This window comes from Lissotriton helveticus, chromosome 6 (assembly GCF_964261635.1).
Source record: "Lissotriton helveticus chromosome 6, aLisHel1.1, whole genome shotgun sequence".
Classification (NCBI taxonomy): Eukaryota; Metazoa; Chordata; class Amphibia; order Caudata; family Salamandridae; genus Lissotriton; species Lissotriton helveticus.
In genome coordinates, this window is record NC_136067.1 from 257,869,728 (window position 1) to 258,005,602 (window position 135,875).

A 135,875-nucleotide genomic window follows, 5' to 3' on the forward strand; every position below is an offset into this window, starting at 1 on the left:
ATGGCCATTTATTTTGGATCATAGTGATATTCTTTGCGAAATATACTCACTTTTTGCTGGGTCCTTTGCTTCATACTTAAGTCTAACTCCTGAGGAGGAAGCAAAAACCCACTTTTTGACAATACATCAGGAGTTTTTTCTTAAATTAAAATCATTGGTAACAAAAATGCCTAAAAAAACCCAGCAGAAGACCAAGAATGTGTCTCACAGTAAGCCTTGGTATGACAGATCCTGTAGAGAGTCCAAGAGGGAACTGTTAATTGCGATTAAATCCAAGTCGCAATTGGATGTACAAAAAGCTAGAAATAACTACAAATCTGTGCAAAGGACATCAAAAATTGCGTGGGAGGAAGAGAAATGGGCGGAACTGTTGTCAGCCGCAAGATCACGCGATACTGTAGCTTTTTGGAGGTTGGTAGCAAATGGGAATAATGTAGGAAGGGTGGTCAAGGACACCTTTCTAGATGAGCAAACTTGGGTAACCCATTTCACCAACTTGTATAGGAAATATGATGATCCTCACACAGCATCCGTCACAGTAAGTTACGAAACTCCAGCAGACCCGCTTGTTTTTACCTTGGGGGAAACAGAGCTGGCTATAAGCCAAGTAAAAACTGGGAAAGCTCCAGGTTTGGACAAAATCCTGGAGATCTTTACAAGCATGACCTAAAAATATGGGCACCCTATATCAATTATCTGTGCAATAAATTATCATATAGCTTAGAATTTCCTGAAAGTTGGAAGGGAGCTGAAATTGTTTTAATATATAAAAAAGGAGACAGGAAGGATCCCTGTAATTATCGTCCAATAAGCTTAATGGACATCCTTCAAAAAATTTACTCACGCCACATTTTAGTACGAGTGAGTAATTGGTTGGATGAAAATTTATTTTTGACTAAATTTCAAGCCGGGTTTAGAACAAAAGTCAGCACTATAGATCAGTGTTTTAGATTCTGCTGCCTCTATTGGAAGTACGTAAAGATAAAAAAGGCCCATCTATATGTTGCCTTTGTTGACTTAAGGGCAGCATTCGATTTGGTCCCACGTGATCTTCTGTGGAAAACGCTGAGTGCAGTGGGCATGCCAAACAATATAGTAGCCCAGATTATAAAATTACATGAAGGGAACTTTGCAAGAATTAGATGGGGTCCAAATGGCGAATTATCACGAAAAATTCCAATTGAACGTGGAGTTCGCCAAGGATGCGTCCTGGCCCCCACGCTTTTTTCTATTTTTGTGAACGATATTCCCTCATACTTAGAAAGATGCAAAAATGACGCACCTAAATTGAACGGCGAAAGGGTAGCATCTCTATTATTTGCTGACGATACTATTCTGATATCCCAAACAAAAAGCGGCTTACAGATTTTATTGAATACTTTTAACGATTATTGTAGTCAAAAGGGGCTAGAGATTAATGTAAAGAAAACAAAATACATGGCCCTAAACCCAACCAAACCAGACAAGGGTTGTCTAACTTTAAAAGGAATAAAGTTGGAATCAGTTCCTCATTTTTCATATCTAGGGGTGACACTAGATTCCAACTTCACCTGGAAAGCACAATTGGAAAAAAGCAAACTGCTATTTGCTCAGAATGTCAAACCAATACTTAGAGAGCAAAGCTTAAGCACTAGTAAAGTGGTGTTTCCAGTAATGGAACTTTTTAAATTTAAAGTTCAAGCATCAGTGCTTTACGGTGCAGAACTATGGGGGTCGGGGTCCAAGGAGACCTTCAGCGTCCAAGATAATAATTTCTTGCGAAGCTTGGTAAGGGTTCCGAGAGGAACACCACTAGTACCTCTGCAATTGGACCTTAATTTTAAAAGAACAGACCATCATGTTCTTATCAGACCGCTTATGCTATGGGTAAGATTGTGGCATGTCCCTGAACTTCAAGCATATAGAGAAGGGTTGATAGAGATCATGGCGCTGGACAGCCAGAAAAAAATCCCATGGCTTAGACATGTTAGTACTTGGTTTAAAAACATAGGTCTGAAACATTTTTGGGAGAACCCGGAGTTGTTACCATCTAACCCCAAATTAGTCCTGAAAAGAGCCTTTTGGTCCCATGTAGCAAATATGACTGTAAATACCATAATTAGTGGCTCATTAGTTTCAAAATTTCTAAATTTTAAGGATGAACCCTTTTATGAGACCTTTATGGACGAAATAGAGCCTCCACTTGCCAAAACATTATTTTTAAAGTTTAGATATGGTAATCTTTTAATAAAATCAACTTTGGCTCGTTGGGCTAGGAACCGTGATCCATCTTCCGAGGCATTGGACGAAGTTTGCTCATTTTGTGAAAATAATCAAATAGAGAATGAGCAGCATATTCTTTTCTTCTGTCCCTTGTATGGTCAAGAAAGAAAAAGATGGATCAAACCAATATGCCTATTATTAGGCCTGAGGTCCTGCCATCAGGCTCTGAGAATCCTAACTACAAACACTTCACAACAGATAACATTTAGTGTTAGTAGATTTTTACTTTCTATCTGCTACCGCAGGAAAAAAATGGGCCATCAGCTGTAACCGAGTTTCCCTTATTTATGTACTTGAACTAGGGACTGAATTTGCTTCCAATAGCACCACTTAACTGAATTTGCTTTTAGAATTACTGAGGTGTCCTCCAGTCTCATATCATTCTATTGTCATGCTCCAAGTGTCTTTCAACATGTGTTGCACAGCTATTTAGAATGTGTTTAATATTTTAATTGAATTCGATTGTTTTTATTGAATTGTAATGTTTAAATTGTTCTTTTATGGTGTAAAGCCGAAATAAAGATTTGAAAGAGAATTGATAAATTAATATTAATGATCAACTATTTATTAATTAATTAAACATACATTACTTTCCACCCTCTACCCCTATAAACCCCACAACCCACACCTAAAAATCTTTACACAATTTCCATAATTAATTTTAAAATAATAAATTAATATCAATTAACAACTACTTAATAATTAATAAAAAATAAATTACTTAACACCCTCTACCACTATAAACCCCACAAATCGCATCTAAAAAAATTACCATATTTAAATTGTAATTAATTAATTAGCATTAATTAACAAATAATTATTAATTAATTAAAAATAAATCACTTCCCACCATTTACCCTTATAAACCCCGCAACCCGCTCCTAAAAAAATAGCACGATTACCATCATTAATTACCAATTAATTAATTAATATCAATTAACAACCAGACAATAATTAATTAATAATAAATCACTTCCCACAATTAACACTATAAAATCTAAATTAAATAAATATTACTAAATAAAAAATATTCATTAATTCATTATAATTAAATGACTGCCCACCCTATTCCCCTATAAACCCACAACCCGCTACGGAACTAAAAAATGCTAAATGTAATTAAAATAACATTGATAACTGGTAAAAATATAACATATATATCAAAAAATAAAAACAGTACTTATGCAAAAAAATAGATCACATACATTTAAAAATCATACTAAAATACATAACACCAGAGGCGTGGCTTGAGACGTCAAGATGGCGGTCGCACTCTAAGAGTGCTCCGGACCCCCCCATCCATCATCCGCCTTGCATCCGTCTCCAGCAGCTAACATCGGCGCCCTGTACTGCGGGGACTGATTCCCCTGACTGGCCTGTGCTGCCTGGTGCCGCGGGGCGAACTCCTCGCGGCCCTGTTGCCCTAGCTGGCCCCGTCTCCTCCGGCCGCAGTGTACCCAAAATGGCGGCCTCCTGTCTGTCCCGGGAAAGGCCCTGAACCTGTGGCCTGCCGGTCCCGGTGCTCCGCCTTTGTCTGAGCGGGTCATCGCTCCCTGCATGACGGCGCTGGATGTGGTCCTCCTGCGGGTTCGGAACTGTCAGAGTGTGTCCTGCTTGGAGGGGGAGGTGACCGGAGGCGTCCGAGACCCGAGCCCCGCTGGGCCTGCCCGGTGCAACACCAGATGTAAGAGGCCGGTGCCTGGCTGCCGAGGGGCGGTGCGGACGGCCCCCTGAACTCTTCGCCCCCGCTGCAGGACTGGGAGAGCGAGACCTCCGGGGGGGCGGCTGGACAGCTGCCGTAGCTGAGGACTATCGGAGGTGATCCCGTGAGGCGAGGGACTCCCGCAGCCGCAGGGGACGACCCGGGGCGGACCCGATGCGGCGGGTGAGGTGAGGGAGTGCCTGTGGCCCAGCTGTGTGCTGCTACCCCCCGAACCCTGCTCACGTGCCGCTGGGGCCGCTTGGGATCCCCCCCCCGGGAGGACAAGGGGCCGAGGCTGCTTTGAGACCGGGCCATTGCTTCATCCCTAATGGCCTGCGGCCCTCTACGCTGTGCAGCCTGGCGGTGTCCTGCCTCTCCCTCTGACCCATGCTGGTGGATCACCAAGGCCGCGCGGATGCGCCCCTCGGGTGACGGACAGACCGCAGCCAGCCGCAGACTGGTTCCTCAGGCCCTGCGACCCTGCACGATCTGGGCTGGCCCGGTGCGCTGGGGTCGGGCCCTCTGGAGGCCTCGAGCCCCCCCTTGGTGCTGGACTGTGGCCCACGCTTGAGCTGCGAGAATGGTAGCAGGTGTCTCGGCGACTGCCTGGTGAGCCTTGGAATTGGCTGCTTGGTTCCCGGCACAGTGTGCCCCTACGCCGATGGTGTGGCCGAGTGGGCTGTTGGATCCTTGCCCCATCTTGGTCGGCTTCTGGGAGTCCTCATCTTCCCCGCCACCGGAGGGCGGGCTGTGCTGTGGCTGAACGAGGGGGTGCACCGGCCCCCCCTCTCACCTTCTTCGTGCCCTTGAACGTCTGGGGACTTGCCTCCTGGGCCAACGGTGGGGGCCTGTGGACCCCGGGTCTGCTGGGGGATCGCCTGCGCTGGGGCCGGGTGGGCTCCCGGAGGTGGGGCCTCCCTTCCGTGACGCCCGGGAGGCCAGGGCCTTGATCGAGGCCCCGTGGAGCGGCCAGCCCCCTCCGGACGCTACTGCCTGACTCACCGAAGCCATGGGCAGGAACCGCAACACCCAAACCCCTGTCCCCCCGACTCAGATGAAGATGGACCAATTTACCAGACCAGACCGCGATTCTGGTACCAGCCCTCCGCCTGTGCAGGGAGCCACCGAGGGAGATCTCTCCACCATCCTGCAGGCAATAAGCGCATCCCAAGCCTCGGTTGAAAGTAAGATTGGGGAGGTGAGGGTGGACGTGGCCCTCATACGGCAAGATCTCCGGAATGCCACGGCGCGGATCGCTGAAACGGAATCCCGTATTTCCACGGTGGAGGACAACCTAGGCACCCTCAAATCACAGGTGGCCCGCCTTCAAACACTGACGTCGGAGCTCCACTGCAGGGCGGAGGACGCTGAAAACAGGGCACGGAGGAACAACTTGCACCTCCTGGGCTTTCCGGAGGGAGTGGAGAAGGGCCGCACTGATACCTTCATTGAAACCTGTATCCGGTCATGGATGCCCGAAGAGAAACTCTCCCCCTGGTTTGCGGTGGAACGAGCCCACCGATATCTCGCACCTAAGCCATCTCCCGGAGCCCTGGCCCCTCCCATCATTCTTCGTATTTTCAACTTCCGGGATAGGGACGCAATTCTGGGGGCCGCCAGGGATTTGGGCCCGTTGCTCTTCCAAAACTCCAGGATAATGATATTCCCGGATTACTCCAGGGAAGTCCAGACTCGATGCCGATCCTACGACGAGGTCAAGCAAAAGCTCAGGGCTCTGGGGCTCCGCTACGGTCTCCTTTTCCCGGCTCGGCTGAAGGTTTTCTTCCAAGAAAAGACATTCTTCTTCAATAACCCCCAGGCGGCATGGACCTGGCTCACTGAGGAATGCCCCCTCCTGCCCGGGAGGGCCCACTCCCCTATCAGGAGGCCACCGACACAGCAGAGCCGCGAGGCGCCCAAGGCCCAGAGGCGTCGGACTAGATCTCGCAGGCGGGCCGGCCGTCAAGGAGGAGCTTCCCACTCGCCGGGGGCACAGTCTCAATGGCCCCTGCCTCAATCCACGAACCGGGACGCCTCCTCTCCCGCCTTGGCCTCCTCCTTGATGGACCTGGGGAGTGTCCTCGGGCTGGAAGCGAGCCTACGAAAGGCAAGATCAGACTCATACCTGTCTGGCAGCCCAGTGATCCGCGGATCTGTTGATGAAGAGGGGGTGTGACCGACACCACGAACTGCATGCCTGGTCTTCATTTGGTGGGTCCCTTCGTGCTGGGCCTACTCCAGCTGCGTCGAGCGAGGCCCGACCCGGCTCCAGCGGAGGGCCGATCACAGTTTCACCTCCTGAGGGTTGGCCGGACTGTCTTGTCTTGCTGCCCTTGTTCGCACCACTGCCTTATTACTAGCTCCTTCCACTCTTCTGTGTCCATTGCAGGACCGAGACTGAAACACCTAACTAACTTAAATCTTAAAACTCCTTCTTTTTACAGCTGTTGGTAATCATCCTCTAATATGGAGGGGGTCCTCCTTAGCCAAGCTCTTGACTGTTACTCTTGTTTCCTACTAACCGTTTTAGTTTAGTGAATCACCTCTAGTGGGGTAGTTAGAAGTTTGGGAATTGGGGCGACAGATGCTTCCTTTATCGAAGTGTAGGGTGGGGGAGGTTGGGGGGCAAGGGTGGGTGGGGAGTCCGTTGTCTCCCAACAGTTTGTTATCTTTAGCCTCCTGCGAGCCGCTGTTTGTTTTTGCTCTGTTTCTCCGCTCACGGGCCGCTGTTGGTGCTGCCTACGGGTGGCTGGTTGCAGCTCTCCTTCCTAGTCTTCTTCCATGGGTGAGTCCACACCTGACATGCAGCTCCTTCTGTCCAATACTGTTATTTTCGGCCGCCTACGGGCCGCCACTGGGAACGGCTGCGGGTGGCCGTTCCCCACTCTTTTCCTTGAGTCTCCGCCACTGCAGATCCACTCACCAGCCCCAAGCATTCCCCTCTGCCTCTGAATTTGGATGGATGCCCTCTCTTGGCAGAAATGTGCTCCCCTGCTGTCCCCCGTCCCCCCACGCTTCATCCCTTCTAATGGCGTGCACGCTTACTAGGCCCCTCCATGTCCTCTCCTGGAACGTCAATGGCCTCCTGGACCGCATTAAACACACGGCCATCCTACGCGCTGCCCATCGCCACATATCAGACATCCTCCTTCTCCAAGAGACACACCTCTTAGGTACACAATGTAACTTCCTAGCCCGATATGGCTTTGATAGGGTCTGGCACTCCGGCTTTACAAGAGGGTCCCGGGGGGTAGCAGTCTTACTTAAGAAGGGCCTTCCCTTTACCTTGACTGCGGCCAAAACAGATGTACAGGGCCGTTATGTGGTGATATCAGGTACTATGGAGGGTGCCCCCTAAACCTCCTGAGCCTTTACATCCCCCCCACCCTCCTGTCTCCGACACTCCGACATCTCAGGCAGGTCCTTTCCTCCCTCCTGCAGGGTCTCACAGTGATCAGGGAGACTTCAACACCGTCATGCAGCTCCGGCGTGATACGACCGGGGATCCGTCCATGGCCCGGATAACCTCCGTTAATTCCCTGTCGAGCTGGACCTCGGCTCTGGGGCTCTGTGATGTGTGGCGGGTCTGGAACCCCCGCACCAGTCAGTACACTCATACGTCGGCATCCCACCATACCCACTCCCGCATCGACCTCCTTCTGCTGCCGGCCACCGACTGCCAGCTGGTTTCTGGCACCCCCATCCTACCCAGGGGACTTTCTGACCACTCTCTTGTCTCCCTCAGGCTCGGGTCCTCCCCGACGGGTCCACGGGCGGTCTGGCATCTAAATGCCTGGTTCCTGCAGGATTCCGTCCTGGTGGAATCCCTTCGGCAGGAACTCAGCCACTACTTCTCCACCAACGAGGGCTCGGTCCCCTCGCCGGGGACGCTGTGGGAGGCAGGTAAGGCCGTGATCCGCGGAGTGGCCAGGGGTCTGGTTCACGCGAAAAGATTGGAACAGATGGCCCAACTCGCGCAGCTGGAATCCCGGGCAGCGCGGTTGGAAGCTGTGCACTCCTCTGATGGGCAGTCAGACTCCTCCCGACAACTGTCAGCGGTTTGCGACGAGATCCGCTGGATCTCGCTGGAATCGGCCAAAATGCTGTGGCGCTCGTCGGTGGCACAGGTGTATGGGTGGGGAGAAAAGAACGGCAAGCTCCTCCATTATTTGGTCTCTTATCCCAAAATCAACCGTATTATTCCGAAGGTCCGCTCGCCTGATGGCACCCTCCATGTGACTTCCGCGGCCATAGCCCGAGCCTTTGCAGACTTCTATGCGTGCCTCTACGCTGCTCGACCTTCGGGTGCGCCTCTGACCACCCTGCTGGACGGGGCTGGCGCCCGACTGCCTTCTTTCCCCCAGGACACTGCAGAAGCTCTGGACATCCCCTTCAATCTGGAGGAGGTCCGAGATGCCATCTCCCTCCTACACCCCGGTAAGTCGCACGGTCCCGACGAGTACCCACAGGAATACTACGCTGCCTTTCGTGACACCTTGGCTCCCCGACTGCTGGCCCGCTTCCGCCATGTAGCGGAGACTAGCTCCTTCCCCCCTGAGTTGGACTTGGACAGGATAGTGGTTATCCCGAAGACTCAACCGCCTTCGCTGAGCTATGCGGACTACCGCCTGATCTCGTTGATCAACACAGAGATTAAGCTCTTCACCATGGTCTTGGCTCAGAGGCTCTGGCCCCTCCTGCAGGACCTGGTCCACCCCGACCAGTGCAGGTTCATGCCGGCTAGAGGTACCCGCCACTGCATCCATCGCCTCCATTTGGCCTTGGCCCACCGTGATCGACTGGTCCCGTACCTCTCCCTCCTTTTCCTTGACTTCAAAAAGGCCTTCGACACGGTGGACTGGGATTACCTGCAGGACGTGCTGGACGTGATGGGCTTCGGCTCCTCGTTCCGCCGCCTCATCAAGGTCCTCTACACCAACCCCCGAGCCCGGGTGCTTATCAACAGAGAGCTCTCCGAGGCCTTCCAGATCCGCAGGGGCACGCGTCAGGGGTGCCCCCTCTTGCCACTCCTGTTCGCGTTGGCGATGGAGCCCCTAGCGGCGCTCATCCGGCGAGACCCCCTTATTGGGGGGTGGGCCTCGAACGAGAGCCATGTGGACAAAATAGCCCTCTATGCAGACGACATGCTGCTCTACCTGGCGGATCCAACGATTTCGGGCCCCAGGTGCTTGAAGGTCCTCTCGGCTTTTGAGGGGTCTCCGGACTTCGCCTCAATGCTGCCAAGTCCACCTTGGTCCTGCTACACCCCTCCAGGGAATGCTATGAGTGGCAGTCGACTATTCCCCTCAGGCGACACTCGGTCAAGTACCTCGGTGTATGGGTGGCTCTCTTGCCGGAGCTTGAGTGGGCCCTGAACATCACGCCCTTGGTTGTCTGAATGAAGGCAGATCTCAAGAGGTAGCAGGCTCTTCCCCTCAACCCCCTGGGTAGGAGTGCGCTCTTCAAAATGATGGTCCTCCCCCGTTTCCTTTATATACTGCAGAATATCACGATCCCCGCAGTTGGTTCCGCAAACTCAACGGGGCCCTCACCCGGTTTCTCTGGGGTGTTGGGAGATCACGCATGTCCCTGGCACAGTGCCGCATTACCCCCTTTGATGGAGGTATGGGGGTGACCCACCTCCAACTTTACTATCTTGCCACAAAACCTATTGTCATCCACAACTGGTATGCGGGCGGCTGGTCCGACCCAGCCTATCGGGTGAAACTCAACGTGACAGACTTCCCACAGGTTCAGGCACTTCTGTACGGCAGTTCAGTGGCGCAGACGATGGCCCCGGTCACGAGAACGGTGTTCCTGGCTTGGCGTACTGCCCTACGACAAGTGGGGTGGGACCGGAAAGTCATTCAGCAGACACCTCTGTGGCATGGGACCTGGTTGCGGGAGGTCTCGTCCCTGACGGGGTTCCGACGTTGGGACCTTATTGGAATCTCGGTGCTCGGAGAAGTCTGGGTGGGGGACCACATCCGTTCCTTTGCAGACCTACAGCAACGCTATGCCCTTTCTCACGCTCAGCACTTTTGATACCTACAACTACGTCACGTCCTCTACATGCATCTCTCCTCACCTGTCTCCCCTCCAGAGTTTAACCCACTAGAGGCCCAGGTAATGATGGGGAATCTGGGCAGAGGAGGAGTGTCCCGCATTTACCGCTCCTTGGTGAACAATGGCCCGCTTCCCTAGACCGGTTTCGGGCCCGTTGGGAGGGTTGGGTGGGACCCCTGGAGGAGGCGGATTGGAGAGATGCCCTTATGGCACCCAGAACCCTGACCGCGTCCTCCAAGCTGCGCCTGGTACAGATATACTACCTCCATGCAGCATACCTCACCCAGGAACGGTTGTTCAGAGCCCGACTGCGATCCTCTTCGGAATGCCCGAGATGTGGCATGGCCCCTGCTGATTTCTACCATATGGTGTGGCTCTGCCCGCCGATAGCGACATTCTGGGGGGGTGGAACGGGAGCTCACGCAGGCCCTGGGGTGGGTGGTCCCACACGACCCATTGCGGATGTTGTTGAGGGTCTTTGACGGCCTAGACGGTTCTAGGATGGACAACCGCCTCTTGGGGACGGCAGTGGCGGTGGCTAAGAGGGACATAGCGTAGAACTGGTCACAGAACAGGGCGCCTAATGTGAAGGGGTGGAGGAGGGGTGTGGATTGGTGCGGGATCCAGGAGGAGGCTCTATTTGAAGCCCGGAGGTGCCCGGAATTGTTTCACAAAATATGGAGGAAATTGTTCAATATTATATCACCGTGATTTTCTGTTTTTCCTATGTTCTATGTCATGCTGCATCGGATATACAGGGTGTTGTGTTGGACTGGAATGGACTGACCCTATCTTCCCTCTTTGACCTAATACATGTGCTAATTCATGAGCTGCAACCAATGAATTTTGTCTGTCTACGTAAAACCAATCAGTTGATTATCAAAAAAAAATACATAACACCACTTAAAAAAAATCGATATTTTATGGTTTAAATCTCTTTATTGAAATTTCAGAGAAAACAAAAAACAAGACCTCAATCTCTACGTCATGGATTGCAATACAAACTCCAGCTCAGAAGAAACAGTATTGCTCAGTAGTTGCTTGGAGTTATTCATTAATACAGGTCACGTTTAACACCCCAAAACAAATCCACAGGGCCCCCCCACACCCCCCTGTCCACAAATCAAAAAGGGGAAACCCCATCAGGGGGAAAGGGAGAAGATGGAATAATCAGCAGAGTGTGGCTTTCCGCGTGCGCGCGGGTTTCTCTACCTCTGAGATCGGGGTGTCTGCTAGACGCAGAAGGCGTAGGTATTTGGGGCAGTTCACGGAACTCCCCAGTGAGTCAGGAAAGGCCGCCACAGTTCCGGGAATTCCTCCCCTCTTCCTGCCAAAACAAACGACATTTTCTCCATGCCGAGCACCATCCACAACATATGCAGCCAGCCTGTATGCGGGGGGGCCTGCGGGGTCCTCCAGTGTGCTAGAATGTTTTGCGTGGCTGCCCCTAGCGCTATCACTATGAGGCGACCTCTCCGTGATTTCAGGGGATACATCAAGGCATTGGGCAGCTCCAGAAGGATATAGGATGGAAACCGGGGTAGCTGGGTGTCTAAGTGCGCATCTATCTCATCCAAGATTGTGCTCCAGTATTCCTGCAGTCGGTCACAACTCCACAGTAAGTGTTCCAGTGTGCCCAGTTCCCCACACCCTCTCCAACAGCGGTCACTAATGCGGGGGTCAAATTGATGAAGGCGCTCGGGTGTATGGTATCAGTAGGTTGCCACTTTAGTCGGGGTTTCAGTGCGGCCTGCATGATATGCAGAGTGTCTAGCTCTATAGTAAATGCCGCGCCATTCTTTGGGTGTAAGAGCCCTCCCTATTTCCCGCTCCCACCGACATCTGCCAGTATTGTATGTGTGAAAGTTTGTGTCAAGTAGGTGTTGGTACAGATCAGAGATTAATTTTTTGTCAGATGTGCGCGTGACTAGCCACTTCTCGTACGGGGTGAGATAACGCTGCGCTCCTGACCTAACCTGTGGGAGAAGTGCCCAGTGACGCACCTGCAAATAGGGTAGCCTATCCCCTTATGGTATGCCATAGTCCTCTCTCATTTGGTGAAATGAAAGGATGCCGTCCAGGTTAAAAAGGTGCCCCAGAGACCTACAGGGGGAGTGTCGCCAAGCCTTGAATGTCTTTGGGTCGATACCTGGGGTGAAGTCGGGGTTGGCAAACAGTGGTGTCAGGGGGAGGGGAAGGAGGTTAACTCATGTGTGGTAGAGACCCGATCCCACACCTCCATGACCGTGCCGGTGATGTGGGACGCATATACATTAGGCGGCCGGTGGTGCTTTGGGAGGAAAGGAATCCCCTGCAGGGGCATGCCCGCCACTGCCTGGTCTTGGAAGAGCCAGTTTTTGCCAGACTCCAGTTGGTGCCATTCTACCATGCATCGGAGTTGTGACGCATAGAAGTAAAGTAGTAGGGCGGGTACTCCCACTCCAACTTGCTCGGGCGGGAGAACCGCGATGGTCTGTTTAAAAAGTGGACGACGGCCCTGCCATATGAAACGCGTCAATTCAGACTGCGTCTGCTGGATCCAGCCCGTCGGAGGACGCAAGGGAACGGTTTGGAATAGGTACAGTATCTGCGGCAGGAGTGTCATTTTGGTGGCCGCTATCCTGCCCAGCCAGGAGAAGGAGTGACGCTTCCATCTCTGAAGCTCTCCGCGGAGTTGCGTGCGGAGTCTAGTGTAGTTCGCTTCTATGGTGGCCGGAATGGTGGGGCCCAGGAGTACACCCAAGTATGGGACCGTGGTATCGGACCACTGCATTGAGTGTTCTTCTTGAACTGAGGCCAATGTCTCGGTCCATAGGGAGATATTGAGGGCAACTGACTTATCTGTGTTGATTTTGAACCCGGAAGCCAGCGTGAAGCTGTGCATTTTAATAAACAGCGCCCGAAGAGATTGGACGGGGTCAGTAACGGAAAGTAAAATATCATCGGCATAAAGGCTGATCTTGTGTGTGTCCCCACCAAATTTGATTCCCGTGATGAGTGCATGTTGCCGAATCCTTTGTGCTAAAGGCTCCATATATAGAGCAAATAGGTTTGGAGAAAGGGGGCACCCTTGTCTGGTCCCTCTGCCGATCAGGAAGCGAGCGGACGTGTGCCCATTGACGCGCACCACAGCATTAGGCAGCCTGTAGCAGTTCAAAATACGGGTACAAAAAACGTCCCCTAGTCCAAAGAGATGTAGGACCTGTTCAAGATAGGGCAAGTGGACCCTATCGAAGGCCTTTTTGGCATCTATTGCTAGCAGCATGCAGTCTCGTCGCGTGTGTGACCCTGTTTCAATTAAGTGGAGGACCCGCCTAGTGTTGTCGCTGGTTTGGTGCTGAGGTATAAAGCCGGCCTGGTCCAGTTCCACCAGCTGTGGCACATAGGGAGCCAACCGTCCTGCTAGAATGCTAGTATACAGTTTGAAGTCAATGTTTAAAAGCGAAATCGGCCGATACGAGCTACAGCGGGTTGCATCTTTTCCCGGTTTCGGTATGACCGTAATTGTGGCTTCTAGGAGTTCTGCAGGTATTGCGCCAGGTTGGGCAAAAATTTTAAAAAGATCTCGCAACAGGGGGGCCACCTGATGACAGAACATTTTATAGAAAATCGCCGGATACCCATCTGGGCCGGGGGATTTCCCAAGTTTCAGACGCGAGATCGCTGACACCACCTCTTCCAGGCCGATGGCTCTGTCCAAGAATGCTGCCTGAGCCGAGTTCATGGAGGGAAGGTGTGCATTCTGTAGATATTCCTGGCTTGCTTGCGGGTCAAGAGAGACACCTGTGTAAAGGGTCTCATAAAACGCCCGGAAGGCCTCTGCTATTGCCCCCTCATCGGAGACCAAATCGCCGTGGGCGGTACGTATGATCTGCACCCCTTGTCTCTGGCGCTACTCACGCAGCTTGTTTGCTAGCAGGCGTCCACATCTATCCCCTCCAGCGTAGTAGGCCTGTCTAAGGCGGAGGGCCGCATATTCCGCCTTGTCTTAGTCCAAGGCTGCTAACATTTTCCTCTCTGCGCACAAAAAAAATCGATATTTTAAACAACTATATTTTTGCAAACAATATTAATGACTTCAATATTTTTAATAAATAATATTTCCTACCTTAAAGTCGATATTCTTGACCATCATATTCTTGCTGTTGCTATTTCTGTGTCACGATATTTCCAATTTGATATTTGTGTAAATCGACATTTCCAACTCGATATTCTGTCTGCATACCGCTGTGCTCACTGGCTCCTTTAGGGAGAAGTGCCATTGCTCGCATCATGTGCTGCAGTCAGGGCCATGCTGTCCACTGTCACTGCAGGGATGGCAGTGCAGCTGAGCAGTCATTCAAACACTGCAGCTCTTGGGTCCTCTGCACTAACTTTGTTTCATGGCTCCTTGATGCTTCTGGTGTTACATGGCAGGCAGCCCCTCTTCTGGGCTGTTTCTCCACCACAACTCACGTTTTTCTACAGTCACGGCGTCTCTAGGGACAAAGGCACATGACTGGAGGACTTCACTGGTGAGGGCAAAGTTAAAATTTGTTCAGGCTGCCGAAAATTTGTCCAGAAGGCAGGAGGGACTGCTCCAGTGAGGGGAAAATATCCGAGGTCTGAGCCCGTCCTGACTGGGCAGACTCTCAACAAGGCAGTCCTGCCAAGTACCACGTACTAGGCGTTATACTAACGCATATTAAAGTGATGATCCGCATCACCACATTAAAATGCATCAATCATGCACGTATAGGTCCTTGATCATCTGTGCACAGTGAGAGGTGAAGCAGAGTGTCAGCAACCGTCGGAGTTGCATTTAATTTAGGCAGGGCTGTGTCCGAGTGCTCCCAGCTGAATGAGGTACAGCTGTGGTGCCATGGTGGAGCTGTACAACTGGCTTCTGCAAAACGGCTCTGAAGGGAAGACAAGAGCTATGTTGCGAGCCAGGAGTCGGCCCCTGGAGCCAGCCTCAAGCTGACTGCCTCTCCCTGCGCTGCTGTGTGTACATGTGCCTCCCACTGTGCTGTGCAGAGACAGTGTGCTACTGGGTGGGAGTCAGGTCTGCAGCACATTGTTTTGTAAAAGTAACTCTCACTCAGACTACAGTGCTTGACATATATGTGATGGACACATATAAGTTCTTGCAGCCTGCAAGCATCGGCTGCTCATGTCGGTGTTGTCCACAGGCTCGTGCCCTGGTGGGCTGGGAAAACTGACTTTAGAAGCTGAGAAGATTGGTCATGACTGCCTCAGTCTGTCACGTGGCCTGCAGTGTTAGGTCTGACTACAGGGATTGGGACATTGACGGCTGCAGGTCTTATTTTCCATTGTCAGAGCTGCCAGGGTTTCAGATGGCTATGTGTGACATTTTCATAATTTGAATTATGAGTGACATTTCAACGACTATGAGTGACACCTTCTAATGAGCAAAATCAAGCAATGAAGGCGAGGAAAACATATAAATATCAGAAATTACATTATTTGAGCAACAAGAAACTCCAGCAAGATCTTAAAACTGCTGCAAAGCACCAGAAATGGAAGGGCACTAACATAGTTCATTTGTAACCTGATTGTACACTGGGCAGGCTGCCTCTCTGCCGGCAATCAATTAGCAGAGCATCAGGACGCCAGGGTCTCTCTCTGTCCACGTGGGACCTGGCCCTACAGGAGGGATGTGTGAGGCCCAACATGAACAAGTTACACACAAATCCAAGCATCTAGGCTGCCTAATTGTCACACAGTCTCACCTGACTCGCACGCGGTCAGACACCATTGCATAATCCTCACAGTCTGAGGCCAGCACAGTGATCTCACATACACCATGGCCAACAGTTATCACTACCAGAAACCTGATTTAAATTAGTCACAGCCATTTTTCAGAAATAAATTGCAAATGTCTGGAGGCTAGAAACACACACTTGGGGCCATATGTATGAACACAATTTCCCATAGACACAGAATGGGTAAAACCCTTTGATACATCTGGCCCTTGATCACAGCCTGGGCTGAGGCCGGCAACCTCACCTGCAGCCATGCCAGGGCAGAACTTTTTGAGCTACAGTGAGTTCTGTAATACGACCGCCACCAGCTGACTGCAGGCAGCTGCTGATTACACGCTGCCTGAAGGAATTATTTGTAAATAATTAAACACACACACACACTTTGTGGCTGTACTGCACCAAAGTCTCACTTACTTCAACTTCACTTGCAGCCACCGCTCCAATTACCGTTTGCCACCCAGTTCCTCAGTGAGTACTCTCGGCCAAGCCTGTCATGTTCAGTGACAGTCCTGGCCACTGCAACCGGTCACTCCTGTCACCCTCTCTCTGCAATTCAATTCGCCGCAGACAGGGGTCAAATTTACTGCAGCTCAGACTCAGTCTGAGTCACGCGGCACCCTGCGGTGACTAAGTCAGTGTATCACACAACCTGAATGGGCTGTCACGACTTGGTAGTAGCCATCGGGCTCTACCTTGACGTGACATCAATCTGAGAGCTGCGCAGCGGCAGGAATAAATCTCCTTCTGAGAACTTCTCAGGATGCATTGTAGCAAGCAGCCTGCCAGCAGAGCTGCTGCTAGCTCAACCAGACGGGTGAGCCCCAAGCCTGCGGAAGCAACACAAGCATGCCACGGTGCGCTGCTAGCTGCACTCCAGTTTGGTTTAACAGTTCTAGGCAGCCCTAACTGCTTGAGTGACAGCTGAGGCACTATGCCTATAATGTGTGACAATGTTACAATATCTGCCCTGGTGCCTGCGAAATTCCCGCCCGGGCTGCGCCAGCTGCACAGCTAGTGTCAGTCACAGTGAGCCACTCTAGTGCCGTGATGTGGCAGCCTGAGTTTCGAGTGCATGCCTGGTCCGATTTGGCCGATTTATTGGGCATATTGATGCGCGGAAATTAAACGCTACCTACTGAATCTATCTGTTTGGAGAGATTAAAAGGCAGGATTGAGACGCCTGCAAGGAAATTATGGGATTGCAACTCTAATCATCGATCATTTCGAAGCTTTGAATAATGCCAAAAACGCCATTCCATTTATGACTGGCTCACCCTAGCTCCAGCATTTTAACGCTTAAGTAATCTCCTGTCCTGAAGATGACTGCACACTAACCTAGCGGTTGAAACACCGTCGACGCTTTTTGTGGCCATAATTTGTGAAGGACACATTATTTTGTTCTTGTTGTTCTTTCTGTATATATATAATTGTTACATTCTTACTGTACATATTCACATTGGTAATGTCCCTTTAAGCTTTGTGCATCTTTCAGTAATACTTAGTTCTACTTAGAACCTCCACTGCTGCTAGGCACCAGGTCAGTTGCACTGTTCCTATCTGCCAGCCAGATGCTGTTTGTTGCTGTGCCACAACCATGGATTAAAGACTTTTACTTAAATATGTTCCAGTGTAATCTGTAACATAATTTGGCGACGAGGGTCAACCAAGGAAACTAAAGACTCCACCAACATCACTGTGGCACAGGTGTGGAGTGGATTGGGAAATTTCAAGAAATATCCTGGATTAGTCTGGAATCTGAGAACAATTTTGGAGGAAATATCATTTTGGAAACCTGCCTTACTTTGATTTTCTGGAAACCTGAAGTCTCTAACAGGTTTGGGTCGGAAGAAGAAGAATTTTGTTTAATTTTTGGAAATCGAGAAAAGTATTTACTTTCAAAGTGCGGCTTGCGCTGTGCGGGCGACTCTTACCGGCATCGTGACGTCTGCTGCCTGCTTTGTTCGAGAAGATACCTCGACATTCTGCACCCGCGATTGATTCTCCTCTGGAGATTGATGCAACAACGCTCCGCTGCGTCATATGACGCTACGCCACGCATGACGCGCTACGTCTTGGGAAAACGTGGCGGCCATTTTGTTTGACAGGTTTCCATGACAACCAGTCACCGAGTGACAAGCTTTCTATTTACTGTTTCTGTCACCTGTTTTACAATATTGCAGCACCGGCGAGATCGTAACAGCGGCGTTTCTTAAGAAGAGAACAGTTTAAACTCGATTTAATTAAAACAGTTATTATTACACATTATATACAGACTGAAGCTTTTGCAGCTGATTGGATTCGACGCTGCTGATTGGATTGGATGACTTGGATTGAAGTAACTTTTATTATTAACATCTCACTATATTTTCATCATCAAATATTAATTAACATAATTTGTTTTACAGGATTTCTATTTTATAACAGATATATAATTGTATATCTTATCTAAAAAAAATTCGTTTGAGTTTATTTACAATACTGGTTCTTTGAACTCATGGCCATGCAATTTTATCCTCCTGAAAAGTTTTTACAACATAAAGGAGATCCACCGTTACCATGGACACGCTGGAAGGAGGAATTCATTAATTACATGAAGGCTATCGATGGCGAACGTATGGGAGCGGAGAGAAAAAAAAGTATTTTATTACATTGTCTTGGCTCTGAAGGTCAAATGGTTTTTAGGGCTCTCCCGCAAATTCCACCTTCTGCAGGGGAGGGTGAGGGCACTAATGTCTATAAGGAAGCCTTATTAAGATTAGAAAAGAGATTTAAACCTGTGACAAATATTGCCTTAAACAGGTATACATTTTATACCAGAGCACAACTTGAAACAGAATCATTTGATGAGTTTAATACTGCTCTTAGGTCATTATCCATACATAGTAATTTTGGTAATATGTGTGATGAGATGTTGAGAGACCAGATTATTGTTCATGTTAAAAATAAGAAAACACAGGAACGGTTATGGGAATTGGTGATCCTAAATTAGCCGAAGCCATTGCAATTGCAAAATCGTTAGAACAGTCTGAAAAGTGGATGAGTACTATTAAGAAACACACTGAACAGAAGGCTGATTTTGTAGATGAAGTATGTGTTGTAAAACACTCTGAATCTATTAACAATGGAAGTGCACATCCAAACTATAATTGCAATTCTAACAGGTTCAATGTTCAAGGAAATGTCAGAAGATTTGACAAATCGTTCATATGTTTTAGATGTGGTAGTAGAACACATTTGGCTTCGTATGGGGGATGCCCCGCGATCAACAGAGAGTGTAGGAAGTGTGGTAGATCAGGACATTTTTCAAACATGTGTAAGGATGTTAAGAAATGTATTCCAAATTCTCAAGCAAAGGTAGCTTCTGTCATGGAAGAAATTCCAAAGGTTACTAAGTGTGAATGCAGTGGGAATCACTGTGAGGAAAAAAAAGGTTTTGTAGTATGTTTGATGGAATGTATCTCAAATATAGATAATCCCATGGATTGCATTTGTATAAAAAAACCTGTGTGTGAGGTTGAAGTCTTAAATATCAAATTAGAACTCATGGCTGATTCAGGTTCTCCGTGGACTATTATTACAAAGGAGTATTTTGATCTACGACTTAGTTCTGTCCTTTGTATTGAGAATATTTTTCCGTCTGACATTTTTGCCATAAGTTTCAATGAGGATAAAATTGATATGTTAGGTTTTTTTGTAGTGGATCTTACATTTAAAACTAAATGTCTAAGTGTCAAGTTATATATAGCCATGAAAGGTATAAATGTTCTAGGATGGAGGGACCAATGGAAGTTTGGAATTATTCTTAATCCCCGTGCCATTGAGCCAGTGATGTTGAATAGTAATGTTGAACCAGAGAATGTTGCTGTGTTAAAAGAGGAAGATTCGTATAAGTTACAAATGTTAGTAAAAGAAGAGTTCAAAGATGTATTCTCGGATACATTAGGTAAAATCAAAGACTATTCACATAGAATTAAACATAAGAATGGTGTAGTTCCTATAAAACAAAAATTAAGAGGTGTACCCATAAATGTTAGAGAGGAACTAAAAAAAATGTTAAATGATTTAGTTGCTGAGAGTATTATTGAGCCTATTGAATCGGCAGAATGGGTTTCTCCCATTGTTTTAGTGAGGAAACCCGATAAAAGTTTAAGAATGTGTGTGGACCTTCGGGCTCTTAATGCAGGTATCATTGTGGATTGTCATCCCCTTCCAAACATAAATGAGGTGGTGTCGATGTTGGAGGGGGCAAAAGTGTTTTCTACTTTAGATCTGAGGTCAGCTTACCATCAGGTACCTCTTACTGAAGACTCAAAATGCCTGACAGCTTTTATCACTCCTCAAGGATTATTTCAGTACACTCGAATGCCGTTTGGTTTAGCATCGGCGGTATCAGTATTTCAAAGAGTCATGTTCAATATTTTTAGAGATTTGGATAATTTTGTTAGATGTTTCCAGGATGACATTCTGATTTTCTCAGCTAATAATAATGATCATTTACAACATTTAAAGTGCGTATGAGAGAAATTGAGAGAAAATGGGCTTACTTTGAAACTCAGCAAATGTAAAATGTTTCAACACTCTGTAGAGTACTTGGGTCACACATTGTCTGGAGATGGGGTGGTTCCAAAAAAATCTAATGTTGATGGTATCACCAATGCTCCTGCTCCTGAAAATAAGGAACAATTACTTTCTTTTGCAGGTATGTGCCAATACTATAGCAAATTTGTATATAACTTTGCATCCAAAATGGAGCTTTTAAGGAAGCTTCTTAGACATAATGCTGTGTTTGTTTGGGAACAAGAACAGCAAAAAGCGTTTGATCTCATTAAGTCTGATATTCTACAAGCTCCCACCCTTAGACCATTTTGTTTGAACAAGATGTGTATAATCACGGTAGATGCTAGTAGGTATGGTTTGGGTTCTGTTTTGTCTCAAATTTCGGGTAAGGAGGAGTGGAATGTTTGTTTTGCTTCACGCACCCTTAATGAAACTGAAAGAAGGTATGCAGTAATAGAAAAGGAACTTTTAGCATGTGTCTGGGCCATAGAACATTTTCGAAATTATATATGGGGCAGTAAGTTTCTTTTGAGAACTGACCATAAACCGTTGGTGAACATTTTGTCTACGGGTGGTGGATGGAGTTCTACTGCTCGTATAGCTAGGTTAACTTCAAGATTGCAGGAATATTGTTTTACAGCGGAATTTGTTCCAGGGAAAAAGAATGTCATTGCAGATTTTATGTCTCGCATGCCTTGTAAATCGAACAGTCATGGAGTTGATGTTGAGAAAGAGGTGGTTTCTTGTTTACAGGATGTTATTGGGGGTTCGTTTGAAGACATTGCTGAACAGTCTTGGAACCTTGCAGATGGGCATGATGTCACTTTACAAACCATCAAGAAGTACATTCTTGAGGGTTGGCCTGATAAAAAGGATATTTCAGAAAGTATTCTTCCCATGTTTTCTGTTTTGGATGAATTAACATTGGAAAATGGCTTGGTTTTCAAGTCTGGGAAGTGTGTGCCACCTTATGAAATGCAAAAAGTGATTTTAGATTTTGCTCATAAAATGCATCCTGGAATGTCCGCTATGAAGCGTCTCATAAGAAACTATTTTTGGTGGCCTGGTGTTGATAGAATGGCGGATCGCAAAGTTAGAGAATGTGAGGTGTGTTTGGGAAGTGAGAAGATGTTGAAGCTAAATGTTCCTCCATTAAAAACTTCTGTTTGGCCGAATGAACCTTGGAAAAAACTTGCTTTTGATATTTCTGGTCCTTTTATGTGTCTTCCACTTGATTCCCGTTATGCATTAGTTTTGCTTGATTATAACTCTAAATGGCCGGAAGTCAAGTTTGTTTCTTCAGTTTCCACTAACATGGTGATAGAGTTTTTCAAGGAAGTGTTTTCCAGAGAAGGGTGTCCATCTGTTCTTGTAACAGATAATGGGGTGCAATTTACCTCTTTGGAAATGGAAAATGTTCTCAAATTACAAAACATTAAACGTTGCACTGTTTCTGTTTATGAACCTCATGAGAATGGTTTAGTTGAACGTTTCAACAGGGTTTTGTTTCTGATGTCATCAAGATGGGTTCTGGGTGGAGAAATTTACTAAGAGAAAAACTTTGGTTATACAGAATAACTCCACATTCTACAACAGAGGTTAGCCCGTTTCGCTTACTAAAAGGACGTGACCCAGCCTCTACCATTTGTCCATGGTGGTTTAAGGACAAGTGTTCTAATAAATCTTTTTCTGATGATCTTATTAAGAATGTTGCAGAAAGAGTGGAATGCAAACAAGCTAAAGTTAAAAAATGGTATGATAACAAGTGGAATGTAAAGAATCCTGATTTCTGTATTGGTGATTGGGTCAGGATTAAGAAACCTGGTTTTATCACCAAGTGTTCAAACAAATTTGGAAAACCTTTGAAAATTGTAAAGGTTTTTAGTAACAGTGTACTTACTCAAGATGGTAAGTTTTGGAACATCAAACGTGTTGCTAAGTGTCCTTCTTTGCAAAAATGTTCCAATCATTCTTCTTTGCTTAAGTCTTCTGTGCTTGAGGTACAGTTCAATTCTAAAGGTGATGTTGCTTCAAGAGTCAAAATGTCTGTTCGCTCTAGATCTCCACCTATTAGGTTTGCTGATTATGTAACTTAAATTTCTTGTCATCTCTCCAGATTATTTACTTTCTTTCTTATTTCCTTTTGTTTTTGTTTTATTAAAAGAAGGAGATGTGTTACATTCTTACTGTACATATTCACATTGGTAATGTCCCTTTAAGCTTTGTGCATCTTTCAGTAATACTTAGTTCTACTTAGAACCTCCACTGCTGCTAGGCACCAGGTCAGTTGCACTGTTCCTGTCTGCCAGCCAGATGCTGTTTGTTGCTGTGCCACAACCATGGATTAATGACTTTGACTTAAATATGTTCCAGTGTAATCTGTAACAATAATGTTTGTTCGTTAGCCACTTGTTTGGCATGTGAATTGTGTGTTTCTGTTTTGGCCAACAATTTTCCTTGAGCGCTACTGTTTTCTCTTGGATCTTTTTTAACAAAAAGAAATGTATATAATAAATTATAACTGTTTTTGTAAATTTGCTTTTGTGTATGTATAGGCTTCTTCCTTTCTTTATTTTCTTTTTGTTAGGTGTTATACTCTGACTGCAGCCCAATTAATTTCGAGACCTGGCTGAGCCTGCCCTCAGCAGTCAGTTGCATTATAGGCTGTGGCGCCTTGGGGGGATGTGACCTCAAGTCCTCCAGTAACAGGAAGTGAAGAGGTCGGTCAGAAGCGGCTGGCCGGGGACTGGACTGACTGCTGTGGGGCTGTGTCATCGGTCCCTTCCGCAGGGCGTCCCTCTCAGTCTTAGTGTGTCTGAGACTGAATGTGCTTCTGCCTTCACAGGAGGGGCAGTAATTTATTATAATTTTAAAACGGCCGCGGCACTAACCGGCGGGACAGCACAAAATCGAACTCACCTGCTGACAGTGAAGTTCTCCCTATTACTTCCTGTCCCTGCTTATGTTGGTGTGACACTGTGGATAGTCACTCAGGTTTCCAGGGTTTTCGTTCTTGACTCAGGGTTCGAGCGAGTATGACACCATGACAGAGGCAACAGTCCAGGCCTCGAGTCAAAGTGCAGGGAGAAGTCGTCGCGGCTGGCTGGCTCGTACCGTGACAGCGCTGCAGTGTTCCCCACGCCACAAGAATTATACAAAAAACCAAAGCACATAGCAGCAGACCAAGGTTTAGCACATCGACTTTCTCTGTTTCCTAAATTCGTGTGGTGCAACCACTCTCACCATCCGCTGCCAAGGATGTCCGTCATACAAAAAGTTTTACAAGAAATTTAAGAGGTGCACTCAATGAAGTCAATAGTACAAAAAGTTCATACATTTTGTGAGTCTTCTGTTCCTTCTTTAATAGGTTCTTTATTTTCTCTTTTTAAAATAAACAGGCACAGCCAACGCATTTCATTCCCTTCAGTGCCTTGGGAATTTCATCAGGGCTGTAAGAGATTTTAACATGCATAAGCATTTTTCGCCTTGTGTTTAAATGATCATAACAATAGCCTACATAACATACAAAATTAAAAATGACTAGAGATTACACCAATAGACATAGCCATATTAAAAATTCATGACAAGTGGCACATTTATTAATTTTTCTAGAAACAGGTACACCCTCACCAGTACATTGCTTCCACATCTACGGAAATATGTCACATATATGCCGATCTGTATGGTGTGACTGGACATATTCTAATTCAACCGAGATGTGCCGATTGGGGAAAAGAGGCACCCAAAACAAGAGGTTGTGCAACCTTTCAGAATATAGTACTGAGAAAAAGCCAGAGGTGAAGTGTAAAGTGAAACATCAGATGCCCAAAACGAGAAAATGTACAAGATTGCAAAGTATAATGCCAAATTAGCCAAAGTCAAAGTAAAAACGGAATGTCAGGATACCGGTTTTTCTGAAAATATTAATGCAATGGGCTGAGGGGAAAACGTATTACCCTAATTATCACACAGTTTCACCATGAAATAAATCCAAAAGTGTGCTCACCATTGAATTGGATCATCTTAATCCGATGGTCCAGAATATGGTTGCACCTTCAGTGTCAGTGCTGCAGGAGTATTGTCAACCGTATAATCCTTGTGTTCCTAAGAATAAGATATAATGGTATAGTCTCATGAGCGAAGATTCTGCCGTAAGCCATAGAGGATCTTAAGGCTGGCCATAGATTTTTTTATCTAAAGACTATACTGCAACCATTGCCATTTGTGTCCAAGAAGAATATAATGAAAAAGGAAATTGCTGTTTCTCACTCTTGCCCATATGGAGCGTGGTGAAAAATATGTTCTGTAAAATATCCAGACACCTGACAATACTGTAGAGTCCAGTTGTAAGAGGAGAACAATTCCCTTTCAAGATTTATCATTGTCATGAAGCAACCAGAAAATTATTTACCTGGATGGTACGGAAGTGATGTACGAGGAATTATTTCGGAGCGTTGTTCCACAGTAAAGCAGCAAAGGTATGTGGAAGAGAAAACGAAAGTTTGTCCTGGCCCCCTGTATATGAAACACATACGTATACCATGTTATGCCAGGCTCTCTACAGTCAGTCCACATACACTCATAAAAGAGGTTTAATTTTTATATCTCATAAATAACAAATCCTCATGGGATTGTGTAAATTGTAAACAAGCATCTAAGAATATAATAGATGGTACTGATAACGTACCATATATACAAAGTGAAATTACACCTTTTAAGCCTGTGTCCCCTCAACTATAGAGCTTAAATCGGTAGTATGTACGCATTCGCCTAAACGATTAGCGATCTCGGTATCGGATTCTCCGTGTCAAAATACTATGATCACTTGTTGATAACATTGGACAATTTAAACATGGCCTTTCTAATGGCAAGCCCGAAGCTCAAAAGAGGGAAAGATCAATTACAGGAAAAGCAGGTCGGTCGCTATTACCCCTCCCCATTCAGTCCTATTTCCCCACTGATATCACTGAAAACAGTCATTCCTCAGATAGGAAAAAACATGAAAAAAAAACACACAGTTTACCGTTAACATGCGGTCCGTAGTGCAAGCGAGACTCAGTAAAAGGGGGGGTGGGATGTACTAGTTAATGACTGACATCCATACGGGTTGCCAAATATTTCTTGAAATGCGGGACCTGAAATAAATATAAGGTCCGGTTTTATAAACGTGCAGTAACATTCCCTAGAGCAAAAGTCATACTCCTTCCCTACGGCATGGCGTACCTGTGATAGGGTCTCCGCAGCTTCCTGCTCCTCCACCTGGAATTTCCGAAGCAGTGTTCGCCGATCCCCCGCCATTTTTGAATGAAGTGACCTGCCCCTGGTCTAGGTCACGTGGGCTCCCTCGGCTGTGATGCCGATTGAAGACCGATCCTATGCTGGCCCATGTCCCGAAGGCCGGCCATCTTTGAGAGTTGTATCGTGTACCATGCTGATAACATAATAAGAGAAGTAATTTATAAGTACCGGTAGTAGAAGGCATATTTGGATTTCTTAGGGAGTTTTGTTTCATCGCATATGACGCGATACGCTCCTAATTGGCCGTCGTTCAAGACAAGCGTACTTTCCTAGTTAGATATAATAATTTTGAGTATGTATATGTAATAAGACGGTATCAGTAAGTAAGAAACGTAGAATATTTTTTATCAAAACCAGAATCGCTACAAAAGGACAGAAATTCCCCAATATTAACGGGCTGGTTGGTCCGATGGTGCCGTGGCGGCCATATTTGAAGAGGTTGATACTACATAGATGGTATCAAGACACCAAAAGACTATGCTATAGAGGCGGTATATCCTCTTCCCCCGGGGCAAGACTCGGATAATATTAGTAGATGATAAAAAACCCAGTGTTACATTGGACAAAGGTGGCGGAAACCGTAGTCAAAGAGAGTTCAAAAAGTGCATGCGAGTATCAGTGAATAGAGATAAGATAGTATTTCTGTAGATGTAAATAAGAAGAGAAAATCATTCGTTCAATATAATGTACACACCCATGTTGCATTGGGCATCAGTGTCTGCATTAGTAACCCCCGGGGCAGCAAATGGGTCAACCCCTAACGGGTTGTCACCTTCTGGGCCATTAACCACTGTGTCTTCTACCGAGTAGAGGGATTGGAAGGGTTCCCTCCGGACTTCCTCTCCTAGATTAGGTTCTACCGACTTCCTTGGACCAGAACTGTCCAAATTTATTACTCTCCAGAATGACCTCATGTTCCGAGCTCCCAGAGCATATTTCAGATCCTCCCATCTTTCAGTTTCCCACTTTTTCTTTGCTTCTGCAGTTGTCTTTTTATATGTCGCCCTTGCTATTTTAATTGACTGACGGTCGTTGGCCTTGATAGATTGTACAAGCGCTTTTTCCGTTTTACGGCAATGATCATTATACCACTGATGGGGTATTTTTTTCCTTATTCTATTTGTTTTTTTTGGGTAGAAGAAATCTTATATGACCTCTTCTAGGTGGGCATGGTTGTTCATTACCTTCTCCAAATCTATGCCATCCCCTTTTGATTTACTGAGAGGGAGGCAATTTGGAGCACTGGGACCAAAACTTTGTAGAGGGCACTCATTTTTTCTTGGGATTGACTAAAGTCCGTCCATCTTGCTCGTCGCCTGCAGTTAGATATGGTCAACCTGGGATCTATGGGATTTTCCTTTGCATGGTCACCCCCTTGATTAAAACCCTTTAAATCCAATGCCAGCGCATAGTGATCGCTATCAAATCTTTGGATGACCCTGAAATCTATGACCCTCTCCCAAAATTTAGACTCAATTAAAATATAATCAAGTAGGGAACCCCATAGGCCTATCTCCCTGTTAATAGCTGAGCCTAAGGTTCTAGCCAAGGTTCTTGCCACTCGTCTGCTGGTGGTCATCGGTGACTTGATTCATCTGGACCAATCCGGGTTCATCCCGCACCGGAACACGGCCCTTAACCTGCGACGCCTTCATGGTGTCCTTGCGAGGGCGGGGTCTCTGACGGAACCGGCCATTTTGGCTTCATTGGACGCCTCGATGGCCTTCGACACGATAGAGTGGCCCTACCTTTGGGCTGCCCTCGTGAAGTTTGGTTTCGGCCCGGAGTTTATCGGATGGGTGAAACTTTTGTATACCAACCCCTTGGCGCAGGTCGTTGTTAACGGTCGAGTGTCGGTACCCTTTTCCCTTGGTAGGGGGACCAGGCAGGGATGTCCCTTGTCTCCGCTGCTTTTTGCTCTCGCATTGGAGCCGCTCGCTGCGTGGCTCCGATGGGAGCCGTCTATTAAAGGTATACGGTGGTCCCCCGACTTTGAGGAACGTGTTTCGCTTTACGCCGATGACATTCTTCTTTATCTTACCTCCCCACGTAAATCTCTGAATGTCCTTTTTGACGTCCTTACTTCGTTCGGCAAGAACTCTGGCTTGATTATAAACTGGGCTAAATCCTGTGTGTATGTTATTTCTGGCGGTTTGCCTCCGCTACCACGTAGATTTCCCATTCAGGTTGCTCAAACGGGCTTTACATATTTGGGTATATTTATTACACTGGACTCGTCGCTCCGCTTCGAACGCAATCTCCTTCCCCCACTTCGTAGATTGAGGCTGGACGTGGCCCGGTGGCGTAAGTTACCTTTGTCGCCGCTGGGCAGGGCCGCCCTCTTCAAGATGATGTCCCTACCGCGCTTTCTTTATGCACTCCAGAATTCTTTTGATGTTATCTCTCCTAGTTATTTCCGGGAGGTAGAGGGTTTACAGAGACAGCTGATTTGGGACGGGCTTCCGCGCATTTCCCTTGCGAAGCTCACCATCCCTTGGTATGACGGGGGTGTGGCGCTTCCTGATATCAGAAGATATTACTGGGCCTCCCAGTTGTCCGCCATCAACCATTCGATGTACTCCCCCGGCCCGAATCCGGCTTTTGAAATGGACAAATTCCAATTGCCGGGTGGAGACTTCAATAGAGTGCTTTATTCCAGGGCGGCTGGGCTCTGCCTTACGGGTCCGACCAGGATTGCTGTCGGTGTGTGGCGGGCTGCGAATGTGAGCATGGGCTGGGTTGATCGAGTCACGCTGGCGACTCCACTTTATGCGTCTGAACGTTTGGGTAGTCTCTGGACTACGAAGGGGTTTGACCGCTGGGACATGATTGGTATCTGTAGAGTGGGTGACCTTTGGGTGAACGGAGCAGTGAAGTCTTTCGAAGCCCTTCGGAATGAATATGAACTGAGTGACAGAGAGTTTTTTAGATATTTGCAGGTCCGTCATGCTCTGACTTCGGTTCTAGTCTCCGGTGCCGCCATCCCTGAATCCTCCCCCCTTAAAGATCGTATACTTGACGGTCATCTCCCTGATAGCACTATCTCTTTGATCTATAAGAAGTTGATCAACAATCGAGCGGATTTACTCGGCCGGCTTCGAGAAGTATGGACTGGAGACGGGCTGGACTTGGACGACGAAGACTGGCAATCGGCTCTGTCTTCCCCGAAAGAGGTCGCCATTCCCGCCCGGCTCCGTTTTGTCCAGCTTAAGATATTACACCGTGTGTACGTTACAGGTCCTCGTTTGGTTGCAATGGGTTTCTCCCTGGATGGTTTGTGCAAACGTGGGTGCGGGATGAGTGCTACGTTTCTCCATATCCTTTGGGAGTGTTCAGAGGTGGCTGATTATTGGACTAAGGGGCTTGCGGTGATGGCTGATGTTACTGGGATTGCCCTGTTGCCTGAGGCCCGGAGGTGTTTGCTGAACGTGTGGGAACCCAATGATTACACTGTGGCCCAGACGAGATGGGCGACCCTGGGGTACATGGTTGCAAAGCGAGATATAGCGCAGCTTTGGGGCTCGCAAAGGCCCCCTAAAGTGTCTGTGTGGGTAGAAAATATGGACTGGTCTATGTTCCGGGAAAAGACGGTGTACACGGCTAGGGGCAGACCAGGGGCCTGGACGAAGATCTGGAGTCAGTGGAATGCCTATCGTGGGAACATCTGTACTCCTCCCCTGGTAGAGACCCCTGATGTCCCCTTGTCCCCCTGACTTGGCATTCCCGTCAGTTCGTTCATTAATCATATGGTTTGCTTGACCTCCCCTCTGTCCCCCCACCCTGACTCATTCTATTGCTTGCAATTTGTATCTCCTGTTCGTGAGCTTCCCCCCCCTTTAGGGCTGACTCTGTTCATTACGCTATTCGCCTTTGTTTTTGTGTTTGTTTTCTTTAAGTTTTTATTTAAAATAAGAAAAGTCTTTTATCCTGCTCTACACTCTGTGCGGCACTTTGAGAGGGAGGCAATTTGGAGCACTGGGACCAAAACTTTGTAGAGGGCACTCATTTTTTCTTGGGATTGACTAAAGTCTGTCCATCTTGCTCGTCGCCTGCAGTTAGATATGGTCAACCTGGGATCTATGGGATTTTCCTTTGCATGGTCACCCCCTTGATTAAAACCCTTTAAATCCAATCCAACGTTAATGAGGGCAACAGACATTCTTAGGGGAAAATATAGTAGAACACATAGTATGTCTTTTGACCCGGTATTTATCTGCTCGGCTCGGCATCCTAGGTGGGCACCCACCCACGTGGAAAGACCCCCTGATGGTCTCCCCTACCTTCAGAAGTAGCTGGGATGCTAAAGGTGGCAAAGCCCAACCTGCAGATCGCCCCTCTAGCCCAAGTTTCTTGTAACATGCAGATGTCGAAATCATCGGTGAAGCAACCCCAGGAGGGGTCCTCCACCTTGTTACTCAACCCCGCCACGTTCCATGATACAAGTCTTATTGTTGGGGGATTAGTAGGTTTCAATGATGGGGGCTCTGCACCGGGTGGGGGCGCTAATACTTTTATAGACCCGGGATCAGCCATAAGGCTAGAGCCTAGAGGTTGTGTGATTGTAGTATTGGCCTGCCTTGCAGATTCTCCTTCGTTTTGTGGGCAGGCAGGGGAGCCGCTCATGCTCCGTCTGCCATGTTCCCTTCTGGGGCTAAGGCATAACTCTACTGTTCCCCCTTCCACATCAATTTCTGAATGCACTAAGCCAAGTCGCATTATTGTGGTAGATGTCTCATCCCTCAGTCATTCTACTCCCTCTAGGCTGTTATATCTATTTGCGATGGGTATTGAGTATGTGGGCTTTCCCTGCCAATGCGATTGTGGATATGATGGTCCAGAAGTTTTATAATCGTTTCTCCTTTGCTGTTCCTTTTGGCAAAAATCATAAAAATGAGTATTAGGGGGGTAGAAATACCCTAGTGGAAGGGCCTGGATACCGCTAGAAAATTTTCCAACTTCTTGGCATAAAATACTTTTGGTCATCCTCGGATTTCTAAAATTAATTATTATACAATCCCCGACTATGTCTTTCTGGCATCTGCCGAGCCAACCCACCCTGCGTGTCATTAAAATTTGCTCCACATTCTCGTATCTAAAATTACAATTATTTGCCAACCAGTGGACAAACTTATTCTTAAGATCCTGGTGGGACTCAAACTGCTCCTTTCTAAGTTCGGGAACACCTGCAAGCATAAGGATGTATGGTGTAGATGCAGGGGGGAGGTTAATGATTTTTGGGGGGTACGGACCATTGGTGACATCTGTTGAATTCCGAGCACAACCCCTATCTGCCTAAGGTTTACTGCTACGTGCTATGCAGGCGAGATCAGCGGGGGTAAGCTTGTAGCTTGGTTTAATGTAACCTCTGGTAGCTTCGCCGTACGGTCCCTGTTAACCTCCTTAGTGTGCGTTGCCCCCTTTCTATTTGTGGATATTGTTTGGACACTAGAATTCAGGTTAACATTATCTGGGTCAGAACTTAAGGTGGTTTGCGGCCCATTCTCCACATTATACCTCTCTGTATCCAGTCGTTGAATAACTTGGTCAACCCCTCTACTTTCTCTTGAAGGAACTTAAGTTCATCCTTTACAATATCCCTCATTTGACACTGCAGGTCCACTATCAGCTTAGTAACCCAAATTGGCTGTTCGCTAGCCGTTTCCTTTACCGTATTATCCCCTTGTTGATTCCCCACCCCTAACTTCACTTTCCCAACTAAGTGGCCCTGGCTCTTTTTCCTCCTTACAACCGGATTCGACTTTGTTTTTGTTTTATTGTTTCTACCCGGTTGAGGTAGTGGGGAAGCCCTGGAATCACTTAGGGTGATGACTTCATTTAGTGATAATTGTTCATTAGAGATGTCAGACACTGGGTCCCCTAGAGATTGTGCTGTTGCGTGGACCGGTGTAAAGATTTCCAAGTTAGGGGTCAGGGACAGGCGCCTCTCTGTCCGTTCTATTTCAGATGTCACAACACCCAATGCCTTTTCTAACATCTTATCAATAGGGGTAGGTTTTTGTGGTTTAGGCAGCGCCTGTTTCATAGGGGTAGGTTTTTGTGGTTTAGGCAGCGCCTGTTTCTTCTCAACACAGGCTCTTTTCCCCATTCTGGCTGTGGTATGTTTGAATTCCTCAGTAACACTACAATTAATATGATGTGCGACAATACACCACTCTGTTCTTAATAGTCTTAGGTCCTTCTTGCTGTACACTGGTCTACTGTAATCCTTTTAACTTCCAGATGAAGCCACACAGTAATAATCAGTAATCGTGGTGACAGTACCTTAATTTCAGCACCCCGATGTTAAATGAAAGGGGGATAGCCCAGCCCAGCCTCTTCCGGCCATTGACGGGTCCGTCCTTGGCCCGGGCTTTGCCTGGGCGAGCCCGCAAGCGTCCCGCACCGCGGGAGCCCGCCGAGCAATTTGAAGGCCTGCCCCCTTCTCTTCACGCGAGACCACGCCGCGCAGCCTCCTGGGGATGGTAGTTTGGCAAGCAGGCGGCGGTCCACGTCAGGTGTGGGGGCAGGAACTAGTGTTGCCAGATTGGCTATTTCCCGCGCAATTAGGCAACTTTTTTCCCTGTTGTGCGGGAAAAACCCATGCCTGGCGGGGGGGCTAGTTTTTGGGCTACATTTGTGTTCTTGTGTGGGAAAAACTGGCTTGGGCGGGCGCCCACAATCACAGTCACACACACTCTCAAAGCGCATCGCGCTTAGCACACAGTCACTAACTCACACGAGCAGAAGCGAGGTCTGGCATCCATCAATGAGGCCTAGCTCAGTCCTTGCTACATTCTTGCTTGTTATCTTATCTGGAGTGGTTGCTTGTCACTGTAATTCATTTGCACAGTGCACACACACTCCCTCCGCACATGCGCGCTGTACCTGGACGCCCCCCCCAGGTCACCTCCTAGCTTTGTTGCTTGCAACATTATGGCCTGGAGACATTTGCCACTGTAAATTAGCCAATGTCGGGGTCCCCCAGGGCCGTCATTCGTGTAGCGCGCGAAAACGCTACCAATGACGGCCCTGGACAGCAGTTGTTGGTCAGCCCCCACGCGCTTCCCATATATGCGGGGGGCTGACCTCACCTGAGCACGCTCTCTTTCGGCGCGGGCGGACGGTCGGTGCGGTGGTGACGGTGATGATAGTGGTGGTGCCTGCGGCCGGTGACTGACAGACAGACTGTCGACCCGGGCTGCTTTCTGTAGAGGAGCGGAGGTCGGGAGGAGGACTCGTAAGTCGTGACACTCATCGTGTGTCACACTGCTGCTGCCGGCCGCTGCCGGCCGCTGCCGCCCACCCAGGCCCCACACCACAGTGAACTTGCGACAGCAGCGCCCAGGCCCAGGCCCAGCCCCCAGCCCTTGAAGAGACACAGTGACGCACATCAAAGGTAGGCAAACTGAGGCCGACACCAGCCTCTGCCCCAGGCCATGCCAGGCCCAGCCGGCCCATCCGTATTTATTTTATTGTATTTTATTTACGCGTTTGTATACAGCACTTCATTAACGATCTCCAACCTGACTCTGGTTTACACAAAGTTAAATTAATTTTTTATGAATATATATATTTTTGTAATATATAGGCACGGGGAGATTGAGTGATTTACCCAGAAACAGCGTAAGGTGAGCCATGGCGGGCCTGGGGCCTGACTCCCCTGTGCCAAAGTCGGCATCTCTGGCTGTTAGGCCACATCTCATACGGCTGCAACAAGAATTTCCCTTCACATCCTGCTCGCGAGGAGGCACCTGCCTACAACCACGTAGCCATTCGGTGACAAAGGGGTTTCACTTCAGGCGCAGGTGGCTTGCCTGTTGCTAGGTGCTCAGATATTCCGTGTGATTTGTGTGTAAGTATGTGGCCAATCACTTCAGTTGTCACTGAACCCGCACAATGGCGGCCCTGAAAAGTGCCCAGCGAGATACAATAGCCGGAGCAGTCAAAGCTCCTCACAGCTCCCCACATGACAGTAGGCACGCAGCATTGTACCAGGGAGGGAGTGCAGATGACGTGCGAGCAGCCGATAATCCGCCAAAAAGAGCGCAAAGTGTGAGGTGTTTTTTAGAGCAGTTTCCACACGTCGGTGGGTGACAGGTCTGAGGCCAACTCTTTCCACATAAGACGCACACATTACAAGTGACCAAATTACAAAAGCAAACGTTACATTACATGACACAAAAGTGACAATAGTGGGCAACCAAAATACAAGAGGTAGCAAACGGTGCATTACATAAGGAGAAAGTGACATGTGTGCAGGTTACAAAAGCATAGAAAGTACAAGTAGAGGTATAATACTGCAATAAACGGCAGACACTCAAACACAAGAGCAAACGTTACGTAGGCAATGGTGGCACTTGTGCAAGTATTGAAAGCAAAAAAAATGTGAGAGGAGCAAACAGTGTGTTACAAAAGAAAAGTGACGTGTGCATGTTACAAAAGGGTACCAAACAAAGGTACAAGGATAATACTGAAATAAATGGCAGAACACACTGGGTAGGCACTTCCATAGTCATGGAGAATAGAACTTTCAATAGTGGGAGGTCCTTTGTATTTATTTTTTTAAGTTCCTTCACGTTCGTACTTCACCAAAAATCGGTCTTCCTTAGTTGTGATTGCTTTCATTAAATAAATCTTTATCTTCTTGGTGGAATGTTCCTTCACGGGTGGTTTTATCTCTGGTGTGTTGTTATTTTCCTCACCTCGTCGCCATTGTTAAGTGAGAAACACCAGGCAGCAGTGATGACAAGGCTCCTTTATTTAAGTGTTAAACACAACACCCTGGCAGGAGCGGAGAGACGCAGCCGCCGGTCACGTCATCCCAGTCACAACCCCTCAACCAACTCAACTGTCTAGAATGCCAGGTGGTGGTGAACAGAGTAGCGCGAGGGCAGGGGACACACAAGGAGGGGGACAAGAGGGGATGAAGGTAAAAGGCAACATCACACGCAGACTTTACCCGAAGGCATTAGAGCGCTTCACAATAGGAACAGTAATGATACATGAGGAGAAAAGCTCTCTGTGCAGGGTGATGGAGTCATTGCGTTTCAGGCCGCGGGGGTCTATTCTGGACCCTTTGCAATTGGGTCATCATACAGTGCATTGCAGTATCCCAGCTGTAATGTAATGAATAATGAAGACACTAAGTTTTACAGACTTTATTTAAATACAATTTAGAGGGGGCAGTAAATTGCACAGAACACTATTTTTGCCTTCTTTGTTTTCTACTATTGTATTCTGAGCGGTGCCTGTTTCACATGACAAAGTCACAGTAAGGACTTGTCTTAAAATTGAATAGCATTAAGGCAGGTGCCCAGTTAACGCCCTTCCACCATCTGTATATTGAATACAAAGTATATTTGTCCTTAAAATTGTTTCTGATGATAATTTGTGCATCATTTCTGACTTGCTAATTTGGGCTGGAACCGGTCTGATTGGGCTTATTTTGGGCTTATATTTGAGCAGCTTTGGGCTTGGGCCGGGTCTAAAAATCTGGCAACACTGGCCAGGAACTGAGGGCAGGAGCAGCGAGGGTCTTCATCCACACGGGGCACCACGGCATGAGCAGGAGGACCGGCAGCAAAAGTCTCCCCAGGCAAAGTTAAGTCACACATAGCAATCTGAAACCTTGGCAGCTATGAGGCGGGAGGCCCACAATTTTTCTTAAAACCAAATGGCTTTATTTTATCAGTCTCACGACTAAAATTGCCTTCATTGGCGAAAATAAAGTCCCACAAATTTCCCTCCAAAATCTACCTCTCTAATGTTTTCAAATGTTGGCTCGTATGGATCAGCGTCACATTCACGAACGCAACATCCAGTTACAGAAAGTGCTAAAAATTATACTCTCCATTACAAGCCAAAAAAAGGCTTTATTTTCTCTCCATTGAAATTTCTGGGAAATGCACCGGAAAATAGCGTGTCCCGTTGCGAAGAGAGTAGCCTCAATGCTCAACCTGAAGTGACTTCAAGTTGGACCGGAAGACGTGGACCAGCAGCTCCAGAGCCGGCCGTGTGCACGGAGCCTGTCCACGGGGCCGCCGGCCGTCTGTGATAAAACCGGCGCGCGGTCAGAGAAATACGGGTACGTTTGGTTAGTGGTACGAGCGGCACAGCAGGGACAGGCGCCGCCTTGGTTCTAACCATATGAAGTCCCTTGTATTTCCATTCATCCCGGAAGCGGTTGCCGTATTTGTATGTCTCCCCTCAATGAAAGAAAATGGTGTGCAAATATTTATTTTTTTCAGCAATATAGTGTGTGTGCTTGTCCCGTTTCTTCCTAATTCGCGTATTTCCTGCTGAAAGTGGGGCAGCTTCACTTTTCACAAGTTTCATCACCGTCTGGTCTTACGATCACACGCGTTGGGTAGACTAAGGCAAGGAGTACGATCAGAACTACCTCGGAGAACAAGGCTGTTGAAGTGTACTTTAATTGTAGTGTGTTTTGGATCTAATCTGGTGTTAGTTCACTGAGGCATAGGCATTGTCATTGTGGGGGGTGGGCAATGCAATCCAAACATCACAGCATAGTGTAGTGATACATCTGTTCCTGTTTACCACTGGTGTCCGGTGTCATCACAGCACAGCCGCCAAGGTTTCAGATTGCCTATGTGTGTGACATTTTCAAAATGTCAGTGTAATTATGAGTGACATTCAGTGACTATGAGTGACACTTTATCATGGGCAAAATCAAGCAATGAAATGTATGGAAGGAGATAAGTATTAGAAATGACAACCTTTTGTGAATGGGAAGCACTAAAATATCTGGGAACTGCTTTAAACCCTCGAAATGGGTGGTTAAGATACGAATTCCAATGAGATCCGATCAGGGCTTCAATATCACATTGTAGCAGTCAGAAATGTAATAACAATAGTGCTACACGTTTGGAAAGGGCTGCAGAGTGTGCAATGGGAAGTTTGTCAGTAGGATAAAACTGTGGAGACCGCTGCGAGTAGGGTCTGTGCACTCAAGCATGATGACAGAGTAGTGTGTTCATTATTCACATGTGGGCACTGCCACAATTGGAATGGGAGGCCAAGAACAGCAGAAGCCCTTCCTGAGCGGCAAGAGCGAGCATCTGCTTATAACCTACAAGATCATGGGTACAGCAGAAATGGCAGAGAGTAACCCTTCAACCAAAAGGGAACTGGGTAAATAACAATAGTTAAACAAAAACGTTCCCTTGGCGATATTCTGTTTATACTTAAAATTATCAAATAGACCTTCTCCCTTACACTTCACACTCCAGAGTGTATGTCTACTCAATGATCATCACATTCATACTTAAAGTTTACTACCCGCCTTATGAAAGTAAAACCACAAAGGCACCCTTCACATTAAAGATTTAACCTGACAATGTTAATCACGTTTACATTCTGCTATACATATGTTTTTCCCCCCTATACATATGGTATTAGTAATCTATATTCTTATTTAGTGGCCAAATAGTGCTATAGCAGGGGCACATACAAGGTTATTACTCCATTACCAGGGCTATTGTGATTTTGTTAAACTGAGCTATCCTGGATTTTTTGATAACGATGGGTGTTTTCTGGATAAATTGGGACTGCAGTAACTAAGGGACACCGTTCCAAGATGGCCGCCAGTTTGGTATCCATCAAACCCCACTCTGGCATAGAGCACAAAGCGCTATGAGAGGATGAAAGCAGTATGGTATCATTGAGTACCCTGGAGGACTATAAGACGTATCATATGGAATGCACGGTACCCCTGTGTTTACGTATATCGACCGGCGCGTCATATTGATATCGTGGGTTCGCGCTATGTCGACAAATGCATGTTGCCCCGAGCGCATGTATTTTAAACCACTTTTATTTTTTCTGGATATACACAGATTACCCGGGCGCACTTAGCCCACATGGAGTATAGGTCCTTGAAACACTCTGGGCACCAATTCAATATTAGAACTTCCACTCTGCTTCAAGATGGCCCTCAAACCGGCGTCTGCCACGCCCACCTTCCGATGCACTATCGGGCCTGGAAATGGGCGTGACATGAAACGCTGTGTTGACCGTTCCTCCACGATGCGTTTAAAAAGCATCCCCCAGCGCCAGCACCATCACGGGTGCGAGCGGAGGCCACACACCTTCACGACGCTGGTAAGGAGGACTCCATCTAGTAGACGATTGGGGACGGCAGGCGATGTTGTAGGGGAGGCACTGTAATAGCCATATCAGACCCGCGCATATAATTGCGGGACATACCTAATTGTCAGCCCGTAAATAGCTGCACCTTTTAAACATGCTTTTCACAAGCAAGGCTGTGGGTTGGGACCCAACCTACACTGCTGGGCTCAACAGGCATTTCAAAACTATGAGAAATTAATAATAGTACTATATGCCATTTGTTTTGTAGACTGACTAAAAAAGCAGCACACGGGACCTGTAATAATTTGACAGACACTGGTGGCAGTTTCTTCTACGGGGGCGCCGGTAAACAAACGAGTGGCAGCCACCTGGTAAATATTAAAGACTGGATGTATAACAGCAACCAATCATTCATCAATATTGTGTTGATGTGTCTATGTGTTTTTAGTTGAAACCGTTCCAAGATAAGGTTTTTTTTTTTTTCAACAATGGGGCATTTATGTGTAACTACAGGTACAACAAGCATTGGAAATGCAATAGGTCTCGCATTAGAAAAGTTGGAGCTATTGGTCTTGTAAATGACAAATATTTTATTTATTTGTTGGTTTTTAAAATAGCTAAATTGATAGCTTTGTCATTTACAATGCCAATAGTTATAACTTTCGCGAATGTGACACCTATAGCATTTGTAATGCAACATGTTTTGTATATACGTGACTTAGATGGCAGCTCTGGTCGTTAGGTCACATCTCTAGAGAGATGTACAAAGTACTGAGGAAGACAAGATAAACTGCACTTCAATAATGATGTCGAAATTAAGTTAGTACCTCTTTGATCGTTTTACTGCAAAATTGTGAAAATTATGAGACTCTAGTTCAGAACAGTTCGAATTCGAGTTTGTGAGCAACAGGGAGGCGACGAAAGGCAGCAACACGGAGAAGTGGTAGGTTGGAGATGAAAGAAGAAATGTGAGCAACTTTCTTTATTAGCTACTGAAAACACGAGCGCCACAAACAAAACATTTAAAGTAAATTTAAAAAAAATCATAAATCAGTGTGAACATATGAATCTCAGAGCGACGGGCGGGAGGTGGTGGTTGAAATGAAGGCATGCGTTCTGGCAAGACAGATTGGCAAACTCCATACTTGGGTTAAAACCAAGCATTGCCGAAATGATATAATTAAAAGCAAGCTCTCGGCATTGTGTGTGTGTGTTGGGGGGGGGGAGGAGGAGGAGCAGGGGAGCGGCGACGGATTAACAAGTTAAACAAGTTAAATGGCGTGAAACTGAAAGCACGGCCAGCCGGCCGTGAAAGCTTTTGATCAGGCAGGGGGTGGAGCGGCACCAAGCTGGGCAACAGATGGCTGGCGATTTGATGCTGTGCACGCGCATTTTAGGTCAAAGCGCTTGCGCATTGACCTAAAAGCGCACGGGCACAGCATCAAATCGCCAGTCTAGGTAAGGTCTGTTTAAGCCCCTATAGTCTCGCTCCGCTCAATGCGCATGCGCATTGAGAGGCGTGACCTAATAAACGGAGAAACAAGGTGCAGAACACCCGCTGACCCTTACCCTGATGAAGTTGCCGGTAAAGTAAATATGGCAATGAAACATGTTGGTTTTAATAGAGCAGGCGCACAGTAAGGAATAAAAGTGATATAGCCAGTGCAGCCGAGCCCTTTTTAATTAAGGTTTACCAATTGCCGAGGCCAGGGTTGGTAACCGTAGTGGGTCACTAACATACAGCACCTTCATGGGTTATTATTTGTTTTTCTGCACTCATCTTTTCTTCACTCATAGTTGGCAGTAGCTGATGATGAGAACGTGAGGACACAGGCGAGTACCCGTCTGTGATTCCCTCCCTTGGTGTTACTCCCGTGAGGCACTGCCAACTTTCTCACACATTTTTTCGTTTATCCTTTCTGTGTGTTTCTTCGTTACCTGCACCCCTATTAATGTACAAATGGTGGTATTTTGACACAAGGGTGTTTCAGTTACCTAAATGCCGTAAGTTTTTTATTTTTTATTAAAAAGTAGTGACTTGCAGCACACTGTAGCGGAAGCTTTAATTATTTCACCAATTGCGATATCTTAAAAAAGATATCCGCCTTATAAAGAGATTGGTGGACTTGAGTCCTCACGTTGAATATAGGCAGGTCTGTTACTGTTACAAATATTTTGAGTGGGGGGCTACCTGCCTGGACTTCCCCCTGTGGCTCCACTTTGTTGAGAGTGTTGAGTACGGCAGCTTAGTCGTGAGAGCCGAATCTATTAAAACTTCCCCTAAGTTGGGGCTGTCAGAGAGAGGAGGAACTCTTCCTCTCCTGGTTTTTATATTGAGCATCTTGGACTGCTTCTATTAACACTAGACACTAACACCATCTGGAGGGACGGATATGGCCAATTCTGTTTGGCCTTTACTGATGATCATATTGCATCCATACTATCAGGACCCTCCCTCCTGCCAAACACACCATTGGGTGGCACGACATCGGCCCGGGATGAGTGGGAGAAACTATCCACACTCAGGAAACGTCAAATTAGGATAGCGCTCCATGGAGCGCTCATGACCGAGTATCTGAGAGCAGGAGCAGCCCCAGCCAGCCTCCTGGTCCGTTTGGAGCCTAAAATCTTTGTGGAGGATAAGAGGTTTCGGGTGGACTGGAGCTATATAGCCAACAAGTGCACCCGGGACTGGTTTATCCTCATTATTAATACAGCTAAAAGGCTCAGTGAGGAACTCCTGAAAGAAATACTGGAACTTGAAAATAACACAAAAACAGACATGACTATTATAGTACAAAGGAACAACTAGCGAAAATCCAGAGCGATTTAGGAGAGTACCAGACCTATATGGTCAATCAAAAGATCAAAGGGTTGAAAAGAAACTTGGAGAGGTTTAGTCACGAGTGGGCCTTCCCCTATACTAAAGACCATTACTACCAGCAACCACCCGAACAAGTGACAGCATTACAACATCCAAGGGGTGGTCGACGTCAGGGTAAAAGGACACCATACAATTGGGCTTTTGATAATACAAGTAGCGAGGACGAGGAACACTGGCAACTTTCTCACACATTTTTTCGTTTATCCTTTCTGTGTGTTTCTTCGTTACCTGCACCCCTATTAATGTACAAATGGTGGTATTTTGACACGAGGGTGTTTCAGTTACCTAAATGCCGTAAGTTTTTTTATTTTATATGAAAAAGTAGTGACTTACAGCACACTGTAGCGGAAGCTTTAATTATTTCACCGCTTGCGATATCTTAAAAAATATATCAGCCTTATAAAGAGATTGGTGGACTTGAGTCCTCACATTGAATATAGGCAGGTCTGTTACTGTTACAAGTGCTCCTCTATGTGCCATGGCCACATCTACGATACCCTTAGTTTCCGGTTGTTTTTCTTCTCCATTTGTAGTGTCTACACATGTGCAGCCTCGTTTCCAAGTCCACGCTACTCTCATGATCTTCCAGTTCTCCAAGCCACCATCTCCTCATTGCAGGTACTTAATTTCCGCTCTGTTTCCCCGGGCCGTGGGGCTCATCCACTGCAACATGATATTAATTTAATAATAATCATAATAAAATTATATTAAACCAGGATTACATACGCCGTCCTCCTCCATTTTATTATTTTTCCTCCCGTCATTCTTAATTTACCTGCCACACACCCCCTTGAGCCAGGAGATTTCCTGCCACAGACACCCCGGTGTTTGTCCTTGAAGCCCACAGTTAATTTTAATGAGGCCTCCGATTTTTTCAGGCTACACACAAATCCCTTTAAACTATTTTAAAGCACTTAATCCACACCCATTACAACAGGCTTCGTGGTGACGGTCACACGTGGTTATGACCGCATTGTAATGGCTGTTTCCCATCTCACAGCCGCCGGGCTATCGCAATGCAGGCTCTGGCCTTTGCCTGACACTGTGCAGCCCTCAGCCCTCCCTCCCTGCCTGCCCCAACATTGACGCTGTCTCACAGTGAGTGTCTCGGACCGCGCTGTAGTGCAATGCGACCGTGGCACTTCAGTAACTTTATACTACATGGTTTTAGTTCACCCAGGCTCAGTGCGCAGCAGATCAAGGTGCTAAAAATGTGTGATGCAGTGATGCGGACCACCACAATAAAATGCATTAGTCTAACACTTGATGCTTGGTATTTGGCAGGGCTGTCACAGTGAATGTGAGCATACTATTCTATACAGACTAGGCCACCGGAATTACTTGATTCTGTGTATTTTTTCACATAATTATGGATTTTCTGCATTTGGCATCTAATACATCATCTACTGCATAATCTACAGATTTTAACAACACAAATATTGTTTCTAGTTCCTTCTGTGCTGTTTTTGTTTGCTATTGTGAAAGTATGTTTTTTTTAAATTTATTTTTTTATTGTTTATAAACATAAAAACAATGATTGCAGTCAAATAAAACATATATGGCAGGCATTCGTGAGGGCAAAGCAAATGATGAGCAAAGGACAAATAAAGTAACACATGAAGAAAAACAAACCAAGATCATGGCAGTACATCATCCCCGTCCCCCCTTCCAAGAACCTCCCCGCCCCCCCTCCCCTCTAATCGGAGTCAGTGTTACTATCCAGCTGAGGAGGTTCACAAATGAATCCTCAATACTCGTTCCAAGCCCACCAGATTCTGGTCCATTTCCGTGGGCATTTTCGATTCAAGTACACCGCTTTTTCTGCCACCATTTCATAGTCGAGATCAGCATACCAGTCCCTGAGTGCTGGTACCTGGGGGGATCCCACGCCCTAGCCACGTTTCGCTTGGCATACATAATACCAAGCGTGGCCCAATCTTGCATGGGGTGACTCAAGTTGTTGGGCTCCCAAATGTTAAGCAGGCAACAACGCGGCTCCAGTACCAGTGTGACCTTTGCTACTTGTGATATAGTTCGCATAACTTTGGCCCAGTATCCAGCGATGAATGTGCAGTCCCAAATAGTATGGAAGAAGGTCCCCTCTTCCCCGCAAGCAATACTGATGTGCAATCCTCCCTATCTTGTGAAGAGTGACCCTAGTATAATACACTCGGTGCAAACATTTTAGCTGCACTAATCGGAGCCTAGACGACACAGCCACCTCCCTGGCAGAGGACAGCGCGGTCTGCCAATCGGACTCATCCATTTCACCTATCTCCACCACCCATGCTGTCTTTAGTTTCGCAGTGAGGTCAGGTAAGTTATTGACCAGGTTACGGTACACTAACGAGGTCGCTTTTTTAGGCATATGCTCTGTAAGCAGTCGGTCCTCCAGTGGTGTGGATTCAGGCAACGCTTCACCAATAGGAATCACCGATTGGAGGGCATGGCTAACCTGTAAATATCTGAAGCGCTCCGTAGGCGCCAGATCATATTGTTCCATCAGTTGATCAAACGTAAGGGTTGCTCCCCGTCGCCAAAGATCCCCCACCGTCGAGATACCAATCCGATCCCAGGCCTCAAATCCCTTACTATTGCGAAGTTGGCCAAGCCGGCGCGATGACCAAAGTGGCGTCATCTGCGTGATCTTACCTTTACATTTAAGGCGAGCCAACGCCAGGTACCACAGCCGTACCGTATGGGCCGTAGGTCCTACCAGGGCCGCCGCATTCTTAATATCATATAGCGCTGCCAGAACTCCTCCATCACTCAAATCGTACCTATCTGCCTTGTACGCCGGTGCAGTCTGTGGAGCATGAAGCCAGTGATTTATGATCTTTAACTGAGCCGCCCAGTATTACAGTTGAATATCCGGTAGCGCAATGCACCCATCGTTCCAGCCCCTAACTAACTCTTGCCTGGAAACGCGCGCCGGCTTAGCCCCCCAAAGTAGACCCGGAACCAGTGTATTTATCGATGCAAAGTATTTCAAAGGCACAAGATTCGGAGTGTTTTCAAGGATATACAGTAGCCGCGGTAAAGTCATCATTTTAAATAATGCCGCTTTCCCCAAAAGGGTCAGCGGTAGGGTGTGCCAGTGCTTCACATCCACACGGAAACGGTCAAGCGGGGGTACTAGGTTACGTTGAAAAAAGGTGTCAGAGTTAGGCTTCACCCAGACCCCCAAGTATTTAAATGGCCCATCAGTGATCACCAACGGACAATCAGCCGGGAGTAACGGTGGGGGGCCCTTAAGAACATACAAGACCGATTTAGACCAGCTGATGGTATATCCCGAAGCCCTGCTGAAGATTTCGCAAATATTAAGGAGGATTATTATTGATCGCCTGGGCATGGTCAAATAAAGAAGGTTATCATCAGCGTAGAGGGATATACGATCCTCCCACGTCTCCGTCCAGCTAAGGCCCTTAATCATGGGGTCCCATCTTATCCACGCCGCCAGAGGCTCCAGGATTAAGGCTAAAAGCAGAGGTGACAAAGGACACCCCTGACGCGTGCCACAGCCAAGTTGAAAATCTCTGGAAATGTGGCCGTTTGCCACCACATGTGCAAGAGGCTTGGTATACAATAATCTTACCCAAGCCCAGAATTTGGGGCCAAAGCCCAGATGCCGAAGAACCGCAAAAAGATACGGCCATTCGACCATGTCGAAGGCCATTCGAGCATCTAAGGGCAGAATCACCCCCCGTACTGACAACCTAGTTATCTGTGCCATTACCGCGTGGACGCGCCTCAAATTCAGCGCAGTGCTTCTGTTTGGCATAAACCCGGATTGATACGGGTGGATGAGCGTTGTCAAGTGCGGGGGTCAGGCGACTAGCTATCATTTTGGCCAATAACTTTGCTTCTGCGTTTAGCAGCGATAACCGACGATAAGACGTACACTCGTCTGGAGGCTTACCAGGTTTTGGTATAGCAATAATCGTGGCTGTCCGCTGATCTTGTGGGAGTTCCCCCGCATTCAGGCTATCGACAAACATTCTCAAAAGAGGCGAAGCCGCGAGATCTGAGACGAGCTTATAAAGCTCTATAGGAATACCGTTCGGTCCCATGGCCTTACCCGACTGCAAGGAGTGTATTGCGTGCAGGACCTCGTCCTTCGTAAAGTCCGAGTCCAAGAGCAATGTGTCAGCGTCAGTTAGTGATGGCATTCTTATATCTTGAATATATGTCTGTGCTTCCTCCGTTGTCATTTGGGTTGTAGGGGTATAAACCTTTTCATAGTAGTCGGCCAGGGTATCAGCGATAGCCGCAGGCGTAGTAACAACCGCGCCAGACGGGGTGCGGAGTTGCGCTATCGTCCTCTGAGCCCGCTCCTTTCTGTCCAGCCAGGCCAGAAGCCTCCCCGCTTTATCCCCAATCTCATAGACAGTATGTTGCGATCGCAAAAGCCGATCTCGGACCTGGGCCCGCTGATATTCAGTATATTCCGCCTGTTTAAGGCGTTACTGCTGCCTAAGCTCCTCTGTAGGATTTTCCTCGTGCCTAGACTGTAACAGTGCCAGGTCACCCTCGATCACCTGAAGATCCGCATGCAAAGCCCGCTTGTGACCCGTTATGACGGCCATCGCCTGGCCCCTCAGCACTGTTTTGTTTGCCTCCCAGAGGACCCCCGGCGAGCGGACCGAGTCCGCATTTTCTTGGAAGTAATATTTCGTTACCGTGACCAACTCTTTCCGAATTTGGGGAACCAGCAAAGAACCAGGGGAAATCGGGAAAATACGCTTACGCGTTGCCAAATAGGTGGAGTATGTCATGGAAACCGGCGAATGATCTGAGATGCCTCTGGGGCCCACCACTGCCTCCGTCAGATGGGGCAGACTATCAGCTGAGAGGAAGAAGCAATCTATACGTGAAAAACTATTGTGCACCCCCGAGTAGGAGGTGTAGCAACGCTCCCTAGGGTGTTTAAACCTCCATCCATCCTTGAGGCCTAGGGCTTCCGTGAAACCAGCCAATTTCGACCGTCCCACTTCCTGCTGTCTACAAGGATGACGATCTAGCCCCTCATCCAAAACCGCATTAAAATCTCCCCCAATTGTAAGCTCCCCTTCCGGCAGTGACAACAGAAAAGCACTAAGGGCAGGGAATGCAATAGTATGGAGGGCCGGTGGGATGTACACGGTCACCACATTTAATTTTTTTCCTTCCCACAAACAAGAAACAGCCGCAAAGCGACCCTGCATATCTGTCCATACCCGCTGTATAATCAAAGGGAAGCGCTTGCGCAGCAATATGCCAACTCCTCTAGACCCAGTAGAGAATTCAGAATGTACCACCATCGTGTACCCGAGCGATCCAGGGCCTTACAAGTCGATCCTATCAAGTGCGTCTCCTGTAGTATTCAAGCGCTGGGGCAGCATGGCGGATATATTGCAGTACTAATCCTCTCTTAATCTTATCCCTCAACCCGCGCACATTCCAGGTAAGGAGAGTCATGGGAGGCACCAGGGTTTGGACCGGGGCATTAACTTCAATCTCCGAGTCACCCCTTTCCTCTTCTGCCATTGTAATCATCATCGCCTCGAACGCCTCGAAAGCCCATCCCTGCCACATGCTCTCCACCATAAACAAAGCTAAAATGCAACCTAAAACTAAACCAAAAAGAAAAACATAGCAATCCCCACCCCTCTTCTGTCAATGAAAATGCAAGCTGTTCAGTGTTTCTGCAATCAATATCGTCAACCTCCCACCATCCCCCCTCCAACTTCCCCCTCCCTGCTCCCCTGCCTGTGGACCTCAAACTGCCCACCCCCTAACAAGGGAGAGTGCCTGTACTACCCCAAACCATGCTAAATCTGCAGAGGAGAAGCGGACCTCTCCAAACCGTGGCTTAATCTGTAAACATAAGAAATCAGTGCTTATCTTCTAAGGACACAACCATCAGAATAACATCATAACATGTCTATAGAGAACGCAGATTAGGCCTGTTACACATTCACAACATCAAACTAAATCGGACCCCGTGGACCCCCCCTCGGCCAGGCCACTACTTAGCACCCCGCCCCCCAGGAGAACATACCCCCCCCACCCATTACTTGCAAATGTCACCGCATGTTAGACCATCAAGTGGACAATGTCACTTCTCATTCCTGTTCATCCAGTCCGCTGGCTTCCATCCCAGCCTCCGCCATTGAAGCAGTAGACACTTCACCTTCCTGTCGTTTGGACCTGTTGCGCCGGGCTCCTTTCGCGTCTCCAACCTTTGTCCACCCCTCCAGCCAGTCCCAGGCAACATCTGGAGAGTCAAAAAAACATGTTTCCCCATCCCATTCCACTCTCAATTTGGCCGGGAAAAGCATGGCGTACTTAATTTCCCTGTTGCGTAGTTCCTGCTTGACTGCCTGAAAACTGCGTCTCTGCGCCTGGACCCGCGCCGTGAAATCAGGAAAGAAAGAGACCTCATAGTTGTCGATCCTCAACGGCGGGCCAGTCCTAGAGGCCTGGAGGATACTGTCTCTGTCCCTGAAATGAAAAACTCTCGCAATTATGGGTCTCGGCGGGGCCCCAGGCTTGGGTCGCCCGCCCGGCACTCTATGAGCGCGTTTGACGGAGAAAAAGGCGGAGAGGGCCTTGGGCTTCAGATGTTCCATGATCAGCTCCTCTACAAAGAGGTCGGCAGTAGGCCCTTCTATTTTTCCGGAACCCCAAGGATTCGTACATTGTTTAGGCGGGCCCTCCCTTCGTAGTCATCCAGCTGCCGCGCCATTCGGGTTTGTTTCTGTTCCAGGTCTCGCACTTACCGCTGCAACTCCGAGGCGTCCTCTTGTAGCGCTGCTGTCACAACTTTAAGCTCCTTCACTTTTTCATTTGTTTGCTTAAAATCTGCACGAAGGAGGGAGACTTCATTAGTGACAGAATCCATGGACGTGCGCATGTCCCCGATGGCCGCCAGAACATCATGGAGTGTCGGTTCCTTTGTCGGGGTTGGCGGCGTCCCTGCTCTTATCTTTTCCGCTCTAGGCGAGTCCCCCTTGTCCGTCCCCTTGGTCCAGGCGAACTTGGCCAATTGCGCCTGTGGGTTGCCCCTCGAACCTCTACCCCGTCGCCATCCTCTTCGTCGGCATATGTGGCAAACTCGGTGGCCTGCAAAAGTAGTGGGGCCAATCCGTCAGCAGTGTCCGCCGGTTCCACACAATCCCAAATACGTGGAGTAAACCCCCTAGCAGTCCGACGAGGGAAAGGATGCGTTCCTGGCAGCACCCTAAATCTAAGGCTTCATCCCCCAACAACAATCATCCATTGGGGACACTCTAGGACCACATGGCAATGATCACATACGCCCGCCGGGAATGGGCGTCACTGGCTAGTCCCTCAAGTCCATTCCAGGCCATAGAACCATCAGGGCCCCCGAAGGTGTCATCAGCAGTCAAGGGGGTCAAATGCGCCTTTCCAAAAAAAGTTTTCATTCTGCACCCCTCGCGGCCCAGTACAGGGTCGCCCAGTTCCAAACCCCGCGTCTAAGTAGGGGGGGGGGGGGTGTGCAGTGCATTAATTGTCACTCTTCCCGCAGAGTCTCCCGGGAGCAGCAAGCCCTCAGCAGTGTTTTATCCAGCACGTGTGGAGGGGGGGGAGGGGCCCTGGGGGTAGCCACCGCAGCGCTGCCGTCTAAATATCCAATCCAAGCTGCCCCCCTCACAAAAGGGGCGCCCCCCGTAGATGCATGTTACCTCCTGCCAGCATCCGGTTGCACCAGGCCTCAAAGCCGGGGCCTCAGGTAGTGTTGCACCCCAGTCGGCGCTCTCATATTGGCCAGCGCCGTAGTAGTGCCCCCCCAGGAGGAGCCCGCCGCCTCAGCCCCACGATGTGGTGCCCCCGCACCCAAAGGTCAAGTCCAGCCAGGCAGGAGATCGTAGGCAGAGGGCGGGGCGAAGGATAGAGGGCCCACACCAGCCCGGCCGATACTTCCACCGGCGCCGATCAGGACCAGGCCCCAAAGCCGGGGCCTCGATTGCGGCCGCCCCCCGGGCTGATCAAGCTCCCGCGCCGCACCTCCAGATCCACCGAGGAGGGCCGCGCTGCACCCCGCCGGTGCCGCAAACCTCGCGCTTCCCCGTCCGGGGAGCCAGACCTGCTCACATTCGTCCCTGGGGACCACGGGATGTCCTCTCCGGAGTCGGGCGCGGCGTATCCCGGCTCCTACGCCCACAGCGCCATCTTGCCCAGTTCAGCCCCTGGGCCCGGCACACACTTCCCGGCCCCACGACCAGTGCAGCGGAGCCCTCCGCGTGTTCCTGGGCTTCCACTCCGTCGTTCTGTCTCGGGGTGGCCTCGATACTTGGGCTGTGTCCCAGTAGGCAGCCACGGGTCGGCGAGAGCTCCTTCAGGCTGCGACCACCATGCTCAGCCACTAGCCACGCCCCCGTGAAAGTATGTTTTATGCACATTACCGATTCTATCATTTACACTTCTCTTCCCTTTTGTGCACAGTTATCACATTGTGAACATGTAAACAGCTCACATTTACAAAAGCCAAGACACTGCCAGTTCACAAGCTTGGCTACCTTCACTTTCCCCCAAAATCCCCCATCCACAGACTGTGATGTCTCTACATGGCTTCTCGGACATTTTGAGAAACAGATAATGAAATATACTTTGATCATTCCAACTGAATAATTGCAGTGTTATGACTACATTTGCATTTTTGTAGCGCTGACCACCATTTCCATAGCACAATACTGCTTTCCCAAACTGGCATCCATTGGTGCAGGACAAGTAATATCATCAGTTCATTGTGTCTGCCTATTAGTTTTTTTCTAGTTCAATGTTTGGCTTAGAAGTAGTTTGTGAAGCTTAGGGAAGATAATTTAGTTTTGATCACTGTAAAATCTTGAGTGTGTGGGTGGGTATTGATTGACAAAAGACTGCATTTGCTGGTCGGTTGTCCATTCTTCAGCAGGAGTAAAGCGTTCTCTAGCTAAGCATAACAGCCCAAGTAAGTAATTTTGATGCAATGTAGTGAGTGTGATGAGGTAGAGTGTCTATGCTGATTTTATCAGAGTGGTTTTGCACAGTGTATTACTTTGGAGCTTGACAGTGCTGTTGGTTTGGCAGTGTATTGTATTTCAGACAGCTGTACAATGTTCAGGTATAAAGTGTTCAGGTGCTCCTAAATTGAGTAGTCTGTCAATCGGTGCTGTTTTCCACCCAACTGTTGGAGGGACTTTCCTATGTCCTTTGTATGAAAGTACTTCAAGATCTATAAATATCATGGTTTTGTCCTCGGCCACAGAGATCTTCCATTCTTCTCACCACTCAACCCAACAGATAGCTTTGCTTAAAAACCTTTCCCTTCTCTATTGTAACCCCCATCTCTGCATCCCTCCTTCACTCTAAAGCGCTAGCAGCAACAAAACTCCATTTCACATATAGAGTTCTACTGCTCTGTAGCTAGGTTTGCACTATAGTTGACATACATAGAAGGCTATGGAAACACAGTCGACATAGGAATTAAGACCAATGCTCTTTTTGAAAGGCATCTTCCTATTTAGCAAAAAATCCTGCTAGTTCTCATTTTTTTCTCATTTTATTCTTCTAAAATTATTCCTCACCCTAATCCATTTATGTTTGTAACCCTCAAATTTCCACTCCTCACGTTCGCACTCACAGAAACGCTGCATTCTCCTAGTGCTTTAAAGGAGATTTAGGATTCAGCTGTGCGAGCAACAGAAATAAGATCGTATCTAATAAAATCTCAAGATGGAGAACCCGTGCTCCTATTCCCAAAGATCCATCTTCAGCTCTTGCTCATTGTAGGTATTGCATAAGTACCAGAATGTCTTCCCAACACCCAAAATTGCCAGCTCAGCAAATGTACCAACAGCACATTACACATTATTTTCATTTGTATTTTGAGACTACCACCTGACGAAATAATATGTTTTGAGTGTTTTGAAATGGGTCCCTATCGGGTCTATATTCATGCTCTTAACTTTATTGAAAATAATACTATCTATTTCTCTACAATAACTGTAAAAAGTCTTAAGGTACTCCATGTCTTCAATGCAATTCATGATGGTCTGTAGCATTGTTTTGTAATAGGTAGGATATGCAAGCTTCACGGCATGGTAACTGATTTTTATTTCTCAGATGCTAATTAGATGTTTTCCATTGGGTACCGACTAATAGTAGCTTTAAAAAAAAAAAAAAAGCTTTACAATTTAAAAAAAAAAAACACCGTCGAGGTAGACACTTACTGATGTAGCTTTGTCGTCCTTAGCAGTATATCTAGCTGATATTGTTAATGCCTTTGTTTTCAAAGTAGGGCTCTGTTCGTTATACCTATTTACCATTACTGATTATTTGTATAGATCTATTGGTCGGGACGTAGAAATACAGATAAACATGATAAAGTATTTAGAGACCTTTTGTGATGGTTGCTATTTGTTATTGCCACATAGCAAAACGACTCCAGATAAAAGCAAGAACATGAAACGAAAACTTTAAGAGATAAGGATTAGCACAGTAAAGAACTCAAATAACCTTTTTTTTTTTAACACCCAAAGACACAGATCTGGAGCTTAGCGCCCACCTCTTTTTTTTTTTTTTCTTTTTTTTTTTTGTCACCTGCAAGGCAAAGCTATCCACACAGTTTCACGCCACACATTTCAAATCCACACTACAAAATTCGACACCAAACCACATAATTCAGCTCAACAACACAATTACACACCACATACATCCAATCCACAAAGCAGAATTCCACATCTTACCACATAATTAAACTTGACTACATACCACTCCATAACACAAAATACCATTCCACATAATTACCCTTCATACACACAATCCCACTCATCATAATTCCAGTACACTTAATACCACATAATTAATATCCACATAATTCCACTGTACACCATGCTACATAATTCAACTACACAAATCCACTCCACACCATTACACGTCACACAATTCCACAACTAACAATTCCAATCCAACCCACATAATTCCACTACACACCTCATACAAACACTCCTAACACATGAGTAAAAGACATTGTCATTTACAACTCCAATAGCTCTATTTTTAGCAAATGCTAAACCTATTGCATTTCAAAGCAGTTTCTGGATGCTTGAGTGGGGCGCAGCTTCCCTGTGTGTAACCAGGGCTTCCTTTTGAAGATTTTGATAAGTCGTTGTTCGCAGGGTGAGAGCGGAACTGGGCACAGCATAGAAAGCATCACTGCTTTCAGAGTGATTGCTTACCTAATCAGGATTGCAGTGGGGTCTCACATCGTTTATACTCTGAGATGCAGCACCAGGCAGAGAACTACTGTGGCATATCTTTGCACTTAAAGCATCACTTTCTAGCAATACCAAAAAGCAGTTTTTAGACTCTCCACAGCATTAATTTCCCTAGTATGGGCCCAGATGTACAAACCTATTGTTCAGCTGCAAACACTTTGAATCGTAGTTTGCGACTGCAAGACTTTTTTTATTTCTATTTATTTATTTTTTTACCATATACGGATCCTATTATAAGAGTCAGTAAAATGTTGTCAACCCCCGAAATTAGATTGTGACCGGGCATTGATTCAGTATTTGAAAAGAGCAGTGTTGGCGTCCTTTCCAAATACCAAATCGGTATCCAATATATCAATGCGTTTCAGCCGTAATAGTAGTAGTTGCAAACCATTGACCCGTGATTTGGGGTGGTAACACTTTTACAAAGTGGAAGGGGCCCCTTTGGACCCATTCAACTTTGTGACATTTTGTAAACGTTTCAAGAGGAGTAGGCATAATGTGACCTCATTCGTCCCTATTGGCAGAAAATACACAACATCTTCAATGCAGTACTGACCTTACACCTTCACCCTGAAGCCCGCAGGTGCCTCCTGAATGTTTGGGCGCCGGCAGACTTGAATGTTTCTCTGATGCAATGGGTCACTCTGGGTTTAATGCTCGCCAAAAGGAATATTGCACAGTTATGGGGCGCATCACACCCACCCACAGTAGAGGCCTGGGAAAAAGACCTTGACTGGTGCATGCATAGGGAAAAGACAGTCTATGTGGCTAGGGGCTGCCCTAAAAAATGGACTCTCATATGGGGCCTGTGGAACTCATACCGTGGGGATATATGCCAACCGCCTTGTAATGTCGACAATGATGATCCCCCCCGTAGATTTTCCTTATTATGTACTACTATTATTGTTCTCACGTATTGTCTCCATGATGTATGATTTTGCTACCTCCTCTGTATCGAATCTAAGATGTCAATGTTAATAAAAAGATTTACAAAAAAAAAAAGGAGTAGGCAGCTCTCACTGAAACTCCTATTTTAAAAAAAAAACAATTGTAATAACTGCCCGGTTTCCTTTATGGAAAACGGGTTGCATTAACATAAAAAAAAAGTTGATTGTAATTTTCGACCTACATCATCATTATTAATCGTGTAGGTTAGAGTGCGACCACTACCATTAAGTAGTTTGGGAATTGACCTATTGGTACATAGGTCGGGTTGAAATATTCCATACTGGTTGCAAATTGCAAACATTCTTTTGAACAGAGTATTAGTACATCTGGTCCTTAGTAACGGATGTGGCATTGGGCATGTGGCCGGTAGTGGGTGTGTAGTGTATTGGCTTTTTCCAACCTGTCTAGCATTATACAATGCGACTGACTCAATCAGCTGTTTAGCAAATTGTTGATTTGCGGGAGGTTGCAAGACCTACCTATGAAGTGCTGAGTAAAAAGTCATTATTATGGGTGTCAGTCTGATTAGTGCAAAGGTCTTGGGCTGCCTCAGAGTCCAAAAGCAAATTCTGTATTTTAACTTCAGTGAGGCACAGCATGTTGTGGCGTATCTGTTCCTGAATGTGAGACAAACAGGGTCCAGTTTGCAGGCTTCCTGCCATAGCTGCTGGGCCACTACTTCACTTTTCATTAGCTTTTTCATGCTTTATCCTTTGTATATCTTTTAATGGTCCTTGTGTGTTTCAGCTGTCTTCAGATACATTAATTGGAAGTCAATTGCACCCTTTATTTATGCTAATAAGAATTGGTGTTCTCTGCAAAAGGCATTGAACTAACCATTGGCAAAGCCAATAGGTCTCGCCTATATGCCATCTGTTGGCTTTGTAAATGTTTTTATAACCGTGGTTTACAACTTTTGTACAAAGGGAGGTTATGATAGATTATATGTAGGTGTGTGTGTATGTAATCAAGCTCCTGTGCAATACATTAGGCACTCACTGGGTATTTTCTTCATTCTTTTTTAATAGTAGTGCTCATATACGTTTCGGCTATAACGCCTTTCTCAGTCATTGCGCTAAGAAAAGACAAAATTAACATGCACTCTTATTGGCAATTCAAATCACAACATTATAGTAGGACTAGGCCGTTTTGATGTCAAAACACAGTTCTTTTCGGCTGCCATATTGTGTGTGTCATTTATATCCAAATGTCCATGTCCACTATATCTTAGAGGTATCTCCATGTTAAAACACTATTCCACCTTGTTTAGTTGTTTTTCCTAAGACATGGTGTATCACACAAAAACTCAAGGCAGATATTACCACAGTCCATCCTTGGTGATTGTTTTCGTTCTTTTCCGTCGGCCATTGATCTTCTCAATGTCTGGATTTACCGCTCGACAAACCGCAAACAGTGTGTTTCCACAACGATGAACAGGCACACATCCTTGGGGATAGGCATATTTACCCAAGTCCTCCGGATTTGAATAATCCTCGACCCAGTTGAACGGTTGGGTGCCAATTTAAATTCACTGCTGCTCACACACTATTGCGGCGGTACAGGCTGCACCTTAGATATCTAACCACTCCAAATCCACCAACTACGCCGAACTCTTATATATATTATATATGTATTTCTTATATTCATACTGCTTTCCCCCATGCTGCCTCTCGGGGGTGTCACGTGATGCCAGACGCAGCCCCGGCTGCTTTAATATCCAATTCCTCTTTGTATACCAATGTATACCAAAGTCAGGATGAGAGTAGAAAAGATATTGATTATAAACGGTGTTCCAGCCCCTGCAATGCGTTTCAGCCTTGCAACCTTGCTTGTGCATAAAGGATCATGTGATCCAAGCTACTTAAATATTGTGAAACATACAAGTAAACATAAAAGAAGGGCTGTCAGTGTACAAGTGCCTCAACAGAATGGAAGTAGAGTTCAGCCATCTTGGAACAGAGTGCTTAGAATGTTAATTCTACAGCACAGGATAGATTACCATGTCATAATTATTAAAGCAGTAAGCTTGTATGTACGGCCCAGTGGACAAATTCTAAATCCTGTAACCGTAGGTAAGTAAAATACAATGGAAATAAGGACAAGAATATATTGAATCATTGGAGCAGTGCGCTCGTTTCTACAGCCCAAGTGGGAAAGCTCAGTATCCTGTAAGCGTAGGTAGAAAGAATATATAGAAAATTATTAAATCCATTGGATGTACGGACGCCTATTATGGGCACTATCCTAACAGGCGAACTCTAGTTCGGTGGTCACAATCCAAATTAGTATAATACTTCAAAAGGGATAAACAAGAAATAAATAGAACACCAGTAGGTTGGCCCAAAGTCAAAAGACTAAAATACTTAATCAGTGTTTGTAATGAACTAAGGTACAGTTCGAGTGTACGCTCACTCTTGTACTGATCTGAATATTGTATGAAAATGTACAGGCAGAGATAAGAAAATATACAACTGTTCATTCAGCCCAAGTGGGCAGACACTTACACGTCATAAAAAAACATCTTGTATACATTCTGTAAGTTAACTGCCAGCTCACAAAAATAGTGAAAATTAAATAACCAAACTAGATCACCCAGTATCGCCATCCGTGGTGTCAGGGTAGGAGATATATCTGTCTATCTATCTCGAAGCGCCCTGCCTTGCAGGTCGGGACTCGTACGCAGACGTCGCCTCTCACAAATTTCGTCGACTAGACCATACACAAGTTTAAAGGTGGAAAAAAACGAAGCCACTCCATTTGGAATACTTCAGCCGATATTTTATTTAGGCGAAAAAACAGAAAACAACATGTTTCGACCACACACTGGTCTTGGTCACATGACCTGTGATCTAGTTCAATTCATTTATAAACGTAACCACGTCATAAAAGGACTTATTAAGTGTTTCAAAGGTACTCCATATACAACATATTATAGTGCATAACTTCACACTAGTAGAGTGCGCACTAATTCCCATTGTATTACATTGACAGTTTAACGAGTATTGTAATATTGCTTTACTTGCTAAGTAGCCAATTGGACTAATTTGATATCAAAGAATTTCATGCTCAAAGAGCTAGACTAATGATGACATGTTATTAAATATTTTAAAGTGGCGATCAACAACAAAATCGTTGTGCAAATTCAGCATAGACATGATCCACAGGATTCAGATAATTTTTCTCAACTCATTTCAATATAGACAAAATGTCTTGCAAATGACTGCGCAGGTGTTGTCTCAGGCGAGACTTAAAGCAAGGTGTTGATACCTTTCTTTAAGTGCACCTGGCTGCTAAGAATCACCCATGCTCTCTGTATAAAACTATATGCAATGGCTATTAAAAAAATATATATATATACATATATATATATTTCTTATTTCAATCATGTGGTAGCATATTTTCTTTTTTATTTCTGTGCCATGTCTTTTCAATAAAAAAACTATTGTAGCACTTGGTCAGACCTATTGGCTTTGTCAATCATAGTAAGTAGTACAGACACTGGTGCAGGTATTCTGTTAACCGTCTATTGAAAGAGCTACTTCCATAGTCCAAATAGAGACAATTCTGTTCCTTGTTAATAAACCTGACACAGGAATACCGGAAGGTTTCATTGGTTTTGTAGTGATTGACAGGACACGAGCAAAGCCGATCTGTCCAGAATCTCCTGAATGCTTTTGCAACATTTTCTTGTTTAATAAATTCACACTTTTCAGAATGTTAAGAGAGGAAAGAATGCCCCAAAGTCAGCCCAGCAGTTTCCTCTCCACCCTCCCCCTCAGCTGGGTGACCTGCTCTACAGAAGGCCTAAGAGGCTTAGTGATATTCTTGCAGGCTGCTAATAGGGTGTAGGGATGAATGTGTGTCCTTAACACCTCACCTGCTTCTGCTTTATCAAGGAACAGCGACAGAAGCTCCCTCCCACTCGTTTCATCTAAATGCTGCTCAGAAATGGTAATGAATTTACATTAAACCCTCTATTCACTCTAAACTCTGTTCTGGCTTTGACCTTCCTTCTCCACCTCTTAACAACACCCACTCTGTCCACTACCTGCTGTCTCTGTCCTCCCGGTGCCCTTCGCCTCACTTTCTCTCTCCCCTACGCACTCCCTCCTATAAGCTTCTTCACCTCACTTTCCCTGTTTCAGCCCTTCTTTCACTATCCATCCTCGACATCTCCTCCTACGTTTCCCTCATCTTTTCTCTGTTCCTCCTCACCTGTCGCTCTCTCCTTCCTCACTTATACCTATGTCTCCCTCCCTCCTCTCGCCTCTCGGTTACTACTACTACTACTCTCCTCTTCCACTTGTTGCCCCCCCCCCTCTTTGCCCCGTTCAGGCCCTCTCCTTTTCACTAGCTTCTTCGCCCTCCTCCCCGCAATCCCCATTTCTTTTTCTGCCTCCTCTCTGTGTCCTCCTTCGCCCTTTCTCTGCTGTTGTTACTAGTTCAAATCCTGTGAATGATCCTTTCATTCTTTTTGTTGTTACCTGTTCGATATCCATCCTTTTGTGCTGTTTTAAAATGTAAATATTGACCAAATGGTGGTAATCTCCACCCTTTTATGATTTTTTTTTAAATCAAATAAAAGTATTATTATCTATCTAACCTTTAGGTGTATGACCTTTTATATCATTACTGTTCTGTGTAAAGCGTTCTTAGTCTCTCGGTGCCTGGTGCGGCTAAAACTGTTAAATAATTACAAACTAAACAAGCATTGTCAAAGCCAACGGGTCTCGCATTTCAATAGCATTACCTGACCTTTTGAGTTTGCCAACGCTTTTAACCAATACACTTCTGCATCAGCAAAAAAAGATACTTTGTTATTAATATGGGACCGTATAGCGGTAATTTGTTTTTTTTTTAAAAGGCGACAGCGTGATGACAAATAAGTGTTCATACGTCACCAACTGTGTGTATGTATGCATTGTAATGCAGAAGCCTGTTTTTATTTTTGTAACTTTTATCTTACTGTTCCAAGATGGGGTGCACTATTGTTGGGCTGGTAAAAATACATCAGAGCGCCCTTTAGCACCGGACCCTGCTAAAAATGGCTGGACAGGGAGTGATTTGGGAATCAAAACACGAGAGGACGATGGGAGGAGCAAGCGGTCTGGAGAGTGTTTGGGATGGGTGTTTGGGGGGAGGAGCAGCACACATGGGACAGAGCAAAAAACACATGCACTCCCTTGGTGTGCTAAAAGAAAAAAATTATTCCTTTGAATGTGAGTAGAGAGAAGCATACAAGTCATTCAGTGTAAAGGTTGGTTTAAAAAGCTAGTCTTCAGGAGGGACAAACACAGGAAGAGGAAGGAAAGTCATTAAATAACAAACCGGCAAATGAGATGGACCAGAAAACCAACCAGTGGTAAGCAATGTGCTGACTCAAAGTCCACTGTACCAGTATTGCTATTGTCGACAGTACGGCTCTGTCTGTGGTGAGATCTAACAGTCCAGATTCCGTTTTTGGGTCAAAAAGACTGATGCTTCTTCATCCAAGGGTCAAATATTTGATATCTGTCTTTCAGTAGCAGAAAGCTGTGCACCAGTGAATTGTCTGCAGCCATCTCTGTGCAACCAGCTGGTCACAGGTTCATATGTTGGTTGGTCAACTCAGTCTTTCATTCTTATGATGCTCTGAAAATGAGACTGTTCCCTTTGGCCAAGGGCAGTTGTAGGCTACTTTCAGCTTGGGCACTTGATATTCCCTTTCCATTATTTGATGTTGCTTTTCAAATTATCCTTTACGGTTTCGTGAATTTATTTCTATTTCTCAACGATATTTGTGTAAAACAAAAAGTTTCATATTTGTTTTGTTAGACATTTGAACTGAGCTCAATGTTTTTTTGAGGCTAACCCAAGCTAGACCATAGTAATGTAACAAACCGTGTGCCCTTCCAGCCTGAATCCAGACAGTGATATTCTTACAGCAAGCTAGAGAGGCCTGCAGGAAAGTTATAGTTTCCCGTGTAAGTATAGACTGGAATGGGAAGCATAGATTGTTTTAGTTCTAAGAGTAAAATCAGAGGTTTACAGACTGTACAATCAACGAAATAGCAAAATATGACCTCAAAATCATCATAAAGAAGACGGAGTGAAATGGGGCACATTAAAGCACCGTGTCTGGACTTCTACTTTATTACTGAGATTATTTGTTTGGAAGTTCTGAAAGGGTACTTTAATTACCAGTGTGTTAGACTGTTGTCTTGATAGAACACTACACCCTGTGAAGGTCTTGCTGTAAACCAAAGTCTAAATGTTCATGTTACCCATTCTTCTACATTGTGCAAGATCAATTAGTGATTACAAATACCAGTAGTATTATTCTTTTAAAAATGAACAAACAAAACGTTTAGAAGCACTGCACATTTTGATTATCCCGTGTTGGCAATTAGAACATGTCTCCCTGCCGTGTCACCTAGGTGTGACGTAGGTCTTGGAGCCATTAATTTTTCATGGGGGTGAGGATGCGCCCCTTCCTCCCTGCGTGTGTGAAGCTGCCTTCAGACATAAAGACCAGTGAGAATGCAGTATGTTTGCATGCAAGTGGCAAAAGGAATGGTTAAAGACTGCATATGTATGCACATAGATGGCTGGCTCATTTTTTCAAGGAACCTTTTTCTTAAACTGGATCTGAGGTAAAAGATTTGTCCTTCTTTTGCTGATGGCAGTAGTTTATCTTAGCATTTGATAATAATGTGCTTTTCAGCCATTCTGCTATCAGGGCACCCTTTTAACCTCATGTTATCATAATTTCCTTGTTGAGAAGGCCATAGTGGGGACATGGCCAGCCAAGGCTTTCGCTTTATGTTGCATGTCAACAGAAGTGTTAAATCCGGTTTTTATTACAGTGCCAAATAATTCTCCTTGGAACTTCTAGAAGTTTAGGAAAGATCGATTGGTTTTCTAAATACTATGATTTCAGGAGCAATAGTGAACTCTCAAAATAAGAAAATAGTTAAAAAAACCACATACTTATATCGAGGTGCTAGAGCATGACTAACTGTTATTAAAGTTAATTGTGTCCTTCTCTTGGTTCCAACCTGAATTTCAAAACCTGTAGCAACAAGGTGGCTTTCAGTGCGATGCTGACTCCTGTAGTTTCTTAAAAACATATTTGCTTTCCTAATATTTTTCATACTGCCTTGTGTTTCTCATTGTCTCATCTCATGTTATGTCAACTTTGTATGCAGCCCAAATAGTGCTACGATCATCTGTATGCTATGTTATATTATAGAAATTTACATTGAATTAAGGAACAGTTAAGAAAGGTCAGAAGACTGAGCTCTCCACAAGGGGGAGCACAGAGGGGAGAAAGCTAGAAAAAGCATGCATTTCCGGTCATTGTTGAAATAAAATAGTAATTCCCTGAATGTGAGCAGTTAAACATGGAAATACTGTAATTTGTGTAATTTGGGCATTCAAAAACTTAACCAAGTTCTTTTTGTTTGCCGAGCCCTGTTACCACATCGTCTTTGTTTGCTTCGGCCAACGTTCATACATATTAAAACCGTAGCGGCAGCATGAGAGTTTTTCTTTACCCCAAAGAATTAAATAATATGCACAAAAATATTCACATTTTTTAAGGTGTTTTTTAATCTGTTTTAATCACTTACTATATTGCTACTCGAGTGGAAGGAGACTACAGGCTCGTTACTGCTTCTTCCAGACTTATGCTATGGCTGCCAGTACCTGTATCTTATTTTTGGAAACATTTGGCACATAACTTTTGCTGCTAAGGGGGAATGGATTTTTTTAAAAGTAACATTGTGTTGTCTTAAGTATTGGTTTTAATATTGAAATAATGCATGAATGCCAATTTACTATCATTGCCAATAGTAACAGTTTTAGCAGATTGTAAACTTTGAGGCTATATGAAAGAATTTGCCACAATTGTTATTGATTCTACTTTCCTTGGAATCATTTTGCACTTAAATTTTGCTGCTCGTGGTTTGATCTATTTGCACAAATTGTAATCTTTCATGAATTGTTCATATATGGAAGTTGTATAATAAATTACATATGTATTTAACTTGATTTATTTGGAGGGAAAGGATTTAAATATATAATTGTAATATTAATATTTTGATATAGTTATGACCAGCATTTCATATATTCTGTTTTATCTTAATGTGGACCTCTTTGGAGATCAAAATCTTAATAAAAGAATTGAATTCAGTTGAGCAGTTAAACATACTAATCATCAGGTCAAAAGGATGGCTGAGAAGCTATGCTCCAAGGGAGGGACAAACACGAAGTGTAAGAAATTATTTAACTAAGAGGCGCACAAATGAGATTGCTAAGAAAGTCAATGGGTTGTCAAAAAAAGGCTGACCCAAAGCTCGCTGTAAGTATTGGTATTGTCCACCATAGGTCTTCACCAGCAAGCGGATAATAGCTCTCTAGGTGTGCTTGCGCCTTTCGTTCGGTCTTTATTGCAGGTATAGCTTGAATGCTTGCAGTATTGACGAGGCAGAGAAGTCATTGGGGGACCTCGTATCATGCACTGAGAAAAGAAAAGAGAGAGCAAGAGACCGGTGTAGATTAGAACAAAGAAACTAGGAACAAGAGTCTGGTGAGAGAGATGGGGCAAGAGAAATTGAGATTGAGAGAGGGTTTCAAGTAAGGACTTGGGGAGAAAGACAGAATGGAGTATTAGAGAATGAGGTAGAGTTAGAGAGAGGAGCGAGCAAAAGAGAGACAGACTGAAATCGGCCTACTGTAAACGGGCAATAACAAATGTAAGCAGGGAAAATGAGTTGGACAAACCTGGTGAGAACCAAAGTCTGAGGAAAATTGTGATAGGGACTGTGCGAGACAGGTAGTGGCTGACATTAGGTGGTTGCTGGAGTCTGGTTTTACCCGTTGCTGGGTAGGCTAATCAGACATGCTTGTTGGCCTGTAGAGTTTGAACATGTAGGTCCATGTGGGGACATGCATTACCTCTTGTTGGCAATTCGAAGGCTTACGTTGCGGGTTGCTGGTACATGAAGACTAGCACTACACATAAATGGATATTTGCAGACTATTCTTTTACAGGGTTGAGCACACGACGGTTGGGAATGAGCTGTGAGGCCTGTTTAAAGGAGCCATAGGTTGCATGGCATGTGCAGGCTGTTCATGGATATTGCAGAACATGTAAATGCTGGTCATACATATTGCTGGGTATCTGCAGACTGACATTGCCTGTTGATAGCTATGTGGTAACTTATCCACGTTGCTGGGAATGCAGAGGCTGGCATTACCTGTTCCTGGGCCTATGAACACTGGTATTATATGATGCTAGGGATGTGTAAATACCCCCTTTTGTACCGCTTTTGGCCGCCATAAGTGTGGCAGGGTATGCTCAGACGTGAGTCCCTTGCTCACTTTGCCACTGGATTCAAGCAAGCCGGGCTGAAGACGGCTGTAATGCCAGAAACCGGACCTCTGAAGCTTGTTTCCAGTCCAGGGAAGGCATGGCTTGGCAGTTCGGGCTGGACTGTTCCCATGAGGCACAGGGTCAGACTGATTTGCATATAGCCATGTCTGAACTGGGGTGGCAGAGTGGGCTAAAGAACGGTGATGGGTCAAACCCAGATCTTTTGACTGGGTGTGAGTGTCTGATTGGTTCAGATGCTCCGTCCATCACCACCCCCTTTTGTACCGCTTTTGGCCGCCATAAGTGTGGCAGGGTATGCTCAGACGTGAGTCCCTTGCTCACTTTGCCACTGGATTCAAGCAAGCCGGGCTGAAGACGGCTGTAATGCCAGAAACCGGTCCTCGGAAGCTTGTTTCCGGTCCAGGGAAGGCATGGCTTGGCAGTTCGGGCTGGACTGTTCCCATGAGGCACAGGGTCAGACTGATTTGCATATAGCCATGTCTGAACCGGGGTGGCAGAGTGGGCTAAAGAACGGCGATGGGTCAAACCCAGATCTTTTGACTGGGTGTGAGTGTTTGATTGGTTCAGATGCTCCGTCCATCACCACCCCCTTTTGTACCGCTTTTGGCCGCCATAAGTGTGGCAGGGTATGCTCAGACGTGAGTCCCTTGCTCACTTTGCCACTGGATTCAAGCAAGCCGGGCTGAAGACGGCTGTAATGCCAGAAACCGGTCTTCGGAAGCTTGTTTCCGGTCCAGGGAAGGCATGGCTTGGCAGTTCGGGCTGGACTGTTCCCATGAGGCACAGGGTCAGACTGATTTGCATATAGCCATGTCTAAACTGGGGTGGCAGAGTGGGCTAAAGAACGGTGATGGGCCAAACCCAGATCTTTTGACTGGGTGTGAGTGTTTGATTGGTTCAGATGCTCCGTCCATCACCACCCCCTTTCATACCGCTGTTTAGATTTGTGCCAGCATCTGACTGTCCTAATACCCATCCACAAGGCCCATTGCTCTGTGAGATCACTCGAAACTCCTACTGATGATTCCATTGTGCAATTGTTAGTTTACTTCCAGAATGACAGACACCCCATTCTCCCATAGCAACAATCCCATCCATTTCAGGAAACCGATCCCATTCCCCTTTATCAACAAAAACAATGTGATTCTGAACCTCATCGCAGTCCTGATTTTAAAAACTAGTGACTCTGAAAGAATCTTCTTACCTTAGATGCTTACTCCACAGTGCTGATTAGCGTCTGACCCAATCTTAACAACGCACATATAATTGAAGTACATAATCTGGATCTACTATTCCAAACTGAAAAACATGGCTCATCCCAGTACACCTTATCCCACCAGGCTTTGAGTTCACACATACATTAGCTAAGCAGGAAAACCCAGAAGTGGAGTGGCAGTTATCCACATATCCTTGATACATTATAAAACTCCGAGGACAGACTGTCATCTATGTTACAGTGCCTTTTTTTGGAAGTAAGGACATTGGATAGGAAAAACACTGTACAGCACGCAGTCTACCATCCACATGGGGCTATTCTGTTCATGGAAAAAATGCTTGAATTCATCACAGGAAAATTCAGCGCTAAGGCATCTCACATTTTCCTGGGGGATTCCAGTCTCCGCTGGGAAGACAAGTCAGACCCTATAGTATTACTACTTGAAACTTGCATATTCCACAATCTGGAACAATTGGGCTTAAGCTCCACCCACAAAAAAGGCAATGTAATCCACTTGATAACCTCTAAAAAGAGGAACATTCATGACTGGTCAACCCATTCCTGTGAACTGGGCAGACCACCTACTAATAACTTGCAACCACATATGCGCCAAATCTCATCTTTCAGTCAATCTAAATATCTGAAGACCTGGGTCAGAAGTTTCAGTGATGTGAAGTGTTCCGACCTAAAAAGTAACTTCTTTGTGAAACTAATGGTGACTCCTGACGATCCCAACCCCAGAATCTTGCTAGAAATTATGACTGTAGCCTTGCTTGATTAAATGTTCACCCTATACAATAGCAAGAGATTAGGGTGAATGGCAGCACTAGATAGTCACCAAAGAGCTCTCTTCAACATGGCCACTCACCTCCTACTCCTATTCGGGACTATGATAATTAAAGCCTCACTCACCCATGGCTCCATTCCGGGTTAGTTCTATCCTAAAAAAAACAGCTCTGGCCAGTCATACCCCAACACTGACTGCTCTATCTCTAACATCCCAACTTTAGCCAAACTCTTAAAAAAAAGTGTGCAATCACATCGAGTAATTCCAACTCATTGACCAACGTCAATCTGGCTTTCAACCTGGTCACGGCACCGAAACTGCCCTGGTCCACATTATGAATGATTCCTTATGCTATCTCGATCAGAACAAATCTGGCCTACTAATCCTACTTGACCTGTCAGTGGTGTTCGACACGGTCAATCATGATAACCTTTGGAACCTATTCGAACGCAGGATAGGTCTCTCCAGGTTGGTGCTAAAATGGTTCTCCTCTTTCCTTCACAATAGATCTCAGTGCATCCTAATCAACCTCACCCTCTCCAATCAGTCGCCAGTGTCACTTGGCGTACCCCCAGTGTTAGAACTGGGGGTCTCTAGTTGGCAGAGGTAGGTACCTTAGACCAAATAGGGACCCTTGCTTCTAGTCAGGGTGAAGGAATAACCCTCTGAGATAACCCCTGCTCACCCTCTAGATAGCTTGGCACGAGCAGTCTAGGCTAAACAGAGGCAATGTGGATAACATTTGCACTTAACACAACAATAATCCCCAATCCACCACAAACTGAGACCACACAGGTAAGTATATTTTTATAAAAATATATATCTTTATCTACTTTCAGCAAGGTAAATAAAGCAGTTGCACGATAATCATTTCTTCAAGAATATGTTATACTTAATCTTAATGGTTGCATGTATATAGGAAGTCTCTTATTAAAAGGCAGTCTCAAGTCCCTTATCCCTCAATATCCAAAAACGAGTGATATTGATTTCTTTTATCTTAGATCTCAAAACGAGCCAGGAAAACAATGCTGATGGAAAAATGTGCCACAGGAATTATCCCCCACCTCTGGGAATCCTAAGCGCTACTAGCGCGTCTCACCCGAGGGCTGGGAGGACTCCTTTTCCCTCCCACGGCACTTCTCCTGCCTCAGGTGCACTCCGCTGGCAGGCGCTCACTCGCGCTCGGGCCCAGCCGGTCTCAGCAGGCTCTCCGCCCGCCCTCGATCCTTCGGGGAGCGGCGGGGAGCAGAGACGGCAGGCCGGGGGCTCGAGCACTCCTCTGAATCCCTAGCCGAGGTCGGGTCAGTCGTCCCCGGTCCCGGCGGTGCTCACGGCGATTCCTTGACTTCCGCAGCAGCTCCTCCCAAGCCAGCCAATCGCGTCGCGGCTCCTGCGACGAGCCCCTCCTGACGCGAGGCCGCCAACCAATGGCAGCGCGGCCTCGTTGATGACGCTACGCTCCACGGGCCAATCCTGTCGCGGCTCTGGTGAGGGGGCTCGGCTCTCTCACCCAATCAGAGCGCGGCGGGCTCGATCTTTGCAGCACAAACACCGGCAAGCTACGGGGCACTTCCACGGGGGTTCCTGACCCCGGGCTGCGACGGTGACACGGCCCCCAGTTGTTTTTCAGCGCTCCTTGCGCTGGGGAGGCCCACAAGTCTCCGGCCTGCACCCCACACGTGTCGAGGAACACGTCGATCTCGGCCACGCAGCAGGCTGGGTCAGCGCGGCGCCCTCCCTCAAATTAGAGAGCAGCCAGTGCGCTAAGCAGGCAACTACAGGGTTTCACGATCTCCTCGCCACACAGCAGCTTCAAGGGGCACAGCAGAGTCTTGTAGTCCTTGGGCAACCTTTATGTCCCTGGGTTGCAGACAGGGGGCCAGCTTCTCTCAGGCCCTTGGAGATTCAAGTTTGTAGACACAGCACACAGCAAAGTCTTGGTAGTTTCAAACAGGTAGGGTCACAGCACACAGCAAAGTCCCTTTCTCCTCCTCAGCTTTCAGTTGCACGGCAGAACAGGTCAGCCCTTAGAGCACACAGCAAGGCAATCTTCCTTTAGTTCTCCAGCAGTCCTTCTTCCAGCAGAGGTTCCTTCTTGATTGTAGAATTTTAGAATCTAATCTTCTGTAGTCAGGGATCCTTCCCTTATACCCCTAAGAGTCTTTGAAGTCCTTTGAAGTTTCTTGTGCAAGGGGGCCCTGGGCCTGGTCTAAACCAGTTCTGGGGATTGCGGAGCACTGAGGTGTCTCTGGTTTTCCTCTTCCTGTCAGCTTCAGGGTCAGAGGTGTCAGGTGGCCGGCAGGAGGGGGAGCCAGCATGGTGGTCAGACAAGCACAGCCCGGTACTATCAGGCGCTTTCTCCTCCCACCTCCCTGGCAGCAGATGTGCCCTTTCATCCCCGGGCTGCCTCAGACCCTCTCCTCCGGGGGCTCTGCAGCCCCCCGTCACACCCAGACCAGACAGGCATTCCACAAACCCAGGCACACAGCAAGGTTTAGACAAGAGAACAGCCACTTTCTAAAAGTGCTATTCTCCCACACAGGATTTAAAAACAACCTTCACTAAAAGATGTGTTATTAAATTCTGAGTTCAGGGATATCTTTCACTCATGTCCCATCTTGTTCCTATGAGGAGATAGGCTGGTATCCATTGGGACCAGCCTCCCCCATGTTATTCTATGGAGCAAGATAGCCTTACAGCGGTGAGCGCACAAAATGGCTGCTGCCCACTACCAGAGCATGTGACCTGCACTAGTACATGCTCTACCTTATCCATACACTGCACCCTGCCCAGGGGGGTACCTTGAGCCTTCCATAGGGGTGACTGATGTGCACAGAGAGGGAAGGGTTAGGCCCAGCCAGTGGGGACACTGGCCAGGCGGACATGGCAGTCACTGACTGCACACAGGCCCTGCGCTGGCAGGCCTGAGTCACCACTTTAGGGCTACTCATGTGGGTGGCACAATCTGCGCTGTAGGCCCACTAGTAGCATCTGTCATCACCAGCCCTGGCACACATAGTGCACTTTACTAGGGACTTCATGGTGATGCAAATATGCCAATCAGGTATATTTAATCAATATGGCAATTTACAGAGGGAGCACTTACACTCTGGCACTGATCAGCAGTGGCAGAGTGTCCAAAACATCTAAACCAGCAAAAACGAAATCCAGCACAGCATCAAAAATACATGAGTCGGAGGCAAAAAGATGGGGGAAGAACCACGCCAAAGGTGTCAGGTCTAACACGTGTCCCCTCCAGCTGAAAGTGGGGAGAACTACCCAACCTCTTGGGAGTCCTCATCACTAAGGCGGAAGAATCTGGACAGACCGTCAGCATTGGCGTGTTCTGTACCAGGGCGGTGCTCCACCGTAAAGTCCATCCCCTGTAGGGAAATGGACCACCTCAGCAATTTTGGATTCTCACCCCTCATCTGCATTAGCCATCTGAGGGGCCTGTGGTCGGTCTGAACACGGAAGTGGGTCCCAAACAGGTAGGGCCTCAGCTTCTTCAGAGCCCAGACCACAGCGAAAGCTTCCCTTTCAATGGCACTCCATTTCTGTTCCCTGGGGATTAGCCTCCGGCTAATGAAAGCTACTGGTTGGTCTCCGCCCTCATCATTGATCTGTGAGAGTACTGCTCCCACGCCTTGCTCTGAAACGTCCGTTTGCACAATGAACTCACTGGAAAAGTCAGGTGCCTTAAGCACCGGTGCTGTGCACATGGCAGTTTTGAGGGTGTCAAAAGCAGTTTGACAGGCCTCAGTCCAATTCACTTTCCTGGGCTGAATTCTAGATGTCAGCTCTGTCAAAGGGGCCACAATGGTGCCATAACCTTTGACAAACCGTCTGTAATACCCGGTGAGACCTAGAAAGGCTCTCACCTCAGTCTGGGTCTTGGGGGGGCTCCCAAGCCAGAATGGTATCAATCTTTGCCTGTAGGGGTGCCACCTGGCCGCTCCCTACCTGGTGTCCCAAGTACACCACAGATCCCTGCCCTGTCTGGCATTTACTGGCCTTGATAGTGAGGCCTGCCTTCTGCAGAGCCTTCAACACTTCAGTGAGGTGTTGCAGGTGTTCCTCCCAAGTGGAGCTGAACACAGCAATGTCATCCAGGTAGGCTGCGCTGAATTGCTCCAGCCCCGCCAGTACCTGGTTGACCAATCTCTGAAATGTGGCAGGGGCATTTTTCAACCCAAAGGGCATGACACGGAACTGGAAGTGCCCCTCTGGCGTTGAAAATGCAGACCTCTCCTTGGCCCCCTCAGTTAAGGCAATCTGCCAGTACCCTGAAGTCAAATCAAAAGTGCTCGGGTACTGGGCAGCTCCCAACCGATCCACCAGCTCATCAGCTCTGGGGATGGGGTGCGCGTCAGTCTTGGTGACCGCATTGAGCCCACGGTAGTACACGCAGAACTGAAGTTCTGGGGTGCCACCGGGGGTAGCAGCTTTCTTAGGCACTAAGACCACTGGGCTAGCCCAGGGGCTGCTGGAGGGCTCAATAACCCCTAGCGCCAACATCTTGGAAACTTCTTCCTTGATGCTGGCTCTGACCTTGTCAGCCACCCTGTAAAACTTCTGTTTCACAGGCAGACTGTCTCCAGTGTCCACATCGTGGACGCACCACTTGGTGACACCTGGGGTCAGGGAGAACAGGGGGGCAAACTGACCCAAGACTTGGCGACAGTCCTCCTGCTGCTCTGGGGTCAGGGTGGGGGATAGGACCACGCCATCCACTGACCCATCTTGCTCCTTGACTGCCAGGAGGTCAGGGAGAGGATCACTATCCTCCTCCCCTCCAGCATCTGTAGCCATGAGCATAGTCACTTCGGACCTCTCAAAGTGGGGTTTGAGGCGGTTCACATGTAGCACTCTCAGAGGCTGCCTGGGAGTCGTCAGGTTAACCAAATAGGTAACCTCGCTCTTGCGCTCCACCACCTCATATGGCCCAGACCACTTGTCACGGAGCGCACAAGGCTCCACTGGCTCCATCACCCACACTTTCTGACCAGGGTGGAACTCAACCAGAGAAGTGTTCTGGTCATACCATCTCTTCATTTCCTCCTGGCTAGCCTCCAGGTTCTCTTGAGCGAGCTTCCTGAAGCGCTTGGTCTGGTTGCGAATGGCCAGCACATAGCTGAACACATCCTGAGGGGTTTTCCCACGGGATTTCTCCCACCCCTCCTTCACCAGAGTGAGAGGCCCTCTGACAGGGTGGCCATACAGCAACTCAAAGGGACTGAATCCTAAGGATTTCTGAGGCACCTCCCTGTAGGCAAACAATAGGCATGGTAACAAGACGTCCCATTTCCGCCTCATGGGCTCTTCCAGGCCCATAATCATGCCCTTCAATGTGCGGTTAAATCTTTCAACCAACCCATTTCCTTGAGGGTGGTAAGGAGTGGTGAAATTGTATGTCACCCCATACTCACTCCACAGGGACTTTATATACCTAGAAATGAAGTTTGTCCCCCTGTCCGAGACCACCTCCCTGGGAAATCCCACCCGTGAAAAGATTCCCATCAGGGCACGGCCCACCACTGGGGCTGTGACTGTCCTGAGCGGGATGGCTTCCGGGTACCGAGTGGCATGGTCCACCAAGACCAGGATAAACCTGTTGCCTAGGGCTGTCTTGGGGTCCAGGGGCCCCACGATGTCAATGCCCACCCGCTCAAAAGGGGTGCTCACCACAGGAAAGGGTTGGAGGGGTGCCACGCACTTCCCTCCGCTCTTGCCCCTGGCCTGACAAGTTTGGCAAGATTTACAAAAGGCAGCAACGTGCTTCTTCATCTGGGGCCAGTAGAAATGGGTGACAAGCCTGTGATAGGTCTTGTCTTGCCCCAGATGTCCTGCGAGAGGCACGTCATGAGCCAGACCCAGTAGGAAGTTCCTGAAGCGCTCGGGTACTACCAGCACACGGGCTGCACCGGGCTCAGCGAACTTAGGCTCACTATAAAGTAAGTCATCCTCCCAGTAGATCAAATGCTCCTTGGACCCCAGGCCTGCTGCCTGGTCTGCAGCCTGCTGCCGCACACCAATGAGAGAAGGGCACTCCTTCTGAGCCTGGCAGAATTCCTCCCTGGAGGGACCCCCCTCTTGCTGCCACTGGGACAGCTCAGGCAATTCCCCAAGTTCGGCCACCTGCTCCCCTGTAGGTTCCAGGGCATCCCCCTCAGGGTCTGCTTCCTCCTGGACCGTGGGAAGAGTGGGGGCTGGTTTCCCGCGCCCTCTACCCCTTCCTCTCTTGGCAGGTCCCTGGGCCATTGTTCCAGGCTCCAGCTCTGCTAGACCGCCCTCTCTGGCTGTCATTGCACGGGTGGACACACAGATCCACGCAGGCAAACCCAACATCTCCAAGTGAGTCCTGTGCTCCACCTCTTTCCATGGGGAGCTCTCCAGGTCATTACCTAATAGACAATCTACAGGCAAGGCATCACTTACAACAATTTCCAAAATACCGGAGACCCCTCCCCATTCAAATGGAACATTTGCCAACTTGCAGTAGCGCACTGAACTGTCAGATGCCACCACAGGCCGGAGTACCTTGGGAACAATTTGCTCTTCAGACACCCACCGACACCTGACAGATGTCACGCTGGCCCCTGTGTCTCTCAGAGCCTCTATTTCCTGTCCATTGATGGTCACCTTCTGCCCGTATTTCTTAGTGTTTTGGGGCAGCAAAGTTTCCTGGGCCATCTCTTGGTCTCCTAGAGAGACATGGGTCATCAATGCTAACCCCTTCTCCCCACTAGAAATCAAATCCCCTCCCAAAGCTACACTGGCTAACGCCGGAGCTGGAGCTGGAGCACCAGTGGGTGCTGATTTCTTCTTTGGACATTTGGGGGCAATGTGCCCCACCTTCCTACATGAATAGCAAGTAAGTGGGGCCCTTCTGTCCTGCGTGCCCTTAGGGGGCCAGGACTTCTTAGGCTTGGGGGGTTGAGACCCCTTCTCCTGGGAACCATTTTGGGGCCCTTTAGAAGACTCCTTTTGATTACCCATGTCCCCCCCACTCTTCTGCTGGGGACCCTGTCCACCTTTGGCTGGGGTACTTACCACCCCCTTGTGGACCCTGGTGCTAGTCCAGCGGTCCGCCTCTTTAGCAAGCTCACTGGGGTCAGTTAACTTGCTATCCAAAAGATGCTGGCGCAGCTCTGGAACACATAAACTACTTAAGTGCTCCCAACTAATCAAGTGACACTACCCCACATAATCAGTAACTTTGCTGCCCTTTATCCAACCTTCCAGTGCACGCGTGTACATACTCACACACTCCACCCAAGTACTTGAATCAAGCTTCTTGAAGTTCCTAAACTTCTGGCGGTACTGTTCTGAAGTGAGCCCATACCTGAGGCACAAAGCCTCCTTCATAGCGGGGTAGGATAAAGTACCTGCGGCTTCTAAGGGTGCCAAAACATCCCTCCCAGAGGCCTCAAAATGCTTCCACAATCCTGCCCCCCAATTCTTCTCAGGCACTTCATTCATCGTTAAGGCAAGTTCATACGCTCTGAACCACGCATAAATATCCTCACCCCTCTGATAATTCTGTACCAGATCCTTTGGTATGTATACCTTACCCGCCTGTACTGGTTGTGCGCTGCCACCATTAGAACTGGACTCCGCCTCTTTGAATTTAATGTCCAGCTCCCTCAGGCTCAACTCATGAGCCAATTGGAGTTTCCTCTCCTCCAAAGCGAGAGCGTTTCTTCTCTCCTCCGCCGCTGCTTGTGCTTTGAGCTTAAAAAGCTCAATCTCATGGGCCCTAGCTCTCTGATTCTCCTCCACCTCCTCTGGAGAAATAATCCTACTGGAGTGGTTGCTGCCAGTCCTAGACACTGCCTTCCTCACTGGCAACTCACTGGGCAAAAAAGCATTCTCCTGTGTGCCTCCCTCTCCAATAGTAGCTTCTGGATCACCATGTTTGGCCTCCCACCAGGCCCTCAGAGCTTTCTGTAGCTCTTCCTTGTTTGCGCCGCTCTTCGCTGGGCACCCAAGCTGTTTGCAGAATTTTTTCAGTTGCTCCTTGTTATAGGTGAACAACTCCTGGATTTCAAATTCCACTTCCACTTCTCCATTCACGCTTAGCGCTTTCTGAGACATGATGCTTCCTAACCTTTTCAACTAAAAGGTTTCACCAAAAATAAAAAATCTTGTGCAACCTGTTCTGCTAAACTAGACTAGTGATGTACAAGAAATCACTGCAGGTCAAGTGCAATTATTAGTTCAAAATCCGCACCGCTGTCCAACAATGTTAGAACTGGGGGTCTCTAGTTGGCAGAGGTAGGTACCTTAGACCAAATAGGGACCCTTGCTTCTAGTCAGGGTGAAGGAATAACCCTCTGAGATAACCCCTGCTCACCCTCTAGGTAGCTTGGCACGAGCAGTCTAGGCTAAACAGAGGCAATGTGGATAACATTTGCACTTAACACAACAATAATCCCCAATCCACCACAAACTGAGACCACACAGGTAAGTATATTTTTATAAAAATATATATCTTTATCTAGTTTCAGCAAGGTAAATAAAGCAGTTGCACGATAATCATTTCTTCAAGAATATGTTCTACTTAATCTTAATGGTTGCATGTATATAGGAAGTCTCTTATTAAAAGGCAGTCTCAAGTCCCTTATCCCTCAATATCCAAAAACGAGTGATATTGATTTCTTTTATCTTAGATCTCAAAACGAGCCAGGAAAACAATGCTGATGGAAAAATGTGCCACAGGAATTATCCCCCACCTCTGGGAATCCTAAATGCTACTAGCGCGTCTCACCCGAGGGCTGGGAGGACTCCTTTTCCCTCCCACGGCACTTCTCCTGCCTCAGGTGCACTCCGCTGGCAGGCGCTCACTCGCGCTCGGGCCCAGCCGGTCTCAGCAGGCTCTCCGCCCGCCCTCAATCCTTCGGGGAGCGGCGGGGAGCAGAGACGGCAGGCCGGGGGCTCGAGCACTCCTCTGAATCCCTCGGCGAGGTCGGGTCAGTCGTCCCCGGTCCCGGCGGTGCTCACGGCGATTCCTTGACTTCCGCAGCAGCTCCTCCCAAGCCAGCCAATCGCGTCGCGGCTCCTGCGACGAGCCCCTCCTGACGCGAGGCCGCCAACCAATGGCAGCGCGGCCTTGTTGATGACGCTACGCTCCACGGGCCAATCCTGTCGCGGCTCTGGTGAGGGGGCTCGGCTCTCTCACCCAATCAGAGCGCGGCGGGCTTGATCTTTGCAGCACAAACACCGGCAAGCTACGGGGCACTTCCACGGGGGTTCCTGACCCCGGGCTGCAACTGTGACACGGCCCCCAGTTGTTTTTCAGCGCTCCTTGCGCTGGGGAGGCCCACAAGTCTCCGGCCTGCACCCCACACGTGTCGAGGAACACGTCGATCTCGGCCACGCAGCAGGCTGGGTCAGCGCGGCGCCCTCCCTCAAATTAGAGAGCAGCCAGTGCGCTAAGCAGGCAACTACAGGGTTTCACGATCTCCTCGCCACACAGCAGCTTCAAGGGGCACAGCAGAGTCTTGTAGTCCTTGGGGAACCTTTATGTCCCTGGGTTGCAGACAGGGGGCCAGCTCCTCTCAGGCCCTTGGAGATTCAAGTTTGTAGACACAGCAAAGTCTTGGTAGTTTCAAGCAGGTAGGGTCACAGCACACAGCAAAGTCTCTTTCTCCTCCTCAGCTTTCAGTTGCACGGCAGAACAGGTCAGCCCTTAGAGCACACAGCAAGGCAATCTTCCTTTAGTTCTCCAGCAGTCCTTCTTCCAGCAGAGGTTCCTTCTTGATTGTAGAATTTTAGAATCTAATCTTCTGTAGTCAGGGATCCTTCCCTTATACCCCTAAGAGTCTTTGAAGTCCTTTGAAGTTTCTTGCGCAAGGGGGCCCTGGGCCCGGTCTAAACCAGTTCTCGGGGTTGCGGAGCACTGAGGTGTCTCTGGGTTTCCTCTTCCTGTCAGCTTCAGGGTCAGAGGTGTCAGGTGGCCGGCAGGAGGGGGAGCCAGCATGGTGGTCAGACAAGCACAGCCCGGTACTATCAGGCGCTTTCTCCTCCCACCTCCCTGGCAGCAGATGTGCCCTTTCATCCCCGGGCTGCCTCAGACCCTCTCCTCCGGGGGCTCTGCAGCCCCCCCTGTCACACCCAGACCAGACAGGCATTCCACAAACCCAGGCACACAGCAAGGTTTAGACAAGAGAACAGCCACTTTCTAAAAGTGCTATTCTCCCACACAGGATTTAAAAACAACCTTCACTAAAAGATGTGTTATTAAATTCTGAGTTCAGGGATATCTTTCACTCATGTCCCATCTTGTTCCTATGAGGAGATAGGCTGGTATCCATTGGGACCAGCCTCCCCCATGTTATTCTATGGAGCAAGATAGCCTTACAGCGGTGAGCGCACAAAATGGCTGCTGCCCACTACCAGAGCATGTGACCTGCACTAGTACATGCTCTACCTTATCCATACACTGCACCCTGCCCAGGGGGGTACCTTGAGCCTTCCATAGGGGTGACTGATGTGCACAGACAGGGAAGGGTTAGGCCCAGCCAGTGGGGACACTGGCCAGGCGGACATGGCAGTCACTGACTGCACACAGGCCCTGTGCTGGCAGGCCTGAGTCACCACTTTAGGGCTACTCATGTGGGTGGCGCAATCTGCGCTGCAGGCCCACTAGTAGCATCTGTCATCACCAGCCCTGGCACACATAGTGCACTTTACTAGGGACTTCATGGTGATGCAAATATGCCAATCAGGTATATTTAATCAATATGGCAATTTACAGAGGGAGCACTTACACTCTGGCACTGATCAGCAGTGGCAGAGTGTCCAAAACATCTAAACCAGCAAAAACGAAATCCAGCACAGCATCAAAAATACATGAGTCAGAGGCAAAAAGATGGGGGTAGAACCACGCCAAAGGTGTCAGGTCTAACACCCAGGTTCTACTTTCTCTCGGACATTGTTTAACCTATACATGAAGCCCTTAGCTGAAATCTTAAACAAGCTCACATATCCTACCACAAGTATGTGGCTGACACTCATTATTACATGAAAATCACCTCTCCAGATGACATCAATTTCCTCAATAGCACCTTAACAAAATGCAACATTGGTTGACTCATAACCACCTCAATCAAATTCGATACCCTCAAAACAGAATTCTTATTGATCTCACCGCCTGCCTTCGCCCCTAGTATCAAAGTTTGGCTCCAGAATCTTACTGTCTTGTACTGTACCCCACACATCATTGATTCTGATAAATCCCTAGGTATAATCTTGGACAATGCCCTCTCCGTGCAAAAGCACGTCAGTACTGCCACCAGAGGGGCTAACCATAAACTGCATGCACTAAGGAAACTAAAACCTTTCGTACCCCCTGGCAGACCTCAAACAGCAGTTCAAACTCTTGTGCTATATACATTAGATTATGTTAGTGCCAACCTTGTGGGCCTCCTAAAATTCACACTCACCCCACTGAAGACTACTTTAAATGCAGCAGCAGCTAGACTCATCACTGGATCAAAAAAGTGATCATATCACACCTGACCTACAGTCATTGAAATGGCTAGCCTTTGAGGCTAGGATCCATTTCCAATTTGCATGTTAGACCCATAAAGCGCTGCAGTACAATACCTCCTCTTACCTGACCCAGAAATTGACCCTATCAGGTGGAATCCGATCTTTCAGAAGCACAAGCTCTCTTCTACTAAAGCCACAAAAATTCAACAAAAAGAAAACCTTCACCAGATCCTTCTCCGGAATTGCCCCCTAAATCTGGAACTCTCTCTCTCCCGAGATCAGGTGAAATGCATCCACATCCATCTTCAGGAAAGAAGTAAACATTCTACCATCCAATAGATTCCTCTCAGATTGAGGACATACCTTCCTCTGCTCATGAGCGACTCTTTCCTTCCTGTTTGTTGTTGCTTCTTATCAAGCCTTAGCCTATATCCTCTATTACCCGCTATGTTTTTCTACGTTTCCCCGCTATCTTCACACTCTTCTGACAGCCATTGGACTGTGTCAGGCCAGTACTTATGATAAGCCATATGTTCTTGTCACTCCTCTTTCCATTTGCTCTTATTAATGCTGTCCTTATAATGTGTACCATATTTGTATATTGCCTATCGCTTGGTAGCATATCCTCACAACATTCTGACAGCCATCGGATTCTGCTCATGAGAGTGCCTATGATTGACTATGTGTTCTTATCTCTCTTGCTCTTGTAAATACTGTCCTCATGATGCACTATGTGTTTGTTTATTGCCTACTGTTTTTGTATCATACCTTCTTTGTTATTCTTGTAAAGCATTCTGTCAATCGATGGGGTCTTGTAACCTTTTGTCACCCACCAACTGGGATTCATAACTTACTGCAGTACAGAATTTGTAGTGCTGAACATATTAGATGACGTTCTTACCATTTTAGGCAAAGGTACATCTTGCCTTCTAGTTCTCCTTGACCTAAAATCAGCTTTTGACACAATTCTAACAGAAATCCTTAAACAATGAACAGGTCTAGAGGTGTGACTTATACCTTACCAGCGATTGCCAATACATACGACTAGCAAATTATATCTTGACTTCTGCTGCCTTTGATCAAGGAGTAGCACAAGACCCCATTCTCTTCCACACACTTCTCAATATATTCATGGAACCTCTGACCACCCTTCTGAGCAAGTCAGGCATCTAATTCTACTATATTCTGATAACACCCAACTATATCTGTAAGTATCCTCTCCAGAGGACTTAACTGCCTTGGGAGACCATTTAATCCTGGATGACTCTGAGTCACTGTAAACTGAACTGGTAAAAACATAATTCCTTCTAGTGAATTAATTGGGCTCACCCTGGATAAGTACCAGAATATACATGCACATTAATGACTTTAGAAAGAATGCGCATCACCAGATCATACTCCTCTGTAAGAAAATGCCCCTTACTCCAATTGAGGAGTTCAAGGCTGTACCACAATCACTCGTCATCCCCATGCTTGACTACAGCAATACTTTCACTAAAATACTCACAATACACCTAGCCCCTCTAATAGCAGTACTCCATTCTGCAGTCCAGTTGGTAACCTGCTCAGGAGATCTGAATACCTTTGTGCCACACTGCTCTCCCTCAACTGTCTCCCCATGAAAGCCAGGTGTCAATTCAAACTATCTTGTATTATTCACAAAGACTTACACCGAGCAATGCCAAGGTACAGGGCACACAAAGGCGTTCTCTGATGGACCATGTGATCTTCGAAGTACTGACTCTCGTAGAGTTGAATCTCTGCTCTTCAAAAAGTAATGTGCCTTGAATCAGTCCTTTTTTGGGAACTCCCAAATAGCTGGAACTATTCCACCAACTTTAGGAACCAACCACTCACATGACTTCTTCAACAAAGAACGTAAATCCCTTATCTTGCATCAATACTCCAGTATGACCTGTCTCCATTCTTTTATCAGGAAGTTGATCAAGGAATCAGAGAGTTTCAGAACAGAAGATATTTTCCTAATTGTGGCAACAAACCCTCTTCAGCTTGATTTCCCATGAGGAATCGTTATACCTCCATCACCCAATCTTATTTGCTTTGTGAACTGGAGTTTACAAAAAAGGATAGACATTTTCCCCCAGTGACTGCCCTCACCGACTAGTTGTGCATTGTATACCTCCTCCCCATCCCCCATGAGTCTATGTACACCCCTTATTTATGTGGAACACACTTATGCCCAAGTGGATACAGTTCACCCTGTTAAAAATTGCAAAAATAAATAAATAAAGCTGCTTGAATCCAATTGCAGTGTTAAAAAGGGATTAGATAGCTCATCTGACCAGTATATATATTACACTAATGTCTCCACAGAACCTCAGGGAAGGAACATACAAGCTGGTTCAAGCAGTGTCTTGTGGAGGGAACTTAACCTGAACATGACTGTTTCACCACAGGACAATAGTATGTGTTTCTTTTAACAGAAACGGGTATGCAGACTGTAAAATTTAACGTGCAGATCGTTACTGCAAAAACAACACTTGTGCTGTGAATGAGTAGGTTGCAGGCTCTGATACTAGGAAAGGCAACCTCTGGTACAAGGAAAGGTAAGTTACACAAGCCAAGGTGCTTCTAGCTATTGAGTTACTAAGCACAGAAACTTTAGAGATGGCTTCCCAAGGAACTGGGGAGTAAGTATGGCCTAACTGGTGTCTTTTGAAATGACGTGGGTTAAAGAAATATGAAGGAACTTGGAAGGCAGTCCCCTTTACAACATAGCAGAGTGTCCATATTAGAAGAGTTAAATAGCTGGGTAGTGGCACAGGTAGAGAAAGCAACCTGAATGCTTTTAAGATAAGGGCCTTCAACAATAATGTACTAGGTGGCTGTTAAAATATCCAAGTGCCACCAGAAAAGGTTGTTCTTATTGGCCTTTTACATTTTCTCAACTGGACATGTGGGGGAGTAGGAGAGTCAAAACTACCTCAAAACGTATTGGACATGAATCTGCTCAAAATAGAAGTATCAATCTTAAGAAAACTTGATCTAAGACAGTGATTAACAGTCTTAGAATTTAATAGTCACGCCTTGCATGAACACCTTACAATGAAGCAGGAGTTGAACCAATGTTGATTAGTTTTAGTATTTTTTTATTCATTTTCATACCCAAATGACCTTGCTAACACGCTGCTCCTGAGGCGAAAAGCCGGGAGAGAGCTTCTTTTTAAAATTGTATTGCTGTGATTTATTGTGTTTTTAAATCGGACTGCACTCACCCCAAGCCGCTGAGTTTGACAAGCGGACCCCTCGCAGAGTTGAAACCGGCGTGTAAAAGGCCAGCGCCTCGAACGATCGACAGGCCACGCCCCCTTGGAGGCCACGCCCACCGCCCACAGTATAAGAGGGACGCTGATCACTAGCGTCTCCACTTGCTAACACGCTGCTCCTGAGGCGAAAAGCCGGGAGAGAGCTTCTTTTTAAAATTGTATTGCTGTGATTTATTGTGTTTTTAAATCGGACTGCACTCACCCCAAGCCGCTGAGTTTGACAAGCGGACCCCTCGCAGAGTTGAAACCGGCGTGTAAAACGCCAGCGCCTCGAACGATCGACAGGCCACGCCCCCCTTGGAGGCCACGCCCACCGCCCACAGTATAAGAGGGACGCTGATCACTAGCGTCTCCACTTGCTAACACGCTGCTCCTGAGGCGAAAAGCCGGGAGAGAGCTTCTTTTTAAAATTGTATTGCTGTGATTTATTGTGTTTTTAAATCGGACTGCACTCACCCCAAGCCGCTGAGTTTGACAAGCGGACCCCTCGCAGAGTTGAAACCGGCGTGTAAAACGCCAGCGCCTCGAACGATCGACAGGCCACGCCCCCCTTGGAGGCCACGCCCACCGCCCACAGTATAAGAGGGACGCTGATCACTAGCGTCTCCACTTGCTAACACGCTGCTCCTGAGGCGAAAAGCCGGGAGAGAGCTTCTTTTTAAAATTGTATTGCTGTGATTTATTGTGTTTTTAAATCGGACTGCACTCACCCCAAGCCGCTGAGTTTGACAAGCGGACCCCTCGCAGAGTTGAAACCGGCGTGTAAAACGCCAGCGCCTCGAACGATCGACAGGCCACGCCCCCCTTGGAGGCCACGCCCACCGCCCTTTACTCACTATTCCATAAGTATGTGCCTCCCCAGGAAGCGCAGCGGGCGCGCCGAAGGCGCGCCTAAGGAAAGCCCGTCTGCGCCCGTCCGCGACCGACCGAGACCAGAGGCCATACACCCTGCTTGTCCCATTCAATACTCCCACGCGCAACTCACTACCCTTCAAGGCAAGTGGACTTTACCGGCCGCTACATTAGCTCGCATCTCCACTCTTGGACTATTAACCTCACAGAACCTAGTCTATACCAACACCTTGCCTACGTCCCTAAATACCAGCCCCTCTAATCGGCATCCAGATGCCCTTTCCCCCACAGCAATCACTGCTATATACCTAAACACAAGATCGGCAGTAAAACACCAGCTCGATCTTTTCACCCTACTTGACTCCTATAAACCTGACTTATTGTTTCTTACCGAGACCTGGTTCTCGGACAGCTCCCTTCCCTCCCTGTTAACGATACTCCCCCCGGCCTATTACGCCATCCGAGCAGACCGCTCCTCTGGCAGGCCCGGTGGAGGGGTCGCTCTGATCGCCCGCAAGGAACTCACCTTCCAGCCTCTGGTTTCCCCCTCCATGGGAATCTCAGACTGCCTAGTGGTTCGCTCTCTTTCCTTTACCCCCCCGCTAACCTGTGTCCTTGTGTACAGACCCCCGTCCTCCCCCCAAACTTTCCTCCCCTGCTTTCAAGACCTAATGGCGACTCTGGTTGTCAACCATGCCTCCATCATAGTCCTGGGAGATTTTAACTTCTGGCCCTCCGACCCCGCGGAATGCGCTACGTCCAAGGAGTTCTCAGACTCTCTTCTGTCGCTCAACTTCACATCAGTTGTCAATACTCCCACACACAGGTTGGGACATATCCTGGACCAAATCTGGCAACGCGATTGCCCGGTCAATTCCCTTTCGATTTCTCCATGTTCATGGTCAGATCATTCACTAATCACCTTTTCCCTATCCCCTGTTCCATCACTTAAGCCCACCTCTGCTAGAAATGTCTGGGCACGTTCATGGAATCGTGTCGACATCGAAGCTCTATCAAACCTCCTCTCTTCCTCCAGCCCTGATCTGACCACGCTACCTCCCTCTGGGCAGGCAGAAGCTATCACCAACTGACTGCGGGTCGGGTGCGATGCCATTGCTCCTCTAAAACGCATCGCAACCAAACGCCCCAAAGATGCAAACCGCTGGTTCTCAGACGACCTAAAGAACAAAAAACTTACTCTCCGCCAAGCCGAACGACAATGGAGACGGAACTACTGCCCTACTGCTAAAAACCGTTATACTGAACTTCTCATTCAATACAAGAAAGCCATACTAGACACAAAGAAAAACTATTTCTCCTCTAAAATCCAACTCGCGGAGAATCGGCCAAGAGAAATTTTTTCTATCATCCAGGATCTTGCCTTTTCCGATAGAGCGTCACTCAAACCATCACCTTCCCAAACACTATGCGACTCGCTCAATCACTTTTTCTTGGACAAAATCAATAAGATCAAAAGTAAAATTCCTTCTCCATCCCAGACCTTCACTGACCCCCGCCGTCCTCCAGTCATTGCTCATCTGGACTCAATCCCTCCCCTCTCGACCGATTCATTCCTCTCCATTCTCCCGCTGGTCAAGTCCGGCTCCCCGCGGGACCCTTGCCCCGCCTACATCCTAAAGCAGATTTTCACTTACTGCCCCTTACCGCCTTTAGTGCTCCTAAACAGCTCGCTGGCTCAGGGCATCGTTACCCCTGCACTCAAATCGGCAGTGATCGTTCCGATCCTAAAAAAACCCGGAGCGGATCCCTCTGATCCAGTCAACTTCCGCCCAATCTCCCTCTTGCCTTACCTGGCTAAGGTATTGGAACGGCACGTGGTAAAAACCCTGAGCGAGTTCGTGGAAAGTCATGGTGTGTTGGCCCCAAGACAGGCCGGCTTCCGCCCGGCCCACTCAACTGAGTCCGTTATAACATCGGTTTTGGACAACCTCCGACAAGGAATGGATACCAATCAACATCAGGCCTTGATCCTTTTAGATCTCTCCGCCGCATTCGACACGGTGGATCATACCATCTTACTTTCACGTGTCGAAGCGGCGGGAATCAGAGGTACAGCCCTACTATGGTTATCCTCCTTTTTGAGCGGCCGGACTCAAGCGGTTCGTCTGGGAGAGTTCTCTGTGGAATTCCAACCCATCCAGTGTGGTGTCCCCCAGGGTTCCTCTTTATCCCCCCTTTTATTTAACCTTTACATTGCCCCCCTTATCTTTGCTTTACAGCAACTGGAGGTCTCTGTGTACAATTACGCAGACGATCTCCAGCTCATTTTTTCCCTTTCCTCTACCCCGAAGTCTATGTCTAAAGTTCAGTCCATTATGACCTTCATCCAGGACTGGATGAACTTCAACCACCTGAAGCTCAACCCCGATAAAACGGAGTTGGTGTTGACAGGTGGTTGCTCCAGTCCCTGGACCTCCTCTTTCTGGCCCCCCTCACTAGGTCCCCCTCCCACTCCTGTATCCTCTGTCAAAACCCTTGGATTTAAAATCAATAACCAACTTTCTCTACATTCTCAAGTCTCTGCTGTGGTTTCCTCAGCCTTCCTTTCACTCAGGACTATCCGCAGAGTCTCTCGATTTTTCGACCCAGACGCGCTCAAACTAATTCTTCTAGCCATGGTAACATCCCGCCTAGATTATGGCAATATCCTTTACCATGGCATGCCAGATTACCTTATGAGACGTCTCCAGCTTGTTCAAAACCAGGCCGCTCGGCTGGTTTTTAACCTTTCTAAATCACACCATGTAACCCCTCTTCTCTTTTCCCTGCACTGGCTCCCGGTCCGGCAACGCGTCTTATTCAAGCTCGGCTGCACCATTTTTAAAGCCCGGACAGGCTTTGCCCCTTCCTTCATTAACTCGGCCATTCAATCCTACACTCCCTCACGAGACCTCCGATCCTCTTCTCACCACCTCCTCTTGGTTCCCCACTTCAAACGGAAGAAGTGGGGTGGTTCAAAATTTGCTACCACAGGTCCAGCCTTCTGGAACTCTCTCCCTTTGCCCCTCAGAACCTGCACCCATTACCCCCACTTCCGTAGAGACCTCAAGACTTTCCTCTTCACCCAAGCCTTCCCATCCTGAATGTTCACCTTTTTCCCCTTTCCGCTTCGCTGAGTAGCTGGTGCCAGTGAGCGCCAATAATCCGCCAGGTGTACGAGCGCTATATAAATCCCTTCAAATTCAAATTCAAATTCAATTCAAATTACTTTGAGTTTGTTGAGTGAATATTAAGATTGGAATATAAATAGGGGTGGATGTTAGTCCACCACAAGTAAAAAAGCCACTAACATGTTAATTCCGGTGAAAGGTTTCAATGTTTTGATCCTGAGCTCAAGCCTTGGTAGCTATGGCACAGAGCAAAGCAGACAGTCTTAACAGGTCTCGAGGGTCCAGCTTTGGATTGGTTTAGATCCTTTTTAGAGGATCTCAAATAGTCTGTGTGGCTTTCCCCTTTTAAATATAACATGGTAGAAGTGAGTTGTGGTGTCCCGCATGGCTCCGCTCTCTCACCAATTCTTTTTAATATATATACACGGCCCTTGATCACTAGCCTCCAGCAGATGGGGTAATGATCTTTAACTATGCTGATGATATGCAGCTAATTTTCCCTTTGGAGAATTCAGATGAATCGAAAGATTTTGTTAAGAATTCTATGTGGTACATAAAAAACTGGATGGACAATAACCAACTAAAACTTAATTCTGACAAGACTGAGATAATCATACCCAGAAATAAGGTCAGCTGTTGGACACCTTTTCATTGGCCTCTGGAACTAGGGGTGGTTCCTCTCCCTAAACCTGTGATAAAGAGTTTAGGATTTCACATTGATTCAGATCGCTCAATGACTTCCCAGACCGGGTCAGTTACCTCCTCTTGCTTTGTCCAACTCCGCAAGCTGTGCAAGATTAGACGTTTTCTCAGCAAAGAGGCTTGTACTCAAGTAGTGATTGCTCTGATCTTATCAAAAATCGATTACAGTAATGTGCTTTATCTCGACCTTCCACAAAAGCAGAAACATCGTCTTCAGATGATTCAAAATCAAGCAGCCAGAATCATCCATCTTCACGATAGACGATATCATATTAGCCCACTGTTAAAAGAGCGTCACTGGCTCCCAGTGAAACAGAGAGCCATGTTTAAAACTGGTTGCATTCTCTTTTGAGCTATTCAGGGAACAGGGCCCAATTTCATCCCTTTGCGAATCAGCAAGTACTTTCCCCCGCGCACTTTGAGATCTCTGCACTTGAATCTTCTGGTGGTTCCCAGATTCAAATGCAAACGCACTGGCGGGACCCGTTTCTCCTTCTTGGGACCGAGGTTCTGGAACTCTTTGCCCATTTCATTGAGGCGGATTACATGCGTTTCAGAAAGCAGCTCAAAACATGGCTGTTTACTTTGGCCTATAACTAGTGGCTTCTTTGCCTGGCAGATCTCTCTTTTTCGGAACCTCAGCGCCAAGAAACCTGCTGGTGTACGTGCGCTTCAATAAATTCCCAAATAACATAACATAACAAATGTGTAGATCTTTTCGAAGTACCAAAACAGTTAAATAGTCAAAGGCAGCATAATGAAAATTCCATTCCAATTTAAAAAATGGAGGTAAATATAATAACATGGAGCTAGGCACAATTTCAGGCCGAGTGTGGTTTGGATACATCAAGCAGGTTCATCTAGTCAAAGATTTTACCTTCTGATTTAGCCTCTGGAATCTTAGTCCACATCCTACATTAGGGAAGGTTGCAAACTGTATCCAAGAAAGTCCTTTCAAAGTTGGATAGGTGCTGAGCGAGGTCCTTCTGAAGCCATTTGTTTTGGTGGAAAAAGCCCTGAGTAGGATAAGTTACATTTCCTGCTCAGGGAAGTCCTGACATTTTCCAGATACTTTTGGTGCCTTCATTTGATCAAGATTTCAACCTTCGGATGTAGTCTATTTTTTTTGTAGCCTAGATTCCTCCGGCGGGACAAGGAAGCAGGCTGTATAAAGGAAGGTTGCACCAGAGTTGGATATGGTTGCCACAGGCATTCATAGAACTTGATTTCCAGGCTTCAAAAAGCTCAGAGCTAGATCACCTGGATTGTCTTGCCCCGAAAGGTCGTGGCTTGGATAGATTGACTAAGGTGGTTGGATCTGGTCCTCCAGAGGTCTGGAAATCCAAATGTTTCATAGATTGTAGAATAAGTCCTTCTGGATACCACTAATGCTTCCCAGAACACAAGCACAACAGTTAGGGGCCAGGACTCACTCCAGCAGAAGCCACCAGCAGGGCCCAGTCCTCTTGGAGTTGCAACTGGTCTCTCCCCAGGAGAAAGGCCTTTTGCAGCTTATCATGTCCCTGTAACCACAACCAACCTTTAGAGTAAACTTCCTTGTCCTGGGTACACATGAGAGCAGATTAAGCCCTTCAGGTCTCCTCATAGGTCTCAAACAGCAGGTGTAGGCTTTTTTTTTTATCTTCTTCCACATGTCCAAAAAGTGTCCTAAGGATCTGGGCGTGAGTGTGCTAGCCAGTAGGTGGGAGGGAGTCTAGGGCACTCCCTAAACATTGGGGAACAAATTCTCTATTTAAATATCAAGAGGAGAGAGAGGATTAGAGAACTAGTCCTTATCCCCAAAATTAATATAAATCATCAAGAGGAACTAGTCTGAAGGTATGTGATAAAACACTGTATGATTTTTGTAATAAAAAGAAAAATACTTTTTTCTTTTCATGAAGTCCTCACCCACCAACCTAGTTGGTGGCATGCTTCATCATGGGGCCCACCTGGTGACACAGAGTGTGTCCCTGGTGTGCTTCAATGCCTGGTTTACCGTGGAGCGGGTATCTTAACTGAGTGTGCAGTGAAGTGATGTGAAGGTGAAGTTAAAAACTGTACAGTGGTCCCGTTACCCACAGCGTTTGTTTTAATGTTTGGGCCTCTGGCAGCAATAAAAACAAGGCAGTGGTTGTGCGTGGAGTGATAATTAAGAACTCCTACATCCGAAAACGGTCTATATGTTTCAACCAGGCCTTGGATGTATACTGGCTTTCCTCAAGACCCTAGAAATATATGTGAGATGTGAGATCTAAGCTGGGCTTGTGTGTTAGATCAAAAATGTGTTGCACGCTCTAAGGTGCACTATGTGTAAGAAGGGAATTCCCTCAAGTCATTCCTGTAAAACAAAAACATAAAACAAGATATACAAATAAACATACAGTTGAATTGTGAATTTAGGCAGGATTAGTTTTAGTCACGTACATAAGTATTCTGGCATGGTGACCATCAGAATCGCAGCAAAAAAAATGCGGTCTAATGCCGATGTAGCGGCAATGTGTGGCGAATACCGGTATATGCACTACAGTGAAAAAGTTTGTGCATATTGGTAAATGAGCATACTGTTATTAAGGCCTTTCTTACACGTGCGATTAGCGGAATTGCCTCATGAGATTCCGTCAGGGGTTCTGGCTGGTAGATAAAATCTGGGTAGAATAAAAGGAAGGACGGCATGGTGTCCGTGGTAAAGTCGTGGAAAGGAAAGGCTTACCATTGGTAGTAGCAGAAGAGCGGTTGCCCAGCTTACTACATCGCAGCACTACCCGGCACATCCTGTTTGCTTTACTGCAAGCTAACCCAGAGAGCACTAGTCTACGGGAAATCCAGAATGGCACAATCCTGCCCTTGGATAATATTTGTTGCCAAGCAGGGGTGTCTTTAGGGAAATGAGCAGTACCGTCCTCCTAAGCTACCCCAAGCTGGCTCTGAGGCTAGCTCCTCCTCACACTAGGCTCTGGCCCAATTAGCTACCCTGGGCTTAATACCAAAAGCTGTTAAAGCTTCCCCTTATGCTAAATTACTATCAATGGCCAGGCTTCACTTTTGTCCCTTTTTCTAGTTACTGAAGTTCCTGGAACCTCCCCAGGTGCCCTTCTTGAGCTGATGTATATCACACTCTCTACCCCCTAGTCTATCTTCTCAGAAGGCCTTAGCCATTGTCTCTGCACTGGGGCAATTTTCATACGTCATAAAGCACTGGCAGAACAGTTGTTCTCAGACTAATGCAAATTAACCTCCAGGATTCTCAGGCAGGGAAAAGACAACTTTCTAAAAGTTATTTTTCCTTAATATTTCTCTTACGAACCTAACTTTACCTTTAGATTGTTTTTTAATAAATATAAAAAATAGGTTTTTTAAAAAAAAAATTAGTTATTCCCAAATTCAAGATATCAGAATTTGTGGGGGTTTGTCACTGCAGGGAATCGGTAACAATAAATATCTACATGCCCCACTTTCAAATACCATGCACCTTGATTTGTGGGCTGGAAAGCGTACATAGAGGTGACTTATTAATATTTAAAGTTATGTTTTTCCCTGTCAAACTGGTTATTTTGACAGGGTAGTCTGCAGGACCAGTGATAATTAACCTCATGCAATGGGTGTATTGTTGCACCATATGTAAAGGTCTTATAATAAAGTTAGATATGCCGTTCAGGGATTAACCAACATTGGTTTTAGGGGTCAGAACACATCCACATGGAACTAGACAGCAGTGCCCCAGTGTGCGAAGTCTAAAATTCAATAAAAGCAATAAAATTCAGCAAAAAATTGGAGAGGCCCAGGAATATGAGCCAGTTTCTCACAGAATCAGCCAGCCAAAACTCACAGCGTAGTGGACATGATATTAGGTGTGAGGCTCATCCAAAGCATGTTGCATGTAAAGGCTTGCCTTGGCAAAAACTGAAGGGGTTAGAACATAAAGTATTATGACTGAGCACAGTGTGATTCAACAGGTTAAGTTTATTTAACTCACATGAACGCTTATGCCTGTGGTAATGTGTAAACTGATCTTTGAGCTTCTTTTAGCATTCTTGCGAAGAAACTGGAGAAGATAATCATAATGTTTTTCTTGAGTACATTACAATACTTTTTTAAATAAAATAACAAATCCATGAACTATGTACTCAAGTACAGAGTTGCTTCATCCTTGTAGAATAGCAACAATTAGACAAGTATGTGTGTGTAGATGTTTGGCTTTGCACTTGTTAATTAGTCCCATGTTCCCATCTCCCTTTCCTCTAAACTCAAGCATTGCCTTTAATTTTCACAGGTATCTATGCTAATAGAAAATGGAGCTCGGAAGAGGAAAACTTCTGAGAACTGGACTTAATGCTCTACACCAAGCAATACATCCTCTGCATGGCTTAGCCTGGACTGATGGGAGGCTAGTGGTGCTGACTGCTCTCCATCTCCACAATGAAGAACCAACGTTTGGTGATTCAACAGTTATTGGGCAGTTTGAGCATGTTCATGGACTTTACTGGGGACCCATCTTTGCTGAAGATAACCCAGCTCTCCTTGCTATTCAGCATAAGAAACATGTAACTGTTTGGCAGCTTTTCTATAACTCAGTAGAAAAGAGCAAACTTGTGGTTTCTCAAACCTGTGAAATCGGTGAAATGTTCCCTGTGCTTCCCCAGGGTTGTTTGTGGCATCCAAAGATGGATATTCTGGCAGTTATGACGAAAAGAGATGCTTCCGTTTTGCACAATGTACGTTCAGACAATTCCAACATTCGAGCAGAAGTCAAAAGTAGTGGTGTTATCCAGTGTGCTTGCTGGACTAAAGAAGGCAATCGCTTAGTAGTTGCCATTGGCTGCACACTTTATTCCTACATATGGGACCATGCTAGCAAAAGTCTAAATGCTTGTTTGTTTTGTCCAATTTTTGATATAGGTAGTTGCATCTGTGCTATTGAATCAACAGTGGATGCCCAAGTTGCTGTAGCAACAGAGCTTCCTCTAGACAGGATCTGTGGTCTAAATTCAGGCATTACATTTGATGTCCCAGCTGGTGCCAAAATAGGATCCTTTTCTGTAAAGTCTAATGTACCACTTACAGATGAAGAATTTTCCATGGATAGTGGAAGGAAATATTCAGAACTAGAACAATCTAAAACACTTGATTCTTTGGCTGCAACTACACCTGGTCCAATAAACCTAACTCATATCCTCGCAAATCACCGGAAATCTGAATCAAATCCTCTAATTTATCTTAGACGAAAGGACCTTGTAACTGGATCAGGCCAGGACTCTTCCCACTTAATCCTAGTCACATTTGAGAGGAAAGTTACGTCTACACGAAAGGTAAGCATTCCAGGTATTCTAGTTCCTGACATATTAGCCTTTGATCATCGAGCTCACATTATGGCAGTGGCTTCCAATACATGCAGTACTGTATTAGTCTACTCACTGACTTCCTCCAGCTTGCCAAACATTCAACAAATCCAGCTTGAAACAAATGAAAGACCAAAGGGATTGTGCTTCCTATCGGAGAAAATGCTGCTTGTATTAGTGGGAAAACAGAAGTTCAGCAACCCTGCATTTCTTCCATCTTCAAACTCTGACAAGTACACCATTAGCTTAATGGTCAAAGAAGTTGTCTTTGAAGATGATTCTTCTGCATCATCTGCTGGAAGTCAAAGTGCTCTCTCCACCTTTGATTCTTGTGCGAGTTTACCTAGTAAAAAGAAATATTCAGATCACTTATCCAGAGATCTACGGGATTTTAGCAGGGAGCTCTTGATACCAGGTAGCACTGCTATATATCCTTTCTTGGGTCGGAAGAGGCTTATAGAGGAACTTAAAAGCCCTAACGGTGAGCAAAGTCCAACATCAAGTGCCAGTGATTTTGAAGAAAAAACTTCTTTCGTAACTATGAATGCTTTAGACTCTGAACCAAGAAATCGACCAGCGACACTGCCTAATTTAGAAATGCCAAGTAGGCTTTCTACTAGACCATCATCTCCAAAGGTGCAACCAAATGTGGACCATGAGATTTCAAATTTAACTAAAAATAACCAACCACTTGAGAAAGGAGCAGGCCTTGTGTATAGAAATATTGACAGATTAAGTGGTTGCTTTGCAGAATTGCATCAGACGCTTTGTGAAGTTTCAGACCACACAAGAAATGGGAAGAAGCTGCCTATGATCTATCCTTTTTTCCAGGAGCCGTCCTATGTTTGCATCAGTTGTCAGGTAATTCTTAAATATGTTTAAATACATGTAAATTAATTTGTAAAAACGAAATACTTACCTGCCTAATTGTTGTTCACACATTTATACTTTATACATTACTGCCAGCTGGTGCCACATACTATAGCAGTACTGCTCACTGCTATAAACTCACATTAACAGCTAAGGATGCATAGTTAGAAAGAAAATGAATGAGGAATTTCCTAATCACTTACAAAATGTTGTTTCAGTTTCTGAATGAAAAGAGTAAAATACATTCAGATCTTTTCTGTAGCCTTGCCATAAATCTTAGTTCCACCCCAAGCCCATCCAGCTGAATATAGTGGGCATGTTGGTCAACTTTTTAAATGCTAGCTGTTGAGCCTTATGTACGCAATGCACTTCAGATTGATAGGTACACTCAGCTCTGAGAATGAAAAATGAATGCCGTTTGGTTGGGTAACAGAACCAGTAACATCTGTCTACAGTTCTATAAGGCAACTTCTGTGTAAGAATGTACTGCCCAAAAAAGATTTCTGTTATTATTTAGAATTTTTGTCTTTTAATTTTGGGTACACTTATGTCTCTTGTTTTACAAAAAAAAATGTGTATAACTATTGTTTAAGAAGAATTTAAATTTAATTTCTTTTTTTTAATCTACTGTGGTCTTAGTTGGAAAGTCTTTCATCCTTTCATTCCTTCTATCATACAATGGTGGTATTTTTATCAGCAGTGGTACATGGAAAATACCACCACTAGTAAAATACAGCTCATTTAAATAACAAAAAATACCTTGCACAAGAAGCAATCTGACAGATGTTTGCAGAAATACTGACAATTTAGCTCTGAGCTGCACTTAAATTGTGTCAAAATAACACCCAACTGCAGGTACCTGAGATTTCGCTGTGTATCGGTATAAAACATTCTACTAATGAAGGATAGTTTTTCCCCACAAGGTTCTTGCCCTTTCCCCCTCCACTGACACTTTTAATTCTGATTAAAAATGTTATCTTATTGGTTGAAATAAAGACAATTATTATTTCCACCAGTAGTATTTTTACCACTGGTTGTAGTTACCACTGGTAATAGGTCAGTCACTATTGTTTATTCAAAATACCTGTAACGCCACATTACCACCTGGGGAGAGGTAATTTACCACCAGTTTGTCCTCTAACATGGTAAAGAATTAAAACAAGTATTATTTAATTACTAATAGGTTAACCCACCGCAAACTTTTTAATGGAGTTGATGGACCCGTTTCTTTTTAGTGCTATGTGAGTTATTAAGTGCACCATCATTCTCGAAGCAGATTTCTTCAAGCTCCAACCAGAAGCTGAAGTAACTCCCCTTTCATGGAGAAAAAATGAACAGATCACATAGAGAACTTCTGGAAGTACAGAAGTAGGGCCAAATGTGTTCACAAATAAACTATGTGAAACTTGTACACCACTGGATAGTAAGCCTTTCAGAGAAGACTTACAAAAAAGGGAAAGTGTCAAAAAGTAAGGAGTGCACCCCATGTCAGAAATGTCTCTGACATGTGGTGCAGATGTTCCTTTTTAGTCCTACATTTCGTAGATTAGTCATCTGTTATGTCATGCAGTGCAGTCCTATCTTAGTCTATGTTCGTTGAGCAAAGATGACCTATTGAACCCTCAGCTGTTCTATGGAAATTTGTTGCTTGGAATGTGTTTTGTAGAAATCACATTTTGTATCCCTATCTTGAGCACATGTGTGGAAATCCAATTGCCCAAAACACAGGTCTCTTTGTTTTTGTTCAAGGACAACACATGTTTATGTTTATATTGTTCACTGGACTAGTAGACCCAACCCCCTGCAGCACAACCCCTTTGACTGCCAATTTACAGTACATCAGTTTGTGAAAGAGTATGGTCTGCTACGAAGGCAAGGTTTATATCTGTGTGTATTAGTTGTTCAAGCATGTATATAGGATTCATTGTTACAAAGTCTTTACTGTAAGGGTAAGCACTCTAAAGAAATGCAGGGAGATGTGACCTCGGCTTGCATCATTAACAGCGGTTCCATTATAAAAGACGTGGGCACATGGTAGCAAAATGTATCAATTTGAGGCTATTTATAATAATCCCTGTTTATATGCAAATATGCTCATGTGCATGACATGCAAGATTAGTAACTGTTTACTTAAACTATATATATATTAATGAAACAGAACATTTTGCTAAACTATTGTGCAACTTGTATATCATTTCTCTGCGGCAACATTCAGAAAAAAACATTTTTGTTAAATGCCAGTTTTTTTTAACACAGATTAATAATGGAGAATCAGTGCAAAACGTTTAAGGGCAACGTTATGGGCGACATGAACCTAAATCATGGACTAGATTCTTAAACAGTGTCGCAGAAGTGCGCTCTGAGGTGTACGCCTATCAGCAAACACATTCAGTTCAAAGCTCTATGTATTGCGTTTAAGGCTACACGCAGCAAGGGTCCTTGGCAATTGTTGCAACTCTTTAAGCCTTATATCCCGGCCGTATCACTAAGATCGTCAGACATTGGCAATCTGTCCATCCTCAAGGTACATAAAGTAAAATGGGGAGGTAAAAACTTTGCTTACTCCACCGTCAGTTTATAGGAGTGGACTTAGAAACTGTATGCCTAGAAAACGTTTGTGAATTCCAATACACATTCGATCATGCGAAAAACTGTGAGCGATTGCAAATTGCATATTTCCTGTACCCTCTTTTTCCCCACAATGGAAGAAGATTTACACCTGCCCCTGTCGGTAGTACATTTCTAACCTTTTCCACTGTGGGAAGAGAATAGAATGCAGTTGTAGTAGAGGTGGTGTTTGTGTGCTTCCCACCTACTTTCCTCTCCTTTAAGTACATTTTCAAGAAAGGGCCAAAAAAGGGCCTCCTAGAATCCAAAGCCTGATATCATATGATCCCCATCATAATGAGACAGGCTGTTATCGGAGCTCTAATGTAATGATAAGGCTCCCATCATTTTTTACCTCCCCGCATGATGCTAAAAGGGACGATTGCATTTTTTTTTTTAAAGAACAAGTAAACTTCTGAAGCATCCCGTCTCTTGGACAAATTGATCTTTTTTAAAAAGCCATACCTCTGCCTAGGGATGTTTTAAATGTATAATAATTGCACACCTGCAAAGTGATTTTGTAAAATCAACCCCGCTGTTTCATTTTCCTCTTGTGAAGGATGCCATATTAGTTCAACGTATGCTAGTGGTGTTTGACATTTATTTCTGCTTCTTGTTGCTAACGCTTTCCTGGATCAAGCTGGCAGTTTTACAGTAAAGTCTGCAAAATAATTTTAAAGGGTTTGCCATTTTTATACCACCACAATGTTGCCCTTGAATGTAGAGTTTATGGGCAGCTAATGTTGTACCTCTGTGCATCCCTAATATGCAATTAATTTTAAAGTATGGGACCTCATGAACAAAATGGCAGTCTGATAGAAAGGTTCCCATAATTAGTGTACAAAACATCAATTATATGTTAGGACCGGAGGCTTCGGATTATGCTTCTTACTTAACTGTGTAAAACACAGCAGCCAATGAAAATTCAACAATATTTGAGTGTAACAAAAACTTAATTTCCCAAGATCACACTAAGGACATCACCATATCATGTACCAATCAGGTCCCATTCTGACCTATAAGATCTGTTGCCCCCATTGTCAGTCCTCTTTCTTTGTTTCTCCAACAGCTCCAGGTAACTGTTCACTTTGCTTTTTCACTTTAACCTGTTTGTGTGTAAGTTACATGTTATCAGGTTCTGCTTAAAGCGTTGTTGTGATTAACTGAGCACGCGCTTATACGCAACATGTCCCTAATATTCCTTTTACATTGGGCCGACACAGGAACGCTTTCGTAAATCAGAACGGCTCTGTGCCCCCGATACAACCCCTTGGTTGTAATCGCATGTATTACATTTTTGCTAAGGTTATGATTTACAGCCACTTCGCTGTAAGCACCCTAATTGCTTAATTTATACAGCGTCATATTTTATGGCCGGATGTCTTTGGAGTGAGGGGCTTGAGGACGCAACAGCTCTTTCTGTAGCAAATGCAGTCCTCTTTTTTTACTGCTGACGCTCAATCCTTCATGTGTGAGGCGCTCACGAATTTCGCAGCGTGACTTGGCTCTAAAGTTTTCCCGAGTATGCGGCTGAACTTGGTGTGCCTCCTCTTTGCCCTCCTGGGGCTGCAATAAACTGAGAAGAGCTCAGCTCTAGGGGATGCCGGCCGCTCCCACCATTCCCGAACACTGGCTTATTTGACAGCAGAATTCTACCAAGTTTCTGCATTTAGCCTGCTTGGCGTGACACCCCCGCCCTTCCCTCCATTTGTTTGAGTGCTTGCAAGCACATCACCTATTTCTCCCATAATGGCTGAGCAGAATACCAGCTGGAGGAACAACTAGTGGAGGCCATAGACAACTTTGTATAAGAGTTAGTTAATAACGCACTGACCGTAGCATTTAAACATTTCAGGCATCCTTTAAAGTGCTCTGCGCTTCGTGAAATGGGTCAAGAATTACAGGGTCCCTATACCCCTCCCATAGTGACAATTTAACACTCCTAATCCCTCTTAGCCTCTCATGAAAAATTTTAACAAAATGTCCAAAGATGCCCTGGCCGACCATGGATATGGGTCCTTGACCAACCTGACATATCTAACGTTTCGACACATCCAGAGATGGAACGGGATGATGCCTCATCACTATCTAAAAAAACTGTTTTCTCCAGCTATCGGGTAGCTTACGCGTGAATGCCACTTTGTTGAACCTCAGAACCAACCAGATAAACTCCTGATTTCCAACCCAGAGGAAATGCTTCACCCAAGGTCGTCTGAGTGGTGCCTCTCTTCAGAGGTGGCTGACTATGTCCAGTCACAACTACACAAAAAGTAAAAAAAGGAAGTCAGACACTAGCCGTTGGGACTGGGGAGCAAGATGCGGTCAGGAGTCTAAGGGGGGCGTTGGTCTCCGTCGAACTTCAACTTCATACCAATTGCCTGGAGTTGCTAGCGGGATCGTTTGCAATTAAGACACTGTATACAGACAAATCCCAATGTTGTGTTCTTCTGTGGATGGACAATGTCTCCGTGATCCGAAGTTACGTACTGAGTGTCCCCGTCCTTCACTGCCTTGTAAAGTTGCAGATACCCCAGCGATCAAAAAGACCCTAAGAAAGGTATAGACTGTGGCTGTCAGGACAAGTCATTAGATCTTTCCGGCCCACTCTCCAAGATATTGGAGATGGCGGTTCAATCGAAAGAGACTGATGCTCCTATTGACCCCGATGTGCTTGTGGGCTGGGCCCAGCGTACTGTGTGCTTGCAGGGAATGCAAATTGCACAATTTCTTCTGAGCGTCGCCACTCAATACTACTGGGCAAGAACCCGAAGTTCGCAGAATTAGCCCCTTCAGAAGTGGGTCCACTAGCTAATGGACAACTCTTTGGAGACTGTTTTGGGAAGGACCTGGGAAAGTTTGTGTTCACCTTCTCCACTCTTGATATGGCACAGTCTTCCCCTTCATTATCGCGCCCTTCAACGTCTGAAAATCCATTCATCTTCGGAAGGGCTTATCATATTTCTCTCAGGAAGCCAGACTGGAGACGTCTTGATGGCTGGACCATATGGAGGCTTGGCACAGTGTTCGGTTGTGATTATGGAATCGGACACTAGCCGTTGGGACTGGGGAGCAAGATGCGGTCAGGAGTCTAAGGGGGGCGTTGGTCTCCGTCGGAACTTCAACTTCATACCAATTGCCTGGAGTTGCTAGCGGGATCGTTTGCAATTAAGACACTGTATATAGACAAATCCCAATGTTGTGTTCTTCTGTGGATGGACAATGTCTCCGTGATCCGATACACCAACAAATTGGGACGGACCAGATCACATACCTTAGAGGAAATCGCCAAAGATTTCTGGCATTTTTGTCTCCAGAATGAGATCTCTGTGATTGCTGAATTCCAGGAACATCAAATCTGGTGGTGAACTAGAACTCCTGTTTCTTTAAAGAATCGAGCAACTGGAGGTTACATCCCAAAGTCTTTCATAATCTCAATCCAATCTGGGGACCTTGTGTAGTGGACCGCTTTGCCTCACGTCTGAACTCACAACTCGCAATCTTCTTCAGTTGTGACCAGATCCCCTGGCGGTGAGTTTGGATGCCTTCCTGCAGTCTTGGCAAGGGAATCTCCACTACTCCTTTCCCCCATTCATTATGATTCCGAGAGTCAGGTCTCAAGTGAGACACAAATGGTAGAACTGATTCTCATAACCCCCCTTTGGAGAGCTCAACCCTTGTTATTTGAAATGATGTGTCACACTTCGATTTGGATTCCAGCATTCTGGGACCTTCTCACCAATCCCATGGGTTTCCCACACCCTCTGATTCAGGTAGGCTAACTGACGTTGATGGCTTGGAGGGTTTCGGTGGATATTGGGAAATGCAGGGCCTTTTAGGAACGCTCTCCCTTTTATCTAGAGCAGTCATGGGATTTCAGCACTCCTAAATGATATGCTTCAGCTAGGAAGCAATGCATTTGTTGGTGCGTCAAATGTAGTGTGGCAAATTGAGTGTGGAACCGTTGGTCACAGATTTGTATTCAATTATCATTTTTTTTATCCCAATTGGCAGACGTGTTTTTTGCCTATAGATCTAATAATAATTTGTGACCCGCTATTTCATCGGGTCATCATCCTTGGGAAGGATGTCCGGTAGGTACCATTCCTTGGTCTGTAAGTTGTTGCAGGGTGTCCGACTCATTCAACCTCCTTAACTGAAATATTAGATTCTGTGGGACATGGATGTTGTCCTCCAATTCCTAAGAGCGTGGACGGCAAATAAGGACTTGTCTAGGAAACAGTTATCCACGAAACTCACTATACTTGTGTGTCTCATTTCATGTTTTGGATATTCGTGCCTTGGATCTAAAAGGTAGACTGTTTTCACCTTCTGGTGGAATATTCCACATTTCTTATTGTACCAGGACATATTCAGGATGTGCGAGTTACCCAGCATTTCCAGTTAACCATAAACTATGCGTGGTGCACTGCTTAAAGACTTTTGACAATTGCACCAAAGAGTTGTGCCAATCCCCCAGCAGTCAGATTATTATTGTCCTTCAGAAACCTTTCAGTCCTGTGACATCAGCCACCTTGGTGAGGTGGATTAAATGGTTGTTGTCGGAGGCTGGAATAGCCACTTCCCTTTTTGGTGCTCACTCTGTTAGGGGGGGCCTCTAAATCCTTTTCCCTAGGAGCCCGTTTGGAAGATTCCTGAATGGTCTACTGAGTCTACATTTAGAGTGCTCTACTACAAACCGATTTTGATGTTGCAACTTTTCTGGGTCAGCTTTGAACAAGCATAAACCAAAGCTCCTGGTCCTGACATAGAATAAAAAAATTGTAGCTATCACTTCAAAGAATTTCAATGCAATTAAGGACACGAGGCGAGGATTACCACACCGCAGGTATCTTACTTGAAGCCTTGTTGTTTGCAGTCTATTGTAATATATATTAATTCAAATTATTGTTGTTGTAAGAGAATGCTCAGCTTTCTTTAACTTTCTTTATCAAGTTTAAATGCTGCAATTCCGGATGAAGTTAGGGCTGAAGTTAAAGGCCGTCGAAGTTTCTTTTCCCCTGCAGGAGGGGCCACCTTCAAGTGATGGAAGGTTTTCATAGGATGGACGTTGCCAGGATGTTTTTCTTTTTTTAAAGTTTGTTTAAGAAAAGTTCTGGTATTTCCGTTTGATCTTTCGCAAAGAAAGAGGAAGGACAATGGGGGCAACAGATCTTAAAGGTGTCATCGGGACTTGATTGGTACATGATATGGTGATGTCATTAGTGTGCTCATAGGAATTTAAGTTTTTGTTACACTGAAAGATTGTTGTATTTTCATTGGCTTCTGTGTTTTATACAGTAAAGTAGGCGACACAGATTCCTTGCCTACGTGTCCTTAATAGAATTGAAAATTCTTTGATGCAATAGCTATAATTATCTTTTATTCTATGGGAGTTAAACATGATCTTCTAGAAGAGTAACGAAATCTGTACGATAATAAATATCCACTATAAAGCAGATGTTTTTCTGATGTCCCTCACTATGTTACTTTTCTTTTCATTTAAGAAACCACTTTCAGCAGGGGATGGAGTTAATGAAAAGAGGCTGTTTCTTCTATGTGAGGGGAAGCTGCAACTGAGTGTAGTGCAAGGTGTTTTCAACTTGTCCCTTGTTGAAATGCAACATGGTAAGTATTGATTATTTGCTGTACTTTGTATTTATTTATCTGTTGGGGAGAATTGTATACAGGGGACCTGTCCTGTAGGGCAACATTAGAAGGAGCCACACATGCATGAGGGGTACAGATGCAAGCACCATACATACACAGAGGGGAAAGTAACAGCAACGTGTGACTTTAAGTTGGATGTGTTTAGTGTCTGAGCAGCCCTTCCACAGAGTATGCAACTCATTAATGTGGGAGAGGGAAAGACTTCCACGATCAAGATAGGGTGCAAAACTATCTGTGTCACTCCTTATGAAGTGCTTTGTGAAGGAGCAGCATTTGTTTATATAGGAGCATAGGGATTTTTCACTGGTTAGTGGTCCTATGATGGTAAAACTAGCAAGCTGCATGGCGTTCAGCAACTCATTGATACCGAATTGACTCTTTAACTCCGAGATGGGATGGACATAGACTGCAGATATCCAGGGATGAATGATGTCCAGAATGTGCCTTAGACAAAGGATGTTAACTGCCAGGAGCACTTTGGTGAAGTGTTGGTGGAACAGTGTGTTGTTGGATCAGCTGGACCTGTAAGCGTTCCATGTAGAAATTGAATATTCCAAGAACAAGTAGAATTTGAATGAGGTTGGAAATGGGTAAGTCTATCTTAATGCATCGTTTTCTGTTGGCTAGGACAGAGATAATCAAATTCCGCACTGTTTAGAGATAACCATATGGGTGACGAGGGTATTGCGACATCGAAGTGAACAATCCAGAGAACCTAGCCAAGCATTTGGGTTGACCCAAGTATCAAAGCACTTCAGAGCCATCAAAATAATCATTAAGAAATCATGCAATGGATGTCCTGTAAGACAAGTTGATTCCTATAACATTTGCAGTTATTTAATCGACTACATTAGATCATTTTACTGTGCTGGATTATATTGAAGTTAACAGTTTCTAAAAATAATCTTAGCAAGGTTTAAGAATGTTGCCCCCCTCAATGCCCTGGCATAGCCATGCGTGTGCAAAGAGGTAATTCATTTTGTCTTGTGCATTGTTCTTGTGGCTTATATCGTTGTTCTGTTTGGAGCAACACTGTATTCTATTAAACCATATATAAGTGAGATTTTTGTGTACTATTCGCTGCGTTGAATTGCTTCAAGTGAATTTGAGAGCCACAGAAAATGAGGTGGGGTGAAGTGAAGTGATTTTCTGAGAATCTAACTATGTAGGTAAATGGAGTAGCCAGGATTTGCATTGAAGTTTCCCAAGGCAAACAATTCAGGGAAATGACCCCCTTTCTCCTGGTTTGCACTAAAGAGCAACACACAGCTAAATTAGTACTCTGTGTTCCATAGAGCTGATTTGAGAAAATACACCCATCTAATGCTAACCCCATTTGACAGTATAAGAATTTTTCCAGACAAAGGTTATTGTTTAGTTTCAGAAGGAGCAAAGGCGCTAAAGAGTTAACTTTGCATCAACACAGTTCCCCATATTTAAAATGAAAAGTGATAATTGTAATACTACTGGCCCAACCCAGTGTAATAAAACTATTTATTGAAAGTTCCATTACCAGATGAGGGTAGTTAAATCTATTAGCAAAACAAAGAGGTCAAAGGCAATGTTTTTGTATATACACTACACATACCAGATGTTGTTTATTTAACAGAAATCTTCCTTTTATGTCTTTGAAAATCCGCATTATTGCCAAGATGTTGGATGGATTTAAAACGGGTTGCCTTCCCATGGCAAATGGGAGGATTCAAACACACAAAAGGAGATGGGACCAATGCTTGCAATAAGTCTAACCACTGGCTATCGCTTGCAAAAGCATTCCAACCTATCTTTCTTTTCATCACCACGCCGCCTCAGATTCGACCCAGACATATGAAATCAGTGTTGGTCCTGCTGCAATATGAAAAGCCCAGCCTGAACTAACAAGCCAGGTCCTCTCTGAACTAGAACACAAGCAACCCACGACTGGGTTAGGCCTGAATTTAGAGATCTGTCCCAAGCCAGAAGCTGGGTTTAGAAAAGGTCTATAGCCAAGTGACAGAATTATCAAACATTTTGATGATTGGATATAATCAATTAATGACCATCATAAACATGTAAAGTCCAACTGTATTGAAAAACATCAAGCGATAAATACTTAAAGATTTGATTTTATTGATATTTGATATATGTATTCAGTGTTTACTTATATATTTTTTTCTTTTTCTCCTTTTTTTTGATTATCTTTTCTAGTGATTGGTATTACACATAAAAATCGTATTTACTTTTTTATAACATTAAATTTAAAAACATATTAGAAAAAGTGCATCATCAATAGACTTAAGACTGTACAAATTTGTTGAAGGCAAACCGGTAGATAACACTACGCGCGTTTCGGCTCTTGAGCCTTCTTCGGGTGACCGTCTATTGTTGAACCCAGACCTGATAAATGGCATAGATGGAAAAACCGGGGGGAAGAGAGGGGGAGCAGTCGCAGATGAAGGTTTCTTGATATCTGTTGAAATGCAGAAGACGAAAATAATGTTGTGAACGTTCGCTTCAGTCGTGATACGGTGTGGTAGATATCTAATTCTTCATAGATGTGGTCTAGTCGAAATGTTTTCTTTGAGGTTGATGCTGAGAATTGTATAACGACTGCCGATATGACTAGTATTTGCAATGATATCTTAGAAGTTGAACATTCTTTTAAGGCAAGGGAGATGAGAGAAAACACAGCGTTGATATGGCAAAGTCTTTAGTTGTCCTTAAATGAGATTGTGAATAACTTCCCAGAAGCTAGGATCAATTATGCGAAAATTGATAACCTGAATCTGCGCATGGACACGATGGCTTCTAAACTGGATAAACATGGCGCGCAGCTGGCCGAGGCTGAACAACGGATTTCCACAACTGAGGATCGTGTCGAAGCAGTCAGTTCTTCCTGTGCCAGTATGGAAAAGCTGTTCGAGGTTATGAGAGCTAAGAATGAGGATCTTGAGGCCCGGTCCAGAAGGAATAATCTTCGTATAACTGGTATTTCGGAGTCGAGCAACACCGGGCCCATGGAGCTCTACGTCGAGAAGCTTCTCACCTCTGTTTGGGGTGGAACACTTTTCGAAAGTGTTTATTGTTGAAAGAGCTCACCTTATTCGCCCGGCCCGTCCCTTGTGCACCGGCCTGTCCTATTGTAGCCCGGCTGCTGAATTATCGTGATCGGGACACTGCGCTACGTCTGGTGAGGGAGAAGGGCAGCCTCACTTATCAGGGAATGAAGGTGGAGTTGTTTCGTGACTTTACAGTGGCTGTACAGAAGGCACGTAGGGAATTCCACGCTGTGAAGAAAAAGCTGCAATCGCTTCATATCCAATATGCGATGCTTTATCCTGCCCACCTGCGCATCCAGCATGACGGGAAGGCCCATATATTCTTGACTACCAAGGAGGCCCTTCAATATACTCGACAACTGGAACGACGCTCACCGAGGCGAGAAAAAGTGGGAGACTCTGACTCTGACTCTGATGGCTGATATGACGAGCCTGGTATCCTTTTGTATTGTCTGCTGTTTTTTTTGCCACAACTGTTATTGACGTGGCTGTCTCCGCATGTTGATGTAGGTCGACTTCACTGTTAGGATGTGCAATTCCTGTATGTATTCTGAGTCCTGTTTAGGCCTGGGCGGCAAATTCCGTTCCGCTCGCGGAATTTGGGTAATTTTGCGTTCCGCGGAGAACGCAATATTGCCCAAAATTCTGCGGTCCGCGACTTTGCGAAATGTTTTGCTTGTTCGGGTTCACAAAATGCGTGTTCGCGAGATATTTCCCCGAGCACGCAAACAGCGATTGCGAACAGTAAAAAAGCATCGCGAACAAGCAATTCCGCACGTTCGTAGAATTTCTGCGTGTTCGCAGAGATTTTTTACCGTTTCGCGAAGATTTGCGTTACGCACTTACACGAATTCCGCCCACCCCTAGTCCTGTTATGAATGCCTTGTTTTCTCCATCTACATTTTTTTTGTAGATTAAATTGTAACAGCGGTTGAGACTTTTGCTGGAGGTCGTTATCATTATAGTGTATGGAGTCGTGTTGTTGCTTAAGAATTATATGTTGAATAGCAAATTATTTTGAGTCTCGGCCCGCCCTGTATGTCACGGGGTGCCAGTGGCTGCTAGCGCTTCTCTGCATGGGAAGTCCCCACAAGGTTGTTTTTTCTGTTCTGGCACATTTTTGTGTCCTGGTTGCATTGTTTTTTGATTGGAGATCCTCCTTGAATGCTTTGCCAGCTATGCAACATGTTTTGAGGTTATTTTATCTATGCTTTGTATGGGATTGTCACAGCAGGCTTATACTGCTGGAGTGGGTGGAATGGGTTGTTGGGGATCACTGTGATATTGATTGTACATGGGCGGCATGTGGTGGTTATGGTGTGGCAATGTTGGGGACACTTTATAGACATTATGACAGGTATTCACACTTCCTGGATGGGGCATGACTGACTTTAATAACAAGACGATATCTTGGCTTAGCTGGAATATAAGGGGGCTCAATAATCCAAAGAAAGTGCGCCAGGTGCTTTCCTGTCTAGATCGTCACCATATCCAAATTGCTTTCCTACAGGAGACGCATCTTACAAAACAGGCGTGTCCACAATAGCTACCAGATGGGCCGGGGTAAAGCTAGCTGCTTCCTATTCCTCTTACTCGCGGAGGGTGTTGATCCTGATTAAAAAAGGTACCCCCTTTGTGCCACTCTCCGTAGAGGAGGACGATGGTGGGAGGTATATAATAGTTCAGGGGATGCTATATGGAAGGTCTCTGGTGTTAGTTAATGTATATGGTCCTAACATTGATGACCCTGCCTCTTATGACACCCAGTGGGGGAAACTCTACCAGTTAACCCCCTCCACTGTTTTATGTGGGGGCCACTTTAATGTGACGCTGGATCCCACTATGGACAGAGTGTCTATGACGGATCTGACTCCTAAGAGGGTGGCTACTGTGCTGCTGGATGGTATGCTTACATTGGGGCTTGTGGATGCCTGGCGGTTGCGTCATCCTTGTACAAAAGAGGGTACTTGCCACTCCTATACCTGACATGCTTGGTCCCGAATAGATTTCTGGCTGCTGACTCATGATGAAAATGATTGGGTAGTACAGATTGAGCACCTGCCCAGAACATTATCGGATCATTCCCCCGTACATCTTAGTATGGCCCTGCTGGCTTATATTTCCCCTCCCTTCCAGTGGCTGCTACAGCCCTCCTCCTTGTTGGACCTGGTGTTGTGTGAGGGTGTTCTGGAAGCCATTGCTGACTACTTCACACATAATAATGGATCAGTTGACACTGTACGGACACTATGGGAGGCCTTTGAGGTGACTATACGTGGGGTTTGTATTAGTCTCCAAGCGGAGGTTCTTCGATCACTCAGGGGCACCATGTCCACGCTGGAGCGTGAAATAAAGGGGCTCAAACAGCGATACGGGGGTTCCTCTGACCCGGCTGTGCTTGCACTCATTAAAGAAAAAGTGGCAGAATATAACGAGGTGGCTGACCAAGAGATACGTCACATGTCCTGGAGAAGTAGGGGCCGATACTATGGGGAGGGTGGCAGACCCGGACGAGCAATAGCTGCCCGTATTATGGAACCATAGGGTGGATCTTACACGGTTAGTTCGATCACGGTAGATGATGTCACTCATCATGACACCTCCAATATTCTACGAGCATTCGCCAATTACTACACAGACATGTATGCTTATCACCCAGCTGCGGACGAAGCTGAGTTGCAACAATATTTGGATGCTATAGCGCTAGTGTGGCTTTCCTGGGGGCAACAGGAGCTCTTAATGCACCCCATCACCCTCGGTGAAATGCAAGACGCTATTAAATCCCTTGCTAATGGTAAATCAGCTGGTACTGACGGGCTGCTAGCGGAATTTTATAAAACCTATATTGACATTCTTGCTCCTTGTTTACGCCAGGTCTATGAGGAAGCTTATGAAACTCAATGCCTGCCTCCAACATTGCGCGAAGCGTTGGTGATCACGCTTCTCAAGCCTGGCAAACCATCAGACCGGTGTGAATCCTACCGCCCATTATCCTTAATTAATACAGATGTTAAAATCTTGGATACGGTTCTGGCTACCAGGTGGCAGCTGCTGCTTCCGGTTATGGTTTTACCGGATCAGTCAGGTTTCGTACCCACCCGCTCCCCCTCCCATAATCTCAGGACGCTGTTTGCGGTTATGCATGTCCTGAAACCCACATTGCCGGCGGTGGCAGTACTCCTTGACGCCGGCAAGGCTTTTGATTCGGTCTCTTGGTCCTATATGCTTGCCATTTTACATCGTATGCGGGTGCCCTTTGCCTTTACCAACTGGATAAAATTGCTCTATAACCGCCCTACAGCACGGGTGCGGATTAATGGTGACTTATCTAACTTGTTCCACATTCATCGAGGCACGCGACAAGGCTGCCCACTCTCCCCTTTTATTATTCACTCTTATTCTTGAACCTTTGGCTTGTATCCTGCGGCAGCGTTATTCCCAAGCGGCTTTGCGGTTCTTACAGTGCCCTTTGGCCGTCGCCATGTACGCAGATGACATGGTGATATATGTGCGTTAGCCTGACCTCCATCTGGCTCCCCTCCTCCGGGAATATGTTCGTTTTGAATGGTTCTCGGGACTAGGAATAAATTGGTCCAAATCCATGATATTGCCTCTTACCGATTGTACATCTCCCATTGACCTAGACTTTCCCTTGGTTTGGTGTACTGATCAAGTAAAGTATTTAGGTATATGGCTGCACCGTGACCCCCATGTGGTAGTCCAAGCCAACTACAGAACAGCCATTACGCGACTTGAGGAACAGGTCGCCCGCTGGATTAAACTGCCCCTTTCCTTCGCTGACCGTATAGCACTAATGAAAATGGTAATACTCCCTCGCTTTCTGTATCTATTTTTAAATATTCCGGTACATTTGACAAGTCACTTTTTTAATTCCCTCCGCTCACTTTTAATTACTCTAGCATGGGGTGTAAAAAGCCTCGCCTCAAGTGGAAAACACTTACGCTCCTTTATGAGCAGGGTGGCTTTACAGCACCTGATTTCCAATTATACTATCTGTGTGCGCAAGCACACTTTGCGCACTATTGGCAGCATGATTCTACTTGCATTCCCCTTGTGGCGGTCGAGGCTGGGGCAGTACACCCCATCCCTCTTAAGGCCATGATTGTTAACACCCATACAGTGTTCGAGAAGGGGGAGTTTGATACAGTTCAAACCATTGTTAAAGCATGGCAGGAATTGGGTAGGCGGGCGCAGAAGCTGCCCCTTTATGCACCTAGTATGCCTCTACTTCATCATACGGGTCTCTCGGTTACCACTGAGGTGGGTGCTTTGCGGACACTCAAAGGCATGACTACGGAGGATGTGTATCCTGGAGGCCAATTCATTACTTCCGAGTCCCTGGTTGCGGGAGGCCCGATCACCCCTATGCACCTATTCATTTACACTAGATTGAGGTAGGCCATTCGCGTGCTGTATTCACAATTTCCGATTGAGCCGCCCTCACTGGAGGCACTGCAACTTTTATATACTGCACCCTCTAGGGTTAGGCTGGTAAATCGACTATATCAGGTATCTCAGAAGGAGGTGGCTGCCTCTAATGTGGCGACTTTGAACAAATGAAATGCAGTCTTACCGCGCACCATAACTGAGGATGAATGGGCGGACTGTTGACGCCTGACAGGGCACTTAAACAGCTAATGGCAATCTGCCAATGGTTCATTTCAAATATGTGCATCAGTTATATTATACACCTGCCCAATTGCGCAAGTATGGCCTGTGGGACTCAGCCGCCTGTAGACGCTGTGGGGCCCCTGATGCTGATTTCTATCACCTGGCATGGGTCTGTCCCAAGGTATTTTTGTATTGGGAATCTGTTATAAAGATTATAGGTCGGATGGTTGAGCTTCCTCTGGATTGCACCCCTCAAATCTGTCTCCTTGGTCTTATATCCTGTGTCAAGTCATCCTGCAGGAGGTTTGTTGCCATTTCGTTGCTGATGGCCAAGCGGAGGGTATCTATGTGTTGGGAGAGTAGACTGGCCCCTACTACCAAATTATGGCTGCAAGATTTCATCTACTGTCGGGACCAGCTGGACTGCTATGTTGAAGAGCTGCCCGCACCTTTGAGGCCACGGGACATTTGGTCGCCCCTCACTATCTACTTGCTATCTGTGCCCACTATCTAATCTCCTGTTAATTCTGATAATGAGATGGGTATACTTATTATGTGCCTGTATTGCCCTGTACACCCTTGCCTCTGTCAGTTTGCCTTCTTTTTTTGAATGAAATACCCTTTATATGATTGTTTGTGTCGCCCTGACTTGCCCCCAATGGATGCCTCTTCTTTGTGTAATGTATAGATACTGACCCGTATGCCATGTACTGTACTTCTTTGTTATGTTTGCTTTTTTCTTGTTGAAAATGATCAATAAAAAAAAAAGAAGTATTCATGTGCATTCTCTAAACATTATTACTCAATGATGGCTGTAAAAAACCCCAAGGTAATCCATTCCAGCAAAGCAGTTCCTATTACATGTTTTACTTCATGCTATGTTCCCTAAGTGTATTTCCCTTTTCAAGATAATTTGTTGCTGTAGATTTTTTTTTTTTTAAAACACTACTCTAATGCAGTACAAATTGTACACTAAAGTCGCTTTCCGGTCTGGGTAAGTACAGATTGTGGGTGGGTATTTATGATGTGGACATTCGAGAGTCCTCAGGCTAAATGCAGTACTAGTTTCTCTCAATGTCTGCCAGAGGGTTATTAAGGTGTTCAGTCTTAATGCAAATCCCATCCTTAACTTCTCTAAAGAACACACAGGGCTCTGGTGCTATTACTGTAAGTTGTAAATGAAAGCACTAATACATGTGTGCACAATGAGGGCTACAAGCAGTAGGAGTCGCATATCATCAAAACAGGTAGGCATTATATGTTAAGAGCACTTGGTCTGAAGAAACACAAAGTTCAGGATTTAAAACTTCATGCAGTGGCTGAGTGTGCTAATAAGACTTTATTATTGTCCAAAGTAACAATTTTTTTTTATAACAACCTTGGAATAATGAGAGATTGGACATCAAAACCAGGGTTTTCAGGCAGCTCCTTGATGCCGGTTTATACCTCATCAAGGATTGTGACCTATTACGTTCAAATAACAAAAGCATCTCTGTGATAAAAGCGACAACTCACTGAGTGATCTCCATATAATACAATAGAGGCTCGCCTGAACCTGGCTCTAAAAACCAGTGCTCAAGCAGAGACATGAAAATATTTGGCATGTACATCATGTTAGAATATGATAAGGTGTCTTGACAATTCAAACAAAGTTTATTTGTTTAACATTCGGAAGCATTTCACCTTAGCACATTGAATTATACCACAGCATCAAGAGGTATTTATTAAAAGTGACAGTTTTTAAACATGAACTGAGAAACAATTCTGTCCCTGTCCTCAGGGGCGGCTGGTGACATTTGAAGGTGGTGAGGCGTGGAGGTCCGAATTGATTGCCCGGTGGTAGGAGGGTGCGGACTGCAGGGAGGGTGCGGGGAAATTGCAAGCCCCCCACAGCCGAGGTGTGTGACCGAGAAAGGCAGAATGTGACATTACAGCAAATAGCCATCCGAGGTAGCAGAGCTGGCTACACAAGGAACCCGAACCCAGGGAACACACAGAAACAAGCAGCGCTGACAAGAGTGGCAATGAATACAGTTACACCCACTCAATTCGGCGCTGTAACACCGGCGCAACTAAATCCTACAGCTGCCATCTCAACGGTGCCGGGCGTGTGCCACCCACAGACCGACCTCCCACAGCTGGGTGCTTCATCACCAGTTCATTCATTTGTGACAAAACCGGGCAGGATTCGAGGATGAATGAACAGAACTACCGCGTGTACCTGAGGCGGTGCACTGAACAGCACCGAGGCGTCCTCGCTTCATGTGCGGAGGGCGAGTTGGGTAAGGGTCGCACCGGTCTCATGTTACCCATTATGCACTTTAACCGCAGCCCCTAGGTCATCCCCTCTCCCCCGACACAAAAAGCGCACACCCTGGTGAAGTCATGAGTTAGAGAGTTGCACAAGTCCACGGGGAGCAAACGACTGAAGATTCTGAGTTAGAAGAAATTATGAGAAGTGAAACACAGCCAGGCCCGGGGGATGGGAGCCAGACACAAAGTAGATGGGCTCCACCTGAGCATGTCTGAGACACCAAAATGGAATTTATTGCACTTGCCTGTTGTCGTACAGTCGCACCCCAGCCTGTGTCGGTAGTCTGCAGTGCTGGGCTGTGACTGCGGCCAGTGCCGGTGTCCGTCCCGAGCAATGCACCTGCTGCGTGTCGACCAGTCCTGGTGGTGCCGGAGTCAGAACTGCGCGGCAGCCCGCTGGCTCTTCCGCAGCCCACTCCCTCAGCTCCCATTGTCCAATCAGGAGGCCTGGGACTAGCGCGAAGTCAAGGGTAGTGCTCCGGTTGTTGCCACTCACAGCTCTGTTTTGAGGGGGGCTGGCCCTGCCCCTTGCCATTCATTTCAGTGGCGCGCTGCTGAAATCGCCTGGGGCGCAGCATAGGCGCCCCATTTGAAACCAGCCATTTTCCGCTTTCTTTGGTCACTCCCTTCAGGATGACATCACCCTTTCCGCATGTGCTTCGAGGGAGAGCAATAGTCCTCACACCGGCCAGCACATGCATAGGAGGTCTCTGACCTTTTACCTCGTCCCCCTTCTAGAAAAAAGAAAACATTAAACAAAACAGAATTTCACACAGGACAGTGATGTGAGCACTTCCACTTAATTTGAATCTGCTGCATTGTGTGTGGTGTCTCTTGTCTCCTCCCTGATCCTCGCCCCGAGGCTAGTGGGGCAAAGCCCCTTTCGCCCCTATGCACCAGCCGCCTCTGGTCCTGTGCTCACTGCGCCCACTGGATTCAAGCTAGTCTCACTGATGGGTGATGCCCTGAAACCGGTCCCAGGATGCTTGTTTTCAGTCCAGGAAGGACTTGGCTTCGCAGTTCGGGCTTGACTGTTCCAATGAGGAACAGGGTCAAGACTGATTTGAATATGGCTGGGTCCAAACTTGCGTTGTGTGGTGAGCAAAAGAACAATGGATTAAACCCAGATCTTTGTGACTGGGGATGAATGTTTGCATTTTCAGCATTCCATCCATCATTTGTTCCTTTTGCTTTTGTAGCTCTAAGTGGGAAGGGTATGCCCAGACGTGGGTCCCAAACTCACTGCGCCCACTGAATTCAAGCTAACCTAGCTGATGAGGGGTGATGCCCCGAAACCGGTCCCATGCTGCTTGTTTTCAGTCCAGGAAGGACTTGGCTTGGCAGTTCGGGCTGGACTGTTCCACATGAGGAACAGGGTCAAGACTGATTTGCAAATGGCGGGGTGGAGCTAAAGGATTAAACGCAGACCTTTGCAACTTGGGTGAATGTTTGCATTATTTAGCCTTCCGTCCATCATTTGTTCCTTTTGCATATTTCCTTTTCACAGCGTTCAAACTAGATTGTGACAGCCCATTTTGACACTTATGACCTTTCATAGGAATGTATGCGTTATACCTTGGGTCTACTCTGTTTGCAAGTGGACCTGTAGCTTTACACAGCAAACTGTACATACACATAATAGTGTGTACATACACATAGCTGTATGTGCCAATGAGGTGTTGCAGAACTACTGACCCACAATATTGTGTTTTTTAGATACTTGCCTATTCAGCAGGTGAAGATCTAATGTTGGTTACTAGACCCCTAATTTCTTTTTATTCTATTCAACAGACAGAATTGTGACTAAAAACTGTGCAGAGCTTCAAAAATCAACAATCTGCCACTAAACCTAAGGACAGGCCTATTTGGTCATGCAATCTCCAGCCTTCAGTGCCAGTTGCAAGACACTGTGCCTATGGTATGGTGGAGGAGGGGTTTTAGGTCTTATGTACAGGCACATGTGTCTTTTTATGAAAGACTAATTGTGGACCATGCCAAAAATGTACAGTGGGCTAAGAGCCAACCCATTGCTTGCAATTGGTTGGCTTTATTGTCGCTCTCGTTTGCTTGATTACTTATTCAATGGCTTTCCATCCTCTTCTTGTGTTTGTCCCTCCCCTGAAGCACAGCTTTATTACCATCCTTTTGTTGGGTTGACTAGTATCCTTCCAATGCTCATGTTTAAGAAACTGCCTTTTCTCTTTTTCTTGAAGCACTACATGAGTTTATGTGTTTTCTTGCACCCTCTCTTGTGTGGCTCTCACCATATAACAACCCATGCATGCTCTGTGTTGCTGCATCCTCCCTCATTTTCATTCAGTACTCAGTCCTACCCGGTCCATTGCTTCCTCCACCCTTTTTTTTTACTTCCAGAATAAATAGCTGTTAATCCACCTACACACTCCCCATTCCTTCCCTCTACCTGGTCCACCCACCTGAACATTTGTTGCTCTCCCTCCCCTCGTGTTCTGCTGCTGGGGCACTTCATTTTCAAAATGCAGTTTTTCAAAACTATTTTTTAATTTATAGCTCAAAGTGGTGTCTGCCATATTGGAGACTGACATACAAAAAATAGTAAAATGGCTCCTGAGTCATTGTGTAGGTGCATATGCATTTGAATATATCATAATCATGCACGCACACACTTTAGAATGACACATCCACCAGCAACATCATGGCACGTACACACCCATGCATGCTTTCCTATCATCAAGTCATTCTAATATTTGTTTTTGCCCCATTGCAACACCACATCTGCAAAAAGCATTGGGAAAGCCAATAGGTCATTAAGAAATTACATTCTGGGTTTGCCAATACTTGTTCCACCCCAGAGCTCATTTAACGGCTGGCAAGGCTGTCTCCATCAGAACCCACATTTCTATATAGACTCGTTTTGTTGCTTGCCGTTTCCCTGTACATGATGAACATGTGGATGTAATGATTTTTTCTTTTGCTGTCTAAGTAAGGCTTTGTTATAAGGATTGTGCAAGGCCACGTTATCTTCGTTTGTATGTCTACTGGAACAGCTGACATTATATAAATCTATTCTGGTGTCATTTATCCAAAAGGATTAAATCAGTCCTTCCCTCTGACTCCTTTTGAGGTGCTCTAAAGGGATCTTAATGTAATACTTACATTTTGAGTCATTACATTTTTTAATCAGGCACTGGTTGGTGGCTTAAGAGCTATTTTGTGCATTTTCTGACAGTTTGGTCCAATGCATTCATGCACTGGTTTGCCCAAAGTATTGTTCTCCTTCTCTTGTCTCACAGCCTAATACTTTGCCTATGTTATTTCCTCCTAAGTTTCCTTTCAAGGAAGAGGAGGTTTCATGGGCTAGACCCTAGAAGGCCACCATGCTTTTATGTGGACAGGGCTGAGCTGTGCATGTTAACAACCAGTTGTTTGTAGGTTTGCAGGACGAAAAAGACAAAGCCATTTAAAAGTGCACCATTTCCCTCTGGGTTGTGCTTTGAATCAAGATTTATTGTGCTGTAGCAAAGAAGGACCCGCTTAAGAGCATTAATGCTCATTTTGCTAGAGAGAAAGTCAGTTGTTTAGCTGTGGCTAAAGTGATTCGCTGTTCAAACACTTATTGTGCTGGAACTTCAACTTCGGTACATATACCCACCAAGGGTTATTGTTCTTTCAAGCTAAAGGTCAAGCTTGTTTTGTCAAATTTCGTTCTTCAGGATTTCTTGGTATAATGCTCTCTTCTCTTCTCTTCTTTGAGATACCCATCTTAAATGGGTACTGCTAGCAGATCCAATCAAAGATGAGTCAATCTGCTGGAAGACGTGTTCGTCAGAATAACTTACTTTTTTTTGGTAATGCTCTTTTCGGTGGATACTTTATCTTCCCATAGATTCTTCATTTCCTCTAAAACTGAGATCCAGTATGTGAATAATAACATGTCCCATTTTGTTTTTATGTTGAATTTTTTTTCTGGCTGGATTGGCGGTACATTGCTCTCTATATTGCAAAAGCTTGGAAAAAGAGAAAAGAGAATTCATCTGACTTCAAAGTACGAGATGGTACCTTGTATGGGTCTGTGTCACCTTACTGGTGGAGGAATAAATCTATGGGTCAAGCCACATAAAGGCTCCATATCACCATTAGGGAGCTACTGCTGAGGGATAAAGGTTCAGACTGAGTTGGGGCCTGAAGAACATTTAAAGTTGAGGAATCTGAGGAATTATAGAGTATCTACCAGACACATCATTACCGAAAGTAAGTAACTTATTCTCCCCAAACTACTATGACTCAAGAAAAAATAATATATTAAAATGAAAATTATATGTATTGTGTGTAAATTTAATAAACCTGGAATGATGTTGATAGTCTGGCTACTACCTTTGTCTGTCACGCCATGGTTCATTTTTTATGGTCACTATCACATGAGTTAGATCCTTTTGAAATTGATCCTTTTTTGATTTCTAACTTGTGTTTTTGTGTCTTGTAGGCTCTTCATGGATTGTCCTTACAACTGACAGTGAGGGCTTTGTCCCTTTAACTTTCAGATCTGCCCAGGAGATTATTATACGAGATGCAAGCGTCCGTTCTAAAGTCACAGTTCACAGTTCGGAAAAGAACTCTGACACCAGCATCTATTCGGAACCGGTGACATAAGTTACCTATGTTAAAAAGACCATGCTATCACTATGTTAAAAAGACCATGCTATCACTAGAAGAGTCTATCCAGTGTGAGCTGCAGACTGATTCATTTGTGTTCTATTGCCATAAGGCAAATGCTCATTGTATTTAGAATGCAGTATGTTGGACTTCTGTGCTCTGTGTACTGTGTGCAATAATACTAAGTACTGAACCTCCGGTTTTACTCAAGGTTTCTAACAGGGTATAAAAAAACTTTTTGGTGAAAAACCTTTTGGTTTTTACACAAGGCTTTCTTACAGGGTATATGACAAATCTTTTGGTGACTGTCTAAATGTTAGTGATTAGTTCTTTTTAGATTGTCAGACTTGTTTTATCTACTGCTGTTTTCTGTTTTTAAAACTGAAAACTTTTATGTATGCACTACTTGGTCATCAGTTCTGGAAAGGATTTTACATCTTGCAAAAACTGTGGCAAAACTGTTTCTTGCAGTGTGAAGTGACAGAGACGAGCCTTTGCACTGAATAGTTGAATGACAGTATGGATTGTGGTTACATTGAAACACATCCAGTGTCACTGTATCATTTAGAATTGGCCAGAAACAAGTGGGGAAATAAGATGGTTTTACACAACTGTGACAGAGGCTGAATGCAGAAAATGGTACAGTAAAATTATTTTCATACCAATTGTATGTACAGCAAAGCCTTGTTTAGGCTGGCTGTAAGTGGCTGATGTTTATTGAATGCAGGCTGCGAATCAACTGTGCGGTGCTATAGGTAACACATACTTGTAACTTGCAAGAGACTGTTGAGAGGAAAGGCACTATGACCGATTACAATTCAAATATTAGAATGAAGTATGCTTGTAGCCCTCCATGGCACAGGAGAACTCTTATTTTTTTTAAAAGCTCAAAAATATACTATTTATGTTAATCAGGAGGTGAAAGAGTGTTGGGATTTCCCAATCCGTCTCCTGCCACAGATCTCTGTTGCCAGATATGCATATTGATTTAATGAATGTTTACATAGTATTATATTGGTTGAGAATTTGCTAGAAAAATTTATTTCGAGCTATAATTCTAAAACTGCAAACTTACTGGCACCAGTATGACATGAAAATGTATTGTTACAATACAATGTAGTTGCTCTCATCATATTGTAACTTAATTATGAAGTAAGATTTGGAAAACTGTGCAGATCAGGAAATCTCAAGACTGTGGACGGAGATATTGAGAAACTGTTAATAATTTATCCTAAATGTGTTCACTCTCTTTCAAATAAAGGGGCGTTTGTAGGCGTACTCTCTTTAATGTGAATTACTTTAACGTGCTAAAATATTACAAGTATTGATCCATGATAAGATAGAGTGGGTGGGCTCTGGTTCTTTGCAGTGCACCCCAGTACTTCTTAAGTGTTTTCTTAATATGCCTATTTGTATCTCTTCTGTAACTCAGAGAATCTTAGGGGATGACCATCTTTGTTGTTATACCTACTCATCTGTAATTCTGTTTTATATTATGTGTTTGCTAGTTTTTTTTTAACAGAGTAATCATGACTAATGATATAGCCTTTTTCAAAATAACAGTTTGCAAAATTGCATCAGATTACATTGCATTGGTGTCTTCTAAAATATGAAGTGTCTCACACCTAGTTTCCCTTAATTTTAAAGAGCTAATTACTGTTCCATGATTTTAGGATTTATCAATCCATGCTTTTGGATTTGCATATGTTATTAAGATTAAGATTACACGTGTGTCCCATCATATCTTCTGTACATCCTAATATCTATGTTTAAAGTTCATTATGATCGAATATAGAACTGACCTACCAGACAAATTCCGGCTTTGATTAAGACTGCTTTGTACCAGCAAATGTAATAATATTAATCTTTATTATTAACAGCCAAGACTTGCTGAAGAATTTGATCAGCTGATGGCTACTCAGGTAGGCTTGGCAACTGGCTTCGCCATCCTTGTGCTTTCAGATCCTGTGAGGGAGACAATCTTCTCCTGTATTCAGAAGGTGAGGCAGGCTCCCAGATAACCATGACTCCTACAGCAAGATTCACAGACTTCAGGTGATGTCCTCTCACCTCTGGGAGACTGGCTATCCATCAGACATCAGCTATGGATGCCTGCAGTTCTTCAAGTGCTCTGTCAAGTACTCGGTTCCTTGGTATTGAAAAACTTGCAACTGGAACCTAAGTTGGATAGTTTGGATACCCCTTTTATGCACACTTCCCAGACACAGGATAATGATCGCAAGCCAAATACCCACAAACAAGGTTGGTGTAGTTCATTTCCATATTTCATGTTCTTTCTGTAGCGCAGACATCATTTGTAAGAGGTGATGCCTCTCATAGTAAGCACTGATTATTCTGGCTCCAGGCAGAAGTAGCCAAAACATGAGCACAATGATATGTGGAACCACTGCATCTGGCTGCCATGACTAATAGCTTGCCTCCTTCTAGCATACTAATCTGCTCACTCACTCCATTCCCCAAACATTAACCCAAATGACTAGTAAGCAATCCCCTGTTTAAAAGAGATGCCATCCTTTTTTTAAACTTTTTGTGTAAAGGAGTTAGGCCCTTGAAATGTGGGAATGGCTGGACCTTATATATACGTTCCTTTTTTTAAAGGCAGCCCTGTCTCCATCTTCCCACACCTCAGTAGGTAGGCTGCAAACTTCAGCTCAGGAATGCAGAGCCCACTGTCTAGCGATTCTGTACCCCAACCTCCATCTTGTGCAATGTTTTGTTTGGCAAATCAAATTGAATTCCACTTGTCCTAGCAATCTTACAGTCTCATCCCACGAAGTCCAGCTACCATGCATACTTTATGCAACACACATACGACGGTGTGCATGAGATGTCGGCATAAGGGTTTTATGTCCCATGCATGTGTAACTTTAGAAGTGTGGCTAGTGGAGACTATACTTCTGAATCAGAAAAAAGTGTCTTGAGTTCTAGAATTATTAAAATAGAGCATTACCATCACCACTGCATTCCAATACTCGAGGTTGAGTCATCCTGGCACGAGGATTCATTGGGTGGGTTCGTCTACGTTGTTCTAGCATTTACATCTGCACAATAAGTAATTTGCTTAAGTGCCAGGGACTACTGGTTCAGTACGTGCTTTTATATTTTTTTTTAAAATGACTTTGTCTTATCATTTGACTTGGGCAAGGACCTAGCAGCTCTTCAAACACTATCACAGAATCACTTGTGTGTCTCATGTCTTCATAAAAGGCCATTCACAAACGAAATAAATATTGGCAAACCCAAACCATCAGCAGCCAACACCAGACCTATTTATTGGCTTTGCAAGTGCTCGTTTCTTGTCTAACATCCTTTGTCTCTCCATCCTATCTACCTCCTACCCCTTTACCCTTCTAAACTCCATTTATTTAATCTTCTACGCTCTTGAAACGTTTTCCTATTAACTGTTGTAACTGATGTAACTTTGTAATTTTGTGGAACCTTATGTAAAGCGCTCTGATACCTCCGGGTCTAGCCAATGCTATATTAAACTCAAATAAATAAAAAATAAATAAAAAATAAATTTCAACAACCCAAAACATGGAAAAATAGTGGCATGCCTGGCGCACCTCTCTCCAGTTCTCAGAACAAGACTCTGAATTCAGAGCCAAAGCACAGTTCTAGGCCTCAGTGTGCATGATGGATTTGGATATGAGCTGGGGCACAAAAAATAATATCCGTTATCACATGCTATTGGATCACTCGGGACAGGAGTACCCGCTCGTTTACCATATTGGGGCCATTTGAGTCCTAACGCTTCTTAAAGTACACATTGTAGGATTCCCCAGTTTTCAAACAATCATATGTTTAATTAAAGCCCTCACAGAAAATGCCTTGCCACATAAAAAAACACTTATTAGGGACACCAACAGTGTCATTAGAGATGCTACTCACTTCTTGGCAAACTAGAGTAAATAGGGAACCTACTACAGCTGTACTTACTACCAGGAACATCATTGCCCCATAACCCGTAATCTAATGCAAGGGTGATATTACTGCCATGTGTCCTCTCTTAACTTTGTTTGGTCTTGGTCTTGTCATAACATTTGGCCTATCATTTTTACATCCAAATTTACCATTACCAAGTTTGTAATTCCGTTGTTCTCCATTACCTTATTCAAATGAAAGAGGTTAGGGTGAGGGACAAGGTTAGAGAATAGTGATGAGGTAAAGGTTATAACTAGGTGAGGGTGTTAAGGTGGTAGTTCAGGACAAAGTGACAATGTGAGTGTAGGAGAAGTGATTTGGATTAATTGCTTCATATCAGAAACTACTATTAAAAGGGACAGAATTGTGCTATTCTAGAATCTAATATACCAATATGAGTGTATCCTTCATTAGGGGCGTGGCTAGCCGGCCAAGAAGGCGGACGCACGCAAAAGAGGCTTTGCGTCGTGGCCCGTCGTGGGTTATGGAGAGGCGAATCCCAGAGCAGCAGGGGATAACCCAGTTGCTGCAGGAGCTCTCCTCTGAAGCCGTGCATTCAGTGGGCCGTGGCCATCTTGACGAGGCGGTGCGAGTCTACCGCCAGAAGCTGCCCATACCCGGAGCCGCCGGACGCAGGAGCTGGTGGTGGCGAGATAACAAGCAGACCGCGTGAGTACCTGCCAATCGGTAAGGAGCGCAAGTAACAGTGAGGCACGCGTACCACAGAGGACTGTAAAGTAGAGCGCTCTGCCCCAAAGCGGCCCACAGAGAAGAACACACGCGCTCCTGCGTTGGGCACCTAGCAGAGTTCCTGGGGCTACATCCAGCCCAAGCCCACTTACAGCCAGATCGCGCCGGCATCTAGCGGCAAAACCAGCGAGAGGCAAAGCACAGGAGAGAAGCAGAGGGCAAGCGGACCCCTCTCAACGGCCAGACCTCAAGCGGCGTGACGCCCGGACTACTGCTGCAGTGCGAGTTGTGTCGCCATGAAGCAGATGGGATCTGGGGGCGTGTCCTGCTTCACCATCGGCCGCCCCTAGTGGTCCGGGGGCTGTGTCGAGTCTAGGTCCACCCAAGGTGGAATTAACTGGGTGCGAAACCGCTGGCTAGCACCAGGCCCGGCAAATTGCCACGTTCAATACGTAGGGCATCAACACAGTGGAGTCGCCCGACCTGCTCTTAATAGGCCCGGAGTGAAGTAGGTCACAGTAGACAATTCATTAGTCCTTTTCTTCCCGGACTATGCCCTGAGAGTATGGAGCACATTCCTAGCTGTCAAAAAAATAATGGAAACTAATAGAATTGGTCATCAAATAATCCACCCTATTTTCCGGCCAGCTTACAAGAAGTCATGGATGGACCCACTCACTCCTTTAGCACAGTGTAGGAAGCATGGAACTGGCTTGACGCTGCAGGGCATCACGCCCCACCGAACAGGAGATACAACAGTAACCGCATTGACTCAAGTATCCACAGAAACCGGAGAAGAAGCCGCAGATGACCCGGGAGAGCCCCAACACATCTGTGGGTTGTACTCAACCTAAGGCAAGAGCAGCGTGATACCCTGCAAATGGCAGCCCCCATGCAGAATCACCAAACCAACAGAGACACAGACGGCTCTTCTGTAAGATAAGATCCCTCAGTGAAGACAGTTCATCTGTAGTGTGGCCCAACAGCAAAGAATCGCAAAAGCTCCCAACCGTGACACACCAAAGAGCAGACGATCTAATGTGATAGCTCACAGAGACTCCATATTGTACATGTGAATAACTGTATATGCGCATACATTGCTCCCTGCCTCCGTGTATGCCCACACGACACCTTATACATAGGCCTGTGTCCCCATGAGCGCGGGCTCTGGCTGCTCCTTGCGAAACTGAGATGCAATGCACGATGGTAGATGTGCAGTGTGCTCATTCACGCATAGACCCAGGGCCCAAACGCATGCCCACTCTCTGTAGGTGAAACCCACACCCACGAGAATAGCACGACACGAACAGCCAAAAGTTGCCACATGCAGTTTATTTTTTGGGTAGATACACGTTGTCCCTCTGCTCTCCACTGCAGTTAAATATTACATTTTTTCCTCCCCTACTAGATGTCTTGCACAACACAATCGCAATCATGAGCAACGATGCAACATAGATCTGTCACTCAAAAACCTAGCCAACTCCTCACCCTCTTTGCATTACTACTAGCCTCTACAAATAACATATGCCATCCACTAACATAGTTACTTGGAATGTCAGAGGTATGCACACACCAGCACGCTGATATGAAATCTATGCATATCTCAAAAGACATACAGCCCATATAGTGCTATTGCAAGAGACACATATAGCACAACCAGAGATCAGCAGATTGCAGTATAGATGGAAGGGTCAAATACTCGCCACTGGAAATTTCCTTGTATGCCAGGGGGTGTTTGATATGTGTCCGTCCCGGGACTTTATACACACCTAAGGACACAGAGGTGGATGTCTAGGGGTGCTTCGTATTGATGAAAGCATGTCTGAAGGGGAGACAAATAGTGCTAGGCTCTATATATGCCCCAAACACTGAACAGGAGGCCTTCTTGCGTACATTGTCCGAGATATTATCGAGTTGGTGCGATATTCCCTGGTTGCTGGGGGGAGAGTTCAATGCAGTGCTGGACACCAACCTAGGCAGGTCCTTCCCACAGCTGCAACAAACTGCTGCCAGATCTAATGCTAGGGTCCTAGGGGAGTGGTTGCATCACTGGGATTTTGTAGACGTGTGGAGAACCCTAAACCCACAGACACGCCTCTATTCACAGTATTCCCCAGCACAGGGATTACATGTCTGCATAGATCGCTTTTTAGGTAATACAACACTCCTAGCAGACAACTCCAACACAGATTACCGTAGCCGTATGCATTCGGACCGTAACCATCATACTTCAACTGAAAGGTGATCGCGCAGAACGCACCGCCCGATTACGGAGGCTACAGCCCTTAGCGCTGGAAGACCCCCCCCCCCGCTTTAGGGCCGCAGTGGGCGCGGCTATAGCTACCTACTTGGAAACCAACGCAGGCTCGGTCCCTGATGCAAGCGTGCTGTGGGATGCAAGCAAAGCCTTAAACAGAGGACACTGTCTAGGACTTAGCTTGAGTATTCGTTGCCAGCTAGACCGACAGGCAAAATCATTGAAGATACATTTGCCCACTTAAAAACCGACTTGGGTAACAACACTGGCATTCAACAGGCTTCAGAAAGCCAGAGACAAAAACATGCAGAGGTTATTGAACGGCTGCGCTGCTTAAATTATGATGCATGCGCAGCACGCACGCGGCAGCAGATAGGACGGGAGGACTGCTAGCGAGATTGATCAGGCAAGAGCCCGCATAATAACCAGTTCTACAGATGCGGTCCATGTCAGGCAGCTGCTGACTCATCAACATGACATTCACTGTTGAGTTCACTGCACACTACACCAGAGTGTATAGATCAGCAATTTACCTACCACAGACAGTGCTAGAATCCTTCCTATCACCACTCACTATGCCTTGTGTGTCTGCAGAGCAGAGAGCTGAGCTTGATGAACCGATCACACTTCTAGAGGTACAGCAGGCAATACAGGCATTAGCCACTGGAAAAGTGCCGGATCCCGATGGGCTGCCAGCCGAATACCACAACACATACCAGTCAGCTCTTGACCCGCTGAATTCTCATTCAGCGGGTCAAGTACTCATTGTACCGCAGCTCACAGGAAGCATCTATATTACTAGAGACACTCAGCGAATCCCTGTTAGTTTCATTACCTAAGCCAGCCTGAAATGTAAAAATGATAGGTTTGTATCGTCTGTTAGCATTATTGAATACAGACTGCAAGATACTAGCCAAATACTGGCAAGCAGGCTGGCCCCAATTGTGCCACAGATCAAAACGGGTTTGTGCCTGCCCGCTGTACATCGCTGAGCTTGAGATGCCTTTTTTAGAGTAGCTCACTAATCAAAGGAATGCTAGACACATTCGGATTTCCTGGTGCTTGACTTGGAGAAGGCATTTGACACACTAGTGTGGGACTTTTTATTCGCTGCTCTAAACCAATACGGCTTGGGCGCCAGCTTCCTCAGTCTCGTCAAATTTATGTTTCTCAACCTACTGCCAAAGTCAAGACGGGCCCATATATATCTGACAGGGCTGCCCGCTCTCCCCACTATTGTTCTCATTGGCCATTGAGCCACTAGTTGAGTCCCTGTGCAGGACAAAGGAGGTCTGGGGCATCCCCTTCGGAGACGGCATACATGCGGTCTCTCTATATCCAGATGATCTGTTAATATATCTCCGAGATATCAGGTTGCCAGGCGAAACAAAAGAAAAAGTGCTGCTGGCTATCAGGACTTCGAGCAAACTGGGGAAGTCATGCCTGTACCCCTTTGCCGAGTCAACCCCTGGCCCAATGTTGTCAATCAACAACATATCGACACACTGACCGCATTCTGAAACCTTGGAATTTGAATCCACAGTGAAACAGTGGACCTATTGGAGGGAAACTGCACACGCGCTATCACAGCACCTAGGTCGCAAACGGCATTCTGACCCACCCTTCCATTGGTTGCAATGGACAGAATTGGGCTCCTGAAAATGGTGGTGCTCCCAAGACTCCTTTATCACTTTACCGACGCCCCTATATGTCAAGTCTGCACTTTTCCGCATGTTCCAGCGTGATATGCAAAAGTTCATATGGCATGGAACACGTAGCAGGGTAGCGCTGGCCTGGCTGTGCCCAATATGGAGCACTACTACCTGGCTGCAGTGGGTGGCCATATGGATTGGCGGCCTACACCTGGCAGATACCGCTACACAGCAACTAGGCTACACCCACACCCAAATAACATTATTTCACCCCGGTAGGACAGGAGCGACACATAACCAGCTGTTCACAAGTGTAGCTTATACCGGTTTCCGTCATAGCCTAGGACTCACGAAAACAGTCACCCGGTAAGCACCTTCCCTACCCGTGCTTGGCATGCCCAGGCAACATCGAGCAATCACTGTGGCAGAACTCCACTTATGGGAAGAGGCGGGAATCCAAACCCTACGGGACTTGTAGCACGATAAACTCATGAAGCCCTTCCATATGCTTGCAGAAGAATTAAAACTTGCACGGCCAATTCCTCTTCACGCCGCGCTGACGTGGGTGCTGCAAACACTGTGGGGGGATGTAACACAAGAGCCTGCAACGCATTTGACAGTGCAATATTTGCATGAACTGGGCGCGGGGGGACCTCACTAGATGGTTGGGAGAATCACTAGGGACGCACGCAACATCTCTTAGGACCCACCGGGACCCCGACCTACAGCGGCCGAGCACAGAGAAGGACCCGCATACATTCCTCGGAATACTAGAATCCGCCTCATACTGTATATCATAACACACAGAGCCTACATGACACCAGCCAAGAGTAATCAGTACTTTGGCCTCAATGATGCCCAATGTCTCAGGTGTGGTCTGGTGCGTGAGGTACTTTTTCACCATGCTCATCCTCCTTTTAGAGTGGTTTGGAATTGCTGCAATTACAGGTAGAACTGGATAAAGCTTGAAGTTCTCTCTTGAAATGTTTCATGGAACCACACTGTGACCCTCTCCTGGTGCACATGGGACCCACCTCTACCATCTACGCAAGCGTAATTAACAATCTAACAATGCATTTGCTTGCAACCTCCCAGCCAGTTGAAAGCAGGATGAGAGTGAATGGAAAAATATTTTGGATTTGGTACTCTTAGAAAAGCTTGGGAATACGTTTCATGACATCAACATTATCTTATTTTAACATTTGGAGTTTCTAATTACGCATGTGGTGCAAAATTCCTGATGTAATGCCACATTGTAATGTAGCATAACCGTGAGAGAAAAAAAATACCACAGAAACAAGACTAACAATGTGTTTAGAGCATGAGAAGCTTTACTGGAGCGTTGTATGTGTTGTTTTGTCTCATCCTCGTTGATTATTGATCGAAATTCATTTTGAGTGTATTTTCTGGTCGAAAGCACTGTTCAAACATTTTAAGTGCAATATAAATTTTTCTGAACCGAAGTAAATTAGAGTGGAGGTATTGTGTATTTGTTTGAGGGGGAAAAAGTGCTGTGGGTCATGGGAACAAATCAATAAGGCTTTTAGAAGGTGCGTTACGATTGTACGCACTGTTTCTATGTGTGTTGTGGGCCATGGGAACAAATCAATAAGGCTTTTAGAAGGTGCGCTACTATTGTACTTACTGTTTCTATTAGGCAAGATTAATTTCAAGTTTTATTTTAGTGGCTTTTTTTTCTTCCAACTGGAGGGTTAAAGGCAAGTTTTTTGTTCATAGGGGAAGTGCCATAGACGGTGGGGTTACTGTACATACAGTAGCAACTTCCTCTTCCTGTCTTGAAGACTTCTCCCTGTCTTTTGTTGACCCCTTGGGTATTTTGTATTTGTATACTGGAGTGAAAACATCAGTCTATTATCCACTACATCACTAAAACTGTTCACAGCCTAGCTACCGCTCCTATGGCTAGTTGACTATATGCCTTTTGACCCTATATAGTGCTCCAATGCTTTATGGCTAGATTGCGCCATAGGGATATCACAAACTTACATAGACTCACCCATGATCTACTGTATCATTCACCCTTGGATATTTTGCAATTTTATTGAAAATTACGTTGTTTTTTTTGATGGGCTGATGTTGGAGGGAGAGGAAGTTGCACCAATTGTTTCCCCCTTTTTGGATCTATTTAATGTTGTTTGTTGCTGAAAGGCCTGGGTGCTGTACTTTGAGATGCAGGCCAGCCTCTTGTGGATGAAATGACAAGAGTGCAGGAGCAATGGGCATTTCCAGGTGTTGGTGGCCAGAAGTTACATTTCCTCCTTTTTCTTGTGTTTCGTGGCCATCGTTATTGTACCGTGGCGTTTTATTGTTCGAGGCCTGGGGTACTAGCTTGCTGTAGGCAATAGTTCGCAGGTACCAACAAACATTTCCTAAAGGGCTAAAAAGTACATATAGGTCTTTGGAGAGGCATTGATGTTGCACAAAAAAGGGGCATTCACTAAGATAAGAGACCATTGATACAAAGTAAGGCTGTAAACATAGAGAGGTGTGTGCTCTCCTGAGCCCCACTTCATGCAATATAGATTTTAAGAAAGTTTTCATCCAAGAAACGTTAAGGCATTTGTTGGTTAAATTGTGCATTCTGTATGCACAAGCAGCCTTTGAAGTGCTTGAGGGTACAGAGGGTCTTCACAAAGAAAATGTGTAAGAAAAAAAGATCAATAGAAAGAGAATTTAGCAGATTACAAAAACAGCAAAGTGGTGAATTCTGACATGAAAACATACATTTGAGATACCCCTTCAAAAGGGTGGATCTGATAGACATCTAGCTGCAGATTCCTTGCCTTTGAATTTCCCAGGCAAAAGACTAGATCCGGAAGATCTTTCTTTGAGTAATACCCCTGCGCGAAGGTAGGTGGCATCAATCAACTCCGCGTGACGTTGTTTGCATCGTCTGCTCTGGAAGTGATGTCTGCGTCACCTATATAGGCGCCACCGCGGCGTGCTGACGTCAGTTGTTTTCTTTCTGCGCCAGTCAAGTGCTGATCCATGAAGAGAGCTACCCTCTGTCACTTTTTAACAAGATTTCGGTGACGTTTTTTTAACCCCTTTGTGGTGTGTATGTTAAGCATGTCTAGAGAGACTTCAAGGTTTAAGTCGTGAAGTGCCTGTTATCGCACCATGTCAGTGACGGACCCACATTTGGTTTGCCTCTGGTTTCTGGAACGCAACCATGACTCGAAGTCGGGCTCCTACTGCCGGGCCATGGCTCCAAAGGATTTGAGGGAGTGGTCCCTAAATATGCTTGCTGCCCGGCTGGTGACACCATATCACTTTACTCCTTGGCGGTCATATTCCCGGTCGAGAAGAAGGTCCCAACACCGGGACTCAAGGAGTCCAAGTCATCTTTGTCCCAATTGAAATTGTCTGGACATTCAGGTAAGAGGCACAAAAACCACAAGAAGTTAAAGCATGTGACGGAGGATCCCCGACGTTCAAGGCCTTGTTCTCTGGAACCTGCGCCTGGGCCAGCTCCGTGCCTTCCCGATTTTTCCGGGAGCCGGAGCGACCCCCCACCCAACATAGAGAATTTTATGAGGCCATGCACCAAATTTTGGGGCGACCTGACTCCACCGCCATGCTTTTTAGCCCCTTGGGGTCAGAGGGGGCCCCATAAAGTTCCCCACCGGCGGCCCTGGCGTTGGTGGCTCCCTGTGATTCCAGGAATGTATCTGGACTGGCTCCGGTTGTACCATTGCGACTTTACCAGGTGCCAGCCCTGGCCCAGACGCCTATCATCCTGCCGCTTTCAGCGTCCACCGGTGATATCAGCCTCATTCTGATCCCCGACAACCCGGAGCCGGTACCACGTTGACCGATTCAGACACCGACAAGACCTCCTGATCCTACGTCGTTTCCTGAGCTGTATTCTGCAGGACTAATAGTGGGAGAAGAAGAAGATTGAGAGGGGTCGTTAGACCCTATAGAAGACCAGCCTGATGAGGAAATGGACTGCTATGAGGAATTGATCGAGGACAGTGGACTGGATACTTCTCCAGATACTGGCATGCTTTCTCTCCCTACCCTGTGTATGGAGGCGGGAGTGACTTATTTCGGCTGAGGGCCTTGACCTCCAGCTTTCTTCAATGGCAATCAAGACCAACATCTTGACAGTGGTGTTACAACCATGAGTTTCCTCCTGGTAACCCCTGTTTCCCTTTAATGAAGTGTCTCTGGAGTCTGGTCCAGACGCAGCACTGCGGCTTCTGTGAATAGGAGGTTGCTCGCCACCACTGCTCTGCTGCAGGAAAACCAGCTTTCCTCACTACTCGCCCTACCCCAGCTTGGTAGTCCAGGCATCTACTGCCCATGGCACGTTCCCTTCCACTCCCCTGGATAGGGAATCTTAGAGGCTGGATAGTTGGGTAGTTGGGGCAAGAACATCTTTTCTACCACCAGCCTTGCATTGCAGTGAACACCATATGCTTATTGGGCCATTATTCCCACACTATGTGGGAAATGGTTGCACAAGTGCTGCCACAGGTCCTGGAGGAGGCCTGGGCCACCCATTCCCAAGCAGTGTCAGATGGGAGAGATGCAGCAAAATTCGCCAATCAATGTGGTCTAGACACGGCCAGAGCGATTTCATCGACAGTGGCTGTCAGATGCTGTCAGATGCCACACCTGGCAGAGAACACCTGGTGTTTCAGGGGTTGTCCAAGCCTCACTCATGAACATGCCCTTTGATGGCACCGTCTCTTCAGAAACAAGACAGACACAGGGCTGGAGCACTTTAAGGACTTAAGGGCTACAGCCAAGTCCTTAGGTGTCTTAGTGGCTGTACATCCTCAGCCTGCCTTTCACTTCTGCAGTGATTACGGAAGTGGCTTTTAGCCACGACAGCCATACCCCAGCCACTGGGCAGCGCAAGTTCAGCAACCACTGCGTGGTCTTGGTTCGTTCTGACCACACAGGTCGGGCGGCCAGAGGTTGGGTCAGATCACCACCAACCCAGCAGCTTCAGCTTCCAAGCACTCCTAGTCTCGCCCTTCCAGACCATTGGGTGTCCAGTTGGTGGGAGGATTAGCCATCACCTCCACCTCTAACAGACCATAACATTGGACAGGTAGGTCATCCAGATAGTCCGAAAGGGCTACACCTTCCCCATCAAGACCCTCCTCCCTCCATGCCTCCATCCTGCGACTGGCTGCCGGATGATCAATTGATTTTGCTCTGGGAGGAAGCCATGATGACGAGCCATAGAGAGTGTTCCGGCACCAGAACTAGGCTGAGCATGTTATTTCGGCTACTTTCTGGTTCCCATAAAGGACAAGGGTCTTCGTCCTAACCTAGACTTATGAGCTTCAACTACTTCTTCAAAAAGGAATAATTAAAGATGCTCACATTCACTAAGACTCTGTCAGTCCTGGACACTTGATGGTAGCGTTGTACAAACAGGACGCCTATTTTCACATTCCCGTCCTGCCTGCCCACCGGTGCTACCTGCGGTTTACAGTAGGCCACGAGCATTTTCTGTTCACAGTGCTCACTTTTGGCCTTACCAGTACCTCTCTGGTGTTCACAAAGGTGAAGGCGGTGGTCGCAACTCATCTGCGCAGTTTAGGCGTGCCAGTCTTCCCCTATCTCGATGACTGGCTTCTGAAGGCAGGCTTGCCCCAGACTGTCGTCTCCCACCTCCAGATTATTGCGAACCTCCTGCATTCGCTGTGGTTCACTATCACGTGCCGAAGTCACACCCGACTCTCTCTCAGACGCTCCCTGTCATCTGAGCCGTTATGGATACAGTACAGTTTCAGGCTTATCCTCCTGAATGGCAAGTCCAGGATATTTAGGCTGTGAAACCGATGTTTCAGCCTCTATCCTGGATTTCAATGAGAATGACTCTGAGGCTGCTGGGCCTCATGGCCTCCTGTATACTAGTAATGACACATGACAGATGGCATATGTGGGCGCTGCAGAGGGATCTGAAGTTCCAATGGGCGCTGCTTCAGGGAAATATCTCTGACATGGTCCTGTTCTCAAAGGGAACTGCCAAGACCTGCAGTGGTGACTGATGCACCATGACTGGGTCAATGGCAGACCCCTCTGCCATTGACCCAGCCTGATGCCATTCCTCAACCAGATCTCACTTTTGTGACAAATGCTCACTTTTAAGATGGGGCAGCTATCTGCTCAAGGTGGAGATCAGAGAACGTGTGTCTCCAGCGGAATCTGGACTCCACATTAACATGCTGGAGCTTTGAGCGATCTGGCATTGAAACCTTTCTACCCTCCATCAAAGGAAGGCTAGTTCACTGCCATGTGGTACTGCAACAAAAAGGTTGGAGTGGGGTTGTGGGCTCTTTGTCAAGAGGCCCTGCATCTCTGGATATGTTTGGAACAGCAGCCCACATCCCTGGTGGTTCAACACCTAGCAGGTTCCCTAAACACCAGGGCAGACGAACTCAGCAGTCTATGCCTAGTGAATCACAAGTGGCAACTCCTCGAGAGGTGGCGCAAGGTCTCTTTCAGCAGTGGGGAGAGCCTTGGTTAGATCTGTTCCCCTCCGCAGCGAACGCGCAATGTTAGCAGTTTTGCGCACTGGCGTTTCCATGGTGGCTCTTTCTCGGAGACGCTTTTCATCTCGAGTGGACCTCAGGCCTCCTATATGCCTTTCAGCCCATATCACTCCGGCCCAGAGTTCTGAAGAAGATTAGGAACAACCAAGACCAAGTCGTCCTTGTGGTCTGGACTGGGCAAGGAGAGTCTGGTATCCCGACCTTCTGCAAATGAGCACAGATCCTCCAATCAGTTTGCCCCTTCGGGAGGAACTTCTGTTGCAGCATCAGGGGAGGGTTCTCCTCCCAAACCTGTCAAGTCTGCACATTCTTGCGTGAATATTGAGCAGCGTCAGTTGCTAGTTTTCTACCTTCCTCCCGAAGTCTGCAATGTTATTCTGGCACCCGCAGGCGTTACTTCACTAAGAGGGTATACGCCTGCCGGTGGAAATTGATACTTCGCACTAGGACCTCTTTCTTACCGAAAGTGTTAACTTCAATCTATATGGGACACCTTAGTCACATTTCCCACTTTCTATGCGCCTCTGCCTCCACAGTCGGGACCCAAAAAGAGCGTTGCTGATCTACCTTGACCGCACAAAAGAGTTAAGGGTGCATGGCCAACTCTTCATAGGGTACTTTTGGTTGAAGATGGGTTGAGCGGAGCCGAAAAAAACCATCTTGCGATGGGATTGTCCTCTGCATCAAGATTTGCTACACTCTGGCAAAGAAGCAGTCTCCTTAGGGCTCATTCCACCACAGGTAAGTTTGCTCCCATTGCTCTGCCATGTGGAGTTCCAGTCATTGACATCAGTCAGGCTGCAACATGGGCATTTCTGCATACATTTATCACGCATTACTGCCTAGACAGTCAAGTTTGCAGGGACGGCCTTTTTGACCCCTCAGTCATGTAGGCCTTCTTATTATGAATATTGTCTGCAGTCTGTCCTCAGGAGATGGTATTTCTTGTGTGGGTATTCAAAAGAAATGAATCTGCGGCTAAATATCGATCCGATGGGCAAATTACTTACTTTCGGTAACACCTTATCTGATAGAGCCTTGATCTAGCTGTAGATTCTTTATTGATCCACCCATCCTTCCTACGTTGCGGAAAGGTTTCTAGGGTCAGGGCTATTCCCTTTCAGGGTCCTAGATTCTTAAAAACACACCAATGTCACAACTCTTCATGTTTCTGCGTTTCTGGCATAGAAAGTCATGAAAAGTAACTGACAGCATGTCGAGGTGACCCCTATATAGGTGGCACAGAGGTCACTTTTGGTGCAGAAGATGTTGACATGATCATGCGGAGCTGACGAATGCCACCTGCTGGCGCACAGGGGTACTGCTTCCGGATCCAGTCTGATGCCTGGGAAATTCAGATGTAATGAATCTGCGGCTAGATCATGTCTCTACCAGAAAAGGTGTTAATGAAGGTTAGGAACTTATCCGTTAGGTGGTTCACTTTAATAAACCTTTTAACATCATACCCATACTTCACAAGCACAATTCGTACAACAAACAAAGTGAATAATTGTAGTACCTACATCATACAGCTCTTTCTGTCAGTCGGTTCCCCTGAACTACAGGGAAGATCTGTAAGCTTCAGGTGTAAATCCACCCGACTGTGTAAGGTAGCCCCCTCTCCAAACCCATTGTATGAGACATCCTTCCGTACATCTGCGTCAGGGTTCCCCAGATTGCCTGACTGTGTGAGAGGCATTTGACTGTAGGATGCAAAGCATTTGCCCCTTCCGCTTCAGTAGGGTTTCTTTTTCCCTCTGGTTTGATGTTAGGCCCCTGGACATAGAAGATGTTTGACGAGGCTTCTGTAAAGTGCTGAGCACAGATACGAAGAGGAGGGAGGGAGGGAGGGAGATGCCTCTAAGATTGCTAACCAATGATGACTACATATGCCATCAGTGCTGGGCTACGGAAGGATCAATCTTGAAGCTGCATCCTCCCGGACTCCTGCACAGCATTCTCGTCCACCTATAGCGCTGGTCAGAGCAACAAGCACTGTTGCACCTGCAGTACCCTGACCTTCACCCAGGATATTCCAGCAGTACCCATGAATCTCCTTTACACACAGAACCAGTCATCAAACTCAATCTTTATTGGGTACCAGACAGAACAGAAAAGCCCAAGCCTTGCTGGTGAGGACTGGCTGCCAGCGAAGACTGCCTGTGCTGCCCAGGGTCTGGACGAAGCACCCTTGCCCACGGTTTCTACCCAGGGGCCTGAAGCAGCACGAGCTGGCCACGCGTGACTGCACCAGCTGTCAGTCAGCTCCCTGAAATGCTTCAGTAGCAACAAGGACGCTGCATTGCTGCAATAAATGGAGCAATCTTTACCTGGAATCCGATACCATCAGCCAGGCACTGGACCCCACTATGCTGGCTCTTGGATCATGGACTCTGGGGCAGCATTCAAGAATCGCATCACAACTCTCGTCCTCAGCTCTGCACCAGCTGACAAACAACACCCAGGATTTCAAGGATAAGACACTACCATCAAGGATGTGTCACCTTAAGCTCCGAACTCTGTAAATGATGTCGGGCAGCACCAAATCCTCAGGTTGCTCCACCTCAAAGCCATTGGCATGCGCCAATCACACCCTTAGTCTTTGTCACATCCCCATGACATGCTGCGTACGCATGTTCTTGAAGTTACTGTTTCCCGTACAGCTGTTCCAGATTTCCATATCTATCAAGTGTTCCCATGTAATGTTTGACAACTTCAGCAACCCTGACTGTTAAGTCAATGGCACTTTGCATGCTGAGATACTTATAATTATTATAATATTAAAACCAAAACCACAAGTCCCAAGATGCAAACTGTTGGGGGTTTTGGGAACAAGAACATCTTGGAGATATCAGATGTGAACTGCAGCACTTGATACTGTGCGAGCTGTGGGTATGGGTAGCTTGCAGACCTGTCACTCCGGCTGTATCCTTGCCCATTCACTGTGTGGAATACTTTCACAGCTGCTGATCATGCTGTGCCAGCCCCCCCTGCTGCATTTGTTCTGTGGGAGGGGATTTGTGCTGTCACAGTCATGATTGCAATCCTGGCCACAGTATTGTAAACCATTTTAAATCAAACTCTCTCTGGCCATCAAGGCCAACTGAGAATCCACCCCAGCCTTTGTGGTTGCAACACCCATTGTCACTTAGGCAGGTCTGCAGTTGATAACTAGCAGACCGCTGTTGAAAGGAGCAGTCCAGTTTTCCTGCTGGTGCTGTCGCTCCAGCAGAAGTTCACATGTGTATGTGCACCAAAGTGTTCTTTAAAGTTATGCACAATTTTGTGTTCTTCATCTAGCTGACTTTCCAGCATATGTATCCAGTGCTTAATTTGTGGAAGAATCGTGCCGGGGCTCAAAGGTTTGCTCAGAAGCCCACAGCCAGAGCTATTGAAGCTTGGGATACAAAATACCTAGGCTATGTAGTCTTGATTCCAGCTCTTGCCTCTTTAATGCACCACCAGACCCTCCCTGCCTCTTCATCTCACTATTGTATGCTATTTTCATCCATGCTTTCACCCTTTGTCAAATTGTATCTGTCTTTCCTCCTTTTCCCATTTTGTGTTTTTCTCTCTCTTGTTCTGTATCAAGGATTGTTAAGATGAAAAGAGTGCTGGTCCCCACGAGTGAATGCCAGTGGATCCCACCTGCACCCTCCGGAATTGAATTAAGTAAGCACTGGAGGATCTTAAGAATACTTTGTGCATATATGAGAATAAAATGGAGCCAAAGCAGATGGCCGATACAGTTCTGATCTCCCTGTAGACAGTACCAATGAGCAGCAAAGAGATCCTCATAGGAGCAACTAATTGTTCTGCTCCGATGAGATCAATGAAAAGAAGATGCACCCATAAGCACTGTGCACATCTAGTCGCCAAGTGGGCCCATGTCATGTATCACACCTCAGCCTGCACTGGCCGTTTGCTTAACAAAGCTTTGCACGCTGGGATAATGTTAAATTCTTGCGCTACAAATCCAGGAAAGTAAGATGCTATTGAATGAAAAGCAAAGACTTGCTGATGGAACCACATTAGCCTGGTAATCTTGCAAATGTATGCTGCACACTATCATCTAAACTATAATTGCACCTGTATTTTCTGTTTCACCTTTCTGCCCCACGCCTTTTCTTCATTCATAAGTATAAGGCAGAGAAAATAGTTTTGGATAATCACCATAAATTGTTTTCAGCGTAGGAAGATAAAATCCTACACGCTCTGTGTTGATTTCGATTCATAGGGCAAACATTTCTGGAGTGTAAATGAATATAATTTTATGGGACAAAATCACAAATTTAACTTTTGAAGATGGAAGAAAGTAATAAATAGATATCAAATCAAAAACTGATTTTTATTCTGAACTATATCTCGTTTACATTTTCAACGTGGCATTATAGTGCTCAGCAACTTAGTTCTCAATCCAGAGTGTACTCTGCAGTGGAAGAAACTGTTCTCTAAAGGTCATAGATAATTTCAAAATTGTTGGGAAGCAGACCCAATAAACCAGTTCTGATCAAGAAATCAGCCAGTGAAGAGAAATTATGTCTATCACAGCTATAAAGAACTCTTCTGTCAGGATACACAAAGTTGCGCACCTGCAACACTTCTTCCTGTTATAAAGATATTGGTACATTCCCCATTCCACAGTACTATCGCCAAATCCAAATCACATGTCTCTCAGTGCTGTGGTAGCAAACATGAGTATTGCGTTTGCTACACGAGAGGACATGGGCAACCAGCCTGTTGTCTCAAAGCCCCCTTCAGATTAGGTAGACATGGAGTGGACCCCAATTGAGGCCAGATAACTGCACTAATGCACACTGTGGCTCCCTCATGTTGCGAATTAAAGGTAGGCTATCCTGGTTTAGGCTTAAAACGATAACAACTGATAAAATCCCCCTGAAAGGAAAGCAGCCCTTTTAAGTGTAAACAAATAAACACTGATAAGCAACTGCCAATTACAATGCAACTCAAAGGAAGGAACGTGAGAGAGAGTGAGTCATATGTATTTCTTTCTGTAGGGGCCAACACAATGTTACTTTGTTACACAAGATAGCAGCAGGACAGAATAGTCTAAGATTATTCTGCTAAAGTTTTGTTGTTTATGAATGTTACTAAGTATTGTTCCTTCCTTTTGTTTACTCAAGGTATGGGTGCTTTGATTAAAGGTGCAGGGTTTAGAAGCACCTTTTAGATCTGATCTAATTATTTTATACACTGCAGAGAATCATCTGGGAATATTAAAACCATATTGGCAGATATGAATTCTTTTACTGACTGGTGAAAAGGCTGGCTCATACTAATCTTGGCTAGTACGTACTAACACACTTTACTACTGGGGGTTTTAAGCCCATAATTACATTGTTAGCAAAAACATTCCAAATCCCAGAATATAATGTGATGTCTGCTAATAGGTTAGGACTGACAAAGTGGGACAATTGCAATAGAGACACTTGGCAGCTATGAATGTCTACACACGGCACCACCACCATATTGCAGCCAGGCAAAGAGTGTAGAAAAGCAGGGAGAAGCATATTTACAGCACTATATTTCATGTGCTTTGGAATGCAGGACTGCCAATAAATCTAGTGTACCTCAAACTTTTAAAGGTTCTGCAAGGTATTATGCTGTTGGCAGGGTTGACCATCCCTACAATAACTTAATATTCAATAATGAATAAGTGAATGACCCACAACTGTGCTAAGGGGTGTGCTTATTAAATCATTTGCATATAGTACTCTTACTCTACAATTAATAGTCCTATAAACCAGACAGAGTCCCAACAGTGAGTGTGAGAAGGGGTACTGAGATGTGAGTGAACGCGCAATCCACAGACTTTCTATGCTTAAAAATGACTGCCATAAGTCCATTAGACACACCGCCACTGGGAAGACACTACATGCCCTGCATTACTTTATGTTTACATTAAATATGTGCTTTATAACAATCACTGCAAAAAAAAGCATGTTTTGAAAACACTAGAAAATTTGTTTTGTTTAACTTGCTGGTTTGGCAGATGAATAAACACATTTTTAAAAAGGTTTGGAAAAACCTGAGAAAATAGCACTTGCATCCACTAAAAATAAGCACAGGACAGCCTGATTAAAGGTTTTTGATGTGCCCAATACTTCTGCTTCTCAAGGCATTTGTCAGCATGTAACATATGCAATGTTCTCTGGGGTGAAATGTTACACAGGTGGCAACATCCTGGAACAATTCAGTGCCACATTTGACAAATGACTTGAACCCAGGGTTTGGATTTTTTTGCAATGGGGGCATTATTGCCAATGCCATGGCAGTTGTTTTGTTTCACCAGTTGTGACAACCTGATTGTTCATGGGTAGTCCACAACATGCTAGTCACATTTGTAGGATTTGCACACATTTTTGCCATTTGTTGAAAACGAAGACGAGTTTGATGATTTATTTTTTTTATTTTAGAGATTTTAATATAGTGCGAGCTTCACCCGAATCGGGTATCAGAGCGCTTTACATGCACCAGTTGCATTATATGAGGACACATTTTTTTTTGTTAGGCATGGGGAGATTGTGATTTGCCCAGAATCACAAGAAGTTCAGCGTCATTACCGAGACTCGAACCCAGTTCTCCAGATTCGAAGTCGACCGCCCTAGCCGTTAGACCAACTCCTATCCCCATGATCATTTTACAATTTGGAAAAGTCCCCTTAGAAGCCCTCGTAATTGAGTTTCCAGCACACTTCTACTTAAACATGCCTCAGTGCCTGTTTGAGCAATGCAAATCTACAAATGATTATGTGCTGCAAGGAGCTGGAATGCCACTGCTAAAGCTATGTCCTCGAAGGTTTACATATGGGTGAGAATAAAGTGCCTGACCAAAATGCTTTTCATACTTTGACATTTTTGACCTTGAAAGTTGGCAAGGAAGATTGGAAAATGAAACAGGGAAGATGCTATACAGTACTTGGATGACCAAATAAGATTTCCGGTGGATTTAGGGCAATTGCTCTATTGGCATGGCAACAAGGAAAAATGGCGGGACTCAGCAGGCTGGTGATAAAATACCTATCATGCCATACAACAAGTGTATCCTCTGCATATGTTTGTAACATGGTCAGAAGGACCAGTCACACTGCTCAGGCTTTGGAATACACATCATTGGAAGTGAACGGGTCCTTAGACTTTAGGAGTCTGACAACTGATCCTTCAGAGAAAGATACTTCAATATGACCCTTTCAACGACAGCCACTTATAGGTATTGGCACAGCTGACCACGAGTTCAGCATGGGTGGGGAAAGGGGTAGGTTTGAGGGACAGCATTGTAATCTGGCATCTTGTTTTTGAGGACTTTACTACTACTTAACGGGGACTTTAGTGGGTATTGCAGTCGCTACCAGTACATAACTATTGCTAATACAAGGGATTAGGGTGAACCCTATCCCCTGACTTGTCATAAGAAATGTTAATTTGGGACATGTACAGGGTTCGATTTCCCGCACTAATTATGGATTATGGATGGAGGCTCATCATTGGGGTCGTCTGGAAAGGGAGATTTCCATGTATTAAGTTAGAGTAGACGGTAGATCTTCTTATGATGGGCCATGTTTGGGTCTCTTTTGCTGGGTGGTAGGCCTTCCCTTGTTTAGCATGCTAATGCTTAACGAACACTACCTTCAAGTAAATCAATAATGGAAAAATTGTGGAAGGAATAATAATGCTTAGTTAAAAAGTTAGTGCTACTGTTACCATCACCCCCTCTTCTTCCTCCAAGTCTCCCAGCTAGTGTAGGAGTGGTGCATTAACATGGATGTTCTTCCGGTTGCATCTGAGTTGCTTTCTACTGCTAGGCTTGGCGCAAAGTGGCTTCAGCTTCCTGGCCTCCAATAGGAGCAGTGGGCTATTTTAAAGAGAGGAAATAAAGACACTGAAATGCGGTACCCACTGCAAGCGCTGTCACACAACATTGTGGGTTCTACTTAATGCATTGGAAGGGATTTTTGGTGCATAATTACTATTTA

General features: G+C 46.0%; 1 protein-coding gene across 1 annotated transcript; it reads left to right on the top strand.

Annotated features, from left to right (window-relative positions):
* The first annotated feature begins 35,624 nt into the window (after positions 1 to 35,624).
* On the top strand, positions 35,625 to 116,083 carry LOC144762491 (WD repeat and coiled-coil-containing protein-like). Its single transcript, XM_078647709.1, has 4 exons — positions 35,625 to 35,734; positions 87,975 to 89,901; positions 98,022 to 98,142; positions 112,630 to 116,083. Exons 2-4 carry the CDS (start codon positions 87,994 to 87,996, stop codon positions 112,794 to 112,796), a joined length of 2,196 nt encoding a protein of 731 aa, XP_078503835.1. The 5' UTR covers positions 35,625 to 35,734; positions 87,975 to 87,993; the 3' UTR covers positions 112,797 to 116,083.
* The last annotated feature ends 19,792 nt before the right edge of the window (positions 116,084 to 135,875 follow it).

What these genes read in the sequence shown, in the direction of transcription:
- LOC144762491 (XM_078647709.1), top strand. Translation starts at nt 87,994, where the DNA reads ATGGAGCTCGGAAGAGGAAAACTTCTGAGAACTGGACTTAATGCTCTA. An exon ending in ATGTTTGCATCAGTTGTCAG is followed by an intron (nt 89,902 to 98,021) that starts GTAATTCTTAAA and finishes TTTTCATTTAAG; the next exon opens with AAACCACTTTCAGCAGGGGA. An exon ending in CCTTGTTGAAATGCAACATG is followed by an intron (nt 98,143 to 112,629) that starts GTAAGTATTGAT and finishes TGTGTCTTGTAG; the next exon opens with GCTCTTCATGGATTGTCCTT.